Here is a 121,896-nt window from a genome sequence, read left to right on the forward strand (position 1 = left end):
TTAAATGGTCTAGATATGAAAATGTTAAAACAATTAACTAAAATTTTGTTGCTTCGAGTAATTTTGTTTTTATTGGTAAAAAAAAATCACATCCATACATAAATAACGAGGTCGACGAATCGTCTTTGCTGGGTCATCGACGTGCTGTCTTGGAAATATAACACTGAACGTCTATTGGAGTACCCGAGGTGATGTAGTTTTATGTAGTTTTCAACGAAAACTACATAGTACAACCAAAGAAAATACTACACACCTGTAAGGCAAACTATTGTTGCCGTTTCGTCATGTATGTACGCATCGTGGGTATAAATGGTTAATAAATTGACAAACACTTATCGCACATTGTTAGTTGCTATTTTATTTCACACACCGATTCGATAAATCCCAGAGATTCACTCGCGCCTAATTAATACCAACGGCTGATGTGAGGTCATTCAAAAAGAAGACGGATTTTCATAACTATAATATTGTATAGATTATACATCATTACACAAGCACAACACATGATAGTGGAAAAGATTTTAGGTTACAAAATATATAAAAAAAATTCGGCCTAGAAATTACAAAAACTTTTAGAAATATTAAAAGACGGTCAAAAATGATAACTAGTAATCATTTTTTCCAATATCATTTGAGATAATAAAAATGTTATCCTTAAAACTTATAAAGTACCTATAGTAAAAAAGCTGTCTTTTCAATTTTGGCAATTTTGTATTATAATCTATCTTAAACCGTTCTTCGCATATTTTATACTAAAAGTTTTTTCTTCGGTAAAAAATACAATAGCCCATATTGATGATTATTTTAAGTGGGTATTACTTTTATAATAATTTTTTTTTATCAATACATAACATAATATTATGAATATTATTATCATTTAATTTTAACTATTGTACTAGAGTTTTTTTAACTTTTGTAACTTATAGTTGAGTATACTTTAGTATTCATATAATATAGAAAAAATCGTCTGACATTTTTTGGGGACTTGGGTCAATATCAATCAACCTAAAGAAACGAGGACAACGTTGTTTACAGTTATGTTAGGTTACAGCGCATAATGACTTTTTGCGGTAAACCCGTACTGAAGAAATAAAAAGTAATATTTTAAAACTCATTTTCAATCAATGTTGGTGCAATAATAGTATAGTCTTTAGGCTGTATAAGAACCTTCATGAGAATAATTTTATTTTTATCCCGAATATTTTTGAATTGTAACTATTAGGTATGGTTTTGTTCAAATATTTTTATTGCGACACACGTTATTTATTTTAAATAGGTTTTAGTGAATTTATGCACTAATCGTATTTTTTTATAATCAAATATACTCAAGGTGACTTACAATAATGAACTCGTCAATATCACACTACATTCAATCAGTATGATTTTACATTCTTAATACAAATCTACTTTAGTTTTCAATCGCATAAAAATAGCCATAATTGAAAAAAAAAGTAAATAAAAATGAATTTATTTATTTCGATGAGTTTCAAAAAGTAATTAAAAGTATATTATTATTTTAATTAATATTGTATAATTTATATTATTTTAATATGTACGTGTAGACAACATAATAATTGAACTATTGAGGTTGTCGTTTTTGAAAACACAAAAAGAATAATTTAAATATTTGGTTTGGGTTGGGAATAACTATTTTGGAATATTTACACAAAATGATGTATAAAAATCATGACCACTGGATTTTCAACAACGTCTTCGCGTTGACTGCAGTTTTTTGAGTTTTCAAACAAACATGTGTAGAGTAATATTATTTAGGGGTCCACCACGTAAAAAAAACAAGTGCATACATTATGTTCCGTCGACACAATTATGGATGTTTTCGATTTGATTTATTGGATTAGAACAAAAAGTCAACAGCAGCTGAAAACTACCAGTAGAACTTATTTTTTTTCCGAGGCGTGCGCTTATGGTCTGAGCTCATTGTTAGGGACATAAAATTAGTATTGCGAATTACTATCCTCGGTTACCCGCCCTCGAGCCGCAGCATTGTTGTTCACCGTGAAAACTCCAATATACGCCCAAATTAGCTCTAGTCAATGAAGCGGTAGCCCATATGGCACGCGAAGGGTTCCCTGTACCGCCCAAAATACATAAAAAAAACCTGACATCCATACAGCACACTTAAGTTCCAATGTTCGAAAACCGTCTATGCAATAAATATGAACAATTTTACACGAAAACGAATTCTGTATAATGTCTTTGGTATACATTAACCGTACGACCAATGAGTTAGATAGTAATTATATTAAATTTATAACTATTGTACAACTGCTATAACAATACCAATCTGTTGTACGTGAACTTCGTCGTGTATACCGTTGCCCAAAAAAGTTTATTAATACCTGATTAGGTACTCAATACCTAATCGTGCAATAGCATTTATCGTTTAGAACGGTATCTATTTTTTAATTACTTATTTAAAAAGAAAAACCCATAAAAAGTTCACCCTAAAGAACTAAGGAGTTTTTAATTAAAAACATTAAAAGACAAATTGAAGTGATGAGAACTAAAAAGGTATTATTCAATGCATAGTATACCAAATATTAGTTTTTACAAAAGATATTGAAGAAATTTAATGCATATGCACTTTAATGCATATCACTCTCTTAATATATTATTGTAGGAAAAATAATTTTAATTTTGCTTTTCTATAAAGTTTTTATAAAAATTACTTATACCCTGTAATGTATACTGTATAGTGTAAATCCTTTCGGTTTCACCGCTTCTACTGTCAAAATCGTTTTGTTGTATCAACAAAAAAAAAAATGGAAAATTGTAATATTTTAATTGAACTATAACTGGCTAACAGCTTTGTAGAACTTGTTGAATTGATTAATTTAAGTTTTAAATGAGCTCACGCTGGGAATAATTATGTGGTATTATTGTGTCAATATAACTAAACAAGTGTTAAATATGGCCCAACAGTTCTTCCGGTGTTCGATTGCGAACTAGTGTTAACTGTATTGATTCCAGTGTTGGCTACAAAAGTACCATGCTCTACTTTAATACTTATTTACTGCTTTTACTAGTGTACCTCAACAATATAACAGTCGTTATCTCTTTGTATAATAAATACTACTTAACAGTATCAAAGTGATCTGTTATGGCATTTACAATTATTCCAAGGGGCAACCTCGGTCGAAACGGATTTTACGGAAGCTGAAAACCCATCGGGAGACGGTGGCAATCACAAGGCGTTCCCCAAGTGGAACGGTACAAAATTTCGCCGAGGACACTATAATATTACAGTCTTGGGTTTTACGTATACATGCTATTTTTAGGAGTTTTTTACTTATTTATTTTGTGTTTTTTTTTTTCGTAGGCATATTTACTGCGGTTTTCGCAAACATGCGGTTTTTGTGTGTGTGTGTTTTTTTTATTATTTTCAACGGCTGACACATTTGTATATATACCTACGTCATCGTCTTGTATACTTAGGCTGCGATCATGAGGTCGGTGCGGTCTGTAATTTGTACACGATCGCCGACACGATCCTCCCTCTGTTGCCACCACCGCAACAGAAAAAAAACGTTCCCGTGTCACGATATCCATTTGGTTTTTTCTCCCCCCCCCCCCACAAGTATATTTATACTAGTATGTGCTTCAAAACTAAATTGGTTTTATGTCGTACGCTCAACAAAATACACGGAACTGTCGAAACCGCACAACGTATAGTAGTACCAGATGGATTAAACATAAAAGTAATATAAAACAAAAACATACAAGACTTCACCGACAATACTACAAAGTTTGATTCCAACTTAATTATGACATACTTCACTAGGAAATGCATTATATACTGACGTATAAGTGCGTCAATTAATAGCTATTTTTGAGTGTGTACTTTAGAACATAATATGTATGCACGGAATAAAGTACATAGTTGGTCCGACTAAACATTTAGTGAGCCCAACTATTTATTTAGTTATTCCAACCAGAAAATTAATGTGTCCGTATATTGACCATAATTTAAGTTGAATCAACTATGTATTTTTTTTTGTATTTAAGCCGTCCACTGTAACAGATGAGTCAACAAATTTTGGTAACCTTTCAATAAGAATATTATTATACACACAAACACTGTTTTGCCTTCGAATGAGGACGAAAGAAGTCAAACACCGACAAAATCTTTACCCTTGACTCGCTTGCTCATCAAACCGCATAATGTTTTTTTTTTTAACATTGACAACGCCCTGTGCCGTATCGGTTTAAACGTACACATAACAAAATATAACTATTTTGTGTGTGTGTATCTAAATTACTGTTTTTTTTTTCTGAAACGACTTACCATACAATAAATACACACCCTTTCCTATGTGCATCTGTGTGCGTGTGTCGAAACCGGATGGCGATTGTTACCTTTTTTTTATTTCTCCGTGGGCTTTCTCGACAACAACTGTATTATTCACATTACAATCCGTCCGTTGTCCTCAGCCACTAATAACATCTTAATCCTTATAATAATATTTTACATACGGAGGACAGTAATACTATGTTATCGCCTCGCGTCATCGTTTTCTCCACCCAAACCGAGCATTCGGAGCTTCAACTCGTCAGCAAATCGTAGGACAACGGTATGACCTTGTAAGGCCTCAAATATCAATGCCAGGAATGAGCGTTTAAACGAATATATCCACAATATCGGCATATAATATGCAATTAATAAGTATACGGTGCGATGACCTGAACCTAGACAAACTTTTATAAAGAACATGATTTGTGCTAGGTATAGGTACTAGAAAGTGCTCGCAGAATATGATTGTGATCAACACTGTTTATTAAATACGGCAAGGGAACGCAGATGAAATTTGCCCATGAAAGAGTTATCGAGCAAATTAAAAAAAAAATCTCCTTAAATGTAAAAATAAAAAACTGAGAAACCTGGCTTCGGGCGTGGTTTGCTATGATTAAGAAAACAAAATCTCCGTCGTTCGCTTAATAGCCGGAAAACAGTTGGCCGGAAATGCCAAACTTAGTTCTCAGTTGTCATTATATTTTAGTTTTTACACTTTGATTATGGGGTGTAACTGTAAATTTTCAACTACCCGTTTCTGTAATTTAACACATGTGCACCTACTATACAGCTACCGGTATAGGTAATAGCTGATCAGTATACAGGCCTAAGGTACTAGCTATTTGAAGAACGTCCGAACTATAAGTATTTATAATGATGTTTAAACTGCAAAGACAGTCAACTCTTGTTGCTTACTTACTGTATCTGCGACACTGCCATTGAAAAATGTCACTCACAGCGGACACTAAGATGAGTCAGCAATATCAATCAGCGCAAAACTTTATAGGTAAAGATAATACTCAATGCAAGCCAAAAGTATCGTTTTCGAGAAACTTAGAGGGAACTTCTGTCTCATAAGGTCATCTGAGCTGTTGGCTGTTAGGTTTCTTCTTTCTTAAATATAAACCAATGGCGTCATTTCATCAAAAATCGATACGAATAATTTTATATTTTATGTTTAAATAATTATTAGAACAACAAAAATATTCGAAAATATTCCTAACCGTAATAAAACTAAACGTATCGTTTAGGAATATTGATTTATCTTAAACATATGTTTAACTATGTATGACTATTTTGATGTACAATTTCGAAGTAGACGTGTACAAAAATGTACAAAACAAATAATTAGGCATACAAAATCGCTACAATTTATAATAAAAATCGAGCACGGTAAGTATTATATTTTCAAGCTAAAATATATATCGACACGACTGTAATATATTGAAGGCATAAGTTTTATTTTAATTTAAACGTTTTTACGGGACTTTTTAAACAGCAATTTTACATTTTGCGGTCTTATAATAAATTTGCTGTCTACAATGAGTTCAAAATCAAGTGCGTTTTATTGATCTAAGCATTTTCTATTGCTGCCAAATGTGGTATTAGTTTTTTTTTTTTTGTCAAACACTACACGTTTAAAATTGAATAAAAAAAAACATAGGAATACACAAAAATTCTGTTCTTACATTACAATTTAAACTATCCCTAAAGAAAAATCGAGTGCCTCAATTTCTGACTTAAAAACAATCTCACTAGAGCTAACGTATCATAAAAATAAAAATTATCAACTATGTAATGAAAAAAATATTATTCTTTAGAGATTTTTATTACAACTTGTTGAAGTTGTACTGGACTTTCTCAATAATAATAGATAGTAATACTATTTCGTGAAAACTGAAAAAAACTGATTTTTTTACATAATTTATATATTTTTTATAGCTATTATTATTTTAACGACCCGAAACAAAATATTTAGAATTTTACGTGTAATTTGTTTACATAAGTAAAAACAGACATTTGTGCTAAAAAAATCTATATAGATATAGATTTCTTCGTAGGGGATGTTTTTATTAAACTATAATGTTTTATAGACCAAGGACGGGCTAGGAAATATGGACAAATGCCAACTAGACTACCTATTTCAAGGTTTTTTTCTTACACAGCACCTATTCTGTTTTCACTCGTGTACAGCTTGACGGCCTCGACCCCGTCTGCAGCCAAAGGGTCCAACGGGCGGATCGATTTTAGATGCGTGATTCGGACAGCTTTTGTTATTTACTAGTTTTTTTTTATAACTCTCCCTTCAGAACCAATACGCGGTCACTAACCGTCGGTTCACTTACAAACATTTTCGTCCCCTTCCTTCATCAATTTCCACGCATCCGTGAAAAAATGTACGGTTCCCAAAAAAGATTCCTACATCATAGCACCGCCATCATCGCTGCGTCATTAACCATTGATAATGCAATATAATATATACAAGGGCACGCCGGAGCGACATAGCAAAAACGCTTAGGGTTTACTGTTATACGCGGTAGCTGTTCCATCAACCGTACCGTGATTGAATGAATGCCCCGTGCCCGGATGCAAGTTAAGCAAATATAATCGGTAACAGGCCATCGAGCTACTTCAGTATAACTTTAATACAGACACAACACCCGTCGTGGCAATCGTGTGCACGTGTACAGAAAAGTCGACAAAACGTTTTAAATATATGCTGCAATCAATGTGTAAAACACGACCTTGATGAGTGGCGGTAGAAGACTATCGTTGTCGATCCCGAATAGCTAAGAGAAGAGCTAAGCAGAAGTAAACAATATTGCACCAAGTACAAGTCAGCATCAATAGTTTGAACATGATTTATGTTTTTTTTTACTTAACAGGTCTTTAAGGCCTTACGCTGCCATCATGACATGATGAGTTCTTTTAACTTAGAAAAAATAAAACTCAAAAACGATTTTTTTTTACGTTTTGTCGAGACTAATAAAAAAATTCAATACCTTCGCTGCTATGCATCGAAGCTAAAATATTGTACTGGTGTTATAAAAAAAAAACAAATATAAGGTACATTTGTATGTACTATTGTATTTGGCTACACAAATTATGTCTACACAAATCACAACTAAATTCATATGAATTATGTACACAATAAACAGAAAAAAATCCTATTTTTAAATTGTTAATCTTCTTTCTTTGACTTACAGCCTTCGTCGATTAACCTGTCCTTTTTGATAGTCCATTTTTCAAATTCCAATGAAAAACGTATAAACGATTTGATGACACCGAAATCGACCTTCCACAGTGCACTTGTTAAGAATTTTGTGAACTCTTTGGGTTTAACTATATGGTTTGTAGCTTCCATGAACAAAGGCTTACAATCGTAAAAAGACGAATGCAAACGGTTCAGCGTCGTCAACGCGTTGTTGATTTGATCATTCAGTTCGGTTTCGTCAATTTTATATTTTCGATTCTCACCCGAAATGGATCTGTTCAGCATATCGATTATGCCGTTAAAATGCCAACTGCCTCCTATGTAAGCAACGAATCGAGAGAGGTATTTGGACAACTTACGTATGAACGTGTACTCTTCACAATCCTTGAGCAACTTTGGTGTCATTCTGGATGTTAAGCTGCCCGGTTTCGCCGAAGACACCTGCTTGTTTTGCAACTGCGTTAAATGAACCCATGTCAATTGTAACATTATGATTTCCAGTAGGTCCATAAACTTACTCTGGAAAAGTGCGATGGCTTTGATTCGGTCCCTCAGCGTAGCGCTTTCAGACAAACCCTTCGTGTAATCGACCAGCATTTTTTGCCGTATTTCATTCCATTTGTCCAGTCTAGCGTATCGTTCCAATAACTCTCCGATAATATGATCATCCCAGATAACATTGTTTATGAAAATCCGATCAATTACGAAAATGTTTTCGTCTATAATGATGTCTAAACATCTAACAGATACTATATCTTTAACATACTCCTGGTTTTTAACTATTAGATTCTCCCTATCGTCAGTCGACATATTGTTTAACGATTTAAAATCTTCATAATAAATCGACTGTTCGTATTCTTCGTTATACTTGTTTTCTTTCGAACAATTATTCCGCATGATGAAATACTCGAGATAGTCTTGGACGTCGTTCAGATCGAAAGTCAAATTAGCTAGCCTGGCACTTAACACTATATCATTTAATCTAGCCAAATCCTGGTTAAGTACATAGCATAACCATAAGGTATTTATAGATATATTATATTTCCAATAATAAACGATTTCCATCATGGATTTAGATTCCACGGCGAAACATAGAGGATTTACCGATTTATAAAATTGACGATTAAGAGAACGAATACCATGATGTACCTTTATTTGGAGTTTATAAACAAAAAAACCAATACCGCGAGTTTTAAAAATATTTCTCAAAACCTTTATGTGATAAAGGCTGCTATAAACGTAACTGCATTCTAATTCTTTCATTTGGCTTACTACCGTTGCTTTTAGCTCGTGCGCGGGTAGCTCATTTAATTCTTCGTCGGTTAAAATTTTTCTCGTGTTTTCATACCCAGTATTGATATCCTGCAAACTTAGATACATATCTGTTAAATAGTACCTCTCCGTCACATCATCGTCACACGATGCCAATAGACTTGTCCAATCCCACAGTAGTACGATAAACAAAAGTGAAATTTGTAGTTTTCGTCGGCACATGGTGAGCTGTTTTGGCTGCCAGTACGGTTTTTGGAAATTTTATTAATTTTATTTGGAAGTCACAGGCGTCGTAACCGTAATATCGCTTGTTCGCTGCAACCGCGGCGTAACACTAAATTGTTTAGGTACACTATTTAAACAACTTGCGGTTATTCCCACTCGAGTAGTTTGACTGGCCTGTCGACTTTTCGGAATACTTACACATTCCGTCGTCATGCGTACATACAACACCCTACTCAAGTTTTAATAATTTGGTATCCAAATTTTTTTGTTTTCCCATTTTACATGTAACAAAGCAACTATTGACATAATCGATACTTTCATTTTTTTTTTTTTATAAAATATGGAAATACTAAACTATAGTGCAGTAATATCTCCAAGTTCTTGTGAGTTTATTTAGTAATACATTTAACTAATAGATCAAATAGCCTTATAAATGTAAGACGCATTATTTTTTAATCGGTCATATGTTTAGCAATAAAAAAAGTTTAGTGGACTACATATTGTATAGTGTTAGTGTATTCCACAAGTGCTACCAGATTATGATGGTCAATCATGCCATCTGTTGAAAACATAAATGTTAGGCTTTTGGTTAAGTCGACTGTAAACACTGTTGAACTATTAAAACTATTTAATTAGTAATGTATTACACGGGAAAAAATACATAGTTGGTCCGACTAATATATAGTTGCTTTAACTAAAAATTTAACATAAATTTAAAAAAAAAAACGGAAATACATGATGTGTAAGTTATATTGGAAAAAATCAATTTTCAACATTATACATGTGTAACGAACAATATTGTATTTTTACACTAATAACACTGACAATTAATAATTCGACACAGCTGTATTAATAGAAATGATAGTATACGTAAATGACACGATAACCATATTTTGCATTTAGATAAAAATAATGTTATTCGTCATTCGGCGCGGGTAAACTTTTCTTTTGTATAATCCATTTTTCAAACTCGTTAGAAAAATCAATAAACGATTTTATCAAACGGAAATCAATCTTCCACAAAATGCTTTCTTTTAAATATTTCAAGAACCTATGCGGAATGTCGATGGTATCTGTGGATTCCACGAACATAGGCTTACAATCATAAAAAGACAAATGCATAGCATTCAGCGTCGTCAACACGTTGTTGATTTGATTATTCAGTTCTGTTTTGTCAATTTCATAAGTTCCACTTTCGTTCAAAGTGGATTTGTTCAGCATATCGATTACACCGTTGAAATGCCAACTGCCTCCTATGTAAGAAATGAATTCAAAGAGGTATTGAGACAACTTACGTATGCACGTGTACTCTTCACAACCCTTGAGCAACTTTGGTGTCATTGTGGATGTTAAGATGTCCGGTTTCGTCGAAGAAACCAGCTTGTTTTGCAATTGTGTCAAATGAATCCACGTCGATTGTAACATTATGATTTCCAACAGGTCGATAAATTTCCTTTGGAATTTTGCGACGCATTTGATCCGGTTCCTTAGTGAATTGCCACAACCTTTCATGAGGTAATCGGCCCGCATATTTGTCCATACTTCATCCCAATTGTCCAGTTTTGCGTATCCGCCTATCAACTCGCTCATGGTGTCTTCTTCTAGAACAACTGCATTTAAGAAAATCTGTCTTTTATCAAAAAATCCCTGGATCTCGTTGTGAACACCGCTAACGGCCTTTATCAATATTCCGATAGAGTCTTTGTTCTTACTCGCCATTGTCATCTTGTTGGAAACCGAATTTTCAAATAACGACTTTAGATCATTGTAATAACTGGACTGTTCATATTGGCCGTTATACTTGTTTTCTTTCGGACAACACCGCCTGGTGAAATCCTCGAGGTACTCTTGGGCGTCGTTGAGATCGTCAAGCAAATGTGGTCGTCTGGCGTTTAACAAAACGCCGTTTAAGCTGTCTATATCGTGGAAATGTACGTAGCTCAACCATATAGGGTCTATTGCTGTGCTCGATCCATAATAATACACGTTCATCAACATCGATTTAGATTCTTTGGCAAAAGAAAGAGAGAGGTCGCCTGCTGCCAATTGATAAATAAAACACCAAATTTGTTTTTCTCTTACTACGCTTTTGAAAATATCCAAGTGGTAAATGCTACTGTATAGGTAGCTGCATTCGACTTCGGTTAATATGTTAGTTATCGTTTTTTCCAGCTCCTCCGCAGGTAATTCATTTAATTGTTCTTTCGTCGTACGCTTAATTATCTTATTTTCAATTCCAGTTTCGGTGTCCTGTACCCTAAGATACCCATCTATTAAGATGCGTTTTTCCGGATCCTCGACGTCGCACGATAAACTTGCACAACACCACAGCAGTGTGCTAATCAAAAATAAAACTTTTATTTTTTGTCGAATCATTGTTTTTTATGTTTTATAATATTTGTTAGAAGTGAGATCTTATAAACGCGGCTTTCATAAAACTAATAAAAAGGAGGTCCTAACTTATCGGTAAGCTGATTTAGTATGCAAAATTATTGAATTGCGCGTTCATCAGCATCGCCAACATAATATCACATATTTGCTTGAAGACACTATTGAACTAGTAAACTATTAGTTTTTACATCTCTACTGTTAAAAAATCAAAATTTATCTTCTTTTTAATAAAAATTTGGAAAACATATATTATAAAACAATAATAATTGTTAGTAACGTATGCTTTATTTATTCAAGTTATTTGTGTAAGCAACTAACTTAACAAATATCACCGTTGTACGTAATCCGAACAACACGCCTATAGCTTAGAACAGTTGTTATTGTATTACTATAAAATCGATTAGTTATCGTTTTGAATGTAGGTATAAGGATAAGATCTTTTTTTCAAACGTGTTACTTGTAGATCACAAAAATAATTAAAACATTTATTAAAATATTTTATATTTAAAAAACGAATGGATATGTTTTATGCATACTTGCTTATATTTATTATATTCTTCTCTCCATTTTGTTTTTTGATTCCATTTCGTAGGATTTAGTTTGTCAGTACAGTTTGTAATTATTACCCATAATGATATTATAGGTACGGTAAAAAGGATTTTATCGAAAAACTTATCTCCGATTATAGACAATAACTACCTATGACGCGAACCGTTGTTATATCGCCCATACGCAATAGCTAACGAGATTCATTTGATATCTGTGTAAGGTATTAACATTATTACTCTTACATCACCTGGTTATGTACAAAGTGATACCACTAGTATTACTAGTATATAAGCATAACAAAATATGTAATGTAAACAAATGTAAAATGAACAACTTAAAACTGCTCTCCTGTAAAACCATACATACTGTACATTTAAAATTTTGTATTTAAGCCATTAATATTGACATAACAAAAAACTTAATGCATATTTGTTATAGGTACTTATATAAATATTATAGTTTTAAAACACGATCAAAACTTTTCCAAAAAAATCAACTCTTTCGTCGGAAAAGCTTTTCGTGCTTTTGCGTAACAAGTTAAATTTTTTAATTTTTATGGTGTGCATATTACTATGCTTTTACACTTTCTTTTTGCGACAAAAAAATGTGATTTCAGCTACTAAAGGACCTCTAATAATACCCGGTAATAATATTTATTGGCCAACACCTAAATATTTTCTTTCTTAAAAAAACTCGGCTCAAAATATTCGGACTTTCCCTTTTGGCCTAACTCCACGGAACTGAGGAAAAGCAAATAATTAGAAATGCTGTTGAGTTTATGTACTTTGGTTTTTTTTTTAAGAGCCTCGGTTTTACATTAACCGGCCTCTGGAGACGATGTAGGAAGTCATTTGGCTTTGTAGATGGAAGATAAAAAAAAAATTCAAAATTTTACCGCCACGCTTAAACGGCGATAAACCACGCAAAGTTGCGAGCGAACGCAGGCTCTGTTCCAAATGGGTTCTCTCCGAGAAAATGTACTTACAACGGTTAATGAATGCCAAATTACAAAGCCCGAAAGGCGAATTAGGTACACGAGGCCACCGTCTTATTGGCGCAGACCATAGTCGGTTTTTCTCATTCTCTAATAACGGTTTTATATATCTACACAAAAGACACTGCGAATGCGGCAAAGGCAAGTATACAACAATATGCCGAAGCTATCTCGTACACGTTTGTGGGTCCACAAGAGAGTAACAGATTCTTACGAGCGCCCGGTGGTATATAATATGTATATCTATACTTATACTAACAGCAAATGTTTTCCAAACACACAATATGTATAAAACCTGCGAGAGTTAAGGATTTCTTTTAATGTTCTAGTTATTCTGTATTCCTCTTTTCCGTGTCATTTTCATTATCATTATTGTCCTAGTAATAGTATGCACAACTCGAAAACAGCAGAGTCGCCGGTATTGTGAATACTTAATAATAAGTAACTCGTCGACAAGATTTTAGTCAGCGTCTTTGCCTTGTCTATGATCAGTAATGATCGTCAGACGAAATTTTTATCAAACTGCACCGTGTAAAGTGGGTAAACCGATCAAGGACAACATGTCAGAGTGATTTCATTTAAAAAGACGCTACCCAATCATTGATCAAGGAGTATAGTATAGGTAATTTTTCCCAAAATCCTTAGCTACAGCTTGTAATACACTATTGTGCATATTTACTTATTACTAATACGCAATGATGAGGATTCTTTAGTGGTTGTCATTTTTTTTTTTTTGTCAGATTATCACAGTCATTTTTCTATAGAAAAAAAACTACAATTCTTGTCCATCAAAATAGTTTTGCTCGAATCAAGTGTTTTGGAGTTGTTGTATAATCACTAAATTTTCACAGGGAATAAAAGAGAAATAAAACTTTATCTGTGCTTAAGCGTTTTGTAATTTTCGATTACTCAATCCGCTAATTTTTTAATATTTTACTAAAAAACAAACATTAAAAAATCTTAGAAATAAAATTATTAGATCTATGAAAATGTTGTCATGCTATGGTAATTTGGTGAATTTAATACTAGCACAACCACTACAATATTCATACGCGCAAACTCTATTTTCACACCAAAGGTATTAGGCTATTAGGTTTCTAATAGGTTTCTAGGTATACGAGTATTTGTTTAATACACTTGATTGTGCAATATGTAGTGGATTTTTTGACGAATTATATATTAAAACGATGGATTTATAATGACAACACAAACGTATTAAGTAAACAAGTACATACTATACAGTATTGGGTAATGTATTTTTTAGTGATTTTCATCATCGCTTATAATATTTTTTCAAAGGTATTTGTATTTCTCAACAAAATATAATGCAAACAATATGCGCTTTCTTGATAATTTTAATCAAAAAGTGGCATTGGCTTTAATGTGGTACCAAACCACAGAACATGTTTAAAAGGAACTTTCTATAAGGGCATTACTATTTTTAAAATACATAACGATTTCACTAAACAACCGAAAGTAAAATTGTAAAAAAAAATAAAGTATAAAAAATCACTATCCTCTTAATATTTCAGTGGAATGTATTAAAATAATTGTGTATGGGGGTGTGTGCATGATAAGTTGATCCACACTAAAGTCTACGTGCTTTCCAGATAAATAAGTTGTTTTTTTTATGTCATAGTGCGCCTCCTTATTTCTTTTTAATACCAATAATCCTTGGGATTAAAGACTCTATCTAATCTTCTGTGGCCCCTATCCCGTAACGCATGAAAACATGTACTTGGGGTTGATTTCTCTTCAACTAATCCCATATATCACCAAACTACGCAAACACACACTCATACGGAGACCCCTCTCGAGATCCGCTCTCGTGTAAACACAAATCCACTTACTCTATCGTTTTCCTATTAACTTCCAGCTCCAACATTGAGCAAACAAAAATAATCATTTTCATCTTGGTCCGAAGACGGTAATGAAAACAACAGCACAAAATTTGTTTACAACTACAGGGAAAATCGACGGATGATAAATGATAAATTTGTGTGGGTGAACTTTTGAATTACTTGACTTAGTTTTCCCACTATCTCAGTGACATGTAATTTTTTTATATTTTATAACTTGTTTAACTATTCTATTTATTAATAATTTTAAAAACCGAATACTAACAACAATGTGTTAAATTAATGTGATTTTATTAGGTTTTTAATAACAAACAAATTACCCGCAAAAATATAAATAACCCTTTATTAAATCAAAGATATTTTATTTATAGGGTGATTTGCAAACAACACAATAATAACATTATATAACATAATTCATTGATTTTATAGGTCTTCCGCACTAAATTGGAATTGAGTGTTTGATTGATATGCAAGAAGACAATTTTTCTATAACCGTTGACTGTGGAAAACGCTGGATTTCACATTTCCCGCGAGTACTCGTACAGGTTGGTGAAATTAGTTTTGGATAAACGAATAAGAAAACAGAAAAGTTCTGGTTTTAATTATGATATAGGTATCACAATATAACTAATGTGTAATGAAATTGTTTACGAAAATACCATATTGTTGCAAATTTCGAAAGTAACAGCTGTTAACAGACTTTGGCGACCTAATGCACCTTTGGTCTAGCGACCATCTAGAAAATTTCTATTTCTAGTCACTGTGCGCCTGTGTAAATATGGAACAACGTATATAAAACATAAAAAAGATTTTAATACAAATGTATAGCTGAAATAGACTGAAGAAGAAGTATGAGGAGTATTTAATCGGATAAATATAACAATAATACCCGTTTCGGATGATCTAGGTATTGACTAAACGTGTCTGACGCAAAACACACTAACCATATAGACATGATTTGTTTTTTAGTTTAAAAATCGATAATTATAACTGTTATACTGTACGGTATCTACTTATGGTCCAGCAAATCGTCTACGCCGATCGGGCACCCGTTGAGTGACTTTAGTGTGCGGCGCGTATAGGTAAGTACAATATAGCTTTTGTTGTTGTTGTTTTGTGTAGAGTAAAGACTTAAGACATAAGACGACATGATGTGTGATGTGGTAACGTCGGGCGGAGGAGGCCCCACCAAGGGACGCCACTCGGCGTGAGCGGCTGTATATATATACATACTATATGTATATGTATATATTGTATATCTATATGTTTATGTATATATTGTGTATATATGTACTGAGTCGGCGGTGTTAACTTGAATGATGACGCCGCCACAGCATCGTCAACGACACGGAGAAGAAGACGGCGGCGTGCTGAGGCGGTGCAAGTGTGTAAGTATACTTGTATATAATGATGATGATAATGATAATAGTAATAATAATAATATAATGTAGTTTGTATACTATATTCCACGCGTGCATGCGTGGTGTGTACACCTAGTGTTGTTCGGACGACCCCTTTTATAAAAACGATGCCCGGAACACTGACCCCCCCGTCGAGTTCGGCCTCGAGCCGTGGCGGCCAAGAAGAAAAAAAAAGAGGGCCCGCAACAAAGGGTTAACGCCGGCGCGTAAATCAAAAAAAAAAAAAAATTGTTTTCATTTTTACCATCATCCAGCGCGGTACTCTAATGTTGTGCGTGAAGAGCACATCATATACAAATTGGATTTTAAAACAACATGAAACGTCACTTTCAATAAAATTAAATGCGCCAATTCCATTGCCCGTGTTTGGACGACACATGTCACGGAATATTAACAAAACAATTTTTTTTTGTTTTAGCATTTATGCGGATCTCAGAAAGTAGTAGACTTACAATGATGTTCTTTATTTTGATTTTTTTTTTGTGTGTGGGCTAGAGGTAGGCGTTCCGCGTTAATATATATATATATGTATATTAACGTCCATCTCTATAGTGTACAGTGTATGTATATGTATGTTTATATATATATATTTTTTTTTTTGATACAAATACAAGATACTTGATGAACGTATAATAAATAAATTTGTGCATTATGTTTATTGTCACTTTAATAAATGTTGTTAAACAAATTTAGTTTGTAAGCTTTATAAATTATCTCAAATCCGTTGACCTTACCCGATCTGTTCGACTTATGGTTTCTGTTATATGTTGCTGCTGACTTTTATTTGTTCATCGAACTCGCTCGTCTCTCGATAATACTCTTTATAGTACCATTTATTAGGATATATATTGGATGATACATTATAGCTTCTCAGATTGCATATTCATACAACATTTACGTGTAAATTGGCTAATAACTAGCGTAACATACCTGTTTAAATATAAGTAATTGGACGGCGTATCCAAGTATAAGTACCTACTTTGCATCACTCCGGTGTAAAGAACTACTTGCCGAGCAACATATGTTGTCATCAGTATTTTCGCCGTAAGCCGCCCAAGAATGAATATCCACTTTTGTATCACCCGTCGCTGTGTATCATATAAAAACCAATATAAACGAAAAACCCGAACGACGCCTAAGGAAAACGCAATAGAAATAAATTCAAAAATATTGTGGGCGCAATCGTTTTATCTTCTAGGAAAGTCGTAATACGTAGTGTAGTATAATATTTATGAGGTGTACTGACTGCTCTTCTTGCCGCAACAGCCCTACGGTGTTTAAACTTGGTCAGTCATCACTTACTAAGAGTTATGTGCATCATTATTGTATAGGTATACCGACTACTGACCTATCTACGCTAACAAATCCATATTAATGAGCTGGAAGACTCAGTTTGGATTTTTTCGAATCGATTAAATAGTTTAGGTATTAGCATTAATTTTAAAAATCAATGTCGCAGGTGATCCGTGATAAAAGATAATATTAATAATATTACAATACGGAAACGTGGTCAGGACTCGCGAATAGAAGCAATTTAAGTTTTAATAGCTTTAATACTCTATAGTTTTAGCGAAAAAGATTTCATGTGTGGCACAATCGATAAAACGATTTGTCTGTGTGTGTGTGTGTGTGTGTGTGTGTGTGTGTGGTGTGTGAACAGTATAGTAGATGTAGTACGCGCGCAGTTCTTACAGAGGATTAATAAGAAACGCTATTGTTGAAGAACCTATCCGTCGATAACAATAATCGCAGTCGCTGCGGACCCATGCCGTGCTCGTACTCGGTTGTTCCTTCGATAAAAACCTTTTATATTCGCCGGCGACCGCACTTGTTATTATTTATACATAAAGATATTTTTCCCTATAAATTTTCACTTGTAGCGAATCCGTCAGCGAACCTCCTCCCTGGGAACGGGCAGCGATGGCCCAACACGGGCTCTGCTCAAGCTGTTTTCGATTCGACTATTTTCATACGAACCCGCCGCAATCGATAATAATTCTGTTATAAATACTGCGTTATGGCTTGTAATAATCGCCAATGAATATTAATAAACAGTATTTTTACATTAAACGCGCATCGATCACGATTTCCGCCTTTTCGGAGACCGAACACAAACGCGTATTAAAATAGCGAACGGCCAAGGAGAATATAAGATATAAATTCCGAACCCTGTGGATATGAGATACGGACATAAATTAGCCATACTACAATGCCACATCGGTATGACGTATGCACATAGTGTCAAGATATTAAGTATAGGTATCCAATGCTGTTCATAACCCAGTTTTTCTACAAAAGTGTACTTTTCATGACGATTAATGTCATATTATCATACTGCACCGTGCACGTCGTGCGGCATCCACGTGGCAAAATAAGCGGACGAGAGCTGACCGTTAATCGAGAAAAGGAGTAATGGAAAAATTCCATAGTTTGTAGTATAAGTTCGTTTATATGAGAATGAACAGGAAATCCAAACGATATCCAACCGTTCGCGGTTGCAATGACCGCGGTGGATGACTGTGTCGTGGTCTTGGGTTTAAAATTAAAATAAAAAAGTGTTTAAAAAAAAAATCGAATTAACCCGTTGCAACGCATTGTTTTTATTGTTTACCGACCACCTTATAATTAGTGTAAACTGGACGTGATCTTACAAATAAGTTACAAAAATAATTGTGTGTAATCAACGCTAAAGTTTATTATTAAAATTTCATTAAAAACCAGTATTTGCACGTTTTCAATCCGTTAAATATATCAAATCGCCATCTTTGGTTGACTCTTCTACATGTCTATGAATCGTATTATTAATAATATGTAATGCTTTATACGACACATACTGTACGCATTATGTGTAGGTTTACCTAACGGGAACATTACAAGCATTAATACGGGTTTTTATTTTTATTTTTTAAGAAGCCCTTCCCTAAGGTGCGTTACTGTTCCGTGTCATGTATAATAACGACGGTGATGACATGGCAATTAGGTCGTGTTTTGCAGCGTATACACGCGTTATACTATTATGATGTAAAGTCGAAAAACCGTAACCGAATCTCCTAAATGGGTGCGGTGGTATCATCACTACACTACCTATAACTGTTATCATTATGTGGTCAAAAATTCGACAATAAACTAATTTGTAATATAGGATGTATCTATGTGCGCAATAAACTTTGACATTTTATAAAAAAAAAAAATACCAATCATAAAAACTAATAATCTATGTTTTTAAATAACAGATTATTTTTCATAACAAAAATTTGAAATTATAATTTACCAAACAACATACAAACCGTCGGTATTATTATTTATTTGAGTAAAAAGTTGAGTTATATTATATTATATTGAAAGCATAGTAAAATGTCCAAAGTTTTGATGACACCGGTCAACAGAATGTTTTTGGTATAAGTCAGAAAAATGTTTTTTTTTTAATGTACTTTTTTTCTAACCTAACCTAACCTTACCTCACGCCACGGCGTACAAACACCAGATTACTTTATCAGGATTTGGTTTGCGCGCGTTCTCAGTTCTCGGTCGTTTATGCTCTTGAATATCACCATTAAAAAGCGCATAATAACCGTGCATATATATATATATACACGGAAGGTAGATACGATTCTTCTACGTTATAGCTCTCGCTCTTGTATTGTTGGCTCACACACACACACATAGTTGGAGAAACTTTTTGTTTTGATGAACATTGATATGAAATCGTGCTAGCGGAAACGTGAAGAGAGACATCGCCGTCTGTACACAAGTTTTCTCGTTATACCGAACAATATATACATGTGTAATAATTGGCCGCGAGCATTATCGCATTGAACTTGGTAAAATATACTTGAAAACCGGTAAAATTCGGTAACTATTATACCTCGTCGTGGCTCGTACCGCGGATGATAATTATTATAATTATTATTACTTCATACACGTGGAGCGCCGTAAAACGCGATTAATATTGTTCGAAATGGAAGAATAAGAGTTTCGCGTGTCTACAAAATATTCGATAAAAAAAAATCACTATAATTGCTCGCGACACTCACAAGTGCGTGCAGGTAGCGTGTAATTAGAAAATCACACGTGTCCTTACCGTCCAACCCCGCTGGCTGCGTGGAATAGCTGCTGTACAAGTATTAGGTGGAGTGACAATACTCCTATTATAATGCAATTATAATGATCGCATAATAGATAATTATTATAGTACAACTATATTAGTTCAATAATATTGTACGCGATATGATGTTATAAAATACATTTGCGTACTACGCTATTACAAATGAAAAATGTCTTATATAATATTGTTTTTAAAAAAACAGAATATACCCGGTTTAATGTTTAGTGTTACAGGTATAGGTTTGATTTAATGTTCTTCTAAAAAAAAAAAAAAAAAAGTAGCCTTTCCGCCAAACGATATACGTCACACACCTGTAACTCTTAATGGCAGTTTGTACATAGGGCATGCCCCTAAAGACCAATCACTGCAGTTTGTATGGATTGTCTCTCGACAAATAAAATTAATGTTCCCGACGACTTGAAATATTGTTCATTGTTGCTGCTGTAATTGATTTTTCTAAATCAGAAACTTTTTATTTGTGACTAATAGCACACAAATTGCGAGTACAATAAAACGATCAATTTATAATATTTTTTTTTTAGTAGATATTTAGTTACACTTCTAGCGTAAATGTTGACATTACTTAACGAGTGAGAAAAGGAAAATATATAAGTAAATCTATTTTAGAAGCCAGAGAATACTATACAGGTAGTTAGTTTACAAAAAAAAATGGTAGCGGACTAATGTTAAATTCTTAAAAAGTGCTATCTTGGTGTACATATAGTACTATCACAGACTATATGAAAACGGATAGCTCACTCGGTATGTAAACAAAAACCATGATATCACATGACTCAAAAATTAGAGTGACCGCAGATTCAAGCATAAATTTCATAACAATATCAGATTAGTTAAAAAAATGATTATCTAATCCATCGGCTATCGTTTCAATCTTATGATTTTTTAATAAGGAGTTTGTACAATTATATTGTAAAAAAAATAGCACAATAATTTACACTAATTGATGCTACTACGCTGATACCTTCGCGAGTCCCTAATCAGTCATTTAAAAAATTTCTTTTGTTTTCGGCCTAGTAGACTATCTGTTTAAGTATAGTCTGTGCTACTATAGTACCCAAAATAATATTAACCAGATAACATTGCAATTCTTTAATTTTTTAACGTTTTCAAGGGACAGATTGTAGGGCAGATTTTTTCTCTTTTCCCAATATTCCATAATATTATTTCGGGACTACATCATGTACATCATCGTCGTGTAGTTGATGGTGTTCATCATCGTCGTGCCTGTGTGTACGCCTCTATGCGCGTCTCGTCGCGTGCGCTAAACACAGCAGCTGACCGTTATATTATTATGTGTGTGTGTGTGTGTGGTGCGTGCAGACCGCTTAGCCGAAAAAGCACCGTTGTTGCTCGCTTCTGCTGCCGTTGCTGTTGCTGTCACCGGTCTGATGAAACTTTGCTCGGGGGGAAAACAAGTTCGGCGTTGACGTGAGAAACGCGTCAGGTGCAGTCACCGCGCGACCCGGGACGTCTCACGCACATGCAGCGTCGTCAGCGGTCGTCGCCGGTCTCTCTCTCCGGTCGCGCGCACAATAGCGGTGGCCCGCGGCGAGTTTATTGCCGTTACACGTTGGGCACGTCTGTCCATTTGTTTTGCCTCGTAAAAACTTCCCTTTACACTGTCCTATCGTTGTTGTCTTATCCGACACCTATGCCTGTGTACGTATACAGCCGGCCTCCCCGCCGGGGTGAACAACAATAAACGCGCCCCGGGCCGGCCGGCCGGCCGTGGGCGCGAAACCGCTGTGTGCGCGCGCGCGCGCTAATTGCCGGTCTTCCGTCTTGTCACCTACGGTATTATATTATTAATACACAGCATTAGGGTCAACGAATGAAAAATAGCAATATGGAAAATCGGTAAACGGTAAAAAAAAGTCCGAGAACAAAAGCAAGTCGAATGCACGCCGGATGTAATTGTATCGTACATAAAATTGTAAATTATCTAAACAAAATTTAGATATTACCACTAACTCTGGTCAAAAACTGTGGTTATTATTGAACAGGTCATCTTTGTTCGTTTTATCGCAGTGAAGTCTGTACGCCGTGTATTTATAATTGAATTACCTATCCAATAGATTTCAAAAAACTACAAGTAGAAAAAAATATTATTGATTGCACTAACATTTACGAATTGTTTCATTATTATTATTTATATTTTATCTTTAAATAATACGAGTGTACTTATATTTTATCCGATTTTTTTTTTAAACTAAAATATTTGTCCGAAATTCTAAAAATCCGCACGTCCGCATGACTCAGTCGAATAATTATTACACTCTTGTCGTATTACCGCGGCTTTCGTGCTCCAGCATAACTGAACCTTCACATACTTCACTTACTTACTTGCTCGTCCAATATGGCGCGTTCTGTACCTATAGTTATAGGACTTCATTTGAAGATACATTAGTTAGTATTTATCTAATAGAGCACATTGCGTCACATTTACAAAATTATAAAAACTAATTATACTTCAAGCATAACTAGTTCTACTTTACACCAATATAATTAATTTGGTCTACTATTCTATCACCTGTCGTGATAACTCAAAAGTGTTGACTTTAAATTAAGTTTTTTGATAAAAATCGTCCATAACATGTGTCTATAAAAACTAGGGAGTGTTCTTACAAAAGCATGACCCGATCGTGGGTGCTAACTAACTAACTCAACATCGACCGGACGGCTGACCTTCACTATTATATTTTCCCACACGTGTCCAATGTTTCTCCATCGATACAGTAATATAGTATTATGTCATGAACGCGCACAGTGGTACTGCAGCAGTGTTTTTCTGTCACGATCGGTTAATGAAAAATTAATAACCATCGAGTGCACGACGTGTGAGTGGGTGAACTTTGTAACCGCTGTGTATACATGGTGGACTAACATGCAGTGTGTTTATGCTCCTTAAACGACGTGACCGACTCGTTAATATTTTTCGGGTCACACAAGGATATCGTCTTATAAATCTCTATAGCTTGTATATGTGTACAAATTACAAACTATAATGGTATACCATTTTTTTTTTCATTTTTAGGTTGGCACGCTGAGTCTTCTTGGACGTTGAGTCCATATTCAACGGGTTGGACGCGGTCCCGTTTTTATTTGGCAATAATTATACGATTTGACCATGGACGGAATTTGTAGAACGCTTAAGAGCGGGTTTATACGTCTTGAGCCTTCTCGAAACACTGTAGATGCATGTGTAGTTAATATTCGTATTTTATTAAAGGTAGATAAAAGGTATTGTGTAGTAAAGTGGCCGAGGTTTTATCGTATCTCTCCTCATGAATTTTCAATTAATATCCGCCCATGGCTTCGATACCGTGAATAAAATAACGCAGACGATATAGTTTATGCTCCAAAGGAAGCCAGAAGGTAAATCCTTGTTGGAAACCTTCACGGAAATCTGCCATGTAGAAATTTGCTGCCAAAGGTTTTGTCCTCCTAAGAGGAAACACGCACACTTTTATGACCTTATGTACTAACAACTCGCAAATAGCCGCTATCATCTATTGACATTTGGGTCGTTAACTGTAAAAGTGGTGTAACTCTAAATTTTTCAAATATACATATCTTTGCTTAATCGAGTCACGTTTAGTCTTATATTTCATTATAAAAGAAAAGCAACTCCAATAAATGCAAAAAAAAAATATAAAACACTGAATGAATACTTGTATTCACATTATTTCACAAAAAGCTCGTTATTTCAAAATTCATTATCAAGGAGATAATTCACTTTTACAATCAATGACACATTTGTTAAAAAAAAAAAAAAAAGCAAATGCATTTTAGTATTATCCTTAAACAGTTGTGTTGTGTTGAAGAGATTTTCTGTGGCCCGCGGGGGCGTCTTGCTGGTCAATAACGCTACAAAATGGTACATCCGTGGGTTTTGTGAAAACTCTGTGAGGTGTTTTTGTTTTGTATACCTACCTGTACATTAATTTGCGGCTGCTATAAGGAAGCATCGATACGAAATCTCAAGACGATGGCAATTATTACGGCGATGGTTATTATTGTTGTTGTGCCTCCGCTGGGCAAATTCTAGTGTCGTTTTGCGGGATATCGTCAACAATGGACACAATGGAAATAGGCCAATTCTCTATATAATATAATATAATAACGTGCAGCTGAAAACGCGTCGGTCGTAACTAATGTCACCGCAGACGTGTTGCTCGTATCCTCGTATATTGTTTTACACGCCACTATAATATAATATACTAGCGGCGCAGAGAGTTGGATTTACAAAAATAAAACACAAACGCAATATCATACAAAATAGCACTGCGGTAAACGTTTCTACAGAAAAGCAGTATCCCATTAGGTTATTCGCAACAACAAATAATACACATCACAGATCTTCGGTTTACCTTTAGCGAATCCGTTTCCGCGAACGCCGGTACCGGCATACACAAAACCTGGTCAATACAAACTAACCGATCCCTTCGTTTTCTAATAAAAGTTGCATGAAAAATAGTGTGTAAAATTTATACAGTGTTTTGAAAGAGTATCCGCCATTGGTCCTATAAAAATTATGACGTGACAGCCGTGTCTGGGCTAACTTACTAATCTTACTCGGAGTTCTGTTCTCGAGATTATTTTTAAATAAATCCAAAATATAATGTCAGTCAAACGTTGTCGCGCGAACGTCTCGCATAATTACTTGGCTAGTTGCTAGTTCAATTACATTTTTGTACATTTATGTTGTATAATATGCCCAGTTTAACTGTCCGCTGAGATGTGACTAACCGTTAGCGCTTAAATGCGAAACACTATCTTTAAGATGGAAGTACAATTGTTGATCATCCCAGACGTGGTAGCGAAGAGCAGAATACCTAAATTATAACCGGGTAGACAACAAAATAGATAAAAAAAAACATTTAAAAGAATAAACTATAATATTATGGTTAATATAAAGACACAGTAAATATATTATAGTTAAAATAACTAAATGAATAATTAGGTCATCTAAATGTTTAGTTAAAGCGATTATACATTTATCAAAAGGTTAGAAAAGAAATATATACCAAATTTGTAACTCATTTAACGGGTCTACACATTTTTACCTTACTTTTTTTAAACGATTGTTGATTGAATAATTAGCAATTTACTTTTAAGCTGGCTTCATAATTCTTTACTTTTTTTTTAAAAATCACTCGAAGGAATTTTTATTTAGTTTTTGTACTTCGTATAATAGGAATGTTTTATTACTAATCAAACAAACATACATTGAAAGTGAACCAGAAAAAGTTTTTTTTTCATTGAACCTATCCACCGATTTCATACCCTATTAACTACCATTTATTAAATTTCACCAAATTTAATTTATCTAGTTCTTGTCATACGTCTGATGCAAGTAAAAACGTCTACTTCATTAGTACTTACATTTTTAAACATTGCTCTTAGAAAAGAGATCGTTGTTCCTTTGAACGCTGTGTAAACCTGTATTTGTTTTGTATGCATTACATATGCATAGAAATGTTTTGATACGAATACACGGATCGTTTTACATAACAACATGTGTAAAGGATGGAATGGCGTTATCGTTTGAAAAACATTAGATCCGTCTAATTTTCGGCGGTATTGGTACCAGTCCTCGAGTTGAAAACTAGTGTCATTGATGATATAATAATAAAAACCACAATCGATGTGCTAACACGAAGGGTAAGTTACTTAAGCGTACATATTATAGGTATATGATTATATATTTTTTTTTTATACACCGTTTCTTGTATATTACGACATTATGGATGTACAATAATAATGATTTTCGGTAATGTTCGTTGAAAATAAATATTAAAACGCTATATTGTAGCGCACGCGACGATAATTGTCACAATACTATACCGTCACGTGCGCTAAGTGCGCTGGGATATACATACACTGTTGAATAACAATAACGCGCAATGTCGTATGCGGTTGCGAAGGTATATCTCGTCGAGTATAGCGGGCTTGTTATATTAATATGCCATGAATTTTTTATTATAATCATCATCTAACGGCCGGTCGGTTAGCGCGGTGACTGACAAATTGACGGAATCGAAAGGGGCGAATAATAATAAAAAACAGCACACAATATAATACCGTCCGAGGGTGAACAAATTATGTGGCACAGTTAGCCGGAGCTAATCAATTATGGCAATTGCGTTGTAGGCGGGTAATTATTTATTATTTACACGCAAATTGGTCGCCACGATTACCATCATTACCGTTATTGTTGTTGTTATTATTTTTGACGAGTGCCGGTTTGTGTTGTGTACGACTGTTATAATGCAATCGGCGGGGGAGGCGGTGACACTTGACGCCCTCTGACCTCGCGCCCACGACAGTCATATTATATTAATATAATATTAATACAACGAAGAGCGCACACGACATATATTATGCTCTATTATTGGGTTTATATTTTGAAACTAATCGAATACACCTAATTTGTCTGTACTTTTTTTTTTTTGTGTCCAGGCCGTCCATCGGAGTTGATTTTGTTTATTTGTCAATCGCCAAGTAGACAAATTGCGTGCAAAGCAATAATGTCCCACAAACTCATCCGTGCGTCCGAGACAGACGTTTCCGTCAAATGTCAATTAAATTTCTTTTTTTTTTTGTTCATCAGTAAATATAATGTTTTTTTATTCTATATTTCGAAGGGATATCGTGTAGGTAGGACAAATAAATACAAATAATAAACGTTAATTTGATGAGATAATGACAACAGAGTTATATATATTTATTTTTTTTATATATATATACAACAGACAGGTTTTGATGATCATAGGGAACATAGATATACAATAACAACAAAAAAAAAAGAAGGAAAAATTAATTTCAACTTTGGGACAATAGTAAAAACAATAACATTTTTTGCCGTAAATCTAAAAAAAAATGTACATTTTCCGTTTACATACATTTGGCGGACGAATACAAAGAAACACTTTTTATGCAAGTATACACATTTTATACATATAAAATAGAGTAGTAATAACATATTACGGTATGACAAATACATATATAATTTTGGGAATTATCATTTGTTTCATTACAATTTTTACACGTGGGACGAAATATGAATTTTTTTTTTCACGAATATTTTATAAAAAATTCCCGGATGTAGTATTCAAAGTTATATAATATATACATAAACTATGTAAAGTGTAATTTTTACTATAGTTTATAATTCTTTTACGCTGGTATTACAATAAAAAGCTATACTCGTCACTTATCGAGATCTAATACAAACGAAATCGAGTACCGTTTCCAATATTATTATTTTTTCGATTTGTCGATCGATTCAGTGATTCCTGGTGTATATTTTTTTATTTATACAATTTTTATACACAGACCAGAAAGCAAGTGGTTTGTAAAAAAAGTTTTATAGTGTATTATATTATATATATATTTTTTTTTATAGTCTATCCTACACACAATCGTCAAGTAGGTATATTATTATTGATATAAATATATATATATATATAATTTATTTATTAATTATAACAATAAATTATTCATCGCTCAATTCGTACATAATATTATGTATGGTGCTCGTTCGTTTGTCTATGTGTTCTTGTGATGTATTCAATAACAAAATATAATGTTAAAATTAAAATTAAAATTGTCGATAACAATAATAATAATAATATTTAATAAAAAATATTACAGCTTTCGTGATGACGTTATGGCACGGTTTGTTTTTTTATTCTGACAATTAGTACTATTACATTGTTATCGTTGTGCGATTTACCTCTAGGCCGGCAGGCAATGACTTAACATAGTGTGTTTTTTAATAATAATCACATGGTTCTGTGACGAGAATTTTACCGGCAAATTTGAAATCATAACGTTGGCAATAATTATTGTGCGGGCGGACAATAATTGACTATAGATTATTTTGCTATCACCAGACCAAGCCTTCGCTCTGCAAGTTTGGTGCATCCGAAAAACCGCTACTGCTTCCACCTATAAACAAAACAAACGAAGAAGTTATGAAAAAGGCCTCGAATCGGTTCTTCTAGATCACAAAATTGAGGTCGGCCTAATACCACACTCGTCTTATACTATCTACTACATCATGGCAGAAGCAACACTATATTTTTCTCACATTTTCACCGAATTGAACTAGCAGCACTGTTTTAAATTTCGCGAGGAATCTACTGATTAATGAAAATTCGCTAATCAGATGTAATTAATAACATGTCTAATAATAATGTTATTGAATATTAATTAAATCTCTTTTTTATGTTCTCTTGTAAAGTTGGAATAAAATGAGATGGGCGGTTTTGCTTTTTATGCGATTGATTTTATTTTGATCGATTTGCTACTAAACACAAGTACTCGTCTTTCTGTAAAAAAAAACTTTAAAAATGTCGCTACTCAATCGCCCATATAAACTAATTAATATAATCGTTATAGGATCTATAAACATTTTATTTTTGTTGTTAAATACTCGCCTTGAGAGCCCATAAACTCCGACGGACTGCCCGGCCTTTGGGACACGAGTTGTTGGTCGTTGGCTGACTGTTGCTGGTTGATGAAGCCGGGCGGGGCGTCTTGACCCATTCCCGGGTAATCCGGCCCCATACCGGACATAGGGTTAGAATCCATGCCACCTGCGCACACAACAGACGGACACGACGCATAAGAAAACGGTTTTTATGTATGATAACACACTAGCATATTCAACGGAATACCAAATGTTAATTATATGGCTTAATATAAAAAAATCCTAATAGTCTCGGTGTGATAACAACCAATTAATTCAATTTGAAAAATAAATAAGGTAGTAGTTTTGAATTGAAGCTAAAAATAAAATCGCTATTAACAAACTAACGCGACAATATCAAAGACAAAGTCAAAACCCTAACATTTGGTGATATAAATATTATTCTAAATAGGGTAAATTATGGCTGAATAATATACATTACATATACAGTGAAAGCTGTCTAAAACGGAGGCCTGTTTTTTATTGGTATATAATATATTTGAAGACTTACCGGGGTGTCCGAAAGGTCCTCCGGGTCCGCCCGGGTGTGGTCCGTGGTGTCCGAAAAAGTCGGGATGGAACGAACCAGGACCGTAGCCAAACTCAAATTTGACCTCGGCCGAACCGGCAAAGTAAGGAAATCCGGGTTGTTGGTCATCCAGAGACCCGGGACTCATGTTCAGGGGAAATCCGCGCATCTTGCGCGCTCCGCCGTAGAAGGGTCCTCGTCCCATGGACGTCAGCTGCTTTAGCCGACGCTCCTTGCTTCTCTTGTTCTGGAACCACACCTGAAACCAAAATAACACATAGTATGAAAATGTGTGAAAATAAAGTTCCACTATAATTGAAAAACCGTTGACACTTTGTACTATCATTCTGATTGAAGGACGCACGCACGCCTGCGTAATTTAATCTAAATTATTATTTCCTAAGGAGCATCATTTCGGGATAAAAATTAGCCTATGTGCTAATCCAAGACAAGACTATCAATCAAGGTCCGCCCGAATCCGTTCAGCCGTTATGGCGTGATTGAGTAACAAACACACAAACTTTCGCATTTACAATATACGATTTTCGGTTATCTAAAAATGTATACTTTTAATACCATTAATTATTTGAGATTCTTTCCCGGCATTTATTTGACACTGCCACGTCGACCGACTGTTATTACAAATATTAGTTATAACAAGCATTTCTCTTCCTTGACCTTACCCAACGCGCGGTTCGTTTGAATATTTCCGAGTACACGAAGCGTATATTTACAAATTATTTCCTGTGTGACGTTATTATTTGCAACGAATACGTTTATAAGTACGATACGTCATGTAGTTTAACTGCAATTAAATGCATATATATATGAACACGGTCGAAGCAGAGTAGTGCACTTATCGTTTGTATCCGTCGAAACTCGTCCCGAAAACCGGTTGCATCCGCTCACACGTCCAACTCATGTACATAAATCTATTATAATAATGCAATAATATTGTGCATTCGTATGTACAAATAGATAATATTATAGTTTATATTATGCGCATATATATATATTTTTTTATTATTATTTAATCGTTTAAAATTGATAATTCTCGCCGGCCGCACGGCAACGTAAATGAGTTAGGTACATATTAGTTAGAGTAACATTATATTTATATTAACTATATTGTAATATATGTATTGAAAAAATAAAAATAAAAAATCACAACGGATTCGGAGTCGACAGGCACGAGAAACAAAAAACAAAAAAAATCAAAAACCAAAAAATACTCAATTCCGCGCGCGCGGGCCTCTAATGCGTTTTTAATGATTTTTCTTTCGCTCGGCTCCGGTAAGTACGTTCACGGGGGACGGCTAACTAAACGCGTTTGATTGATGATCGATCGTAAACCACTATATATATATCGTCGGCGGGTACTATGGTCGCCGTAAAGGAAAAAAAATAACTCTCTACCGGCCGCTGTTGTGACCTTAAACACCACTGTACCTGCACAGCTTTTTGTTTTATTCCATACCGCTCTCGGCGCACGACCACAACCCCGGTCGCAGTGTGGTCGCCACATAACGTTTTAGTATACAGTATACCGATATATGAACACACACACACACTCACTAACCACAGTATGAGACCTCCTCGATGCAATCCAGACAATAATAATAACAACAATATAATTGATGTACAAACGTAAATGAAAAAAAAAAAAAGGAATATGGCGAGTAGGTAAAGTCTTTGTCATATTACACACACACACACATGAAACGTGACCACAGAGATACTCGAAAAGGTAAAAAAACAACAAAATACATTTAATTTTAATTAAGGCAACAGTATCCGCAAATGGAAAGTTTTACCGAAGTAATGTGATTAACGAGAATCTACGATGTAAACTAAACTTTAAGACGTCTACCGTATTTTGTCGCTGCTGGGAAAAAAAATAGAAACATTTGTCAAACCAGATGAAAAAGTTGTTTCATCTTTATAACATTTGTACCGCTGGGATAACGGATTTCGCAGTGTCTAACCCTAAGCAAGTTTATACAGTTTTAAGCCGACCGATTTGATACAATTTTAGTACTTGGACGTTAACCTTTCAACCTCGGGATTTCGTATGAATTTATAACCATATAACGTATACTATAGCTTCGCTAGTAACAATATATAATATGTATAAGTGAGCACAGAACAAAATGTGACTCCTGCCGATGTCCGTTTCGAGTCGAGTCTTTTTTTTCTTCGATTACTTTTATTGTTGTTACTATTCCGTTGGCGATTCTTCAGCATTATAGTGGGACGGAAAAAAGCGCAGAACGAAATATCCGACGTGCTGATAACCGTAAGAGCGACAAAGTTAAAAAAAAAACTGAGAGAGAGAGAGACGTACACGACACAGCGCGTTGGCCGCTTAAAGAAATGAAGAATATGTAATTAAAAAATCGCACGGTTTTTTGACGAGGGATCCGACGCGGAACGCGCCGCCGCCGACGTGTTAATCTATTAAGTTATTATACGTTCTGTATAATATATATTAAAAATGCGGGAGGTTTCCAAGAGCGTTGTGTGTATATATAAACATTATACATATAACGTGTAAAATCCTTCGGATCCCGGATTAAACGTTCCGTAAATGTGTCGGAACGAAAATCGGCTTTATGTGTTATTATTTTTTTACCCGTTCATTTATCACGAGTCTCTTGGAAATCCATAAAAATAACACTGTCAGCTGCAGAGCTCCCAAATTGCACTACTATAATAACGGATAGAAAACGCGTATCGTCGCAGCCTTTAGGATGCTCGTTTCCAGTAGAAGGTGCGACAAAATTATGTTACATTCTTACCTAACCGAAATTGTTGACAAGGGAGTCGGTAAGCCCTACGACAGGGAGTCTGATCGAAACTGTAAATACAATAGTGATCAATTACCTGTATGACTCGCATGGGTAAGCTGGTCTCTTTGGCTAGCTGTTCGCGGATGTGCCTGGTCGGCTTGGGCGTCTGCGAGAACGCGGTTTTCAGTATCTCCAGCTGTTTCGCTTTGATCGTGGTCCTGGGCCCGCGTCTCTTCGATCCGGAATTGCCGTCGTCCGGCGACTTGTTCTCCGTCTGGCTGTCCCGGGTCTCCGGATCGCCGTCCAACGATCCCTGGTCTTCGGAGTCCTCCTTGAGATCCATGCCCGAGTGCGGCGCTTGCAGGTCCCCGGCCGACAGCGAGTTGTTGTTGGCTTCAGGCGTGGTCGGCGGCATTATCGACCCAGGACCACCGGGCCCGTGTAGACCGCCGATGTGATGGTGTTTGGTCGACGGTATCGAGTTGGTCTCGTCGTCTTCCTCGTCCTCCGAACCCGAATACGGTAGCGAATCGACGCCTGTAAACAAAAAAAAAAAGAAACCGTTATATAGTTAGTACAGGGTTTGGGGTTGGTCGGCCTACAGTCTTTAAAACATAATAATAATCGCCAAAAGAAACGAGGGCGGGCTGACCCTCGTAATAACCGTTTTGTTTAGAAAATAATAATTGATTATACACTGTGCTGCCAAGTCGGTCGTGTATAAATATCTGGAGGCGGAGGCGTCAGAGCTTGCTCTCACTTTATGTATACACAAACACACAAAACATCCGCCCAAGGGTCTACACGCGCCGCTTGTTTCCTCTCCTGTACACATCTATGCGAACCGGCGACTCGCCGAAGGTATACGACGGCAAGGACCAACCCCCTTATGACAATATTTGTTCAGGAATCAAACTCGATTACCCATTCGCGCCCTCGGGATATATATGTGTTCACTGTACACAAATGTATACAGTGAGATATGTACATGTACGTTGTACATATATAGATATATTATATACGTCCCAGAGATGCCGCTTATGGAAAACTCATTGTTAGCTCATCTCGGAGCTCTATATACGGGATGGTTGGTTACATAGGGACTATATATAATACGGTATATACCCTGTGCAAACAATGCGGTTGTGGTGAGGGGGGTTTTGGTGTGGATATTGATGACGAAAATCCCATCAGGAATCCAATCGCTCCCCCTCTTGTATTTATGTACTACCCTTCTGAACATGATATGATCTGTAAACTAATTTTTTCATGCATATATCTAATTCATAAATAGGTTGATAGACGGGAAAAAAACATATTTATATAGTCAAGTCTACACTCTACTATAATTATTATGGTTAGTATAGACAATAAATGTACAGTTAGAATAACTAAGTTAGGTCACGAAATAGGCTATAACAAATAAGTCCGTACTCTTAAACTTGTTACTGGTTTAGTCGGTCGATGATTAAATTATTATTATTTACTTATATGATAGCGATAAGGAAACGATGAGATTATTATTTTTGCTTCAATTTTTTATGACAATAAGGTGTGTGCGTGCCTGTGTACATTTTCTCGTACAAAAGTCTCGCGACATAAATTAGTCGGGTAGATAAAAATAATATTAAAACGAACGACATAGGGTCCAGAGAGAAATATATATTTATATATATAAAGGATTATATCAATCGTAAAAAAAAAACATACATTTAAGTACACGTGTAAACCTATATACAGCCGCATATAATATATAAAGTAAAATACTGGAAGCCGAGCTATTACTGTCTTTTCGGGTTATTTTACAAGCTGCCGTATAATAACCGAGTATAGGTTTTCGGCATAAATATGATTGTTATGATATACGCCCGAGTGGCGCGCAGCTGATACATAAAGGCGATTTGTATAATACACACACACACACATATATATATAGATATAGTATTTTTTAAAAGGATTTTTTTTTCTTCCTTCTTTTATGACCGTCGTCCCAGACCGGCCGGAGTCTTCGGCCCGTCAAAAAGGCGCGCGCGTATTTACATATAACACGAATTTTTTACATAATTTATGCCTACGAGGGACGTATACACGTGTACATATATACAATATACATGCATAAATAATATCATATGCGCGGACGGTGAAACGAATAGGTAAAAAAATGAAATAAAAAACAACCGAGTGACCAAGAAAACCACCGGCGGAATACCTGTCAATTTTTACGACCCGTCTTAAGGTGTTCGGCTTTTTTTTATGATTTTTTATTTTTTATTTAAAGTAAGTATGTATATATATATATATAAATATATGTGTGTGTGTGTGTGTGTCCGAGAATACTCATTTTTTGTTTGCCTCTCTCGTGTGTCGGCGACGGCGGTCCCCTTGAAACGCTCCCGTACTGTACATATTTTATATATATATATATATACAATATATATATGCATATGTATATGAAATATAATGACATTATCACCGTCGAACAGACGTCGGATTTGTTTCGAACCATCGAAACGTCGAGTTTACGATTTTCCTCGCGCACACACACAAACGACGAGATCCTGAGCGGGAGCCGTCTTAAACATTATATTATACATGTATATATATATATATATATGAGCAACGGCGGTCGTGCCAAACTCAGCCCGTGTTGCCAATAGGGCATAAGCGACAAGGCGGAAGAGGGGAAACGTGTGAAAAATACACATAACCCGTATGAATTATAACTATTTTCGAATTCCTCGTTTATTATATTCATTCCGCCACCGCCTCGACCACCGCTGCAGAACAAAAGTAAAAAAAAAGCAGCAATATAGCATGCCCACTAGGTATGTGTACGGTACATATAGTGTAATATATTATAATATAGTGCGTATGCGTGCGCACTTATACACAATCTTCAAGACAGTTTTTGTTTTTTTTTTTTACACGTCTAGTTACATACATAATACAAATATTATTATTATTGTGTCGTTGACGAATTTACGATCAGTGTACGGACTCGATTTTAATATTATACACAATTATTTAACTAGCAGAACACAAGGGAGGAGACAGAGTTTTTTTTGTTTGAAAAACTTTTTCGCTCCGTGTAACATTATACTGGGTCGCTATTAGCGACTACTTACTACTTTAATTACTAACCTAGTTTTTTTTTTGTTTTACTTTTATCGTCTGCAATTTACTACACAACATGCATAATGTCTTCATCTCGTCCGACATTCGGTCCGTGCGAACGAAACCATCGAAAACGCCAATATGGAAGGAATATTTTATCTTTAGAACCCTCTCTCCCCGACTTCGATTTCCAATTCAAACAGACCCGGCAAACGTGCTCGGCGATATTTTCTTTATTTCACAGTCGCCCTTCACTCGATCGACTCTTGTGTTTTGTTTCCTGGTGCGGACCCGGCTTAAGACTTGCCGTCAAAAGCATACAAACACAGCGATAATTGGAGGCGCACACGGACGGCGTGGTTGGCTTAGCACGCGCGCCTCTCACGAAGAACTCCTAAATAAAACTTCTATGGACAGGCACTCGGGTGTCGCTTTCACACCTTAGCCCGGAATATAATATATTACACTATTTACAATATTAACGTGCCCAAGGTATATTATACAATAATAATTAACCCTAACGAAACGCCGCGCCGCAAACAACGGAATTACCATACATATTAAAATATAATAATGTATGTGTATATATGTCTATATATGTAATAAGTAATAACCCGCGGGGCCGGTGTCATTGTTTATAGCGGTTTTTATTTATAATATTGTAGTATTATTATTTTAGCCCTTTCGAGTGTATTTTCTTCTCCCCGCCCAGCCCCGAGCGACTTCTTACCATATTTCAATATGGCCAATGCGTTAAGAATACAATCGAAGATGTGTTTTTTTTCTTCGCTTTGCGTCTATTCCACAAGATGAGACGCGTACACCTATTCTTAATAATTGTACGGATTGTACTATGCCGTACAATGTCGATTGAAATCAAACTAGCGAACGAGTTAGGTTAGGTTAAACTAGATTCAGTTATTAAATAATTGTCAAAGTATAATAACTTTTTAAAATTGGCATTTCATTCGAAACAACCAAACTAAAATTACTTAAACTTTGCGGCGGAGCTGAGAATAAGTAAATTGTTTTTACTATAGATATTTTTTTCTATCTAGATCCCAGAAAAAGGCTTTAACTACCGGACGGATTTATTTATGTAGTCGGTCTACAGATAAACAAAAAAAATTGTCGTCTTTGTAAATTAAAAAAATGATGGCTAATCGTCACCTTATTGTTTTTTAATTTCGGTATTCTTTATATCATACCGATTTACAAACACATTTAAAACGGTACTCGTAGTAGATAATATTTTAGCGGGATCCACCCGTCGTCGTAGCGAAAGGATTCCACAATCACCGCTTAGGCAATTCTTATACACAGGTATATAAGTATATATACATAGTGGGCGTCTCAGGGACGGGAAGACATAACCGCCCGCTGTGTGGACGGGCGGCGGCGGTAAAAAGGCAAACGCATGGGCTCCCCGTGGCGAATATCTGCCTCCGTCACAAGCCAGCACGACTCTTCTATCCGCCAGAGCCGCCTGCCGGGCGTTTCGCGATTTTGACGTTGCCCGTCAGACACAGACCAGAAGAGGTCATCTCGCCAGCCGACGTTTTTTACATACTTAACGATCATTTATAAACATATTTATATATAGCTGTTGTCTGTTATTATATAAAGTAATTGTCTACATACTGTCCGCTGGGAATGATTGTCGCAGTGTTGTTCATAGCTCGAACAAACCACATGCTAGTAAAAGTTATATAAATTAATAAAAAAAAAGCTTGTACTTTGTATTCAGTCTGAAAATATAGCGTCCGGCATTTATGTAACCTGCGATCGCCAGCGGAGAAGATAGATAATTGATTAATTTTTTTATAATATTTTTTAGGTGTCTTCATCCCCGAAAAACGTTGTGGAACATATTGTGCGTACTATCATAAGCCGATGATATAATTAATCGTCTTTCGCGCGGACCGGTAAAACATTTTTCATCTGTTGATCTTTCCATACGGTGTGTGCGTGTGAGTGTTCTCGTGTATAAAAAGTTTGACAACCGGTTATAAATCATTATGTGCTCGCACAGACATCAAAAACCTGCCGCCTCCTCCGCTCCCTATATCGTATCTATAAATGCATGCAATCGGATGCGATCTGAGAGCCGAGTATACTCTTATACAGTAAATTCTAACTATTCTACGTATAGTCTTGTAGTCTGTTCGTGTAGATTAGAAAACGGTAAGCCGGAAGACCGTGAAAATCCAAATGGTACAACAAAAAAACGGCTGCAGAATCACGCTCCCCCATTGGCCACGGTATTAGCATTCGGGTTCCGGCCGAGACTTTTCCGTCGCCTCGGGTCGTGCGCCCGCCGAAAAAAATCGTTAACCGAAAAAATGGCGTCGGCCAAACGGTCCAGTTGATATTCATATAGAAAAAAACAGGTTTCGTTTTGTCGGCGACGGTGTTCTCTATAGTATTATAATTTTCCTTTTTCAAACCGAGCAGCAAGACGTTTGATGAATTAACGTTGCCCTCGCACCGAAAGAAAATCGAGCAATGCGGTGATATCTAGGAATGTTATCAAGTCTATGTACCCAAAAAATTCTAATACACTTTTCCGTCCCCGTGTCGGCCGCAATATCGTCTCTCTTATCGCATCATTTCCAAAAAGGTTCGCACGTTAATAAACCTCCGACCGCGACAAATTTCCCGAAATTTCAAGGTACCTACGCCTTAAATATAACATAATAGGCAAGTGTAAACTATTTTGGCGAGTACAGCCGAGTAGTACTTAGTGCTCCGAGGAGAATTATTCGACGACAGTATTTCGACATTATGCACGCATATTTTTCATTTTTTTTTTTTTCAAATACACTCGCGACCGTACATAAACAACAATGGAACAATATAATAATATAGTAATATAATATACCGTATATGCTGTGTGTGTGTGTACCTATATGTATGTGTGTATACACCGCATGCGGCTACCGCGGTGCGGTCAAATACTTATACAGGTATTATATATATTATTTATAATAGTATAACGACGGACAACAATGAGCAGGCGAGGCGACGAAGAATATTTTGTTGGAAAAATGACCCGAGGCGGTGGTGGCGATGCGTAGAGTATCCCAACGCGTTGTAGTAGACTGTAACGAAATTTCTGGCGCCTACTTAACTCACCGTGGCCTATTGTGTGCAAGTAACTCGCCGAACCTATACATAGGGAGGGAAAACGAAAACAAAAATGTGTATCGAAATTTTCCTAGGACACGCCGCCGAATCGGCACAATGCGATTACCGCACATACGCGTATCCGTGCATCGAGAAACATGCAATCCGAAAGTGGAATCTTAAGAGCGGTTCGCACGAGATCGTGCAAGCGCTATACTTGCAGCTTAAATATTATACTCGTATAGCCGTTTAAGAGCCCCGTGGTTCGGTTAGGTTTCGGACGGGGTCGTTGTTTGGATTGGCAGCTGGTATTTGGCTTTTTATGCGCATTAAACACGGGGTCCTGGCCAAAATCCCCATGTCCAGTTGCCTTTGGGAAAATTGTCGACCCTATCGACCGCGTTTGTCAGACTTAGGCCACGCCCCGCGATAACGTAAGCTCGTACACGAAATTAGGTACACGCGAATGTGCATAAGTATATTATATAACTGATATGAAATATTGAAATGTCGCACGCGAACGCCGCCGGAGTTGCGCTTGTAGTTTTCGGACGGATGTTGTTGTATGTGTATGCGCGCCGGTGGAGGGCAAAGGGTGGGTAGGGGCAAAGGCCGGAACTTCATTTCCATAGTTGGGAAACTCGATTTGAAACTCATCAACGGAAATCTAGTTATGCGTGCAAAACGGCCGAAAGGGGGGAGCTCGTACGCGGCCAAGGGTTTGTCGTCGCCGCCGCCGCCGCCAACGTGCGTGCCGAGGGTTGTGTAATATTATTATAATATATCAGTTTAGAAGGGTGGTAGAGCGCGGAAGCTTTGGTAACCTGCCGTAGGTAAATATAATAAGCGCGTTTTTTGGGACACAAAACAAAAAAACTTTGATAGAACGTACAATAATACACGAAAAGACCCAATTTATCGATTTGCTTGTCTTATCTAAGCAATATTAACTTCTTAATTCTACGACCGCGCCCCATCCTGCCGTGGATTATGTCATTATAACTTATAATATTATTATGTCGTTTTATTACTGACCTTGTCCGTTCTTGCCGGATATGTAATCCTCTTTGCATATGAACTTGTTGTCTTCGAGCACGTACAGTTCTTCGCCGGTGGACAACTGTTTCCGGCATATCATGCACGTGAAACAGTTGAGGTGGAACACTTTATCCCGGGCTTTCCGCACCAAGTCAGTGGGCGAAATTCCCTGGGCGCATCCGTTACATTTTTTACCATACCTCCTGTAAAAAATTGATCATATAGTAAAAATTAGTCGTAGTAGTAGACATACATAATACCGCTGGTATAATATTTAATATTATTATTATTATTACAGAAATGTTTTTATTATACCTGGAAGAGGGTGGTGCCCCGAAACGATTCATCATCTCGGCGGCGACGCGGTCAGGTTCAAAAGGAGGAGACGAGTAGAGCAAAAGAGAGAGAGAGAGACGATGAAAGGTTATGATCGGTTAGCGGGAACGGGGGGGGGGGTACGGAGGGGAAATGAAAAGAAACAATAACGTAAAAAATATTTCTCTTTGAGTTCGTGAAACGGCAGGGCGTCCACTGCACATACACACACACACTCGGGTCGTGCCGAAAAGCCGCGCAAGGACACCGGGGGGGTCACGGGGTCGCGGCGTGCGTTTAATATTTCGGACGAGGACGTGTTTACGACGACTTAAAAAACGAACCGAGAAAAAGGAGAAAAAAAACTTTTATATCCTTCGGTATATGAGATTTTCGTATACAATATGCGGGAGTAGTCGGAAACTTTTTTTATATATATATATATATATTAATCGTCTCAAAGGGTTTTCGCTCTCTTTGTTTTCTAGGAAAACGAACGAGCCGCCGCCAATGCGAATTTTATTGCTAGCAGTATTTTTTTTTTTATTATTATCGAGGTCCTTTGGCGGTGCGGTGTCAGTTGACCGAAAAAAGTCCACTCTTGACCCATTATAATATAATACACACGGTATCCGTTTAAGTGTTATACACGGGCACGGCGTCCATGCGTGTTATGTGGACGTTATAACGTGCTACGAACGCGGGCTACGACGTTATAGGCTTGCACACAGCCGCGACAATGTATATATTAATATAATACCCTACAAGGTCCGGCGCTATAATAAAAAAGAAGTACATTAAATATTTAAAAAATATGCCCGAACGGCTACCGCACAAACTTGGTGCTATGTTTAACGTCTCCCGGTTGAGAACTTTCTTAACTCTATATAGTATTTTGCACTATTATAATATAATAGATAACTATAAATTGGTAAACTTATTATGATAGTCCAAATATAACTGAACAGATTACGTTTGTCTAACCTGGACTACTTATAGAGTGAAACCCGCCGCATTTAAAATGGCCAAGGTCCAAAAAAACCTAACTATTAATCGTTTGCGAATGCCGAATGGGTTTCTTAAAAGCATGCGCCGCGTACAAAGTCTGAACTTTTTCGATTTGTTGGTACATTTAAAACGTCACGGGTTTCTTACAATAATAACACAAGTAACGTTGCACGTTATAACGGCTGAGCGTAATGCAAAGCTTATGCCTTCATCGTCCGTTTGACTAGTAAATTGCGGTGTACCAATGCAATGTGCATAACGAATATGTTATGGCATGTGTTTTTTCAATTCTGGCCAAATTGCGCGTTCAAAAACCGATTAACGGACTCTTGAAAATTCTTAAAAAACTTCAAGTGGACGGCGGCGGGGCTGGCATGTACAAATAATATACACTACCGATGAAACCCCATCGTTTTGTTGTAAACCACTGACTAAACTGACCACTGACCAAACGGTGTTTGAAAACGAATCACGGCTAAGAAAAAGTGAAAAAAAAACAATATAAATAAATAAACTTGAACGCGACGAGGAAGGGAGAAAGTCACATATTATTATTCAATATCGTTCACGTACCGATGTAATAATAATAATACAATTAATCAAATACGTTCATGGGCTCTCGTGTGTGTGTGTGTATAATGACACCATGATGTAAAACTGGTATTTACTCGGTAATTTCGTGTAAATTATCGGGCGTCCCGCGGGTTGTGTATTTTTTATATTTTTTTATGTTTTCTCACACACAGTCGTCGTCGTCGTCGTTTCCACAATCATTTATAACGCACTCAAAGCATATCATAACAGCACTAAGACGTATTCAAGTTGTAACGCCGTTTTATTATTGCTTATTTTTTTATTTTTTTTTTTTTTTATAGAGTCCTCCGATATTTAACATATAGGCGTGCATAATGTGTGTAGCCGCGCGAGGTGCGCCAGGCGCACATACGGCACAGTAACGTAATAACAATTCTTGTCGTTTGCAATAATGTTATAATATTAAAAAAGCAAAAAAAAGTCCTCGTGGTCGGACGACTAACCGTTTTTCATGTGCTTATGTGTCGGCTCTAAAACGCGCTTTGGCCGCCAACAAACCAAAAAACGTGCGCATTTAAGCAAAAAAAATAAAACAAGATTTAGCGCAGGCGACTTAACGCCAACACATTGTACAACAATATGTTAAATATTATATACAATTACGGTGACGGCGCACTTAGTATAGGTACCAAACACGAATATAGTTTCAACAGCGGACAAATTATACACGAAAACGCGTTTTCTTAAGTACAAACATGATATTTTATTTTTATTTGTCGCTTTAGCGAATTATTAATTGTACGTTATTCGATTTGGTCCGAAACGGCTAGTCTTGATTTTCATCGCATTTTTTTTTCAACAACTTTTCGCAAACGAGTTTTGGAATTAGAATAGTCCAGAGTAAACTCAACAGTATACAACAATTTATTATAATTATTGCGTTTATTACAATCTTTCTCGACGTTTACCGGTTTACTGCTCCTACTTTAGTATTTTCATTAATAAAACGCTAATAAATATGTAATATGAAATACCATATAGCTATTTATTTTTCTGTACACACCTACCCTGTTGAATTTTGTACTATTTCTTGATTTTTTTTTCCCCCAAATTCTTATTTCTATCAATGTCAATTTCCCATTACAAGGTTTGTTCTTAAGGCGTACAATAGTATATAAAAAAAAAAGAGTGAGCAACCTTTTTTTAAAAAAAAAAAAATAAGTAACGGATGTAATATTATTTTACTTGTATCTATAGAAAAAAAATGATCACGGCGATAAACAATGGGAGCGATGACGGAAATCCGTCGAAAAAATTGTCTCGCGGATGCGTCCAAAGAGGAAATTGTATAGACTTCGGTGCTTGGGTAGGTATATGGAAAGCATATATGTATAGGCGTGTGTTTGTGACTTGTGTCTGTATATATTTATAGTTAGTACTAGTTTAGAATACGGTGGGGACGAATAAGAGAAGAAGGAGAAGAAAACCGTACTCTGTGTTTTCTTCTATTAGCTTCACGGATCATTGGCGCGCGTATTTCTGTAGAAATCATATTTCTATCCGCCTTGGCAGGTTTAATAAACTTGAAACGCATTGAAATCGTATGGCCAAAACGTGAGCATCGTTATAACGTGTAGAGAATCACAAATGATGCGGTACCCGGTATAATCGGACGTCTCTGCTGGATTTTAATGGTAAAAAAAAAACACTAAACGGCGTTTATGTATAACAACAATAAGATTAACTATAATAGCTTATAATAAAAAAAAAAATCGTTTAAACACATAAAAGGGCAAGTTATACAATTAGTAAATAATTACTTTATATAATATAAATAAATATTTTTGTATAGGTAATTTAATGTATGGTCATAATATTAATTCTATGCATTTTTTGCGAAGCTAAATTAATGTGTAGCATAAAATAATTGGCGCGAGTATTTTGAGTATTCTCTTTGCATAGATTTTTTTTTTTTTTTTAGCGCGGTAAAACTGTCATTGCTATTATTATGTAATATTATACATAGATGTAACCGCACAATCGTATGTCGTACGCGGTATGTAATTAAATAAGCCGATTGGGCGAAAAACGCTTCGGTCAAGAGCGAAATTAGCGAGAAAGTTGCGCCGAAATATAAACTCTGTATCGCCTTAAGTTAATTGCTTTCCTCGCCTTCTCGGCGTTGCTGCTGTAAAGTCATTGTCTTTTCGCGACAGTACACGCGGTACATCCGGTAAGAACGATATAAAAGTTTGTCAAATTAAAAAAAAACAAAAGAAGGGAGTCGAGAGACAGACAAGTCGATGGCCGCCATTAGTATGCGCGCGCGGCGATAAACGATTTAAAGTTCACCGAAAAGCAGATAAAGCACGTGCGCCGTCGCCATTTCGCAAAATTGATTCGAAGGCGCTATATTATTTACTTAGGTACATACAAATATAATAACTATAGGGCGTTTTGCACGTTATATGCGAACGATTTCCGTGTGTATCGAAAACGCAAAATAGTATGTACGACACACAATGTTATCACATTCCCTATATCCGCACCGAAACAATAACCGAAAGGTTTTTTAAGCCGGCCGCCGTTTTACCGCCGTCTCTCCTCTTTCTCTTCGCTTATACGGTGACGTTAAAAATAACAAAACCGTGTATACACGCACACAACAATAATAAAGGGATCACTGTATGCATGTGATACCGTGGTGGTAATAATACGCAGCATTGTGCCGAAGCGACAGCCCGCGAACAGCACAGCCCAAACACGGTGCACGGTGCATATTATAAAATAGATAGGATGTATTTTATTATTATATCTGGTACAGTCGTCGGATAAAAAGGCAGATGCGCCCGACGAATAGCCCTCTTTAAAATAACATTTATCGAAAACTTGTATTGTACACCTCAATACACGATATTATATATATATATGTTGCACGCAAACAGAGGAGGGGACGTGAAATGTATACAATAAAATACATAACACACACTTAACACGATCATGGGCGTATGTGTGTGTGTGTGAATGATTTTTGCGATTCTGATGACAAGCGAAATGGTTCCAGGTTAAAATGTCCATATAACATAAACGTCCAATTAATTACCGCAACCTAAATGTCTAGTTTCTACCATAATCTATGCTGGTTGTTTTTTGACATTACTCGCGGTCTTAAAACTGAAAACAATTGTATTTTTTACCGATAGCGACCGAATTGAGCAGACACGCCACCGGCCACTATACCTACCTATACTATGCAGATACATAAGTCGTTATTACGCGTTGTATACACTGTACTGTTACATGTATAATGGAGGTTTTATTGGACTTTGGTTTTAATGTTCGCACAAAGTCTTTCCTTGTCGATTTTATTATTTTTTCCCCTCCTTTTTGTTTTTCACTTTGACGACGACCGGAGAAAAACAATCATATACAAATCTAAAACGGCGTCGTCACCACTGCCGCCCAGTTTTATGGTGGCCGATCACGTATTCACATAACGGCAGCGCAGACTGAAGTGTTTGTGTGTGTGTTGTATAAAGCGAACAAATGGGGAGAGACTATATTATACACGGCCGCGTACAATAAGAAACCGGCGGCGCCATTTTGTCCCGTACCACTGCATTCATCGGGGGCACCACTACAGACCACAGTCTTGTGGAATTGATTGCCATCACGCGCATCATAAGCCTAAAATCGCAGGGACTTACAAAAAAATGTTTAATACCGCTTTTCCGACCAACGGTTCTGAACATTATGTAGAGAAATTGCCCCACGCTCAAAAACAGTACACACAGACTATTCTGAATCATATATATATGTGTGTATGTAGATATAATCCGATTTGACGTCTCGCATAACAAAAACCTTTACAAGAAAATATGTATAGGTTAAGTATATTTCTATCATATTATGTACGCCGCCCACCAGTTATCGCAGGTCCGTGAGTGCGCTTAACGCTCTCGTAGGTGTTATTATGTACTATTATATTATTGTATCAACTATATTGCGCACGGTTATAAATAATATATTAAATTACACATAAACGTGTTTTTTTTAGATCACTTTTTGTGTACTCGTGGGCTGTACGGACTACGCGTAGAAAAGTATATAGATACCAAAATTGGTCCAGGGGATAGATTTTTGCACACAATCTCTTTTACATATACATATATATATATATATATATATATATATAATTTTTTTAAATGGCTATGGACCAAAGTACATAATTTTACCGATAAATACAATATACTGAGTGAAAACGATAAATAACAATAAATTAGAAGGAGTATTCGACAATTTTGGAATATCCTTTATACAAAACATAATGTCTATGGGAAATTGTATAAGTATTTTCTAAAATTTAGTTTTTTATGAATATCAGGTACAGTGTATTACCTGTAAAAGTCGGGTTTGCATAGGATTTTGCCGTCCCTGCTGTAGCATTTGTCGGACAGCGTGCCGTGACAGTCGACACATTTAACGCACTCCGAGTGCCACGCCCTGTCCAGCACATTCAAAAGGAACTTATCCATGATGGGTTTGTCGCAGCCCGCACAACTCATCATCAGGCTGCTACACCGACCGCCGCCTCCGCCTCTGCCTGCCAAAACAATAGTAAACATTATTATCATTAGTTTTAAGTACCTTTGGTTATATATGGTTGGATTTCTAACCACTATTATATTAACCACAACGTTTATAAAGCCAACATTTTACCTCTTTCAGTGTACACAAAGTTAAGCACACGTAGTCTGTACCTATTAGGTATAAAATGGCATAATACCAACTTCACTTTTTGAGACTTTTGACAAGACAAAATTAATGTCGAAAACTCTTTGTTTTAGAAACGTCCCACTAAAGGTTTTTTGAACGTCAGCGCCGCTCTACAGGATTGGTTGTATATAACATTTCTGTTCTTTGTGTATATCAATGCCCACTGTTAATTCTGATGTTACTAGTCCTTACTATACGTATAGTATGCGTTATTTTAGATGGACAACGGTCCGCAAACCGTCTCGTACCTTTTAGATACAATAATAATAGCAATAATGAAATATATATATATATATTATATACAGTAATTTTGACAGACCGTATAGGTATATACATACACACGCTCACGTTCAATGACACGTTCGCCATGCTCCAGTTTTCCAACGCGACCGTGTACATATTATATATAACAGCGAGAAAAATAAAATACATAAGAAAAAATCGCCATCGTTTGCTGCAGAATCTTAGTCCGGTCGCGCATTATACTTATAAATACTATACATATAGTACCTAAATATGTAGATACATATTTCAATATTATCATTATTATGTTGATTATATACATATAATCTAGTTTTTCATGCTTCATACTTTTTTTCTTTTTGAAGACATTTTTGTTTGTGCTTTTTTTTTAAATTGCCTGATCTCTTTTGATGGTTATCAGAGCGTTATAACGAGCTTTGAAACTTAAATTATAAAACGTTTATATTTTATTAACATTTTAAATCAAGAACAATTTAGTGACAATTATTTTTACTGGTCAATAACTAGTTTTGAAATAAAATTTGGTACTTTTAAAATTATTAAAGTTAAGAAAGTTTAGAGACGAGGAATAGTGTAGTGTACTAAGGTGTTATAATAAAATGCGTGCATTACTCAACCGCACTTCCCGTCCTGACTTTAAAGAAATTATTCATTTGAACGTGTTAAAGCTTTCACGGACTGAAATATTATATGGATACATCTGAAAACGATCCACATGAAATTATTCTTGATTTAAAAAGTTAATCAGTGTGTTACCATTTAAGTTGATAGCGCTCTGGAAAATATCAAAAGAGATAAAAAATGTTAAAAGTTTATAATGTGGTAAAAGAAAAAATATGAAATTCCAATTATTTTTTGAGAAAATGAATGAATCCCTTTAAGTTGACAAGCCTTTATAGGTAAAGTGTAAATTATTTATAAATATAATAACAGCGTGAGACACCCTGTATATATTATAAATGATATTATAACCCAAGCGAAACTATTGCGAGGTAACTGTGATCCTTTTCTTAATTCGCTATACTTTGGCAGTAGCTATATAACTATATAGCTCATATAATCATCTATAATAGTAATAAATAATAGTTATCGTTTTTAGCGTCCAGGTAAATAATACCTAAACCGCCGTTGCTAAATTTTACGATTGACGCTATTGGATACGTGGTGCTAATAGGTGACTATAGTAATAACTAATAATATAATGCGCTATTGTACATGTATAGCATTAGTAGTGGACCCAAGTGTTGTGCCGTCTCCAAAAAGCCTAAGTCATCAAGCCGACGATAATCGATAAGTTTTCTGGCATAATAAACGCTTACACGTTGCAGTATACCCTAAGACGGATATAATAATATGTTTTCTTCATTCATGAGCGATGGCAGCACAAAACGCATTAGCTTTGAGTTTTACTAGTATAATAATATAGGCAAATAAAATTGGTTCGAACAGTGTTTAGACAATATGATTGAATTAACAATAATTTGAAATAAAAATATAAAATATACCTAGTAAATTCGGTCAATTACGTTTAAATCAAAAGGCAATTTGTTTATAAAATTAATTTACAGATTTTCAGTAATACCTTTGAACATGTGTTTAAGTTGGACATGGGCTACCGGAGCTGTGTTTAATCATGATATTTTAAGTGCTATCCTAACCGAATATTTATTTTTAATAGTAACCAGAACAATATCAAGATTCAATCGATTTTTCTAGCAATTTATATTTAACATTTTGTATTTGTCAATGATATATTTTTGAAAAAATGGTCAAAATAATTTTTATGACCCATAAAAAGTTGAGTTTGTACTTTGCCTATCTGTAGAATGATATAATTAAGACACTCGTTTCTTTTTTTGTACCTTTTTCGATAACCGGTTTATTTTTTATAACTTATGTAGTTTTTCAAATTATTATTTATTATGAAACCGTAGCTTAACTTGAACTTTTTTTTCTACAGAATATCTAGAAACCAAACGCCATTAATTTGAAGCATCTTTATTCTTTTCTATATTGGAGCTTGAATGTACGATTCTCCAATATATATATATAAATGTCTTGAAAGTCTCTCAACTGTACTTATCTCTAAACACTGGCGAGTTTAAACATACACATAGGTGGGTATCATGATTTGGGCATGTGAATCTGGATGTGCCATTGGGAATTTCCGATTGATATACCTACTCGCGTAAAGATCCACGTCCCTCAAGCTTGAGACAGGCCTTAGCCCGTCTACTTAAGATTATCGACGCGTTCCTTTTGTAGGATTTCCACGTGCGTCGACCAACCAATGTACTACACACGTCGGCGTGTAGCATATGCGTATGTGTTATTAGGATGAGTAAAAAAAATCGTCTATCGAGTTAAGTCCGATGGACCGGAACGAATACGGCCACGAGCCGAACGTTACGCGTGCTTACTTCGGGTCTCTTCTGCAGCCACAACGGAGGACATCACGAAGCACGAGGAGAACTACTGACTGCTTATATATATATATATAATAATATTATGATTATACCCGATCCTGTTCTTGTTTTCCGATCATACGACAGAGTACATTGTACAAAAAACAAACTGGTCGCGGCGCGCGATGACCACACCTTTTTTTTTTCATTTCTTATTTTTGATTTTTTTGTTTTTTTTTTTTTTTATACTTACATACTCCACGCCGCTCGTACACACGAAGTTACGCACGAGTTACCCGTTGTTAACCCGCGGCAAGCGACAAAAATCATGGAAAAACGAAGAAGAAAAAAAACCCCTCAAAACAAAACCTCAAAAATTATTCTCAGTCATGTTACGGTGACGTGCCTTTTGGAATGCCGTCGTGTTTTTGGAAAATCTATTGTATGTATATATATATATATATATATATATATATATATATATTATAAACACACATTTACCCATTACTATATATATATATATAGAATGGTATATTATATATTATGTAGGTGTACATAAAGCACGCGTCAATCTGCGTCTTCTATAAGGGTACGTTTACTATACTCAGTGCATATATTTGAGAAATTGAATATTGTAAATACAAATAGATGCTATAATGTGTATCCCCATACACATTATGTAGATACAAATATTTGAAAACAGAGATTCGTAATATAGATTTGATATTTATAGAGTTAGAGAACATAAGTTACAGAAAACAAAGACTATTAAAGACATTTACACGAAAATAAAATAATAGTTGATTTAACTGTGTATATATTTTTTTATTTAATTATTTGATACACCCCATAACCCAACAAATACTTAATATTGTAGAATGTGCAAAAGACGGGGTCATGCCTTGTACCTAGTTACATTATTTAACTAAAATAAAATAATAGAAATAAAACTAAATAGTAAAATAGGAAATAATTAGGCATGATTTTGCGCAAAATATGAATATATAATTGTTGAACATAAAATAATCGATTTTGAGTGTTAAAATTTGATAAATTTTAAAAATATTTCAAATTAATAGTTTATACAGAGTAAGATAGGAGGAGTAGATTAAAGTTATTGAAAAAGTTCGTTAAAACAAATAGGAATTATTTTCATTACAAATCCTCTATAAAACTGTATAAATTATAGTACCTACAGTGAATAGCAAAACCAAACTCGAACAACATAACATCTGTTATTGTCAATAGTTAAAAAAGTAGTAGTTAAAAAAGTATAATGCACCAATTAATACAAGTATTACAACTAGGTGTATAATAACTGACCATTTATATCGAAACTATTAAATTTGATTCTAGATCGTTTGAAGAACATTAATTTAACCTATCTAATTGAATCCTAAAACTAGAAGTACCTATGTCCTATACATATAAATATTACCTACGTCTTGTCTAAACAATGTGATAAAATCTAAGTATAGATGTATAATAACAACTTTTAAGCGATACTTTGACACTATGTTTTACTTGGTGCCACTTCTCGCGTATCCACAAAGTACGATATTTTTCATGAAAAATTGAATGTATTTTATCAATTCGGTGTGGTTAATATAAAACGCGGTTTATTTTAATTTGTATATAGGTGTATATTATTATTTCCTATTATGACCGTAATTTTCTTGTAACGAGCAATTGAATTTATTTTGATTTAAAGTTTAATCTAATGTTTTTTTATTGAACAAGCTCTAAGCTGTAGTAACCCATAGAGCTACTAACCGCAAGTATAGACACTATATAATATTTCTTCAGGCTAATTTTTGCCTTCTTTATTTTTATTTTTTTAATAATAGCGCGTGTTTTAACGTAGGACGTGTGTATACTTTTATATTGACGCGTATACTGTAGTCGCCACCTGCGGTACCAACGACTCGAGTCGTCTGTCCTTCAGTATATCATACACATGTACTCACACACACACAATAACAAAATTACTACTAAACACGTATAGGTAAACGTCATATTTTTTTTTTTTTTTGTTAACAGATTCTCCTCGTTTTGACATGCATGACTGACAATTCGACGTCTGCATATACACTATCACTATATTATATGCATGTATATCGTATATGTATACGGTGGTCGTCTTATTATTACTATACAGTTTTTATTTCACTCGGTTAGACGTGTCTTTTTTTATTATTATTATTTCTTTTAAAAGAGGAGACGGACATCGTGGGACACAAAAACTACATTGACCAGAGACGCGGCACGAGAAACACGGTTCGTTAAATATTGTGTGTGTGAATATACATTGAATAGTACAGAACATTATACGGGTATCACTATATTATAAGCAAGTTAGATATTGCGCTTTAAGCGCTTGTGTACTTACTTATGTTATGGGTCTGCGTTACCGGGAACGACATGTGGAACGGATGGGTAGCCAAGTGGTTCTGAGGGTTCAGCGGCGACGTGCTCCTGTTGGTGGCCGACGTGGTGTACATAGGCTGCTGGGACGATTGCACAGTAGCCGCGGCTGCTGCGGCTGCGGCTGCGGCGGCCGCTGCCGCTGCGGCCACGGACGAAGGAGACGACTGTGACGAACCGGTAATGGACGATTGGCCGGGCAGTCCGGCCACCGGTGGTCTGGCGGCTAGCGGGTCGGTCGCGCCTCCTTGCCCGGGAGTCTCGTCCGGGTAAAACTGCAAGCCGAACGTAGTGGCCAACGACGAAGTGGCCATGTGGCCGCCGCCGCCAACCTGCGTCGGACGGATACGGCAGCTTCGGGCATAAGGCGGCTGGTGCACCGCCCCTGCGGCGTCCTGACCCACTGGCGTCGTGATGGCTGTAGTCAACCGGTGCCCAGAACGGTGACGACGATCAACGCGGCCTCCAATCGCTGTCGCTGAGTCCGCCGCTGCTGCAGTTTCGGGTGTCCACTTTTTGTATAATCCTGAATGTCATATACAGCGCACTCGGGTTATTGTTTTTCGCGAAAAATTTTAGATTTTACGGCGATCACACTTTCGCGACGACGGCACTAAACGCGATGGACACAGCGAAAATTATATAAATGAACCGCGAAACGACGTTGTTTTTCCGTTCGCGATACGAGGGTAGTTGTATTTAGGGTTTATTGAGTGTGCTGCGGACACGGGAACGCGCGGGCGAACGCAGTATTCGACCGATAGGAAAAGCCGGAAACCGAACACTGGCGAGCATCACGAACCGGCGACCGGTGCTCTGATCGCGGTGGCGGCTCGACCGCGGTGACGGAGGTGGGACCGAAAGTGCCATTGGACGACGGTGCCCGAACGACGCCCCGTTCGGCACGCCTTCTGGCCGCGAGGAAAGGGTACGGCCGCTGCCCGTCGTCACGACGACGACCGCACCGGACCCTCCTCGCCCACACTGCCGCGTAAACCACGTCGTAGGTCGTTGAATTTTTTTCCCTCCTCTTCCTCCTCCTTTTTCTACACAAACTACTTATATTTTCCCTTATTCTTCCCTGGTATTTTTCCTCCGTTTTCCACTCCTCAGCAGACGTCCGCTGACGACGCTCATCTCTTTTCTCCCGACAGACATTACTGCAAACTCTTTATTTTCCATTTCGCACTTCTCAGCCTGTATATTGTTGATTTGAGTTTGCCTGACGCCAGTGTATAATATATATATATATATATATAACTTCAAAGTCCACTGACAAACAGTAAATCAATTAACGGCTACCAAGAACCATTCATAAATTCATTGGTTCCTCTAGAAACGGCAATGTACATATTGTTTAATTTTTCCTATTATATTTACAAGACTGAATTAATATTAGGTACACTCTGACGTAACGTGCTGCAAATCTTCAAGGCACAATAAAAACAAAATAGCAAATAATGCTCGCAGAGTTTTCTCATCTACCAGTAAAAGACGGCAAGAGTAGGAGAAAAAATTATACGATGATCGTAAAAAAAACGTACTATTTTACAAATTAATTATGCGTACACAATACACGTACAGTGAACAGTGATCACTAAAAAAAACCCTATAAATATTTTGTAGTTTTTAAATGCTTGCGTACCATCTTTTATTGAAATTTTGTAAATATTTGGAAACCATTACTTAAATTGTATACTCCATGCCCAATGTACGGTCGGTCACCACTAATGCTGGCGGCAGAGGTTCGAATAATCAGGCTACCGTCGGTCTGGTTCATTTCAGACAGTACCAGACCGTAATTAGGTTTGGTTACAGGACCCGACTATAGTGATAATGTAGTATAAGGTTTAGTCATCAGTGTTGAGCAGTGAGCTCTGGTTATAAATTAATTATCGTTTATCGTACGTACGTAATTAAATCTCAATAATAATAAAAAAATTCATCTACGAGTAGTTCGACATGTTCGGTATAAACAATTGCTAAAACTATCTAAACTGTTTAAATAATTAACCACAAATTATACCTATAAAAATACTAACAAAAAAAAACTGAATGTTTTCTGCATAAAAAAGTATTCTACCTAATATATTGACCTTATAGGTATAGTGTACCTACCTATATACATATAGGTTTAATTGCATATTTTCTGATAACGCCTGACCCCCCTCCCACATCCTAACGCCTGTTTATAAGATGCTTTACATATAATTAAAGTTGGTCAAATTTCAAATTAACTAAAAGACTAATTATGAATGAAACAATTAGTCAGACGATTATATAAAAAAATGTAGGTATTTTATTTTATCTTTAGACATTATTATTATATATTACGTTCAATCTTAAAGATTTTAGATGTCTTTTCGGGCTTTTTCAAATTTTTTCTTAGTTAATTTACTATTAAATAACATGAGTCATATTTAAACTTAACGACTAACAATAATTATCAATTTTGTTATCACTTTTGTTATAATATTTTTTTTAAATAAAACTCATCTCAAATTAAGAATTTCTAATTTTTTACTATATTGACTATTTCTAATATATCACAAACTGGCAAGGATTGCATTTATTTGCTCATAATATACCTAAATATTACAGCGTATAAGTAAATACGTGTATTTAAAAAAAAGTCTGATAGGGGTAATACCAGTCTGCAGTCAGAACTGATGGCGTAATAACAGTCTAACATAACTTATACGTCGTATGTAATAACCTTACCTAACTAATATTTCCATTAAACATACAATGTCTTTGAACAATATCATTGTACAATAGGTCTGTACTGATAACATAATATTTTGATCATCATTTGTGTGTTTTTTAGGAACTTAAATTTTTCCCTGTCATTTTACATGCGTTTTTTGGTGACTGGTATTACCCCGCTATATGGGTAATGGCGATCACGTGTATCCCACGCTATATTTTTTTTTTATTCAAAACAGCGTTATTATAAAGTTTAAAAAATAATAACTTGTAAATTTCAAGTTTCGCCGTCGCTCAGACGGTAGCCATTATTGCTTTATTGCGAAGTTACCTAAAAATTATTATTCGGTTGGCAACACTGAATACCGACAACCGAGGCCGAGACACGTTTAGCGTCCGACTGTCGTCCAGCGGCACGGGAGACGCGGCGATGGCTCTGTCCACGGACACCTCGTCCTTAAAGAACAGGAACACATAGTTGTCGTTTGTCTTCACGCCGGTTTGCTTGTTGACGCCGTCGTAGACATTGACGAACGTGACCTCGCCGAACCTCTGAAACAGCGTCTTGAGCTGTCCGTACTTGACGAGCACGGGCACGCTGCCGATGAAAATCTGTCGGGGATTGTACTTGAGCGCTTGACCCGACATGAGACGCCGGACTTTGGTGATGTTGTTGATCAGCTTGATCTTGAGCAGCAACTGTTCGTATACCGTGCCCGTGGCCGCGGCCCACTGCTGGACGTCGCGGTAGCCCATGGAAACAGCCGCCGCCGCGGTCATGGGCTCGTCCTGCCGTCGTCGGAATCGGACGACAAGGATTGACAATCGGCGTACCAGAAGACGATTCGGACAGCGTTGCCGACTGCGGTCTGCACGCGTCCCCGCTGTCCGGCCGCAACATCAATATGTCGTTGGTGACGATAATCGTTTTCGAATCGATCACCAGAAAATGAGTGAAGGCGTACCAACGCCGTTGGCCGCGGTGATCGCCCGCTATGCCGTTCAGCGACGCCGTGCCGACCAGCAACACCAACACGTTGTCGCTGTCACCCGGCGAAGTGCCTACGGTGCACTGGCACGTTTCGATGGTGTGCACCCTAAGGGTTTTCCGGTCGAAAGCCAGTTCACGGTAACAGTCCAGTATGGACGGCGGACTGGCGACCGCGCGCCTTTGGCAGTACAACTGAGAGCGTTGGTCGTGGAACGTCGGCAAATTGACAGTTATTGCGAACGTTGCTGAACCGATTTCTTCACATTGAGTGCACGTTATTCATTTGACCGATGAAAATAACATTCTTACCGGTAAAAGGGCAATTTAAACACTACATTTTTTTTTTCATAAACGAATTGAAAGTATAATCTATAAACCATAAAACGTATAATACATGTAAGCCGTTTGACGAAGTCCAGCAAATCCAATTTACACAAATTTAAAAATATATTTATGGACATTTCCACAGTGAAATGTATTATTTATTTGCTAGCTTTTGTGTTTCCCACAACAGTCTCTGGACTTTTAGTTCCAAAGATATTTCAATTCCCGCTTAAGTGGCCGCAATTCCCCCACCTTGCCCTACGCAATAAGAGTATTATTTTATGGTTAAGGGTTGTAAATATACATTTCTTAACTATACAATATTTTCTTTGAATGATAATAACCATTGGTAAATGGTAATGGTTTAAAACATTTTTTATTTACATTAGTTATTTAGTTGACGCTATGCTGAGGAGTTATATATAATAGGCTAGTTATGGAGTTAATTTTAAACGTATTTCCGGTAATATCATGAATGGTCAATACTCAATATTGTTCAATTTTTCTTCAGACGTTGCGTCAGTTCGGCAAATAAGAATTATATTACAGGTACTTGTGGGCGGTGTCGAATATATTTATTATTTAAAGGGAGAAAGGGCTGGATGTGTACTTTTTCAACGTTTTTGGTATCGATAAATTGTCAATTATACTTTCTTTCGTACGTCCTACATAATATTATACACTATAAACAGTTACGTTATAACTTATATTATATTTTGTGCATTAATTGTATATCCGTTGAACGATCGTGCTTTCTCGATAAGAGTCTTCCATTTATAGGTGTACATAACTGACATAAATACATACAACATAATATATAAGTTTTTTTTTTTTTTAATACCGTCAACAAACGTTGTGTGTGTACCTACGAGAAAACTCGAGCGGAACGTGCAACTACAATAATTTGTAATATTACAAATATTTTATACATATATTTATATATATATAATAATAACATGCAAGTAATTGCCGGTGCCGATCGGGGCGCAGACAAACGCGCTGAGAAAAAAAAATGTGTGGCGCTCGCGAATTTTCCCATTCTTATAATAATGTACTTATCATATTGTGTATTATGTATTGCCGTTTTTTATTTTCATTGGCGAAATGCTATACTATCGCACATTGTGCGATCCGCGGCGTCGGCATTATTATTATTACTCATTATACACTTCGCAGGTTTATACACCGTGTATAGACACAGACTACAGACGCACGACACACATAATATGCAACAGTCTAGTTTTTAAATAGTATAATATCATATTAAACCGTACAATATAGTAATAATATTGTCTGTGTATTGCCTATATAGGTACACTGTGTTCGTGTGTAGGAGAGCGGCCTGCGTTGTCGTCTATCACTTCCTTGGCGCCAAATAACGAACCGCGGAAAACCGTGGAAAATCCACACCGACCGAGACGGCGTCTCGACGACTCTAACACGGTCTAGCGTGTGATTCTCTGTCGCTTTCGTTACACGTGCGCCCGTGCACCGTTATAATAGTATAATATATTATAACAATGGTCTTAGGCGACCGCCGTCGATTTTTCACACAATACCGATATTTATCTGGGACAATATCATATATATGGCTATGAGCTATTATCTTTCCTAGATATACTTGCGACATCCGCATACTCTATAATATCCATAATGGTGTGTGTGTGTACACGCGTTCGATTTTCCAGACGTGGTACTGTCGAACTGCTCAGAGTTTGTTCGAGGACAACCCTATGCCAGTTTTCATTATTCAGTACTTTCGACCAACGTATACTGCCGTATTATAAGAAAGTATATTGCGGTTTAACCGTTTACGAAAACATTGTATTTGGAAACCTTTTAGACGTGAAGTTCATTAAAGAGGTCAGCTGGCACACCTTGTACCTATACACATGACGACAATATAACAACAACGTTTGCCATATTTTAGATATTAGGTATATTTAAATAAATATCAACGGGTATTAAACTACAAAAAAAAAACCTTTTATTTAAAACGTTTCAACACGTCAATGTTCTTACGTGTATTTTATCTTAGAACTTAATAAAATTATATACTTACTTAACATATTTATGAGTATGGGACAGGTTTATGTAGTTATAATAAAACAAACTCAATATTGAGGTTGTAACCATTCAAATCGGTATAGTAAAAGGGTGTGGAAAGGCGGCAAGACCTTCTATAGGTTTGGTATAACAAAAAATTAGCCCTTTTACTGATCATTTCATAACTCTAATGGCGACAACATCGGCTTATATCAGCTTCAAAATGGCTCTACTTTGATTTCTATTACTACAAACTTGACAGTGTGATTACAAATTGAATAAAAGTGATTTTATTTTTTATAATGGTATTTTAATGGAAAAAAACATCAGAATTGTGAGACCTCTAAATATATTTTTTTGCCGACATTTTTCGAAGCTCCACTCGCGGTTCATCTCAAAAGAAAAGTAAACATTTTTTTCAACACAGCCTAATGTATACAAGCTTTATTCCTATCAACAAAAGTTCGGTTGACATCGTAGGTATAATCAAAACCATATAGCTGGTGCAATGAGATAACAAATATATTTCATGTTTCAATACTCTCAAAGTGTCTAACGTTAAACACGTTTTCTTAACATTAATTTGCAGTTTTCAGTCATTTTTACGCGCGTCCGCGATGGAATACTCGCGGGTTACTTTAGAATTGCAAATTAGTCGACTCGTGCAATAATTAGGCGAAGAGTTGACACCTTGAAAAATATTCCCAGTGTAAGCCGGGCCGAGTGTTCACAGAAAACAAGCCGCGAAGAGTGCGCGGTATAAACACGGGCGGCGGTGTATACGGGGCGCTGTCAGTGTAAATTGGGGTTGCCCGGTTGATTTACAGCGTCCGCCATACCCCTCCTTCCTCTCTCCCACAGGACTTCTAGCCCGTGTATATAGATATTATTATGGTGCTTATATTATATGGTCCTCGCGGTCCGCTGACGGTTTCCATAATTAAAATGTCATTCGAAACGGCAGCGGCGGGACAAGTACTAATATATCTGGTAGATGATGGAAAAAAAAAACCGCTCGTCATAATACAATATTATGTATAGTATATGTAATACACGTAAAACAACCGTATAACTGGCCTAATTGTTTTTTTTTTTTCAAATAAGCCGCGAAAACCTTTTTAGCCGTCGCCGCCGCCGCCTCCGTTTCAAATTATAAACCAATCGTCGAGTTTTTAATTTTAGCAACGCGCGGAAAGCAATAAAAATTAATAAAACAGCGCTAATAACAATAACAATATTGGCACCTATACGCGAGAGGCGGGAACAGGTTGAACAAACTTTTCGGTTCGCCGATACCGGTAATAGCTAGTTAGTAAAAAAAAAAAACCAAATAACACATGCTCTATATATATATATCTATATAGTCGCCTGGAAAAAAGTAATCACGCTTTGGAAGTATTGTATAATTATTTTAACAATATGATATTTTTTGTTACACTATGGTTAAAATTTGTTCTTGCTACCTTAATTTTATTCTTTTATTTATGGCGAAAAAAACAATACCCTTTAAAACTTTATACTCGTTCGAGCATGATGTTAAACAACTTAAATTAGACCGGTTTGCCGATATGTGTAAGAACGTGTGTGAATTTATGTACATATAGGTAGGTAATGCGTTCGATTTAATTGTGCGGAAAATTAGAACCACCTAATTGCACTACGCCGTCTAATCTGGACCGGTTGTCGTTATGATGTTATTATACACAGTTGTGCCGGACAAATAGCAAATCTTTTTTTTATTTCAGTCGGTAAAGTACTTTAATCTTTTTTTTTTTTGTGTCGACGACGACTATAAAAAAAATGTATATAAGACAATATTATCATAACGTATGTTGCGATTTATAACCCATTGGCCAAAGATTTTTTAACATTGGACATTTTTCTACGGTCTTGTTTTATGTGCAACAAAATCTTGAAAAATTAATCATTGGTCAAAAGGGCGTAAGGCGTAAATAAATTAAATAATTAAATAATAATAAAAGTTAATCATTTCTTTACTAGATGTAATCACAAGTGTTGCTCAAGTTTTTTCCTGGTGACCTTGAACTTCCAAACACAATTAGGGTTTTCACGAAATTTTGAATTTATGATCACCACACCCGCCCACGCAGTATAAAATATCTACTTGCCTCGTACAAATAAGTTATAAATCGTATTATTTATATAATGTCGACGGTTACCATAGTTTGATCGCTGTAATATATTATTATACCTTTTCAGTACGGTATCTTAGTGTTAAATAATAATCGTTTAGGTTTGTATGTGTCAGGCTGTCGTAAAAAAGAGTGAAAAATTTCTAGGCCTTAAGCCTCAGTGTCGACCTCCTTTGCTTTTTAACTGAACACCTTTCAACGTACTCAACCGTTGTACAAGTGAATTTTTTTGAAGACTGCTAAACCAATTCCTACGTTTGATGAAAGCGCAAAATTATCCCAAAACCCACTTAAAATCACTACACTTGAAAAACGAAGGAAGATTGCGGATAGGAGATTTCTTGGTGGTTCATTATGTCTGGAATTATCGATTCCCAGATACTCTTGGCCTGAATTGGTATTCGAGTTCTGAGGTGTAATTCTCGACCATCATGGTTCATCTTATCTAGCTCCAGTTGCAAGTTGATTTTTACGGGATAGCAAAGTTGAAGAAGGGCCATGTATCCAACAAATGCCAATACAGGGGAAACGACACGATTACTGTGAATTATTACTATACTGTATGTGTTAGAAAAAAAAACAAAATATATTTTAGATTATTGTAATACATCCATTGTAATAAAAAAGCCGCAAGGCGTTTACATTTTATGAAATAAAAAATATTGTCGCGGGCTTTTTTGGGGATTTCAACGTCCACGAAACGGAAACACGTGTTGAAATTTGTTGTGCGTTAATTAACACACACACACAATGATTACATTGCATTACTCGAGGCGCCTGTAGATGTGTTTTACATGTGAAAAACGTGTCTTGGTTTTTTCCGTCGATCGTTGCCGCGGTTAAACGACACGTGACCGACGAACAGACCCGTATAGTATAATTTATAAGCTCACCGTACGACGGTGTATGTGCGCGCGTTGTTTGACAAACGGTCCCGTCAACCGCCCGTTGACAGTTCCATCGTGCCGTAGACCCATCCCTTGGCCTCTCTTCGTCTCCATACCGCCATTGTGTACACGGTCCATTTACATAAGTTCGTCAACTTCCTACACACACACACACACCATAGCGCGTTAGATACGTTTACGGACACTAATTATTACGGTTTCCTGTCATGTCGAGATCGTCATTATAAATTATTAACACATAATATATTATAACGTGCGAGCCATTGCACGGTGTATAGGAGTGCGGAGACGGGACACGCGTTATTAAAACATCTCCACCAAGTCGTCTAAACTCCGCCGAGACATGGGAATTCCGAAAAAAAGAAACACTCACAATGCTAAGGACAAATTTTTACTTTTACGCGTCATGTGTGGGTAAAGAAAAAATAAACTTCCCGCTTTGTTAAAATTAAATACCTGCTAGTTGCGACGTTCCACACAACGGCCGTGTAAACGTAGCGTCGTCTATGATATTGGGTAGTCGAGTAAAAAAAAAAAAAGGTATAATATTAGTTGAATTTTCTTAATTGGACATATGCTGCGCCATAACAGTCTACTTAGCAGGACAATAGAAGGTGCCATTGAAGGGAATAACAGCAGAGGGCGACCGCCACTGGACTACATTAGTCAAATAGTTAGAGATATGGACTGCGGATCTTATTGCCAATTAAAAAGGAAAGCTGAGAAGCGTCAGGAGTGGAAAATTGCTGCCAACCAGCCTTTGGGCTGCTAACAAAAAAAAAATTGTTTTTAGAGGATAACCTCGGTTTTACGAGTTTCGGCTGTACGATTAATATAGTTGAAGTTTGAACAAAATCATCACTAAAGTGATACAAATAATTGAAACCCATAGGCGCAATTTCAATTTTTAACTTGGGGGGGGGGGCTAGACAATTTTTTAAAATATATATATAAGTAAATATATTTTTGTATTTCAAAATTGTATAACTAACCTAATTTTTTTGGGGGGGGCTAAGCCCACCCTAGCCCCCCCCCCTATTTGCGCCTATGTTGAAACCATTTTGACATTAATAATAATAACAGTAGCCACCGTCCTAAATTTTAAACTTTAATAACTTTAAAAGTAATGATTCAAACTGGCTTTCGACTAAGTAAACATTTTCAGCAAGTTATTCTTAATTTTAAAAAAACATACAAGTTTCAAAAGATACACTCCCTCCCCTCCTATAATCTGGCTTCTGATAGAAAAAAAACTTGAAATTATTATTGTTTTATAAAAATGAAAAATGTTTCGGTCATTTTTTTTTTAAATTTAGGTAGTATATCATAAGAAAATTAGGTGTAATATGAAATTCTGATTACCATTTATAAAAAATAAATTATTAATATATTACACACACGCACACGCATTAAAACTAAAACAAATTCTAAGTAGTACTAAATCATATACATCTGAGATGTGCATTTTAACTACCGAGTTGCTAATTAAAGACGACGTTATTATTTCCGACAGTTGTCACAACAAAACAATGTAAAGAAGGGTTGACTTGATTGACGGGATTTTTAATTTTGTTCAAAACGTCAGCAACTGTTGAGTGTTCATAATATTATATCATTTTGACGAGATGGACGGAGAGAAATGCGTCGTGCTGTTTTGCCGCCTATATAATGGAAACTCATTTTAAATCTAGCGCTATGTATTTTTAAACGCTCAATATCGTACTAATAATAATTTGCTTCGACTATACATTTAATTCATACTAGTATATACTTTCGCCTGACAGTATATGAATCGTTTATAATTATATTTTAGGATCACCCGGCTTAACGTTCTTCTAAGTGATATTTTGATTAATATTATATAGCTTTTATAATCTTACACGGGATAGGAAGTTGCTTTAAATGGCTATCTATAAATATAAATCCTAATTTTTAGATAACAAGTTTAAGGAAAAAATAACGTTTCACAATAATTGATCAACTACTAATTAAAAACATTTTATCGACATACCCTATAGTTCAAAGTCTCTCTTTCTCAAAAAGCTAATAAAAACTATTGTTTTTCAAAGTTGGTAAAGCTGTGCGTATAAAGCTACAGGTACGGTTTTTTCTATAAAAAAGTTTACAATATTGAGGTTGTATTGCATTAATTAAACAACAAATAACATACTTAATTGAACGCATATATTTATAAATTATAGAATAATAAAAAAAAACGATTATGCGACCATTTACTGAGACGGTCGTACAAGCACAAGTATTGTATTATTATATTGTGTATAATATTATTATGTCTTTGTAAATTAAATAGTAATCAACTCGCGCACTTACAAGATACTTCCAGTAAATCATGACATTAAGGACAGGTTGTCGGTGAACGAACGCAGCCAAACTCCAAAGATAAATCATATTTGGTTTAATATGAAATTGTACACACACACACACTTTACTGACATCGAATAATAGGTAATAATAATATTATTATTATTATTATTATTATTATATGATATGAGTGTGTAGTGTGCGCAATTAGACGAAGTGAAAACGTGTGCGCAACACGCCTACCTATCACCATTCATATAACGCACAATCATCAGTTTAATAATAATATTATGGTTTACGGTCAACGCCATTTGCGGATCATGACGACCTGTCAGTCACTCGTCTGTGAACAAAATATGATATCTTGATATCACTATAATATTACTGAACCGGTATTAAACTTTTGTCGGTAACATTAAAACGACAAACCGAATAGACTGTATTTGTAATTAGTAGAATTGTATTTTTTTATGTTATATAGATTTTGCATAATACATGTTTATATTTATATTAATATTTATGTGTTGTTTTTTTTTTAATTATTATTATTTTTAACTATTTTTTTTATAAATAAATGTCATTTTAAAAATATGATTAGGTTTTTGATTCCTATTTATAATTTAAGACCTTTTTTGCCCAATTGCACATGGTATACCTGTTTAAATTAATCCGACGTATTATTTATTTATTCCTCCATTTTAAATAATATTACATTTAATATAAAACAAGTATAGTGGGGTCAAGCCATAGCGGTGACGAAGAATATTGTGGGGAAGGTCACAGATCTACAGAAAATATTATAACTGAAAATTATAAAATCACTTTCAAATAACCGCTTCGATACCTAAAAATACAGATACCAACAAAGACAATGTAATGAATATATTAAATATATGCTTAAAATAGTATTTTTAGTATTAGGGTTGATCGTTTGTCTATAATAATTTGTTGTCGTTATTTCCCAAATATTTCGTAATTAACAACATAATACAACTATTTTTCAAATACCTGTTGTTTCATTCTTACATATGCATAACCACCTAGAAATTTACAAAAACCAAAGTGTAAGTTTCCCACTTTTTTTAGTTTTTTCTTAAAAAAAGTTTGACAACAGAATATACACTCATTATACTAATTCAGATACTAATTATAATATGTTGTGCTGCTATCTAATGCCATACAGATGCTATAACGGATTTTTAATGTTGAGTCAATATCTATAATTATTACAACAACATAACTACAAACAACTAACACTTTTTTCTATCTTCAATCTTATCTAATATAACTTGGCCTAAAGATGCAAGCTATTTATTAAGTTTGCCAAGCATTCAATATAAAGCATAACATTTAATTTATAAGTTAAAATTATGTTTTTATCTAATATCAATACTTTGATCTTATTATAAATTTTGTATAATTCCTTTACGAAAAACAAAATTACTTAAAATATTGTCCCTCGTCTACATGCAGACAAGGAAATCGATTTATTTATATTAGGAATTGACCTTTGTGTCTCATAGATTGACTAATAGTTGCATTATTAAACGTTAACTAATTAGACACTGTAATTATCGACTGCACATTGCAGCTATGATTTAAATTAATTCGATTAGTAAGTTTAAGTACTATACAATTAAAATAAACTAAAAACAATTAGGTATTGTATATATTATTGCATTGTATGTATATTTGGACAAAAGTTGAAACATCGAATAACAATAATTGTTATTATCGCGTGTACTTGTATATTTGAAGTTTTCAAGGCCTCATAGAAGTCAAGAAGTTTAGCAGCACTTTTGCCTCGTTGATCAACGCCACCGCCTGAATCCTGAGTTCGTGACGTAGTCCGTCCACGGCCAAAAGGGGCTGATAGTAAGTGATAAGGTTTTCGACGAACGCCACTGCCACTGCCACGTGTTCCTTGCGGCCTATCAACGGCACCGGCGCGTCCGGCTGCACAGACTTGTAGTAATACCGCATGGCCGCCCGGTTCTCGAACATCCTGTCCAAGTGGTCGGCACAGCTGCCCCACAGGTAACCGTCCTCGTCCAACACCGTCGGGGGATAGTACCATGTGCCCGACATCTCTGCCGTCCTGCCGGCCAGATGAATGTGATCTCGTAACAGATTCATTGTAGACGACGCGAAAAACAACCGTTTAAACCGACATTAATCGGTCTAATCGACATATAAAAAAGAAAGAAATCGAAATTTGATTTAAGACGATAGTGTGTTTAATTTATCAGTTCTCGTCTTCGTGTTCATCGGCACGATCGTATCAGCTGCTGTGCTCGGTCATCCGCCATCGATGGTTATCGGTGCGTCGGCAAAACAAACGATTGTTTCAACGATTGCCTACGAGCTGGACGTATACCAATATGGCCGTCGGCGTGTGACCGCAAAGTCCAAAGAGCTTTGTTATAATTGTTTGTATACAACCACAGTACGGGTAGTATTAACTATTGTATAAATTATATGACAGCCCCGTGAAGATGGCCACGGGGAAATGATAAGTTTCGATAAAATAAACGTGTTTTTAAAAACTTACATTACAACAGACATCAGTGTAGCATCTCAAAAATGGTCGATTTTGGGTTAAACGTTAATTCTTATGGTAAAAATCATGTTTTTTTACGGTGAACTAGTATATAACGAGTCAAACTGTTATATAAACTGTAATAACTGTAATATAAAATAACAATGGTTTTATCATGTAACTAGGTATATGGAAAATAATAAAATCTTAATATGCAATATCTCGAAACGTGTTTTTTGAGTTTGTACACTAATAATCTGATAGGGCGATAAGTCAACTCTAACAAAACCTATAAACCACCTAACGTTAACTCCGACAATTAAATTAGGAAAAAAAATTACTATGTCAATATCAAACTAAAATACATGAAATCATAAAATATAATTATTTCTTACATTTTTGTTTTTTATCTTTTAAAAATGATTGATTGCATTTATTATAGTCTTTCCTGCGTTTCTATTATCTTATAGTTTATTTATTTAAAGTTAACATAATTCCTTGACATCTAATCCCTATTTCAGAACTCCTAATTTATATTCATATATAATATTTTGAATATCGACACCAAAAAGTGTTGTTAAATTTATATTAAGATAAAAATATCTATTCAACTTTGAATGAAATAGCTTGAGTGCGTTTTTTTTTCAATTTCTTGGAAAGACTAGAAGCAAAAACGTTAAACTAAATGTTCAGTCAGCAATATCATTAATTCGGTAAAGTCAAGTACAAAATGTTGAATTACTAACCGCATCTATCCTACCTATACTTTACAAGAAGATATTATGTTGTACAATAATATCTCATATGAAATGGACTACAGACAATAGTTTTGTTATTTATTATTACTTGAGTTATGAGTACTAAATACAATACTGCTTTCGGGCTAAACTGACATTTATACAGCAAGTACTTGTGTATTGTCAATCGAGTATTTTTAGTTTCTATACGAACTTTTGTATTTTATATATAAAAAATAAAAGAAGTATCCACAGATTAACGTAAACTATTCGGCTACCGCTTCCTAATGAAATGCATAAGACAATCGTCTGACGTTGCCCCTTCTAGACCTCAGAAGCAATTATAACAATTTTAAACATTTAACTCTCTCACGGTGTTCTCCGCGAGTACCTAATGATAGCCTTGTGGGCGTGTTCTCGCCCTTACTTCATAATATACCGTGCATACGTGTACATACGTCATGTGCATGTGTGTGTATATGTAATAATAAACGGAAAAAAGCGGTATGAAAACAATAGACCCGGGAATATTAAATGTAGTTTTCTCTCCGCCTCTCCACGATAGCCACGTCGGGGTCACGGGCGGCCGCCGTGTGCTCTACCCAATACCTATACAGTATACATAATATTATTACAATATGTGGCTGCTGCTACCTACTAAAATTTGATTTATCGGTTTAGGTAATGTTGCGTTCTTTTTTATCTTGATTTCTATCTGGAAAATAACAAAACCTCAACTTCCACGCTGTATATACCGCGACTATGCCCAAAGCCGAAGTTTCGCCGTCACGAGTTCCAGACGTGTCTATACGGTTTCATTATTGTTATTATTATTATCATTTGTCAATTTTTGTTTTAACAATCGGTTTAAAAACATATAATAACATATTCTTATTTACACGCGTTACGTCCTACTGGCTATAAAATGCACACCAACTGTTATTATAATTTAACATGCGAAATTCAACCACGAGGTCAGTTCATAAGCTGCACGGACGAATGAAATTACTCCAGGACAGGTTATCCCGCAATTTTCGCTGCGGTCAGTGGTCAAAATGTATTTTAACTTGGATTTGAAGTCGAGAAGGTATTTATAGTATAACGGTGTTGTGTAATTATTTTTTTATTGTTCGGTTCAGCTTGAAATGCAAGAAAAAATGTACATAACTCATTGAGAGTAGGTACGAATAAAAAGTATGTGAAGACATTCAACTCAAGTCTCGAAAAAGTCGTTCAGGGTGGTCAAGTCGATCCTGGTCAATGTTGGCATTATAACTTTTTTTAGAGTCTGGTAGATTAAAAACTTGGTTAAATCAACTTTAATTTAGTGAACCTAAAGTTAAGTAGAGCCAACTGTATAAAGTGTTGTCACTATAATTTAATAATTAAAAAAAAAAATTAAAAGTTAAAACGCAAGTTTTAATTAAAAAAACAAAACAAAAAAAATTGTATTTGTCGAGTTATAAGTGCTTGGGTAGATTTTTTTTTTTTTATAGTGGTTGAAGGCGGTGACCAAAGGACCGGTTGTTCCGCCACAGCCACTGCAGCAGAAAAAGAAGCAAACACACACACATACACACACTGCAACGTTTAAGGTAGCGTCTTCGTCCTAAGCGGTTCCGCAGCTTAGTCACGCCTACCTCGTGGGTAACTCCTCGTGTATAATAATAATAATGATGATGATGATGATGATGATGATGATGATAATAATAACCTACTACTCTAATCGTAATTAACAGGTCGCTTCTCTCTGTCACGTTTCTCGTTCTCTCTCAGTCTTGCCCTCTGCAGACAGGTGCTATACGGGGTCCGCGCATATAAAGCGTGTCCGGGGAACGGACGGATGGCAACCGCCGCCGCCGCAGAGTAAAACGAATATTATACATGTATTGTATAATATAATGTATATACATATATTATAATATATCTTATACGCGCGTTAACGCCCCCCATACAATACTTCCCATGCATACGGTAGACCGCTATTATAATAGTGAAGACGTGCTTACCGGTGGATTGCTTTTTTTTTTATGCTCTCCGTCTCTTGTTTTTCTTTCTTTCTTTCTTTCTCAGAGTAACGTCTACTCTGCTCGAAGCAGCAGCAAGGCAATGGTCGTCGGGGCACGGTAAAGAAGGAGGAGGCGGTCATGCACTCGTCGCCGGGGTCTTAGCCTCGGCGTCTCACGGGTATATTATTGTAAACGACACGACGCGAACGTGTAATTAAACTTGGCCGACTCCTCTTTCTGGAGATTTGTGTAAATGCACTATAAATATATTATTATTATGCGCGCAGTGCATATGGATAGTCCCATATTTAGATATTAGGCGCCCGGGGGCCTTGTTCGTTTTTCTTCTTCTGCCGGACATTTCGTTTACCACCGACATGCGACTCGAAGGTGTGTATAGAGATTTTCCTGTACCTCCTCCTCCTCCCAAACAAATTAAACGTTGTGTCCAACTATCATATACATAATACATATTATGTACGAGTGTTTGAGAACAACAGAAAACCGGTGGGCCGGGGGAAAAAAATGACAACCGTAACATATAATTATAGTTACAAAATGTCAAAATGGCGGTTCGAAAGAAAAGTAATAATATATTATGTATTTCTTAACCGGGCCTCCTCACAATAGAGGGTGGGGGGGTGCTAGCCGCAGTTAACTAAAATATTGTACTCGGAGATCAGATGTGGGCATTGTACTTTTCTATACATGTATCAACCTTGTTGATGCATTGATACAAAATTGATTTTTCCTTACATTTATAAGTTGTTTAATATTTTTTTTTATTGATATAAATCATTGTTATACGTTACAATATAAATTACAATTATTAACGTTTTGATTAATTTACCCCATTAAGCATGCTTGTGGCGGGGTAAATGAGTTACTGAGTGTTAATACATAATCAGTAATATAATATTAGTAAATATAACATAATTATTTATCAGGTAACTAGTTTAATTTTAGCTTCGATACGGAACTTAGGCCTTAGAAAATATTGTTTTTACAATGATGCGTTTTTATTTTTAATTATTATAATTATTATTTGTTTGTATCGATATGGCCGATTAATATCTAATTACTCATTATCATTAAGATGATATATAAGATGCATTAAAAAAAAAAAAAACATATTTAATTTTTATGGTCGATTTGTACGACACTACAGTGAACAGATACTAGTAAAGACATCAAACGTTTTGTAATTATGTCTAGACTCTAGACATATAATACAATTGTACTTATTTGTCTGACCAAGTATATTTTGGGTTACATTTATTAACTATAAACACCTATGTAATATAAGTTCATATTTATACACGCATATATATATTTGAGAAATCGTTAAGATTATTACAGTTTTCTAAAATCCTACTCTACAAACATAGTAGGTCTTAAGTTACATCCTGTGTGATAATATTTCTATTTCTTTTGACGTTTTCGCTTGGTAATTCAACGGTTATTATAAAGAAGTACAAAAGATAACACATAAGAAGTGTTTTAATGGTTTTATTAACGCATCACCCACACATACCACAATGCTATCTTGTTTAGTGTGCAGAACGACCAATACACGGCCGATGGTGTAATTGTATAAGATGTATAGTGATATCCAGTATACATCTTATTGTGTATAGTAATATAGTCATTTACACAGATAACAGGTGGTCTTTTGTAAATTGTAATAGTGTTAACATTTTAATAGAATATCGTCCCGGGCCGTGTGAATAAATAATAATTCTATTAATGCGCGAGAAAAAAGATTGGCAAAAGATTATAATAAAAGTAAAGTGATCGATAACTGCATTAAAAAAATATATATAGCTGTATACAAATCATAATGGACAATAATGTAACATATTGAAAACGTTTTAATAAATGATGCAACATGCTCAATCGTTAATTTGGATAATATGTTAACGCAAAGTAGCCGGTCAATTGATAATTTTTTTTAAATTGAAAATTAAAATTGTTTTCTAATTTTTACATGGCATATTTGGTTTCAAATATCTATATTTTGGACGCTGCTGAACCTAAATGGATTTGATTGAAATAGCAATTAATTATCAGAATGTACTTAATATTTCTATTTTACATTTCTTCTGATTAAAAGTAAAAAATAAAGCCGATGTAGATATTACCCATCTAAATTTCATATTTTCATAAATAGGTTTATGTATTATTTATTTATATTATAGATTTTCGATAATGTTTTGAAAACTGTAGAGTACTTAAAATGTAATCGAGGGGAAACGGGAACACTAAAGTGTCGATGGAGTATTGAAGGAAAAAATGCGATTACGATCTTGTTTAGAAAGTCACATTTCGAGTATTTTATTATTCAATTTTTTTTATTTATTTTTTACCAAAGCGTTTACTGTCACCACCTATGGTGCGACGTTAATGCAGTCGTCGAGTGCTGTCGTTTAACATGACAACATGGTACAAACAAAATACACATTGTACGCGCAAAACAATACAAAATGCTTTGTATTGTGTACGCATAATGTAGCCGAAAGGGTGCAAAGCAAAAGGGGTAAAATGCACGCAAAATATAATATAATATAGCTGAACATAATGTGGTATTTTTATCTGCGTTCAGTGTTATTGTTGCAGCGTCCCGCGCCGTTATCCCTTATTTTATACAAATGATAAACGCTATTATATTTAGAACGCGCTGGAATAAGAAACAAATAAAATACCAAGTCTAATAAATTATCAGCTAATGGGAAAGGATGAGTGTGGTAGTGTTGTATTGGTCTGTAAACTGCATTATACCGAAATCCTGTAGCAAAGAGAACGCTTTAGAGAGGCCTACAATAGCTAGAAAGATCTTATTTGGGCCATGGTGCGCTTATTTCTAGGTGCTGATTTTAGTCACACTGATAACTTATATTGTTAATTAAATATTATATAATTTATCAGTGGTAGGATAAGAAAATTTGGTATACCTACCTATCTTTTTTCCAAATTAGTGTCAATACTAAAATTTTAAAACTTATTTTGTGGTTTTCTATAAATATTATTAAAAAAATGTATGATACTAGGCACTAGCAACTTAAAACTGAAACAAAAATTGACTTTTGGTTTACAGTATATATTATGAATTATGTTGAGTACAAAGAGGGGGAAAAGGAGATTTAAAAAAAATTACAAAAGGTGACATATTAACTTCTACTATCTTACCACGTATTTATAATTCAAAATTTATACCGGGCCTTACTAAATATATAGTATTTTAGATAAAACTTATAATTAAGTTAATAATATATACTTAATATTCTGTTATGTTATCTCAATTAATACAGTCGAAAATTTTATGTATTCAGTAAAGTTAACAATAAAATAAGGCTGACACATATATAGATATTATTGTCGTTGTAAATTAAATATTGTCTTAGTGGAAAAAATATACTCTATACTGACAAGATTTTAAAAAGACAGAAAAAAAAATTTGGTTGTATCTATAAAAAGAAATTGATTGATTAAGTGAAAAAAGTAATTATACAGTTCACTCTGGCAAATTGTGTAAACTAAAATATTAAACTCGACTATAAAATAAAATAAAAATTGTCTATTTTGTCCCAGTGAAATAAAAAAACTCGTATTAATAAACATTTTTGTTTCGTTTTTTTACTAAACTCTTTTTAAATTAAAAAAACGGCCACTGTAGAGTTATTTTTTTTATAACCAGTTGAACATTTATCGAAGGAAAACCCCGGAAGAGCCTCTTGTGAGATTCGGTTTTAAGTTTTAATAACTTAGGTTCACAGACCAAGACACAGTGCGCACTGTAGAAGGTACATGGAAGTTATTAGGTAGCGATTATTTTGCATTCCACGGTATTTTTGGGTTAACGACCGTACCTGTACTCCGGCGGTGTCCTAGTCGTCGAGCAAAAATCGTGCGGTAAAAAAACAAAATCAATGATTATTAAGTTTATACAAATTCGCCACGTTGTTCGTTTTGCGTGTCACCATCTCTCGTTGTAAGCACAGGCTCTGGACACTGATAAAAATGAACACTGGGAAGACAGTGTTCACACATTAACGAAGCGGCCATGTTCTAAACCTGCTATAATCATAATTAAATTATATCCTTACACGTTATTATTTTTTTGTTGTGTATAGTTGCAATTTATTGTATTATAACCTGCTATAATTGTGATTATAGCCGGTTTAGATGACATTACCACGTCGACACGTTAAGAGGACTGCATGCGGTAGGTTTTTTTAGTCAAAACACATAATTTTTATTCCATTGCACAGACCGAACCAGTGATCCGATAAGCAATCTAAAAACAGATTTGAATTCGCCATGAAGTTTACTTATGATCGGTCAGGGTACTTTTTCAATTTTTTATTTTAACCCTCTCCAAATTTGATTTTTAAATTTTTAATTTAATATAATGTTCAAACCTGTTTTATACGTAGTTGGAATAAGATATCAGAAAAGTACCCTGACCGATCATAAGTAAACTGTATGGTGAACTCAAATCTGTTTTCAGATTACTTATCGGATCACTTGTTCAGCTTGTGCGATGGAACAAAAACTGTATGTCATGTTAACTAAAATGGTTTTTACTCATAACGGAATAATTTAAATTAAAAATAATACCATGAAGCTTATACAAATTAACCGTTGAATTAATTGACATATTCGAAATTTATTAAAACCACTTTTTTCTTAAATATTGCCAATACAAAACTCCTTAAAAACCAACCGCATGCAATCCCCTTAACACAAATCGAAAGTGTTTAGGCTCGCTTGGCTAAATTATGTTTTTCGTTTTAGGCACTGTAAAAACCTTTTCTCTAATCCTTTCTGTCGTTGCACGAAAGCGGGCTTCAGTTTGATACATAAATTATAATAATATAATTATTTATATGTATATTCATAATATTATAATGCAGGGGAAACCGAAGCGGTGAGTTTGATCGACAGTTGGCGAAACATTACCGGCGGAGACGTCAAGCTGTGAACGCATCTGTTGCGGCGCGTTATCACCCGTGTACGCGCGCACACACACACACACACGACAAAGCTGCTGCGACGCCCACGACAAACACACAGCCTTATGTATTTTATAAATACAACAACAATAATGATATATCCGTACAAGCTGCCGGACGGATGGTTAAAGTCGCCGGACCCCCACACGTATGAACGCGTTGCCACCCGCTGCGGGTACGACGTGGCAGTTACCCGGAAACGCGTTTTCGGCCAATTACCCGCCCCACAGCCCCCACTGGGGAGAAGACGCCTGCTGAGAGCACATGTAAATATCCGCAGAGCATAATACATTTTGTCCACTCCAACCCCGTCCATCCACCTTTGCTCACCCCTGTCATCTCGGTAAAACACAATAATAAAATAATAATATACCGCTGAATTTATCTGTCTTTCAGGTGTCGACAAAACTTCGAAAAATTCCTTTGACTTGTGAGTACCTATCTCAAAAACAAGGATCAAAAGTGTTCTAGAACTTTTCAAAAAGTTTAATTTTAGATTTGATGCGAAGATGCGCTATTTTAATAGTTATCATTGAAACAGTCACTCAAATATTATTAAAAATAAAAATTCCGTTAAAACTCTTATAAATAAATGTTGTAGAATAACAGTTTAACAGGAACTTGATAAACAATTTAAAATTATGAGTTATTTGAGAAGCAAGAATTTTTAAAAATACGACAGTATAACATATTTTATTTCAATTATTATTATAGGTATACACTATAAAATAGTATACTATAGTGTATATATTTTTTTATAAGTAATATTATTTTTGAAATGTTTAATTTGTTTTTGCACAATTTATCTGTTATCAGGTATTTTTGGGCATCAAATATAAATAAAAAATTAAGCAAACCGCGAGGCCAGTAAAATGTAAAAATACCATCATATTCAGGTTGAAAAAAAATTAATATGAAAAAAAGACTTTAGCCTTAAATTTAATTTAATATGCTAGTAAGACATCTTTTATTGTAAACAAAAAGTACATTTTTTTGCTAAATAAAAATGTGTATACTTTTTTAACTGAATTTATAAGTTTATAGAAGAATCGTTTAAGTTTTAAACTTCAATCTGCCTTTGTCCCTCCAAATAATTTGACATTTGGGCAGTATTTTAATCACTTTCATATTTTTTAATAAACCCTGAAATGACCACCTCGAACTGCTGATTTTTACTGTACTGTTCGTTTAAAGATGATTAAGGTGATATAGGTAATAGAAGTAGATTTAAAGATTTGCAATACATTGGAAAGTACTGTTTGGCACCCAATCACCATTCATTTAATTTCATATAATAAGATGTAAAAAAAACTTCATTAAAACAATTTAACGCTCCATTTTAACATCTTATCTGTCTATTTATTTGCTGTTGGTTTAAAGATAAATGTATTCTGATCATACATCAATATGTAGGTGCTCTACCTAATCATTATATTTAAGTACTTTACCACTGTAAGTTTATTGCTTTATTGAGAAGTCAATAATGAATTTTAACTTTCACAGTGATAGTTACAATACCTTGATTTTTCATCTGTACCTGATAATGTTTGGAGGTATTTGACCATATTCTCAATCGATTAAAATTCATATCTGATCTAGATGTTACTTTGAACGACATTAAACATTTAAATTTTAAATAGCACTCCTTCCTCTTTTTAACCTAATTTTTGGAATTCTTCTTCTACACCAAAATTTGCTATCGGAACATCTCCAAAAAAAATTTAGCTACTTTCGAATCCTGTGGTCGGACAAGTCAAAATTTCAAAGGAATATCTATTTATTATTAGACCTGTTCCATCTAAGTTACAAATAATTAAAATTAGAGATTGGAGTCTGTAATTCATTATTATAATTATTAATAATTAAATTGTTGTAAAAACTTATAATGCTGTGTAAATAATACCTAATTAGTAATTATTATAGTTATCATATTTTATAGAACTGAATAATACCAAAATAATATATTAATTATAGAATCTGGTGGTGCTATCTAACGTTAAAAATTATCGTATGACCGTAATTTTTGAGCCACTATTGTTGGCAACACTGTTCTTATTTCAACCTCGGGACACAATGGTAGTGGTAACTGCCCAAACAGTAAACTACTGATAGGTAATCGATGCTGAACTGAAAGCGTAAACAAATCAAATAGTTCTAGTAAAGTGGTGAATACAAAATCATTAAATGAGGAACGCTTTACCGACAATTTAAATTCAAAACTGCAATTTGCGTTCAAGTTAATCCGAATAGAAAAAGTTAATTTTTTAACTGTCGATGTAATTTAATTGAAGTTCTCAGTGGGCTTTCTTTTATTTGTGTGAATTGGTTGTTGAATCATGGCCTTAAGAACGTACGGCGATAAACCTATTAGTTTTCAAGTAGAAGAGAATGGCGAATACTATTGTATTGGATCAGAGGTATGTACCTACTGGGTGTTGAACTCCTCGAATGTTGAGTAATTAATATTGACAATGCTGTGCTTTATCGTTAAATTTAACAGGTCGGGAATTACCTTAGACTCTTCCGAGGATCATTGTATAAACGTTATCCAGGCATGTTCCGTCGAACAATTACAAATGAAGAAAGAAAACGGTTGATGGATCTCGGTAAATTATCATTGTTTTTGTCGTTAATTATGGAATTAAAATTTCTATTTACTTTGTTATCACTTAGGCTTGAGTGCTCATTGCTTGGCTTCCAGTGTGTCATTGTTGAAGGCATCAGAAGTTGAAGATATTATTGATGGAAATGATGAACGGTACAAAGCAGTATCGGTTACTTCTACCGAACCATTAATCGCTAGGTAATAAGAATTTATGATACACAAGTTATTTTTCACCCTTATGTGAGCCCATTATAAATAAAGTTGTGAAATTCATTGTTTTGTTGAAAATAGAGATATGGGGGGAGCTATTTTTGAAACCAATAGAGCGGGGTTGGTACACGAAGAGTTCGATTAGTCATATTTCCTGTATGAACGAAAAAGTGTATTCAAATTATGACCACAAGGCAGAAACAATAAAAAACCCTCATTTTTCTCTAATTGAGAAAAACTATTTTCTAAGTCCCAGTCTTAGTGTTTTTGTATTATGGTCCAAAACTTTACAACCCGATTGTGGCGAGGGAACCATCGTTTTGCATGGGTGTCAGTTTCTACTAAAACTACAAGGTCTTGGGGAGGCCAACCTTAACTCATGTTTGACCACCATGTGGGTTTCATCGTTTTTGCTTTGTGGTCTTCAAATGTTAATGTTACTTATATATTATGTTTATTAAAACTTGTTACCTACTTAAACAATTATTATATTTCTCTATATAGAGAAGCTAAAGGCAAAAAATCTGCACCTTGGGTACCATCATTGCCGAATAGTTCTCATTTGGACGCTGTTCCACAGGCAACACCTATTAACCGTAACAGAATAATACAAAAAAAAATCAGAACTTTTCCTTTATGGTTAGTATTTCAAGTAAATAATTCCTACAGAATTATCTTTATTTAGATCAGGTTTATTTTTATAATTTATGTTGTAGTTTTGATGATACCGATCCGGCAAATATTTATGAAAATGCCAACTTTTCAGAACTACTAGTTCCCATTAGACTTGATATGGAAATTGAAGGACAAAAATTAAGAGATACATTCACATGGAATAAAAATGGTGCTCAACTCTTGTTATTTAAATATTGTCATTGAATAATATTAACAATATATTTTTTATTTTAGAAACCTTAATTACTCCAGAACAGTTTGCTGAAGTTCTCTGTGATGATTTGGATTTAAACCCATTACCTTTTGTCCCGGCCATTGCACAATCCATACGGCAACAAATTGAAGCTTTCCACAATGACAATATTTTAGACGAACACGATCAAAGAGTAATAATTAAGGTATTTATATTTTTCTTTTTAAGCTGAAATTTGAATTGATAACAATATATTTATTTTTTTAAATATTCATAGTTAAACATTCATGTGGGTAATACGTCACTAGTCGATCAAGTAGAGTGGGACATGGGCGAAAAGGACAACTCACCGGAACAATTTGCAATGAAGCTGTGTGCTGAACTTGGTCTCGGCGGAGAATTTGTAACGGCCATCGCTTATTCCATTCGAGGACAGTTAAGCTGGCACCAGCGAACCTATGCCTTCAGGTAATCGATTATAGACGTTGTTAGCTTTACAAGTAATAAATTTACATACTATTTATTTTTACAACTAGTGAAGCACCATTATCTGTAGTGGAAACACCGTTCAGACCACCATCGGATGCTGACCAATGGAGCCCATTCTTAGAAACATTAACCGATGCAGAAATGGAAAAGAAGATCAGAGATCAAGACAGAAATACAAGGCAAGCACCCATTATATTATCCTTCCTTTTTTTTTTTTTTTTTTACATAAATGTAAATACTTTTCACTAATACGTAATTGTATGCATTATTCTAGGCGTATGCGACGATTGGCCAACACTACACCAGGATGGTAATAAGAATCATTATTAAGTATTTTAAATAGTAAGTAACGAGGAATAAATTTCCCTGAAATACTGTAGTGGCGTATGTTGATGTGAACTAAGTTTTGATGCATTTTGTTTGTTTAATTTGTATACTGTGTAGTGTATACTATGTTTGTGAACAAATTAATTTCTTTAACTTTTAGATTAATATTTTAATCACATTTTTCACCAGGACTCATTAAGTATTTAACAAGACTAATTATGCAATAATCCTGGAAATTTAATTGTAACCCATTTACAAATTTTGGACAATGAAGAATTAATTGAAGTAATATTAGTTAATACAATAACAGCTTAAAATTACATTCCGTGTAAAGTGACAATGTAAAAGCTATTCAATTAAAAATTAAAAGTATATTTTATACATAAATGTATACTAATACTAGATAGCCGTCTATCCCCTAATTTCAGTAAAACGATTGAAACACATGACCAAAATGGAAAACTAGGTTACCAAACCATAAAAAAAAAAAAATATTTTAAATTATATTATTTTAACAAATATTAGGCCAGTTTGGTTGTTGTTCTTTTAATGGTTTGTTTACTGTGTTTTTCATTTTTGAATATGACTTCATGTTTCAGTGATACCTGGGAGGCATTCTTTTGATATTAATTGGCTTTAGAACAACTGTTAACTGTTAATTGTGACAATTGTTGAGGTTAGATTTATGTCACCAAAGTCTGAGTTGAAGTGAAATTATATACACTATTTTAAAATAATAAATAACTAATAATGTGTAAGTATGTAATGTATAATTTGAATTAAAATATTATTTTACTTCATGTTTTTATTTAATTTTTCATTTGTTTATAAATTGATTATTAACAGTGGTACTCGCTTAAAATCCTTACCATTTATTGTATTATTATATATCATACACCTATATCAAATCTGTAACAACTCAACAAGTTTGTATTTTTAGTTATTTGTATATGTATACTTGTATTCTACAAACGAAGTTGCATGAACCAACAAAACAAATTTAAATTTATCTTGATTACTCTCCAAAATATGGCATTGTTGGGACCTTTTGTAAAAATGACTAATCCCATAATCCTAACTACCAAAAGCATTTAAAACTTTAGTTTCTGTCCGGACATCAAGCGGAATGCACATATGTTGGTTGTACAAAACTGTTTTATTCAAATAAACAGTTAAAGTAATTAAACTTGAAATTACGTTTTTTTGGGATTTCTGAAATAAGGTGTTTTTTGAGTTGCTACAGTTTTGATCTAGGTGTGCGATATATAAAATAGACAATATACAATTCACAGTATTCATTTAAACTAGTAATATAGTGCTAAATTCTCTTTTAATTTCTTGTTAAATTTTAATATTCATTATTGCCTAATAAAAAAAAATAGTTCTTCAATATATTTAATACTATAATTTTGTAACAACCCTTTTCTAAAGATAATTTTTATCTAGATCTTGAAATGGAATACTAAAAGTTTCTAAAAGGGCAACCTTTTAGAAACTTTTAGTATTCCATTTGCAATTTAGTTCCATTATAAAAAAAAATCTGCATATATTTCTTTAAAAACAAAATAAGTTGTATAAAGCAGGGATTGAAAGCATTACAAAATCATTATTTGTTTGTTATTACTACAACTATTGTTGATTAATATGATAACCAACTTTTGTTGTAGTTATAAGAAATAGTGTACATTTTGGTTTGGTGTCAATCCCTTAAGTAAAGAAACCAATTTGCATACGCCGCTATTAACTAAAACATATGACCTTAAGAATTGTTGAATGTGTTTTCAAATAATTAAAAAAAAAATTATTTTTTTAATAAATTTTATGTTTATTAAAATTATTAAACATATCATATCATACACAACTTTTTGTTTGTTTAGGAAATAATCGTACAAAACATAATTAAAATAAGTAAATTAATCATAAATTACTATTATGAACATATTACATTAGTATCACACTTAAAAGAAAACTAAATAAATTGTTTCTTGTTACTCGTATTTAAATAATAGAGCATTTAAAAGTACATATTTTTATTAATTATTTCTTCTCTTATTTATTTGCCTAGCAGCAAGTTAACACGCCTTCCGTGAGAATAAAACAGTCGTCTGAGAAAAAATTATGCCACCAGTCACCACGTCAAAGTTCCATCTCGTCGTCTTCAACTGCAATGCATCTAAATATGTTTTTATTATTATTACTAATGATTCATCAATATTAAATTGTAGTTATAAATGTTAAGACTTTAATATATGTAAAGAGAATATTACAATATTGAAAATTAATTTGTGACTAACTAATAAATAAACAATTATTTGTGAAATAAGCAAACAACCATTTAGTATTAACTATCAAATAGTAAACATACACACAAAACAAAGTTTCTACTTATAAAAATAAATTAATTTAACATGCGAGTGAGAATAATGTATTTTTGATAAACTAAATTGAATAATTTAGGATTTTTTCGTTTTATTTACAATATTTTTTTTTTAATAAAATTTAAACTGCATGCTAAAACTTACGGTTCAGCTTCCATAACATTTTCATCGTTTGGAAGAATTTCATCTTCATCTGTAATTTCTGTAATTACAACAGTAGATTTTGGTTCTTCATAATTATCACCAAGAGTGCGAACAAAGTCCAATATAGGTTGTGGCTTCCATATGGCAACGGCATTATTTGGCCTTCCTCTAAATATATAAAATTATACAGTATAGGGGAAAATTTTTTTTTTTTTTTTCATTTACTTACATAGATAAATATGGTTGGGGTATGATGGAATTAAATTTTTTTAGTTTTCGTAATTCCTCACACATAACTAGAGTAGTCTGAGATTTTCCTTCTGGTTCACCGGTAGGTACAATGCTCATAAGTTCTACATTTTCTGGATTCTGTTAAACATTTAAATTAGTTTCATAATTAAGTATGAAAATGGTTTATAAAAACTCACTCCAGGTGGTTCGCTTATATTACTGCCAAGACTATAATTATGCAACTTAAAATCATTGCTTATATGCATGTCTCGTAAACTAGCCGATACTTTTTCTTCAGTAATTCTCATTTTAGGTGGTTGCAAAGGTCTACAAATAAAATTATTATATTTAATGTTAAATACTATAGAACATTTTAATAATTAAAATATTACAAATATTTTTAACTTTATATTTCTCTATAAACACTTGTTTTACTTGGATGAATTAAAATTTTTTTTACAAATGCTTTTTTTCCTTTCTTGGTTCTTCATTCCAAGATTAGCGTTAACTAAGATTTGTTTTACCTATACTACTAAGTATATTACTTCATATAATATTAAAATGTTGTGCACTCGACCAATTTACTATTTACTTGCCGCTTCAAAATTTGCATAACCTAATAAGCTGTCTCATAAACATGCCAGGAGTTCAAAACTAACTGACTGACTTATAAGTCTTGAGTATAAAAATATGAATAAATCACTTACTCAGCATCCAACTCAATTTTTCGTTTTGGAACTGACCCAAAATTCTTTTGATGAAATACTGTTGTATCTAATGGCTGTGGGTTACTTGAGCCTGTAAATCTACAATTTAACAAAAACAAATTCTTAAGTGAAACATTTTTACATAACAGAAATTGTTATTGGTTCTTTACACTCACTTCATTACTTCTGAACTACTCGTATTAGCCCAACTGTACATGGGTGGAGTTGCAGAAGAGAAGGTGTAAGGAAACTGATAATTTGGTGTAAACGACGAACATCCGTTTTGATTGTACTCCATGTTAAAGGCTGCCTGTGGTTGAAACCCCGCATTGGCCTGATTTTTGGCTATGCCATCTGGTAAGTATCCACGTTTAAACATTGTCTTGTTCACTATAATATTGAGATTGTTTACAATACACATCACATTTCTTTAAACACTATACAATAGATTAGGAACATAAAGATCTGATCCGTGTTACCTGCAGCAATTGGATCGCAAGAGGCAAGTGGAAAGCTAATGAGTTAAATAGTCTATAATTTCGTGAATGTTATATTATAAAGGCTGTCTCTTAAGTAAGGCTATAATTTTTGAATTCCGGATATAGGTAGGAAATAACGATTTACCAATTTATTTTTATACAATTCAAGTATACAATATTTAAATAACAAACTGCAATACTTAATACTTATTGTAGACGGATTACAATGTGCTGTAAATTGCAATTGTAATTTGTAAATAATAATAAACGCATGAGTTTATCAGTATTCAGTGTGTTATCAGTTATCACTAACATGGAATTGGTGAACGTTGAATTCTGATTGGTCGAGTCAACTTGAGAGTTTCAAAGCCAAATTCTAGAATCCTCTTCTCAATTCTAGGTTTCTTATGAGAGAACAGCAGCTGGAAACCTGGACTAATCACAGTGAAATGTGAATATAATGAATATAATCTGCTTCCCGGCTCTCAATATCTAATACAATTGTATTGCATTTATTCTAGTATCCCGAGTTTTCGGATTACGGTTTACCTACCTTTAATCTTTATTCCAGTTAACATGAATTTTTGGATTACGGAATTTTTTGCTTCGACTGGAAGCTGAGGAGATATTGTTATTTTTACAATAATATGTTATATTAAATTTTTTTGTAACTGGATCCACGATATCTCCTTAACTGCCGTACCGGTTTCTTTATGTTTCAAGATTGCAGATCATAAATTGTACCTGTAAGATACTTTAAGGCCAAACATAAAAAAGTACCCCCCTTCTTCAAAATCACTACAAATGTTTTATGGTTAAAGTAGAGAGATGAAAACTTTATTTTTATCACTTTTCGAGCGTATTTTAGGGACTCGGATCTAAAAATTAGACTGAAGTTACATCAACTACCGCAGCAAAGAACGTCGGACCTCGATTTTTATGCATTTTGAGCTGATAACGAATGAAAAAAGTATTTCCGAAAATCGGTCTAGGAGTACAAGAACTTTGTAAATGAGTAAATAAAAAAATTAGATTAGGAAAATAAAATTAAAATTTGTTTTCTCAAGACGTTTTGGCTCTTTTCGAAAATTGCAAAAATTAAGTTACGAATTTCTTTGTTGCGGCAGTCGATAACTCACATAATGGATTTTTTTTGTAAACCTGTAATTATAGATTAATCTATTAATGAATCAATTCGACCCATTGGAATTATATTATGTCGTATGATCCAAGGCTTGTGAGTTGTGAGTCCGAACTCCGAAGTAGCTTGATGTCTGTATGTCAATGGTTTGAGGTAAAAAAAATATGTTTATAGTGGTCACACTGTTGACACTCGCCAAAGAAGTTAGAAGCAAAATATACATATTTTAACCTATAATATTATATCAAGAGTTAAACACTGTGTTGTCTTCGTGTTCGGTGTGTTGCAGTTCTTCTCTTGAAATTGTATTTCGTGTGCTGTTTCTCATTTCAGTTTCTTCGTTTTAAGAAGAAATAATGGTAAGTTACAATGGAATTGTTAATTAATTCGTATTAATTATTATAATACTTCAAACAGTTATGATCATTTATAGTATTAAATACATTATATTACATTAAATCTAAAATCTAATAAATTGTGATTAGTACATTCGGTAAACCATGTGACTGAGTTGTAAAAATCATTTATGGATGCTTTGAGTCTGTTATTTCAAACGTTAAAATGGTTTAACAAATTGTTTAAATTATCCTTTGGCGTTCGAATAAAATAAATATAATTTTTTTGAAACATTTTTTCATTCAATGTTTGTGTTATATTTCCTACAATCATAAGCCAAACTCCATTCGTATTTTATTTAAATTTAATATTAATAATTTATTTTCTGTTCTAGACTACCAGCAAGAAGAAGACTAGGAAGTTGCGAGGACATGTAAGTCATGGTCACGGTCGTGTAGGTGAGTTTCTCTTTAAATCAAATTATAATTGTGTTCTATTAAGTGAACTGCACCATTTGATCAGCAAAACAACTAGAATCTAGTGTTTGGTTATAAAGTTGGTGCTAAAAAAAAATTATATTATTTTCTTTAGAGCTGGTTTTATTATTAAAAAAAATCAATTGAAAATTATATAAACATGTGTATTTAACAATAAAATTCTTGCTATTTGTCATTAGAAAATATGCGCATGCGTGAAATTAAATGTATCCCAGTTAATTGTAAAATGTAGTCCTGAATCGCCAAAATAACTTTTTTTCCAAAATAAATTTATATATATATAACCAATATGATGATAAATAAAATGTTTAGCGACAGGCGGTCTGAAGTACAACATTTTATGTGGCCATAATTGTTCTGATTGGATAATTTAGCTTATTATTATTACTGCTAATTGATTGTCCATTAAATTGGAATTAGTCAAATTTCTTTGTTCTAGGGTATTAAAACGTTAATATTTAATAAAGTTTTATTCCATGGGTATAATGAATTTAGACCAAGCTCAATTTATTGAGATTCTTTTATTGATAACTATTTTTATTGATAAACAGTATTCATATTTATTATAGTAAGTGACATTTTTACATTACAGGTAAACATAGGAAACATCCTGGAGGTAGAGGTAATGCTGGTGGTATGCATCATCACAGAATAAACTTCGACAAGTACCATCCTGGGTATTTTGGAAAGGTAATTTATAAGCATATTTTAAAATAAATCAAATTATATTTTGTTAATTTTAATTTTTAGTTGGGTATGCGTAACTATCATTTGAGAAGAAATTCCAAATGGTGTCCTGCCATTAATCTAGAGCAACTTTACACACTGGTACCAGAAAAGACAAGACGAAAGTATGAAAATGACAAAGAAAAAGCAGTTGTTATCGATGTTGTTCAAAAGGTAAAATACCTTTTTATATTATTTTATTTGTTAGAATAAAATAAAACCATAATGATGAAAAATTAAATGTTTAGCGACAGGCGGTCTGAAGTACAATTTACATGTTGCAAATTTAATTCTGATTGGTGGAAACTAATTAATTTTTACTTGTTCTTATTGTTGTTCTCTTAAAAAAATGTAACTTTATCTTACAATTATTTTTTCTTAGGGTTATTACAAAGTTTTGGGCAAGGGAAGTCTTCCCAAGCAACCACTTATCGTGAAAGCGAAATTCTTTTCAAAGGTTGCTGAACAGAAAATCAAGAAAGTTGGTGGTGCCTGTGTACTTCAAGCTTAACACTTGTATATGTATGAATGACCATAATTATATTGTTTAAATATAATAAAAACAATTGCTTTTTTTTTAAAAACAAACTAAGCTAGACTATACTTTTCTTTGCAATTAAAATATAATTATGTACTCTATCCCATTTGTAAAAGATAGTGCGTAAAAACCAAAACGCATCACTCCTGGCTGCACAGGTGCATATGGAGTAATGCCTTTTGGTTTCTGCACACTAACCTTTCTTATAATGGCATAGAGTATTGATATATGTTAAATTATCCTTGGTATGTTTAGTACTGGACTAGATTAAATAAGTTTATTGTGTAATAATTTGGCTAAAAACTAAGTAAAAAATAAATATTTTGATAAATAGTTGGAACGGCTTAAGTAGCCCTCTCTAAAAAAAATGTTTTCTTGACGGATTTGCAATTCAGGAAGGGTTGTCAGTCTGTCGCCAGAAAAGGCTCTTTATTACCAGACGGTTTCTCATCCACCAAAAAAAAACCCAGTCATACTGGTGTCTATACATTTGAAGAACATTTTTTATTTAATCTGAATTCTTAATTAAATTATATGTCAACTCAAATCGAGTGTTAGCATTAAAAAAAAGTAGTTCTGTTGCACTAACCAGCATACCGAAGTTAAAAGTATAAATAGTCTTATATAATGCACAAAAACACCTTCGGTTAAAACTATCCGCGCTTGTTTGGATGCATTGTACATTTTGTTACCAGGATTAACCGAATATGAATGACCTGTCAAGCTACATAATGAAGTTATATAATAAATAAATCTGACTTTTAAATGAGCGAGGCCGTAGCGCTAGTGACAATGTAAAATTCTAAAAAAGCACCATTTCCAAAATATATTTCTATGATTCAACTTTCTAGGGGCATATTACTGAATATTGTGTGTACCAACTTATAATAAATCAATGTTTACTATTAAATAAAACTTTTTAGAAACCAATCATTTCTATTAAAGAACTTCTACCACATCCCCTATTTTTATTATCAGACAATTTCTAAAAAAATACTGCGAGTTTAGTAAAGAAGTGCATCTGTGCTTTTAGCTCTGTGGACTTTAAACAGGTATACGGCAATATTATCAGAGAAAAATTATGGGCAACGCAGGAAAAATTTGGCATACCAACCAAATTGATCCATCTGGTAAAATAGTGCAATACCGAAACGTACTGTAAATTAAAATTCGAGAATAATCTGTCTAAAAGTTTTGAAGTTGGGACTGGTCTGCCGTCTGAGCCAGAACATAATTTTGGCATATGCAGATGACATCGTCATAATAAGTAGCTCCCGAAATGAAGTTAAAATAATGTTAAAAAGTCAATCAAGAAAAAATAAAATATTTAGTTATATCAAGGGAAATGAGTGATGAAACTGATCAACAAGTTGATGGGCATGTCTTCCAGCAAGTAACAGACTTCAGGTACCTAAGAAGTTATATAAACAATACAAAAACAATATGCACAACGAAATTTAGTTGTGAATTGCGTCAGGAGACAAAGGATATTACACACTAGGAACAATTTATTAAATCGAAACTCCTATCCAAAAGATCAAACGAATACCTATATTCCAGCTATTTACTCCCGGTAATTGACATATGGGTGTGAAACCTGGTCAGTAACTAAATGAGATGAGGAAAAGATAGACATCTCTGAAAGAAGAGAACTACGCCGAATATATGGCCCTATAATTAGCAACGGAGAATATAGAAAACGGACAAACCAAGAAATTTACAAACTACTCCAAAAACCCAATATCAGTGCGTATTTAAAAAGTATAAGATTAGAATGGTCATATTTGGAGGTCTGAACTCTTAAGGTATAGCAAACAACATTGTTACTGGTGACTGAACGGTAAAAGGCCTAGGGATCGCCTTAGACACAAATGGGCAGAAAAGGTAGACAGATCTCGCTAAAATCTCACAAGGAACAAGAAGACAGAACTAGGCGGAGAGGAGTGGTTGAGGCAGCAAAGATCCTACATGGGCTGGGAAAGAAAAAAAGTTCCTTTTGTTTCTACTATTATTTTGGATGCTTGTAATTTTTTTTTTTCAAGTCGATTCTTAATAGTAATACCTATTTATATACATTATACGTCCGTAGTCGACTTTTTTTTTTCATAAATTTGTAGGCTGTAGCTTTCCTAGATACATGCCGCTGCTTCCAACACATTGCAATTGATTACTTCTAGCCAGTTTTCCGTTTTACCATCTTTGTTATGCATACAAAAATGTATGTAAAATCGAAAACCAGGTAATTTTTGTTTAGAAACCTAGTTAAAGTTTACGGTTTACCTATATAGTGTGTAAAAAATATAATCAATAATTGTTTTATTTTTATATCGCTAAAATATGGATTTAAATACATATTTTAAAAGTTTCGTTAAACTTCATTCACACTTGGCAGTTGTCTAGTGTTACGTACCTACCTATAACCTTATATAATTAAAAACTATGACCTGGATGGGATATAGAGTTGAAAACTATATCAAATTTAAGCTAACTATATTAATTGTGAAATTATGAAAAAAATTTTATAAAAGTCGGCCCACTTTTGCCCATAACCTATTATTGTTATCTAAAAATACAAAACCCGTTTTTGCACAACGTCTAATTTACGACGATCTGCACCATCACCTCACTATTATCTCTAAAGTTATTGTACCTTATTTGAGTCAAAACTGTCAGGCTTTTACAATAGCTTTTAAGACCATCCAAATTCTAAGGTGCTAAATACTAAAAATCCATCTGAAGGAAGTACTTGTAACTTTTATCACTACGCAGACAGAACACCATGAATACAACTACTATGTTATCCACTACATTCAGTATGTAATTAAATATTTGACACACTATATATTTAGACTCTCTAGACAATTATTTTTTCGATAAATGAGTATGTTATATTTTAATTTTACGTTATTGTGTGTTCAGGTATTGTGTTTTTCTGTTCTTTGATATCCATCACAACACAACAAGAAGACTCGTCAGTCCATCTCCGCACTATATTGAAAAAATACGGCATTGAGTGCGAAGAAGAGGCGTTAGTCAGTCTCGACACTTTATTGAAGGATGGCCCCATTGTGAATGAAAGAGACTTTATAGCTGTTTATTACTCTACATTCGATAATTACAATTTCGAAGTATCCTACAACCTACGACGTAGAGGAAGAATTGAAGAGTTTCTTAATTATTGTAATACGGGTTGGGTTCATCTGCATTGGTTATGGATTAGCCTACAAGTCTTACAGAAGCTGCAAAAAATGGAGCGAGGACAAAGAAGTATATCCTGTTTAAACTTACTTGAAAAAAAATGTATCTAGAGTTCCTATAAATATTATGTATTTTGCCACTTATTTCCCATCTGTTCTAATAATACTAAAGAATATCTAAATTATACTGTTACCTTGTTTAGTTTACTTGTTATTGTTGTTTTATATAATTATACTTTATATAGAGAAAGAGAGATATTATTTTATTATTTACAATTTATTTAAAAAATAAAATAATCACATAAGCACACTAAAAGAATATTCCGTTTGAATTTCAACACGATCCGACCATTTTCTTTGAAACTATAGCTAGTAAAAGTTGAACATTATAAACTCGTACAGTTTTTCTCAATTTTAAAGGAAGAAGTTAATTTTTCTACTTTTACTCCTCCCCTCCCAACTTTGAGGAGGCAAGGTAAAAACTAGATAAAATTTGTGATTTATACAGTTGCTAATCGAAGAAATTGGTCCAGTATTAAAGAAGTTACAGTAAGTACAGACTAAAAAAAAAAAGCTCTTATCATAGTAAAACCAATGGGCCCCTCAGCTCCGCATCAAAGCTAATTAGCTAATTTATTAATTTAAATAAATATAATTTGTTTACAGAACATACAATAATTCACACATAAAATCATTGCAAAAAAATTTGGGATTCTTTGTTGTGTACCCTTAAGCACTTTGTACTTAGTGCAGTACTTATTTTATAATACAATTTTTTTATTTAACAGGAACACTATTGTATTATTGGTAACTGTCAAATTACCATAGAGAGTTATGATGAAACTTTAAGTCCTTTTTTACAGATTTACCATCTTTATTTATTTCAAAGTCATTTGAGTTTTCGGGATGTGGATTTACTTCTCTAAACTGATTTTCAACACTAAAAAAACAAAAAAAAAATTAAACATTTTGATATATATATATATATAATTTTCTTTAATATTTAAGAGCTTTGCTCTACAAGTTAGTTTTTTTACGCATTTTATGATTTTTCTCAATTTTCATAAGATATATTACATACAATGACTATAAATTTAATTCATTGCGAGACACCCTCCCTGAAATTTTCCTACTTGTATTGCTGTTTTTCGCTAATCATTTTCCTGTTATTGAAATGATTATCCTTAATTTAAAATTTATAGCCACAAAATTAGTTTTGAAATAGTGTTAGAATAAAAAAATGTGGCATATCAGAAAAAGGTTTATATACATTTGTTATATTTAGTTTTTTTTTTTGTTGTAGAACTTTTAACTAAATTCTATGATAAGTAGTTTTGTTCCAGTTTGATGCTGATATTAATATTTTCTTAATGAATCATTTCTGTAATTATTTTAGATTCTAGGTCCATAATGAAATTGTATTGTCAGAAAGTATTTTTGTACTTACATGTTAGTATTACTGCAATATTTGTACTTCATGCTCACAGCATTCCCATCTCCTTGAAGGATCTAAATATAAAATGGATTCAAATATGTATTCAACTTTAATTTTAACACAAATTCTAATATAATTTACTTCGCCCATTGTATCGTGATGCTTATGAGCTCCGTGGCGGCCAAACGCTGGTTGTCTTTTGTATGCTGCAGCTCTAAAAATTATAACTTTTTTAGCCTGAATAAAATACAAATATATAAAAGTCACTATTTAATGTTTTATTGTAAAATTTTTATACTAGTAAATCATATCTGAATGATAACTTCACAATATTTAAAAATAATTATATTAGAATCTGGTTTCTTTACATTAAACATTAATATTATTAATATAAAATTAAATGGCACAGACACATAGTATTAGTGTTTTTTTTTTAAATTTCAAACAACTAATAAATTGAATTACTTTGTCATTTATTTAAAAAAGTATAAAAATATTGTGTGTTCTGTATACAACAATTTAAATATAACATAAGGCAAAACAACCTCTAATGTTCTAAATTATAGTAACTTAAAATATGAAGTTTTTCTGGGTGCGTATTAAAAAATAAGTAAAATATTCTTACCGATCTTTATTAATGTTTCCATCAGCTACAAAAAATCATTTATAGGTTAAAAAAATAGCTTGTACTAAATTAACTTGATTAATGTCTTACTCGTTTCATCAAAAAACTCTTCAAAAATAACAAAGTTGTTTCCTTGATTTACCAATTTAGACAAATTGTAGTGTTTCCACATAAACTGTAATAATTTGTTTGTTGGTTTATCAATAGCCAAATCTTTTGCCTCCAAATTAGTATCCTAAATAGCATTTCATTATTATTACAGTACTGTTATAAAAACAATTATAATTTTATATATTTATTATGTTTTACAATTAGCAATATTATATAGTAGGCAAACTGTGTAATAAATCTAAATTAGAAATTTAAATACAACTATTACAGTTCTTATACCTTTAACATAAATTCAAGAAGACGTTTCCCATAACCCTTGCGCTGCCTTGTTTCATGAATGTAAAAGTCTAATAAACAATAAACCATTGTCTCCGAGCAGGAACCAACTTTGTTATAAACATATAACTTTTTCCAGCCCATTTTCATTATTCCTACCACAGCAAAGTGTCTAAATGAGGGTAAGAAATATCAAAAATAAAAAAATTATAATTACTTCTAAATAGTTGTACTTGCCTATACTGAAACTAAAAACAAAACAAAATAAATTTAAAAAATAGTAATTATATTGCTGATGGCATAATTTGAAAATGTGTATGCACAACAATTAGTTACTCTGCAATACTTAAAATATATTATTAGAGTAAGAACTCTTATAACGTACATAATTTTTTCCAAAATCTGTAAGGGAAAACAAGAAGAAAAAAAGAGAAATTTTTTACTTTGACTGTAGTCAATTTTAAGATGCTCTGAGTGAGTGAATCAATAGTCAACAGGTTTTGAAAATATTTTCATTATATTGTTAATTACAATTTATTATTTTATACAGTTAATCAACCCTACTCGTATCCACACTAACACTAAAAATACATTTTAAAGCACGTTATTGTCATTAAAAACAATGCATTTATTTGAAAGGAATTTTATCACTTTGAGTTGTAATAATTTATATACATCTGTGACCTCCTCTGCTTCAATATGCCCTGCATATTTATAATAATAACATTTTTATAATAAAAGAAAATGTATATAATGTTTTTACCCTTCTTTTAAATGTTCTGTCATCACATAAAGTATGTGATCAGAGTTGACTAGTTTTTCAGCACTGGTTACAGGTGATTTTAGCTCTTGAGCTACAGCTGATGCATTACCCATGCCATCAACAATCAATCCCACCATTTTTTGTAATCTATAAAATTGTTAACCATTCGAACATTAGATATAAATTCTTAGTTAATGTTAGTTAAAATACACAATTAATTTAACTATTTTTTTTATAAAAAAAAACTTCAAATTAAAAACACTTACTCCGCTTTTTTTTTGCATCCAAGAACTGTCAGTGTATGGTCTATTTTCAAGATTTCTTCAGTTGCTATATCACTAATGTCAAATTTAAATTCCATTACAGGCAAGATGTTATTTCAAATTAAGTTAACGAATTATTAAATCACAAGACCAAAAAGTTCTGCGTTATCACTTATCACGTCACGCAGTAAAAATACTAAAAAAAAGTTATAATGAAATTCATTAAATTTATTTGATTAAATATGTAATAGGTATGTAACCGTATGTTTTTATATCCGAACGATTCCTACTAAATTTAGATAATTTAAACTTAACATTTTTCAATTTCTAAACGTATCTTCAGAGGCCGAGCTTAGTGCTATCTAGTATCTATATACTTATCATCCGGAATTTCTCTAGTTAAGAGTTTTAAATTTGATAATAAGTCAGTACCAACACAATATAACAAAAATACCTAATATTCAACTCAGGCAACAGATTAATTTATTCAATTTATATTAAATAATTTATCACAACCATGATTTGCAATCCGTTATTTTCTACATTTTTGTGGGTTTTTTTTGCTGTTTAAATACTTCTTCTAGTATTGGTTAGTACCAATATTGAATAGTACCAACATTGGAAAAATAAATTTAAGTATCTTAACTCAATACTAAATACTAAACAGTAAATATATGAAAATAATTTATCTTTTATTTACAAAATGACAAATACATTGACGTGGAAACCATCATATTGTACAAAATAATAGTGTTAAGCGATTAATAATAATAGATAATAATTTTAGTATCACGAATGACGACTATTATTGGTGTCCGTACTATTGTCTGACAATTCAGAGTGTTGGCTCGAACTATGATGGCGTGATTGTTTTTTTGATTTCTTCGATTTGTGCTTATGTTTTGATCGTCTTCGACTACGGTCCCTTTTATGGTCTTTTGAAGAACTATGACGTTTGGAATGAGATCTTTTAGATCGTCTTCGACTTCTTTCTTTATCCCGAGATGAATAGCGCCTAGTTTTTAGAAGAATTATTTATGATGAAAAATTATCATAGTTCATATTACAAACAAATTTCTCTTTTCGTTATATAATTATTTATCAATAATTATTCATAGAATTAACTTTGAAATTTGAAAATTCTATTAATTAAAAATTGATCTTGTATTATTAATTGTTATGATGGTATTCAAAGCAATAGTTCTATTCGTTAAACATTTTATATTTTCAAGAAAAAAGTTAGTAACATTAGAGCTTTGCATCAAAAATTTATTTTTGGATAATTGAATGGCAATACGCAGAAAGCAACCAACCCACAAAAAAAAATAATTGAGATTTCAGTTTAACTAATATAGTTGATTACTTTCTGCATAATGCCATTCAATTGACCTTTTTTTTTTTTTACTGCATTGATATGAACTTACTCAGGAGATTTTTCTTTGACTTCGTCGTAGCGCTTAATTCGCTTGTAAAAATCTTTTTCTTTCTCATAATCCTCCGCTCGTTTGCGTTTCTCCTCCTTTGGCGTTTCTAACATAATACATAAAAAGGTAAAATATTAAATTGTTTACAATAATACATCAATATATATATATATATATTATAAATATTATAAATATAATGACAAAAAGCAAATGTGTTAAAATATTTTAGTTTTTAAAAAAAAATAATTATTACCTTGTAGCCGGGATTGTAATGATAATTTTAGTTTTTTGTCACCATTTACTTCTTTATAACTGATTACATCTTCATCGCTAAAACGAAGGAATAATTAAAATCCCTTAATACAGTGGTTTAATGAAGAAAAAATAAATTAAGCAATAACACACCTAGAACCAATTGAAATCACATCTAGTCCTTTGGAACTTCCACTATTTGCAATTTGAACATCATTAGGAGTTACACCATTTTTTTCATTAGTCTCTAAAGTTTGTTTCGTAGCAATTATTACAGAATTTGTTACCGATGAATCTAAGTATTACAATAATTTTTTAGTTAGTTATGTTTTTATGATGAATCAAATCCAAACCAATCTTATAATCATTTTTCTACTAAGTAGAATCAAAACAAAAACCGAAAAACAAATTAAACCAGGATAAAATTAAAAGAATATATGTTATTTGATGTACAAATGAGACTAATTAGTACAATCTATCTTGAGGCCAAAAAATGATTGGATCTTTAAGATTTCTTTGAGATGTTTGGATTTCCAAATTAAAAAGAAATATCAAATACTTAGTAGATTGATTTAAAAATTGATAGTATGAAGTTTGGTTTGAATAGTTCTTTAGGTCAATATTTATGTTTTTTATTTTATGACAATTATACAAAAAAAATGCATACTGTCAACAGGGATTGCAGTTGTGGTTGAACATTTCTCGTCGTCTATATTGTTAAAAGAATTTTTACTTAATGAAGAAACAATTTTCATAGACGCTAAAAATTGTGCAGCTTTTCTTTTTCTTTCTGCTTGAATTTTTTCCTTTTCCTTTTTGGTACGTTCTCGTTCTATTGAAGCAAGCTTTTCTTTTGCTGCCATGGTTATTTTGTCTTTTATTCTGTCTTCATCTGAAATGTAGTTTAAATATTAGATAATTATAAAACTATCATAAAGGAAAAAAAATGTGTTAATTGAACATTTTCAAAATTATCAACCAGTTCATGAAAGGTTTAAAAAGATTATTGAAGATAAATAATTTGTATACTTATAATAGGTATAAATATAAATACAATAAGTAATAATATTACCTAATTTAGCAGCATTTTTCTTAAGTGCTTTGACATTTAGATTGCTTGCTTTACTATGATCATCCCGTTCTATTTTATCTGGGTGATCTTTTTTACGCTCATCATCGCTAATCTCATTACCACTGTCTTCTAACGCACTCTTTTTTATTTCAATAGGTTCTGCTTCTTTTTGTTTTTTTAATGAAAAACAAACAGGCACTAAAATCATTTGATAAATTAATGTATATAGAACGATAATTATTAAGATAAAAACCATAAACAATGTTTAATAAAAGATGCTATCTTAAGGGCGTCCCATGGATAACACCATTCAATTTTTAACCAAAAAGCATGTATTTTATATTATTACTTTCGGAAATGACATTTTTAATATGTCCCTTTCCCGTATAGCCTACACTAGTTAATTCTATGGGTGAAGGTGGCGATAACTTTTTGACACACTTCTCCATCAATTTGATTAGTTACACCAGAAATTCTTGTTTAAGTGTTTCATAATATATAGAGATTTGTTGACTTAAACAAGAGATTTTACATGCCCTCGAGAAAGTAATAATACAGTGTCACATCATATGGCCTGGCAGGCCATTCCTGGTTGCCAAGAATTGAAATTATGTTTCTGGAAAAGTTATTGCGAGCATCACCTATAGTATAAATGCTTGAAGTCTGTAGGCTAAACAGGGAGGAACATGTTGAAAATATCATTTTTAAATAGTTTTTTTTTCTGAATATAATAATGTAAAATACACCCTTTTTCATCAAAAATTAAATGTGTTATTACATTTTTTAATAATAATAATAAGTGACTGAAACTAAAATTTAAAAGAATTGTGTGTAAGAGAGATGTGAACACTTTTATATCATACTATTGTTGACAACGTCTTCGAGTCGCATAAGAAGTATTCACATCAAAAATTAAATTAAATATAAGTTTAATAGTTACATTTAGAATTGGTTTTGGAATCTGCAGTAACTTTTGGGGGAGCTGTCTGTTCTAAACGTTTAATAGTTGCATATAGTTTGAGCTTTTGCAGATAATAAGCATTGAAACAATCATCAGGTTCTAAAAACTTTAGCCTTGGATCCTCTGTTTAGACACAAACACAGTCAAAGTCGTGTTAGTATTATAAGTATATATCAATAAATTAAAATTCATCATTTAAACTCACGTCTTTTACGAGCAGTTTCTTCAAATTGTTTCCCATTTTTTGTAACGTAAGAAGCCATTTTATCAATGATTATTTGTAAATCAGAAGGAGGAACATCAACTCCACTCGTGACATTTTGTTGGACTGCATTCACACCATCATGTTCTATTTTGTTCTCCTAAAAAGTTTTCTATGTGATTAACTGTGATAATATATTGTACAAATTTATCATTGTTCCTACTTCTTTTAACGTTGACTCATCAACATTGTTGACGTCGTCTGATTCTGGAGAATTAGATAATGCATTTGATGCAGATTGAGAAACTAATTTTTTTTTCAAACGTCTCCTAGCCGATTTGGTTAGACCATCAAACTCAGAAACAATTGTAACAGTTGTAGTACAAGCAGGTTCTTCTATTTTAGAAATTTCTTCTTCAATCGGCATTGCTGATTGTTTTTCTTTTATTTTATTCACAAGCAATGAATAGGAACAGTCTGCAGAAGGTTTGTATGATATGTTTGGTATAAATGGAGTCTGCAAAGAAATACAAGTATAATATAAAATTAATATAGTTTAATGGTATTGTACAGCAAATTCGGCAATCTGGAAATCAGTTTCAAGTTTCAATAGTCTAAAATGAAGTATGAGTGAGTTGGGATATTGAAAAAAATTGCTATAAACTTAAGGATGTTGAGTTATATAAGAAGTTAAAATTACTATAATATTAATAATATGTATAAAAAGGAACATATAAATAATTTTTAAGGATGTTATCATTAAAGTTACAAGGACAAGTACACAAATTATAGGAAAACATGAGTTCCATGGCCAGGTCACGACAAATACCTAAAAAAAAAACATCAAAATTAATTGTAATCAAAATGTGTTTAAAAAAATGTAATTTAATTTCCTGAGTTGTTATAAAAAAAAATTCAGTTGAGTATTCACATATTGAACTTTTTTTAATAATATTTATAATTCTCTCTCTCTCTCTTAGAGAGAATTAAATTAATTATATTTAATAATATTTATAAGTGCTGATAAAAATAAGTTTTAATATTATAGTTTATACATTATCCTAAACTTACCTTTACTTCATTTAGGATATCTTAAAACAATAAGTGATAGATACTTTTCTTTTTGTTGTTACTACATCTATCATTAGAGTGCAATTTTTACAATACCCAAAACCTTACCTGTCTAACTTAGCAATTAAAACTATTTAAACATTTTTAAGTCCCAAATCGAAAATTGTTTAATGAAGATTAACTGCTCGATCTTGAATTGATTTTCCTAATAAAAATGTATAGAAGAGGACAATCGGCCGAATGGGTAATGTGAACATTCGTAGCACTCACTGACACCGGTTTGAGTTGGTCTCAGTTGGCTCTGTTTTCTGGGCAAAAAGTCTCCTAGTGAAAATGAGCCACCATCCTCCTCTTTGGGGACAGACTAATGTGCTTGTCCCCGATAACAAAAAATTATCAAAAACTTCCTATGAGGAGAAGACAGCGATGACCCTAAATGGGCCACTTAAGCTGTATTACAATAAAAGTATAATATGCTTTACTCATTTTTACTAATGTTTTTTTATTGAATTGTAATTATTCTGAAGTTTTTAATTTATTACTAATTGTAAGAATGTTAACATGGTATAATATAACTTTAAGCAATTTAACTTTGTCAATTTAAAGTTAATTTTCCAAAAATCTGTTTGTGTTAAATTCACTATGCGTGTTTTAGTTTTATACAAAAGCCTTTTGAGCTATAATTTTTCAAAAAATTATGTTCAATTCACAGAACTTTTTACATATACTAATGCATAATGAGCATTATTTGTATTGAACAACTATAAAATACGTCACAAAAAAAATACAATGAAAATATATTAAGAAGGACAAATTATAAAATTGAAACGCAAACTCACCAGCATCCAAACCTCTTGCAGCAAATCATTGATTATTGTGAATGTTTTTGTTGATCTTCGAATCACTGCTACTTTACTAATGTAGTTAACTAATGAAATAATTTATGCAAAATATGGTATACCAATATAATCTTTTTCGTTCACTATTACTTTACTCATAAATAAATGATAACCGCATTTCACTTACAAATTAAATTTACCGTCATATTTTTTTATTTCATCATCACATTGATGATAGACTCTCAGGCTTTGAATTATGAATAAAAAAACATATGTAGGTAATAGATTCAAATACTAAATATTTGAAAATTTGTAAAAAAAAATATTAATTAACTTTATATTACCTATACATAAAAAATTATAATTTACATTTAGATAGTTATTAATTGGTATATTATTAGTAAATGACTTATAGGATATCACCGTCAAGTAAAAGTTATCACACATATTTTTTTAAATTATGGTAGCTGTCTAAAATATTAAAAAAGAATATAGTATAGTAGTAGTAGAAATACTTATTAGCACCTACCGTTTCTGGTTGTTTTGCACTTTTTAGTAAGCTCGGATGTAAATAGTTGTCTTCATTTGATGAATCTAAAGAATCTGGAACACAAAAAATTACATAATAGATAGTAGTCTCTTCATTTTAACATAATAGATAGAAAATTTTACCTTCAGCACTATCATTAGTAAGCGTAGGGTTGTATCGACATGAACGAATAGCATTAAGTACATGTTGGTAATATGGATAAAGTGGCCGATCATAAGATAAAAATTCAAATTGTGAATTATGTGCTTGTTTAGCTTTTAACAATACTTCCATTTGTGCACCGTGTTTAGAAATAAACAATGCAGTTTTTTCAATAATAGCATTGAGTTTTTTTGTAGACGGCTTTAAAAAAAAATTAAAATGTTAAGTTTAAACATTAGACAGCTAGAAAAATTGTTTTTAATTTGAACAGAATCCCACCACATGCATGTTGGATGGTATATCTAATTCTCTAGGAGGAATAAAAGCTTCTTCAAGTTCGGGATCGTAATCAGCCTCATCTCCGGGTTTAACTTCAGATATATTTGATGATTCATCTTCATATTTATAGCCAACTTGGCCATACTCTTTATCTTCATTATTTAAAGCTTGGTGTAGACGTTTTAATTCTTCCTCTAAAATAAAAAACAATACTTATATAACTGTCACGTCTATATTTAGACAAAATATAATATACTATATTAAAAATGTCTGTTTAAAAGTTCAGTTAAACTATGGAAATTAATAGTACGAACTTCACACAAACTCACTACACATGTAAATAAAAATTGTATGATTGAACAGTTAAATATGAAAGTCATTATTTAAATGTCTGACAATTTTATTTTAAAATCAAATTTAAATATTTTTTGCCTATGCTCTTGCAAAGGCAAAAAAATATTTAAATTTGTAGAATGATAAGTGATTTTTGCTGTGCTCATTTGTGATATTCATTGAAATGCTTTATTTTTTTTTAGGTAGATACAAATAAATGACTGAATGTTTTAAATAATTTTGTTTAAAACTAATGGATATCTCAAATCACAAGTTTTATTGTAAAACTTAAAAAAAATATAAATTAATTAAATTAGGTAGATGGTTTTTTTTATATATATATTAGATATATATTTTGAAAAAAATTATTAAAATTTGAAAAATTGAACAGAAAACATGGACACTCAAGGTCATTATGTTGATCATAAATAGAATGATTATTTAATGATTTTTAGCAAAATTTTGGTATAGGACAATCTTATTTTTGTCCACTCTTTACATTTTTATAACTATTTGAAATTTGAGATTATTTGAATTTTTTTTTAGCGCTTGTTATTACTGTGGTAAGCAATGGTTATCGAATAATAATTTTAAAACCCCCCTTCTCTTCGTTGACACTGTCTCACATACTAATAAATACCTATACCCTGTTCGCTGAGAGAGCATGCTGGATTTGCGCTTGTAGACTGAAGACTAAACAGCCGTCGAGGACAGGCTGGCAGACAAGAGCAGTCTCCGGGGGGAACGCTAGTCACATTGGGTGCCGCGCAGGGATGCGCAGAACGGCCAATTTTCATTGAGTCACGGCATGGTCTTTCAGCGGTCAGGATATAATGTCAAAAAATAGATTATGTAACAAATATATTATAAACAAACCATAATATTAACATTATTATAATATTAACTTTATAATAAATTTAAATTGGCAAATGTGAATTAAAATAAATGTGTTTTTAATGAGTTTTGTTTTATTACTCTAAATTTCCTATCAGGTACTAACAATTTATAACAAATCTCAAGATATACACCCCACATTAACTTCTCTTTCTTATAGCCCAGCCGTTGTCCACTGACCTCTCCTCCATAAGCATGCTTATCAATACTGTGCACTAAAATAGTTTTTTAAGAACTTAAGGAATTTTGAGGGCAGTAAGTATTCCTAAATCAGTAGCCTAAGCTACTGGGTACAGTATAATATCTACGTCACCTTGGTATATTTGCTCTTCTTCACTTTTATCATTTAGAGATTTGTACCTTTCTTCATCACACAGCTGCTCAATTTTCTTTTCTTCAGCTGTCCATCCTTCCCATTGACTTTGGCCGAATGGAAGAGCTTCTACAGATTTCAAGTCGCTCAAAGCTCCTCGACAATCATATCTGTAAATAACAGTATTTGTAATTTACTTAAAAAAACCTCACACGCCAAAATAACAGCTAAACTAAATTTATAAGTTGGGAGCACTTACCTATCAATTTTTAGTGAATCATCGCCCATCCATGGTATCAAGTGTTTACCTTGATCAATAAACATTGCTTTCTCGTCATCTTTAAATAACTTACACGAATAACCAAAAACCAACAATGTTTGTTTTTCATCTTCCGACGAACCATTGTGGTTTGACCGATTTTTATATGCATTATTGAATGACATTTCAGTGTACAAAAAGATATAAATATTCTGACAATTTTAATAAATTTAAAATTTGGAAACAATAAAACTGTAAAAATGTAAAACACATTTCTTACTATTAAGTACTAACGATCATTGTTTATTGGCGAGATTCTATTTTCTTGTGAATTGAATTTTATCATCACATAAGCATTAAGCACCAACTGATAACAGTTAAACAACATTAATATTTTTGATTGGTGAAAAAAATGATAACGATTACCTCCTTCCTTTTGGTCACTCTGGTTATGACACGCTTATTTTAAAAAAAAAAACAATGTTTTTAAAACATCAAGTACGCGAATCAACCGGACAAACAATTTCTCGTCCAGCGATTTTATATTTACATCCATAATCTACACGTCCTCGGGTCACGGCTATGTTGCTGGCGGCGTTTGCAATTGATTTGAAAATCACATTTTGCTAAAAATAATATCATTTCTAAATAATATTTGTAGTGGCTCTCTCATTCTATCATCGATGATGTCCGAAATAATATTGTTCAGTCAACGCGAATTATCAAATTTGTTTTTTATATTTAAATAGTATATAAGGACAAATACAGGGTAATGATGAAAACAATAAAAGTCCCTAACGAATATTTCCCTCGTGTATTCATAGGCAAGACATTCCAACATCGAGACGCGATTTACTATAGCAAAATGTCTTCATTACCTACCAATAGCAAATCCATGTGGTAAGGTTGTAGTGATGCACGTAGATGGGGGTGTTGGTAAACATAATCGTGTGACCCCAGTCCCCATATAACCCTTCCAAAAATAATAATCAACCACAATTTTTAAAAGAATTTAATGGCGATGCTATTTATCTGCTTTCAACTACTACTCGTACAATACATATGTCCGAGGCAATAATTTAAGGATAACGTGCTCACCCACACAAACTACATGCGTTTGCTCCCGGGGTAAGGTTGCAGCACGTTTTACACACTATTATTTTTGAAGTTTTACGACAGGCAATGTGACAATTTCATTTAAATAGAAGTTGAGAAACTCTCAGCAACTTTAGTATTTCAATATAAATTATTAAGAATAACAACACTAAAATCCTGAATTCTTCTATTTGTCACCAATGTTTCTTGTCATTTTAGGATTAATATATTTTAATGAATTAAGAAATGCCAATAATTAAATGTTTTTTTTTTTAATAGTCAAAAGTCAAAAAATGAACAAAACTCAGTCAAAAAGACCAAAGCCCATATCATCGTCTTCTTCTTCTTCACTTTCTACCTTTTCTTCCTTTTTAGCTTCTGCTTTTGGTGCAGCACTCTCAACTGGAGCTGCTACAGCAACAGCAAACTTAGATGGATCCTTTAATAAAAAATAAAATATTTGATTCAAGTTAAAGATAAATTGTAGATACTTAAAATAATAATAAAGTATTTACCTTAAGATACTCCTTGAATGTAGTAGCTTCTTTAAAATCAATTTCAGTTTCAGCAGCAATAGCAACAAGGTTCTTGAATCCATTGATCAACATATGAGGTGCAGATACTACAGTTGGATAGCTGACTGCTAGACAAACCGATGTCAATTGTGTTACTCCCTGAATTAATAAAGCAAAGTTTTAACTTAAATATTTAGAAGTTAAAATTATACAGTAGCAAGTATGTCCAATTAGTTTAAGCAGTTATTTAATTGTACAACTTAAAGTTTCATTTAATCTAATAAATACAATTTGTATTTAAAATTAATAAAACAACAATACAAATAATCATGTGTATTCAATAGCATTCAATGATAAAAGCTAACTCAGAAAATGCATTGATCAACATTTCAAATTTCTGTTGGGGAAAGAAGACAAAATATAGCATTTCATCATTACTAGCTTTTAATCCTAAAAATATTCAACTCAGATTTAATTTGTCAACAGCAATTTTCTGACGGGAAAAGAAGACAAAATATGTAAAATTATCATCACTGTTTAAATAGGGCATATTATCCAATATTAGTTTAATAAAGTTTTGTTACGTACGATTTTTTATCTTAAAACTATGTATTAACAATGTAACAATATAACACTTACAACCAAGAAAGTTTTTATTAAATCTTCTGGTTTGATATCCAAGATTTCTGGTTCAAAAATAGTACCAGAATCATATACTTGTTGCACAGCTAAACCATATGAAAACGGTGAAATGTTCAACATGTTCAACAATGTAGCCTCAGAAGCTCCTACCTTTTCTCCTTCTTTCAAAATGTGCACGTCATTCTATTAAAAAAAAAAAAAAAAAAATTGTTTTAAATTAATACACTCATCATATAGATAAACAATAATAATAAAAACCTATTATCTCGTATTAACTAGTTATAATAATCCTGAATCTACTACCTACACAGAATAAGGTAATTGCATAAAATTGAATATATACCAAAATAACTTTTCAGCAAACTGCATCACAAAATAATAATTTTGGAATGACATCAGAATTTTTAAAGATTTTGTTGGTTTAAAATAGTCTCTTAATTTAATTGCCATCTTTTTTATTCATTTTTGTATAACAGCAAGATTTAAGTAAATTGTAGGAACCTTTGGCTGGCATTATTGCAAAACTTTATATTAAAATGGTAATACTGCTGTAGTAAAAAAAATTAGTTTGCTGAAAATACACATCTTTTTTATGCAGTGCATATTTTTTTGTAAAAGTTCATAATAACGTCGATAAAAAAAAAATTGTTTTATGAAACTTCTCTATTAGTTTTGAACTTACAATGATTTCAATAGTTCCCTTGGAAATCTTGGTAGCAATTGACAATGCTTGGAAGAAAGAAGTTTTTTCTGGACCAAGACCGGTGTTTTGGGAAGGGATGATGACATCACATGGAGCAATAGCACCAGGACGAGCTGGAGCACGTACTTTGTTTTCCAATAGCTTGTCTCTGATTTCAACCAAATCACTACGAGTGAAGACAAAACCTACATTACCTCTAATGTGAGGCAAGATTCTAAAATAATAGGAAAGAAATTATATTAATGATTTAATCATTTAACATTTTAAAATCTTTCCAAATAGTTAAATTTAATTTGTATTACTTTATCTATGTAAAACCAGAACTTTTCACAATTTTACTATTCCGAGTTCCAAAAGAGAACATACCGGGCGGCGGTGCACATCTCCCACCTAGCACCACTCACCGCGACGTGCTTCGGTTAGATTTGTAGCTTGGACCTTTGGGTACTATCGGCGCCACATCTCAGCAAGAGTGGGAAAAATTTACCTTTCAGCAGCCGCTAGCCGTCATTTGTGATGCGCAAAACCAGTATGTTCTCTTTTGGAACGGAGAATAAGCATTTGGGGACAAAAATAAGTTGGTGAAATTATTCTGTTAAGATTGCATTTATTTGCACAGAATTATTTTACTTCATTATTCATAGCTAAATTTTAATTGTATTATTTATGTTGTAAAACAATATGTTTTTAAACAATCTTAGACCAATAATAAGTTTTTATATAATCTGCCATTAATTAACCTTTTTTTTTATACTTCATGAATTGTATTAATCTGTTGCTCTCACTTAATAACTCCCAAGATGTTTTGGGTCAAAATATTTAAACAACATATATAGTAAAGACAGTTTTTAATATTGAACTGTAACAATTTGTAGTTTACTTTATTATAATCACAGTATATCAGACTGCCCAAAGGCATTTAACATCAACAAAAACCAATCCACGCCAATGGGTTCAACCATTTCTGGCTTTGACGTGTTAACGATTGATTTTTTAAGTGAATAGTTTATCATCATAGTTACCATGACAAATAGTATTATAAATTATAGTTAAGTTTTAAATAATAAAATATTAAAAATACCCATCACAAAAAAATAATGAACTTTTCAAAGAAGGGTATACACATATTTCGGTAGCATTGCTATTATCATCAACTCTAACAACAGACAGAATAATATTCATGAAGTATATTATACTTTATTTATTCATAAACTACGCTTAGTTTCAGACAGCCTTTCCGGCAATTTACTTCAACAAGATTTGTCCGTACCAATGGGTTCAACCATTTCTGGCTTTGGCGCGTTATGACTAGGCTCATTAAGTAGGTAACTATCATCATAAACGTAGTAACTACTATAACTTTAAAATCTTTTTTAAGAAATAAGTTGTGTAAAAAATTTACTTCTCAAGTGACTGGTTACGATCAATGTGCCCCTTAATGGCTTTCCTCATCATTGTATTTTTGCCCATCAGAACAACAGCGTTTCCACGAAGACTGATGCGGATCTGCTGCATCTGTTTTGATCCAACATTGTCGGCACCAACAATGAAACATTTTGGAAACTCGTCCAACAGAGTCTATGAATTAAAATATAAATTTTAGTTTCTATACCTATAAGATAAATTTTGGTATAAAAAAAACATACCACCAATTTAACAAAATAGTTTGCTTTCCAAGTCGCTTTGTCCTCTCTACCCATCTTGTGGCGTAGAGATGTTAGATACGTTTAAGAACTGTAAACCAGGAGGCCAAATTAATATTTTATTTACAAATAAATATCAAGTAGTATGTTATAAAACGTTAAAAATTGCTTATATTTTAATTTCATAAAGTAAATTTTTTACAATTGAATTTGTCTACCTCAATCTACGAAAGGCGCAGGATGGATTTAATTTTAAGGTTATGTTTGAAACGGAATCGACGAATCAACACTCAAATTATTTTAAAACAAGTATACTTATACCAGTTAAGACTAGAGAATTTAAAAGGATATTTAAAAAGGCAGTTCAAGAACAAAAAATAACGATACAATTTAAATAAGCTACGATTGAAGTCCATGAGCCATGTGAACATGTAGGTCGAAATAACCAACTGACACGAAGCATATTTTCTATGTAACTTCAACGTTATAGATTTTACTGAGTATATTTGTTGAAATAATTACGTACATAAAATTAACAATCAATAATGTTAAATATATATTTTACTTACCGAAGCGACAGCTTAAAAAATATGAATAATAATTCGAACAATCGAATAACGTTACACTAAGACATAGGCCTATGGAAGAGACCGTACAGCGTGTTCGAAAAGAGTACCGAGTTCAGACTTCAGAGTTGCGTGTGGCAATAGTAGGGGGCAAGTGACAACAATCCAATTTCATGGAAGAGTAACTCGTTAAGAAAAGGGTATACACCTCAATAATCCAACCGACAAAACATCACAAATTAATAATTAATTTCACAGGAAAGCAATTCAACAATTTTCCTCGACACATTTTGCACTGTAATGCATTTTTCTAAACTTTCCAGCGACTGTTTTCAAAAAAAAAATAAAGCCTTCCTATTCTTTATTAAGTTATTCAATTAAGTTAATAATCGTCAAAAATTAATTTAATAATAATAGCACTATACTTTTTTAATTGAGCTATCGATTTCTTATTGCCCTTCGACCACTAGCCACTGCTTCAATATTATAAAATAACGATATTTTAATACACAGAACGATCAAAAATTTACCTACGGGCTACTCAAAAATTACAGAGTCGTAATACGTGAAAAGGCAAAAATATATTTATTCTCAACAAAATGTTTGTTTTGCCATAGGGTTTAAATTTTAACGTACACTTCATTCTTTTTAACAATTTACTACTGCGACATGTTTTTTTTACTCGAAAACATGCCTTTCGGGTAAAAGTCTTACGACTTGTAATGATTTATCTAAACTGATTTTTGTCATATTTAATGATTACAACACCCAAAAATTAAAAATCTTCCTAACAGTTAGACGCTTTTGCTCCCTGTAAAATGTATTCTCATTTTTCAAACAGAAAGAAAATTATCAAATTCTGATCACTCTACTAGGCGTGAAACCTTTTTGCCTTTAAGGCCTATTTTTAAGCAAAACAAATACCCGCCCACAGGCCCCAAACAGTAAATTTTTCTTCAAAAGTTTCAAATAAAATCTTTAATATTATGATAAATTATCCAAAAATAGTTTATAATATTCAAACTAATAAATGTAATAGGAATCAAACACACGTGGATTAACTAATAAGTAAATTACAAATCTTTTTAATACTAAAATAGGTAATGTGATATTCTTTTAAATTATTGAATCAAATTATTTATGAATCAGAACCTTTTTTAGTCAATAAAACTAAACATATAAGTGGTTTACGACGCTACCAAAGCGTGAACGCGTGGGTCTAATGTAAAATCTATAGTAAAATATTCTGCATTTTTAATCAATCAGTTGTTTTATTATTTTATCAACATACATGTTATATTCAAAGGTTGTTTTTAAAGAGTTTTCATACTGAAATAATTTGCATTGAGGTAGCATTTGGATTTCAAAAGATCAGTTCAGAAAAAATAAGATGAGACGTTAGATGAAAGAGTAGCAAAAAAAAACACTTATATACTCATTAATTAAAATTTAGGACGGGAAGAAGGGCAACCGTACTTACCCTCCAGTTCTAACTTTAAACTTTAATAACTTTGAAAATAATTATCCAAAACTTATCGACTAGTCAAAATGTTCAGCAAATTATTCTTAATTTAAAAAGTTAATCAAATACATACGTTGCCGTTTAAAAAACTTAAGTTCGTACGGCTTATAACATGTAACATATTATAAGGGATGCGGCTATATTTTTTAAAAATATATTTATCCCAACTAATAACTATAAAAGGATAAAAATAATAATTTAAAAAACTGCAATATCTTCTAAGTTATTGACTGGTTCATAGTTAACTCATTACCCGGTACAAGTAATATAATATATTAATATTATTGTAGTCCAATAATTTTCATCATTCATAAATCACGAGTCGCGACTAGTATATAAATATACATCAATCTACCACACGATGTAACTGAGTAATCAATTCTTTTTTTACTATCGCCATTCGAGTTTTCTTACTAAATTGAGTCCCTACTCCCTGCGGGTGTTCGGTATTTTCATTTCGATAACGTGTTTTAAAAATAGTTCACAGTAGCATGAATTTCCTAGAAATGTCAATAACACGAGACCAAATAATAACGGTTCACGGTTGCGACTTGTGACAAGTGAAATCTGGAAGTCTTCAAAAATATATAGCTCTTAATGTAAGTACATACGTTGTTGGACGGTAGGTTCAAATACCGAGCGATGTTTGTACTTAGCAAGTCTGTTTTGGGCGCCATTTTTAAAATTATCCTTTGGTTCAAAATCAGCAGTCTAGCCTTATCTACTGAAATTTAAAAAAGAAAAACAATAATTCAGCTGCTTGCTGGTTAAGCAAGTTACAGTTTTAAGGTAACATTAATCATGTTTCTATCTTTAAAAGTTTAGTACCTATACCTAATGTCTGTAGCGTTGTCAGAAGTTGTCAAAGGTCAATTTGCTTGTAATTTTAGAGTGCCTATTATTGTTAATCTTTTGAAAAAAATGAACGTACCTAGTATTTTCAATTATAACGGCAGAAATGCAAAGAAAAAGTGTTAATAGTCTTAGTAATAGAATATATTATATAGAGCGTACTATGCGTTTTAAGATAAAATACATTATAACAAAATACAAAATTAAGTAAAAACGGCTATTTACTATGAATCGTCCACAGACGATAATAACTCAAAGTACATATTATATTATATTATTGTATATTAGTGTGTAGCACGTGTTGCTTAAGTAATCATAATTGTAATTATCATGTTATTGTGTGTATTTCACATTTGTTTATTTACTTAACGGTATTTGTATTATTGTTTGTTTAATTTAAATAGGGAGATATGGGACGGTCAAGTGGTCCAGCGACTGCTTTACGATAGGCATTAGAAGTGTTTACATCGTTCTTTAGATTAATTGAACTTAATTAGTTATTAACTTAATGATAGTCTTATAATTATATTACCCTAATGTACCAATTGTACCCTATTACCGAAAGAGTGTCCTGTGTCTCGTTATACACTTATTAACACTTCCGACATTCGCTTACTCGAATTGCTGTTTATTATATATATATATATATATATATATATATATATATATATCTGTGGCTTGGAGCAAAAAGAGTCAATGTCACTTTTTGCGACTTTCGGAAAATGAGCTTTGAAGTTTTTATTTTACATTAGGCTCCATGTTAATTTTTTTTTATCAAACTCTTTATGAGTAATTCATTTTTTGGCCTCAGAGTGTGATTTTTTCACAGTATATAAAAAATGATTCAATTTTTGCAATTAACGGACTAACTCGTTAATGCACAAAATTGACATTGGCCCTTCTTGCTCCAAGCCACAGATATATATTTAAACAAAGTTAATATAGTTTTAAAAATGTAGTTACTAAAACAAACTGTAGAGAGAGGTTTTTATTTTACGTAAATCATTTCTCCATCCACTTGACTTATCGGCTATCGCATAGGATTAGACAGAACGACCATTTCTATCGACAAAATACAAATTAACACTGGGACTTATGGAACCACCTTAATTAACCTATTGTAGACACCAGAAAAATACACGGTAATCAAAGTGCAGACCGGACAATGACCTATATAGAAATAATTAAATAAATTTGATATTTTCTAAAATGCCCGTTCTACTATAAAAATGTATTATAATAATTTTAAAATATTATGTTTTCGTCTAATTCACTTAAGTTAATCGTTGGTATCTGGTGATGTCCTAATTATTATTTTTTATTATTGGAGTCGGCACCCGGCGCCCGCCACCCGGCGTTTAAAACCAAATGACAAATACTGTTTGTTACAACTTCCAAGAGTCAAGACCCAAATTTTTTTTTTGTATTTCACGAAACTCGTTGTAATGGAAAGATAGCAGCAGGTATTACTAAACGGTAATAACAAAATGTATAACTAAACATTTTATTTTATTTTTTAAAATAATGAAAAATGATAAGTGATAAGGTCAAAGGTGCGGTGTCAGTAGTGATCGGTGGGTGATTGAGAAATTCATGTAATCGGAAATAATGATAGTAGGTAGGTATGTTCAAATGTTCTACTTTTCTTGACAAAACCGACGTCGGACATCTAGGTGAAACCTCCATTAGAATTTAGATACATTAATATATTTGCAATACCTATAAACTACTTACACTGCCCGTAATCGGCGTGTTATTTGTTCTCAATATGTGCCGCTTCTGTCAAAGTAATACTGATTTATGTTTTCAGTCTTATAAACAAATTACTCACTTGATTCGTAGTAATCTTAATACATGTTGCATTATTATATGACATCGGTAAAATTACTTATAATAACTTAATGAATAATTGTATTGTGCTTTTAGATAGACGATCATGAGTACTAAGGACAGCGTTGTGTCTGGGAATTCTATCGTTTACTTGGATATTGAAATTGAAAGTGAAAAAAGTAAGTTACATCATATTTATTCAAGATATATTTTGTTAGTTAACTTGATTTTGTTTCTAGTTGGAAGGATAGTCTTAGAATTATTCAACGATAGAGTTCCCAAAACTGCCGAAAATTTTAGAGCATTATGTACTGGAGAAAGAGGAATAGGTAAATCGGGAAGACCTCTTCATTTCAAAGGGACCTTGTTTCATAGAGGTAACACTAGTTCTTTCTTAAATATTTTTTTAGTTTTGTCTTACCTAGCATGTATTTCCTGATCATTAGTTTTTGTGTTCTAATACATTTTTTCATTGTGAATGGTATTTTAAAATGTTGACCGCCCTTTGTTTGGCTACCGGTGGCAATACAAATTGAAGGTCAATATGTTAAAGGGTTTTAAATTAGTAGTTTTTTATCATTATATAATTCACTGCATTTTTTATTTTTTTTTGTTTTAACAAATTTAGAATAATTTATTTTAAATGTTTTTTTTTTCCAAGTAATCCCTAACCTGGGAGGGAACTGTTTGCACACTACTTCCTCCTAGGAAGCATCGTTTATTAGCTGGTCTACAAAAAACTTGAATTATAAAAATCCCGTTTTTCTCTTCGCGAGGCGGGCTCACAATTTTACTTCATTCTAGTTGCGATATGTACATTTTCTTAAACATTTACATGTATATACATATTAAATCCTCCATGTCGGTGGGACAGCACTTGTGGCCTCACACCGATCACCGATCTAATCTTCAGGAGCCAGTGGCACAGTACCCGCTGCTTCCCTTTGTCTCTGTCTCTCGTCCTCCTCTTTCTTTGAGAAAACTGCATTGATATAGTTGGCTATAGCCCTCCATTGGTCCGAGGATATGGTCTTCTACGCTGTCTGGTGCCTAATCTATAATATTGAGTTGCCGCCACCGATCACATTTGTAAAATGTGTGTTCGGCGTCGTCTCAGGAATGCTGGCAGTAGATACACTGCGGGTTATCTGGGCGCTGAAACATCCATGCCCTGTCAGAAACTGCGTGAGATGGTAGTTTATTACGCTGTGTGTCCTCGATGCCTATCTTTTTGCATCGGGCAGTATCCGACGAGTCCGAGACCCCTTGTTTCCAAGGCCCACTTCGCCTGCCATTGCTGCAGCGTCTCGTCTGTAGCTCTCACTTAGGCCTTCCGCCACAAGGTCTATTGCCTTACCTCGCTGTTGGACAAGTAGATGAATGGGAGAGACGGCCAAATGCGGCTGCTGTCCTCTATGCCTTGTCCCTGACAGCTAAAAGATGGTCGCAAAACCCCATGAAATTACCATTAGGGTAGTCGGGTTCTCTCACCTAGTCTATTGTACTGTACCGAGTTCCCACACAGTACAGAACATTAGACTAGGTGAGAGAACCTGAGGACCCTCATGGTACACCAAAGAGTATTATGAAAAATGGCTTGGTAACCAACGTGTTAATATTACTGGTTCTTTGAAAATGTGAATTTCAACATACTGTTAAATTATAATTTTGTAAAATTTATTTCAAAATATATTAAATAAAAACAAATTTAACTTACTAAACTTTTGGGTTGTAAGATACATTTTTTTCTCCTCATTCTGTATCGTATTTATGTAAATTTGATTATGTGGAAAATATAAATATCTATCCTACGTTATTTATGGTATACTAATGCTTATTCTTCTTCTTACTTTTTATTTTTGTTTATACTAGAATACTTATATGAATAAACTTAATGATGTAAGATAGATTTTTATATTTTCCGCTTCCAAATAAATAATTTTAGGTATTATATATTATTTACATACAGTGTTTCTTAGGTGATGGCCACAATAAGGTTAACACACTTGGAAACCTGTTTCCATTTATAATGTATGCTTCAATTACTGGTCTAGTCTATAGATAATCTTTAGTTTTTAGGTCTTATAACCAGTGTGAATAAACTTAATACGTAATTTAGAAACACCTGTGTATTGAATGTATAATATATTTTATAATGAATATCAAAAATAATATTTTGTTAAATTAAAATTTGAATTTGCAGCTATCCCAGAATTTATGATTCAAGGTGGTGATATCACAGCTAATGATGGATCTGGTGGTGAGAGTATATATGACTGGTTCTTTGAAGATGAAAATTTCGACATACTGGTATATTATAATTTTTTGTAATTTCATTATTTATTAGGCATTAAATTGTAAGATACATTTTAAAAAAAAATTGTTTTCCTCAATTTAGCACGATGAACCTGGAATCGTGAGCATGGCAAATACTGGCAAAGCTAATACAAATAATTCACAATTTTTTATTACCATTGCTCCATGTCCACATTTAGATGGAAGAAATGTAGCATTTGGAAGAGTAATAAAAGGATTTTGCGTGGTTCAAACTGTTTCAACTACAGTTACAAAAAACGATGTGCCTATTAATGTAAGCTAGTTTATAAAGTAATAAAATGTATGAGTCCAACAATGGCTTAGCCCTTGAAATACTTTTACAGATTTGCACCTAAGCTAATAACTTTTTTCAAATTTCTGTTGTATACAATACATGTTTATTTTTTTAGCCTTGTGTAATTGTAAATTGTGGTGAGTTATCTAATGATAGCAATACTTGGGATATAAATGAAAACGATACCACGTGTGATATATTTCCTCCTTTTCCAAGTGATTGGTCAATTCATCAAAAAGAACTCGATGTAACTATTTATTTTTAATTTTTTTTTCTCATAGTTTATGTTAATTATGATTTATAATTAAATTAAATTAATTATTTACAGGTTGTTCAATTTTCTGAAGTAGTTACAAAAATTAAAGATTCTGGTAATCAATATTATAATTATAAAAATTACATAAATGCTAAAAGAAAATATGAAAAAGTGTTGCGTTATTTTGAATGGTAAATACTTTTAAATTTTTCTTACTGTGTTTTTATTAATACTACTATACGGTCTATACTACTGACGGTCTTCAACACAATTTTTGATAATCAATATTGTTAAAATTTTTCCAATAAATAATTGTATCAAAAAAAAGTAATGTGTGATAAATATCACTATCTATCAGTAAATATTGTGATTTTTTAAGTTTGATATCAACAATACTAAAGATCCCCTAATTAAATTGTATATTTATATTTAATATTAATTTCTTATAAAGTATGATATAATTATGTTAAACATAAATCTTATTTTTAGGTATGGACGTTATTATAAAAATAGTGGGGATGACTATACATTAATGAAAATTAAAGCAAGCACACTCTTAAATTTATCTACTGTCCATTGGAAGATGCACAATTACAGAAGTTCTATAACATATTCAAAACAGGTAGTATATTTGCTTTGCACAAGTTGAATTAATATTTATCTTAAATAACTGTCATAGGTTCTAAATTTGGAATCTAACAATGTCAAAGCTCTATTTCGAATTGGTCAGGATTATGGAGCACTCAATTATTATTCTTCTGCAATAAAATATTTAAAACAAGCTTTGGAAATTGTTCCAACTGAGAAAAAAATTTTAGCAGAATTAATCAAAGTTGAGAAAGCACAAAAGCAATATTTAGCTGTAGAGAGAAAACGATATGCTAAAATGTTTTCATAAAATGTTTTATTTAAAAATTAGTATTATAAATTGTTACTTCACTCTTAAGTAAATTATAGGTAATAAGTTTTTAACAAATCGGTTATTTTTATAATTATTTATTATATAATGCGGGACAATTTTTTTTAGTCTGTAGATAACTGAATTTGAATTATCTAATTATTATGTAATAATATTGATAAAAACAAGGATTTTTACTTAGAATTTATGCAATATATACATAAAAATTAGTTTCCTTCTTAAATTATTACATCAAAGAAGTTATTTAATTTACTTGCTTATAAAAACAGTTCATGTTATAAAATCTAGTTTCTAGACTATTGTATTAAAGTTAGATAAAACAGTTTATGTTATTAAATCTAGTTTCTAGACAATTGTATTCAAGATAGATATAATGAGGAAGAATATGTTTTGCTTATAGCAAGAAAATGTGCAATATTTGAATCATAGGTATTTAACTATTTAATTTAAGTATCTAAGTTTTATTGTTATTGTTATTTAATTTTAATTTTTTTTTAAACTAAAACTATTTAATGCAAGGTAAATCAATCCAATTCCATATAAAAAATATAATAATAATTTAAATCTTATAAATATAATTTGCCGAGTTACATTTTAAATTAATTGAGCAATTTTGTATTAGATTTTTTGATGTAATTTCTATGTAGGTAAATCTTTTAATGTACAAAAATAATTTTTTAGTAAATGCTTATTATTATTTACTAAAAATATAAAGTACAATTTTTTTCAATGGTCAATAATAACCATGTTATGAACTCCTAGTATATAATTATGAATAATATTTAAAAATAAGTATTAATAGAACTTGTTATTTTTTCTTGTTACTTGTAATTAAAGACTGAGTTTATATTTATAATTTTATGTAATTATTTAATATTATAAGCCAATAACTAAAGTTGCATGCAATAATATAATTTTTTTCATTTTAATTAAATGATGATCTATTATAAACTATTCAAAAACCTTAAACAAAGAAAATTAAATATTTTGCATTAGAATATTATTTTTGAATCTAAGAGTTGATATGTTCCTTTTCGAAACAAGTTCACATCATCAAAACAATCATAATAATGATAAAATTGATAAAATAATAAAAGTAACACACTTAATACTTAAGAGACTGACTCGATGATGTAAGAAATCATGTGATATTAAAATGTGTAATTAATTACTCTTAAATTACTTAGTATTTACTACTCTAAGTATTTGGATGTTATTAAAATTTTAACTTAAAAATTAATTTAATGTTATAATTTTTTAAAGAACAATTTTTGTTATAACAACAATTTAATTAAACAGTTGGTAAAGTTTTAGTGTAATATATGTAAGAATACAGTATTTACCAAGGGTGTACATATTAAATTTTGTTTTGTTCATCATTTTATTATGCCACGTGTTTATCAATTGTACATCATTATGTATAATTATCCTGCTAGAGTTACCTCAATGTTAAATTTATTTATGTAAAGAAAAGTCAAAAACAGGTCTTTTCTCATTTTTCAATGGTCGCCCGTGGTATATTTTTACTGAATAGATGAATGCAGAAACGACACTAGTCAATTTTTTAAAACTTGGATAATTTATAAAAATTAATAGAAACCCATTGTTAGAATGAATTTCTACCAAAAACTCGGTCCATAAAAAAGTGTCTCGTGTCGTTTCTACAATCATTTGCTCAACTATAATTTTTATTTCATGATGATTTAAAGCATAAAGCATTCACTACAAATCAATCATTAATATGTAAATAATAACTATAAAATACAATTTATTTGTAGTAATTGGACTATTTTACTTCAATTATGTATGTACCTAGCAGTGGCGTAATTACCGTGGGTGCAGAGCGGGCTGAGGACTTTCTATTTTAGCACGTTCTCGTACGGCTTACTATACACGTTAACGTGTAATATAAGGCGCAAAAAAAATGTCTGTTTTTACGCCACTGGTACCTAGCATACTATTTAGGTATTCTACTACCTATCTACTCTTGGTATTTAATTTTGTAAATCTACTACACATTTTTCAGGAAAACTAATACCTCAGTGCTCAACATATTGAGGTAATCCAATACAATTATCTGTACTCCCAAAGTTCCATTTTAATAAGAAGTGAGTAATTTATATGAAAATGTATTCGGGGTAGAGTGTGCCTTGATTGATGAGATAAACTATATATCTATACTATAAATCACAAAAAAAATTTAATTATTGTTAAAATAAAAGCACAAAAAAAAGAGCATGCGGTTTGTTTTTTTTGACGTTTAAGACCAAAAAGTCAGACAACATTTCTTGGCTACTTAGGACTACTTAGGATGGTAGGATGATGAGTATGTATTATGTAGACTCGACTCCTTTGTTATATCATGTAGATTATAGGAGGAAGCTAAGCTGAGCCTAGAAGAGCAATGGGTGATTTGACTATTTGAGGCAAACCTAACAGGCAACAGCTACAGTCCACGTCCAGGCCCACAGCTTGGGTGTCCTGAGCGGCTTGCCGATTTCGCCGGGTAAAACGATTAACCGTATAGACCTTGGTATATGGTTACACGAAAGCCATAATACCAACCAATGCTGACAGCATGATTATATATAATCTATCATCATGGCCGACAGCCCGCCATTAACCGGTTAATCTGATAGTGATAACTGATCAGTGATTATTTTCAAATTATTTAAGCTGTGTTTTTTTGAATTTTTTATTTATACTCGTTAGTTTTTCGTAATAATTATTAGGCATTTATAATTTAATATTAAATATTATGATTTATTTTCTTGTAAATAAATTATATACATGGTTTTTAGTCAAATAGTTATTTTTTATGTAGATATTCGGTTAAATATTCAAAGAAAAATCACAAAATATGGATACAACGGAAGTTATGAATTCAGCTAACAAATTATTCAATGCTGGCCGATTTACTGAATGTTGTATTCATCTTCAACAGGCAGTGGACTATTGGTATTTGAATGTAAATTTGAAAAACATCAAACTCGAAGATGAAATTACATTTTTAATATTAAAGAATAATTTGCTCTTATGTAATTGCTTAGTAAGTATTAAAATTATAATTACTTTTACATCAATTTAATACATTTTTTTCTTACTTTAGAGAATTTTACCCACAATTAGTGAGGACTATGTAAGCAAAATGACAGAACTCATTAACTTTTCTAAACTTCATTTATTTGAACAACACATACCTATATACCTACGAATTAATTTTATGTATAACACATTGTACTGGTATTGGCTTAAACCAGCTGAAATTATTGATTATTGTTATAGTGAAGTTATTACATTGGTTAATGATTGTTTACTTCAAGGTATATATGATTTTATTTTAAGTGATAACTATACCAAAAGTGTTTTATGTTATCAAAATAATTATACTATTTTAATACTCATTACTTAATTTACTATACATATATTAATAACATTGACTATATAATGTATAGATGTATTATAATTATATAAGGAATAGAAAAGCAAAGGTGGGTGGATAGTTGTGTATAACGCAAGTATGGGGAAATTATACGCAAATGAAAAGAATTGAAATATATATCTTTTTAGAGGAATAATTTGGCTTGTTTTATTGATTCATCAAGCTAATGAAAGTATACATTATTAAGTTATACATTTTGATTTGACGCATGGCACCTGAGGTTAAGCTGTGTTCGTTATGGCTTTATCCTATATAGGTGATGACTCAGAATTTTAGCGACGACCCATATTATGTTGCTACCTCACATATTTCTAATTTCAGACAAAACACCTTAAGTATAAAATGGCAAATCCTTAACATATAAGCTAACTATTGACTGAAGCAATCAATAATAATAAAAAAAAAGTTTTCAGTGTTTGTATGATGGTACGTAAGTTTTATTATTGTATAAAAAAATTTTGTTTTTAGTGTTACAAGAACTTGATAAAAACATCATCAATTTAAGCTCTCATGTTGGTGAAGAGGAAAATATTTTAAAGAGCCTAGAACATTTATCCAATATGTTCCTTTGTTTGGAACCAATATTGGTCATCCAATGTTTGGAAGTTTCACAAATTTTGATGCAAGTCTTTCTGTGTCGGCAAACATATGTAACACTTTTTATGGATTTTATTTCTGAAATTTTAGATAAAGTAAATACTATTATCACGACATTAAAACATAAAAAATCCAATATAGTTTTTAATTGTTTTAAATTTGGTCTATCGCCAATCAATTCGTTTCTTAGTATTGATCATATTAACACAGTTATTATCACCGCACATGTGTCTCTGTGTATTGGATATACATTGGAACGCCAACATAAACAAGCATTAAGCGTACTAAGTACTGTCGATCAATATACAGACATAAAAGATCAAATATTCTGCTTGCAATGCTATTTACAGGCTTTTGCAAATTTTAATTTGGAAAAATATGAAGATTCATTTTATTATTTAGCACAAATGACTAATTGTTCAATGGATGAATTTATCAGATCTAGGTATTATATATTACTTGGCAGAAATTACTCCAAATCAGAAAAGAGTGATATGGCTATTAGTACTTTTGAAAAGTTGAAAGATTCAAAGTATAATAGAGCAATGGCTTTTTATATGTCGCAGCATTATGAATACAACAGTGTGAAGTTAACTCAAATTCTAGTACTAGATCAAATCATTCAGGTATAATTTATAAAACATGTTTTTTGAAAAAATAATTTTCAAAATAATATTATAGGGAGAATTAGATGCGGAAGATAATAGTAATACTCATGCTATTAGCTACTCAACCAGAGTTCTGTTAACTATCCATCCTCAGCCTGATTTAACTAGAAGACAACTCCTATACTTAGCAGCCAAGAAGAAATATAACCTTAGTGTGAGTATTATTATTGTAAATATTATATCTCATTATTATAATTTGTATAAAGTAATAAAATAACTTCTTTACAGAAATATAAATTAGCAATATTAGATTTTGAAAATCTAATTAAATTAGATGCTGCTAATGATGCATACCAATCTGAACTTGTACCAATGCCTTCAAATTTCATGCTTAGATGTGAGGCAGCTGTAGCTTTTTTAAAAGCTCATGAAATGAGCAAAGCATTCACATTATGTCATAGTTTAATTGAAGAATATGACTGCGGTTTTGGTATGTGGAAGAGCGATTCATTTTGGGCAAATGAACTGAATAGCTATGATTTCAATGTAGTAGGCGCTCTGTTATTAGCCGAGACAGGAATTTTTCAAGAATCTGATACCATTTTGAACGCTTTAAATAAGTAGGTCGAACAATTTTCAAATTAATTCCTCATATTTTAATGTTTTTTTTTATAACTTATACAATTTAGATCGTTCAATTGTTTGTATACCAAAATTGATAGCGGATATTCAAGTATAAGTAATGAAGACGAAGAAAATGTAAAAACATTTCGTCGAGTTCTTATGGGCAAGGTATTGCTACTTAAAGCAACAGTTTTGAGTAGACTTGTAGATCGCGAAGATGAATGTGAAGCTACTTATAATAAAGCACTTAAATACAATCCAGGTGAAGTACAAATTCAACTTATAGAACACAAGCTATCGTTTAAGTTTTGAAAAATCAATTTCCTCCTTTGGTAAAACAATAATAATAATTATGTTACAGGGGATGAAGATATAATTTATTTATTCTCTAAGTGGTTGGAACATAAAGGAAGAACTACACAGTCTATAAGTGTGCGGGACTGTTTCGATAAAAACATTAGTAACACAATAGTTTGCGATAACCTTGTTTTGGATCATGTGCTAAAATGTAGTGCTGGTCATGAGAATACAAACCTTGGAATTTGTGATCGCATCGATGATTTGTTCGCTGACACTGATGAAAAAATTACTGATATAAATACAGAAATGAATCCTGTCGATGATGATATTTTTAATGATTTGTTTGTAGACTAAAATCAATATAATAAAAAAAATCTATATAATATGTATAATATAACAAGTATATATTTTCATTTAAAAATCATAATGATGTATAAAAAAATATAAATGAAATACCATTATTATATAATAATAGTAATTAAATATGTATATTTTTATAATTCAAAAGTCCTTTACTAAATTTTGTAAAATACAGTATTTTAGGTTTAAATTTGAACTATGTTACAATTCCAATTGACTAAATTACATTTTTTTTTGCATGTTTCCCAAATGATTACTAAAAATAAACTGTATAATATAACAATTTTCATATACTATTAATACCAATAAAATCTATGCAATAATACTTTAATAGAAAAATAATTATTATTAACAATTTAGTAAAATTAAATACTTATTATTAAAAATTATTTGGCAACATAATAAATCTCTGTATGGAAATACGTAAACAACAATAAGTATTTAAACAAAATCACATTTATTTAAATTTGTATCCAGTCTTTTGGGTTTTTTAAGATTTCTGTAAGTTTTCCTTCTCTGCTCTGGGGGCTAGGTTTGTGCATATATTTCCAGTTCTAAAATTACAAATTAAATTTGAGTTCTTTACATAAATAACAAATTGAGCAAGTCTTTTAGTACTCAAGATAATACATTTAAGTATTATAATTTATATCATGCATGTTATACATTTAAGGGAATTAATAGAATTGTGTGCGCAAGATAAATGATAAAACTGAAAACATTTTTACATAAATAACTTAATTTTGTTTTTATGAAAACACAATAAACTGTCTGTAATTAGATGCTTGCACAAAAATTCTTTTCTAAATGAACAGCCTTTAAGGAGGGAGTTTCATAATCATTGAAGAGGCAGTTAACTTATTGCTAGAGAGGGACGCTACACACTGCCGCTTAACCCACTATAGGCTTTTTCCACGTATTGATGATAAATATTTTTGACATTTTTATGTCTTTGCTATGGCACACACACGGAAAAACGACACAGACACCGGTTATCATAACGAAAAATAACAGCTGATTTATCTGATAAGATAAGAGAGATAAGAGATATTAATTAGAGTTTTATAACAACTTACTGCAGTCAGAGGGAGTGACATGAGTATACTTTCATAACGAGCTCCTGGAGTGTACAACCCAAATTTTGTGCCCCTATCATAAATCAAATTGAACTCAACATAACGTCCTCTTCTTAAGAGTTGCCATTCTCTCTCGTGTTCTCCATAACGATCATTTTTATGATTTTTCACTGAAATATACATAGGATTTCAGTAAAAAAAAAAAATGTAAATCAGTAAATAAAAATGATATGTTAACTCTTAAATTATATATTACCTAGCGGTATGTATGAAGGTATAACAGCTTGAGCACAACTTTTTACAAAAGAGAGTACATCTTTTTGAGACGGAGAGTCTAAGTCATCAAAAAAAATACCACCGATTCCTCTGCGCTCACCTCGATGGGGTATATTAAAATAATCATCACACCAGCGTTTAAATTTTGGATAATACTCTTTGTTGTGCTGGTCACAAGCATTTTTTAAAGTACTGTGAAAATGTACTGCATCATTCTCATTTAGATAATATGGGGTTAAGTCTGTTCCACCACCAAACCACCACTATAATATATCAACACGTCAATTATATTAGTATTATTGACCTACAGCATCTACTAACACTCAAAACATTAAATATCAATGCCATAAGTTTACCTGTGTTGTATTATCAGATTGAACAACTTCAAAATATCTATAATTAAAATGTATTGTAGGCACATATGGATTACGGGGATGTATAACTGCACTGATGCCTGCTGCAAAGAATGGAAGAATTTGCTCGTCTTTGAAATTTTTACCTCTGAGTCACACAAAATTTAAATATTGTAAGATTATTAAAATACTAGAATTTTACCTAGCTCTCATCTGGGCAATAGCGCCAGGAGGTAAATGTCCGTGAACTACAGATATATTGACTCCAGCTTTTTCAAAAACTTCTCCATCCTGCATTACACACGTTATTCCACCACCGCCTTCAGCTCTTAACCACCGGTCTACTATGAACTTTTGAGACGGCTCTTCCCCTTCTAGAGCTTGACAAAAATCAGCCTAAAATCAAATTACTACTAGGTATTCAAAACTGATGAAATAGTATATATTAGCTTTTTAACATACCTGAATTTTCATTATCATAAGTTCCATTATAGTCCTCATATCTTCAGGTGAACTTTCTAGCGCTAGTTTATCCGTCACGGGATCTGCCATAAAATTATCGAAATCCAATGACTTGGCAGCTACGCCATAATATGAAAAGCCTGCTCCAATTAAAGCGCCGGGGACCAATCTTAAATTGTAAATATATTTATTCATCGATGGGTACTAAATTTATTCAAATTTATCATTCTAACATCAAAACTTACTTAAGCTTATTATCTACGAGTTTGATACAAGCCACTCTGTACACGGATTTAACAGTGGAAGAGATAATTTTGAATATCATTTTAACCACAGAAAATTTTAAGCAGCAACTAACAATACGCAAGAGGTATCCAATAAAATAAATCTTCTAGTCCCATTCGCTTATTATTACTATTATTAGTAAAAATAGCTGTTGTAGATAACTGCAATTATGGTTCTTGTTAATTAATTCTGTATGATAAACTAAATGGGTAAAACAATTAATTAATATCGGTAGAATATGTAGTGTAAAATTATTATGGTACCTAAAGTGGTGCCTGATGAGTGATGATTAGACACGTTGCTTTTAGTCTTCAATGATAATATTATCTTGGATCAGCAGTGATATCAAATTAGAAAGCAGTTTAGCCAACAGATGTTTCCATATGATCTAATACACGGCCTTTAGAATTTCTTTGCCCACCTGATTTTTTGATGATACCTAATGTACTAAAATTATAAGAAAATGACCCATGTAAAAATGTTTTATTTTTATCAAGCAATAATAAATTAAAGAT

General features: G+C 32.9%; 11 protein-coding genes and 1 long non-coding RNA gene across 24 annotated transcripts; 5 read left to right on the forward strand and 7 right to left on the reverse strand.

Moving 5' to 3' along the window:
* Positions 1 to 27,125: 27,125 nt before the first annotated feature.
* LOC126846060 (LIM/homeobox protein Lhx1) lies at positions 27,126 to 51,977 on the reverse strand. Its single transcript, XM_050585164.1, has 7 exons — positions 51,127 to 51,977; positions 45,691 to 45,895; positions 39,433 to 39,638; positions 32,252 to 32,694; positions 29,351 to 29,627; positions 28,808 to 28,966; positions 27,126 to 28,316 (listed from the first exon to the last, which is right to left on the reverse strand). The coding sequence occupies exons 1-7, from the start codon at positions 51,473 to 51,475 to the stop codon at positions 28,255 to 28,257; spliced, it is 1,701 nt and encodes a 566-aa protein (XP_050441121.1). The 5' UTR covers positions 51,476 to 51,977; the 3' UTR covers positions 27,126 to 28,254.
* A 12,395-nt stretch (positions 51,978 to 64,372) lies between these two features.
* On the reverse strand, positions 64,373 to 64,832 carry LOC126846070 (uncharacterized). The gene has a single exon (XM_050585188.1). The coding sequence runs from the start codon at positions 64,745 to 64,747 to the stop codon at positions 64,373 to 64,375; it is 375 nt and encodes a 124-aa protein (XP_050441145.1). The 5' UTR covers positions 64,748 to 64,832.
* Positions 64,833 to 75,027: 10,195 nt separating this feature from the next.
* LOC126846065 (SWI/SNF-related matrix-associated actin-dependent regulator of chromatin subfamily B member 1) lies at positions 75,028 to 79,724 on the forward strand. Of its 4 annotated transcripts, none has more exons than XM_050585180.1 (10): positions 75,028 to 75,325; positions 75,409 to 75,514; positions 75,582 to 75,711; positions 76,228 to 76,362; positions 76,440 to 76,567; positions 76,633 to 76,796; positions 76,869 to 77,059; positions 77,128 to 77,259; positions 77,355 to 77,422; positions 79,473 to 79,724. In XM_050585180.1, exons 1-9 carry the CDS (start codon positions 75,245 to 75,247, stop codon positions 77,392 to 77,394), a joined length of 1,107 nt encoding a protein of 368 aa, XP_050441137.1. In that variant the 5' UTR covers positions 75,028 to 75,244; the 3' UTR covers positions 77,395 to 77,422; positions 79,473 to 79,724. The 4 variants fall into 4 exon arrangements, with proteins under 4 accessions (XP_050441137.1, XP_050441136.1, XP_050441133.1 ...); XM_050585179.1 differs by having other exon boundaries at positions 79,476 to 79,724; XM_050585176.1 differs by having other exon boundaries at positions 77,355 to 77,390.
* Positions 79,258 to 81,939, reverse strand: LOC126846066 (uncharacterized). Of its 2 annotated transcripts, XM_050585181.1 has the most exons (8): positions 81,900 to 81,939; positions 81,660 to 81,776; positions 81,044 to 81,257; positions 80,868 to 80,966; positions 80,358 to 80,487; positions 80,159 to 80,298; positions 79,930 to 80,097; positions 79,258 to 79,580 (listed from the first exon to the last, which is right to left on the reverse strand). In XM_050585181.1, exons 1-8 carry the CDS (start codon positions 81,922 to 81,924, stop codon positions 79,544 to 79,546), a joined length of 930 nt encoding a protein of 309 aa, XP_050441138.1. In that variant the 5' UTR covers positions 81,925 to 81,939; the 3' UTR covers positions 79,258 to 79,543. The 2 variants fall into 2 exon arrangements, with proteins under 2 accessions (XP_050441138.1, XP_050441139.1); XM_050585182.1 differs by lacking the exons at positions 81,660 to 81,776; positions 81,900 to 81,939 and adding an exon at positions 81,347 to 81,611 and having other exon boundaries at positions 79,261 to 79,580.
* A 771-nt stretch (positions 81,940 to 82,710) lies between these two features.
* LOC126846069 (60S ribosomal protein L27a) lies at positions 82,711 to 84,634 on the forward strand. Its single transcript, XM_050585186.1, has 5 exons — positions 82,711 to 82,846; positions 83,218 to 83,281; positions 83,913 to 84,010; positions 84,071 to 84,220; positions 84,429 to 84,634. The coding sequence occupies exons 1-5, from the start codon at positions 82,844 to 82,846 to the stop codon at positions 84,555 to 84,557; spliced, it is 444 nt and encodes a 147-aa protein (XP_050441143.1). The 5' UTR covers positions 82,711 to 82,843; the 3' UTR covers positions 84,558 to 84,634.
* Positions 84,635 to 86,963: 2,329 nt separating this feature from the next.
* LOC126846072 (uncharacterized) lies at positions 86,964 to 88,031 on the forward strand. Its single transcript, XR_007686864.1, has 2 exons — positions 86,964 to 87,397; positions 87,504 to 88,031. It is a non-coding gene; the product is annotated as an uncharacterized LOC126846072 (long non-coding RNA).
* Positions 88,032 to 88,088: 57 nt separating this feature from the next.
* Positions 88,089 to 91,614, reverse strand: LOC126846402 (alpha-tubulin N-acetyltransferase 1-like). Its single transcript, XM_050585763.1, has 8 exons — positions 91,258 to 91,614; positions 90,992 to 91,138; positions 90,232 to 90,400; positions 89,932 to 90,076; positions 89,842 to 89,866; positions 89,358 to 89,430; positions 89,229 to 89,290; positions 88,089 to 88,721 (listed from the first exon to the last, which is right to left on the reverse strand). Exons 1-8 carry the CDS (start codon positions 91,350 to 91,352, stop codon positions 88,601 to 88,603), a joined length of 837 nt encoding a protein of 278 aa, XP_050441720.1. The 5' UTR covers positions 91,353 to 91,614; the 3' UTR covers positions 88,089 to 88,600.
* Positions 91,615 to 91,925: 311 nt separating this feature from the next.
* On the reverse strand, positions 91,926 to 100,179 carry LOC126846597 (splicing factor, suppressor of white-apricot homolog). Of its 2 annotated transcripts, XM_050586217.1 has the most exons (14): positions 99,845 to 100,179; positions 99,586 to 99,755; positions 98,046 to 98,239; positions 97,748 to 97,967; positions 97,605 to 97,678; positions 95,389 to 95,682; positions 95,169 to 95,325; positions 94,943 to 95,086; positions 94,003 to 94,200; positions 93,598 to 93,822; positions 93,084 to 93,225; positions 92,932 to 93,008; positions 92,679 to 92,784; positions 91,926 to 92,269 (listed from the first exon to the last, which is right to left on the reverse strand). In XM_050586217.1, exons 1-14 carry the CDS (start codon positions 100,027 to 100,029, stop codon positions 92,044 to 92,046), a joined length of 2,412 nt encoding a protein of 803 aa, XP_050442174.1. In that variant the 5' UTR covers positions 100,030 to 100,179; the 3' UTR covers positions 91,926 to 92,043. The 2 variants fall into 2 exon arrangements, with proteins under 2 accessions (XP_050442174.1, XP_050442175.1); XM_050586218.1 differs by lacking the exon at positions 99,845 to 100,179 and having other exon boundaries at positions 99,633 to 99,749.
* Positions 100,180 to 101,195: 1,016 nt separating this feature from the next.
* LOC126846704 (60S acidic ribosomal protein P0) lies at positions 101,196 to 105,154 on the reverse strand. Its single transcript, XM_050586477.1, has 7 exons — positions 105,012 to 105,154; positions 104,446 to 104,533; positions 104,202 to 104,377; positions 102,779 to 103,013; positions 102,094 to 102,279; positions 101,455 to 101,613; positions 101,196 to 101,378 (listed from the first exon to the last, which is right to left on the reverse strand). Exons 2-7 carry the CDS (start codon positions 104,497 to 104,499, stop codon positions 101,244 to 101,246), a joined length of 945 nt encoding a protein of 314 aa, XP_050442434.1. The 5' UTR covers positions 104,500 to 104,533; positions 105,012 to 105,154; the 3' UTR covers positions 101,196 to 101,243.
* A 1,905-nt stretch (positions 105,155 to 107,059) lies between these two features.
* Positions 107,060 to 113,088, forward strand: LOC126846253 (peptidyl-prolyl cis-trans isomerase D). Of its 6 annotated transcripts, none has more exons than XM_050585533.1 (9): positions 107,060 to 107,319; positions 109,309 to 109,391; positions 109,452 to 109,589; positions 111,416 to 111,522; positions 111,611 to 111,802; positions 111,939 to 112,070; positions 112,152 to 112,270; positions 112,569 to 112,701; positions 112,759 to 113,088. In XM_050585533.1, exons 2-9 carry the CDS (start codon positions 109,319 to 109,321, stop codon positions 112,975 to 112,977), a joined length of 1,113 nt encoding a protein of 370 aa, XP_050441490.1. In that variant the 5' UTR covers positions 107,060 to 107,319; positions 109,309 to 109,318; the 3' UTR covers positions 112,978 to 113,088. The 6 variants fall into 6 exon arrangements, with proteins under 6 accessions (XP_050441490.1, XP_050441493.1, XP_050441489.1 ...); XM_050585536.1 differs by lacking the exon at positions 107,060 to 107,319 and adding an exon at positions 108,825 to 108,858; XM_050585532.1 differs by lacking the exon at positions 107,060 to 107,319 and adding an exon at positions 108,895 to 109,000.
* Positions 113,089 to 113,303: 215 nt separating this feature from the next.
* On the forward strand, positions 113,304 to 118,961 carry LOC126846251 (uncharacterized). Of its 2 annotated transcripts, XM_050585527.1 has the most exons (9): positions 113,304 to 113,427; positions 115,025 to 115,106; positions 115,823 to 116,047; positions 116,108 to 116,321; positions 116,909 to 117,663; positions 117,719 to 117,859; positions 117,934 to 118,265; positions 118,335 to 118,531; positions 118,631 to 118,961. In XM_050585527.1, the coding sequence occupies exons 3-9, from the start codon at positions 115,859 to 115,861 to the stop codon at positions 118,921 to 118,923; spliced, it is 2,121 nt and encodes a 706-aa protein (XP_050441484.1). In that variant the 5' UTR covers positions 113,304 to 113,427; positions 115,025 to 115,106; positions 115,823 to 115,858; the 3' UTR covers positions 118,924 to 118,961. The 2 variants fall into 2 exon arrangements, with proteins under 2 accessions (XP_050441484.1, XP_050441485.1); XM_050585528.1 differs by lacking the exons at positions 113,304 to 113,427; positions 115,025 to 115,106 and adding an exon at positions 115,683 to 115,705.
* A 169-nt stretch (positions 118,962 to 119,130) lies between these two features.
* LOC126846252 (oxygen-dependent coproporphyrinogen-III oxidase) lies at positions 119,131 to 121,670 on the reverse strand. 2 transcript variants are annotated; one of them, XM_050585530.1, is made up of 8 exons: positions 121,645 to 121,669; positions 121,342 to 121,582; positions 121,097 to 121,265; positions 120,837 to 121,030; positions 120,638 to 120,782; positions 120,262 to 120,544; positions 120,006 to 120,175; positions 119,131 to 119,483 (listed from the first exon to the last, which is right to left on the reverse strand). In XM_050585530.1, exons 2-8 carry the CDS (start codon positions 121,419 to 121,421, stop codon positions 119,391 to 119,393), a joined length of 1,134 nt encoding a protein of 377 aa, XP_050441487.1. In that variant the 5' UTR covers positions 121,422 to 121,582; positions 121,645 to 121,669; the 3' UTR covers positions 119,131 to 119,390. The 2 variants fall into 2 exon arrangements, with proteins under 2 accessions (XP_050441487.1, XP_050441486.1); XM_050585529.1 differs by having other exon boundaries at positions 121,342 to 121,670.
* Positions 121,671 to 121,896: the final 226 nt, after the last annotated feature.

This window comes from Adelges cooleyi, unplaced genomic scaffold (genome assembly GCF_023614345.1).
Source record: "Adelges cooleyi isolate 19-005CV unplaced genomic scaffold, UGA_ACOO_1.1 ACOO_flye_CR_arks_rails_tigmint_CR_PRNA_9, whole genome shotgun sequence".
Taxonomy (NCBI): Eukaryota; Metazoa; Arthropoda; class Insecta; order Hemiptera; family Adelgidae; genus Adelges; species Adelges cooleyi.

What these genes read in the sequence shown, in the direction of transcription:
- LOC126846060 (XM_050585164.1), bottom strand. Translation starts at nt 51,475, where the DNA reads ATGGCCACTTCGTCGTTGGCCACTACGTTCGGCTTGCAGTTTTACCCG. An exon ending in AACGCAGACCCATAACATAA is followed by an intron (nt 45,896 to 51,126) that starts GTAAGTACACAA and finishes TTGTTTTGGCAG; the next exon opens with GCAGAGGCGGAGGCGGCGGT. An exon ending in GGAGTTTATGGGCTCTCAAG is followed by an intron (nt 28,317 to 28,807) that starts GCGAGTATTTAA and finishes TTTTGTTTATAG; the next exon opens with GTGGAAGCAGTAGCGGTTTT.
- LOC126846070 (XM_050585188.1), bottom strand. Translation starts at nt 64,747, where the DNA reads ATGAATCTGTTACGAGATCACATTCATCTGGCCGGCAGGACGGCAGAG.
- LOC126846065 (XM_050585176.1), top strand. Translation starts at nt 75,245, where the DNA reads ATGGCCTTAAGAACGTACGGCGATAAACCTATTAGTTTTCAAGTAGAA. An exon ending in ACTATTGTATTGGATCAGAG is followed by an intron (nt 75,326 to 75,408) that starts GTATGTACCTAC and finishes TAAATTTAACAG; the next exon opens with GTCGGGAATTACCTTAGACT. An exon ending in ATTCACATGGAATAAAAATG is followed by an intron (nt 76,568 to 76,632) that starts GTGCTCAACTCT and finishes TTTTTATTTTAG; the next exon opens with AAACCTTAATTACTCCAGAA.
- LOC126846066 (XM_050585181.1), bottom strand. Translation starts at nt 81,924, where the DNA reads ATGTTAACTGGAATAAAGATTAAAG. An exon ending in AACTGGAATAAAGATTAAAG is followed by an intron (nt 81,777 to 81,899) that starts GTAGGTAAACCG and finishes TGATTAGTCCAG; the next exon opens with GTTTCCAGCTGCTGTTCTCT. An exon ending in AGTAGTTCAGAAGTAATGAA is followed by an intron (nt 80,967 to 81,043) that starts GTGAGTGTAAAG and finishes GTTAAATTGTAG; the next exon opens with ATTTACAGGCTCAAGTAACC.
- LOC126846069 (XM_050585186.1), top strand. An exon ending in TCATGGTCACGGTCGTGTAG is followed by an intron (nt 83,282 to 83,912) that starts GTGAGTTTCTCT and finishes TTTACATTACAG; the next exon opens with GTAAACATAGGAAACATCCT. An exon ending in TTATCGATGTTGTTCAAAAG is followed by an intron (nt 84,221 to 84,428) that starts GTAAAATACCTT and finishes ATTTTTTCTTAG; the next exon opens with GGTTATTACAAAGTTTTGGG.
- LOC126846402 (XM_050585763.1), bottom strand. Translation starts at nt 91,352, where the DNA reads ATGGAATTTAAATTTGACATTAGTGATATAGCAACTGAAGAAATCTTG. An exon ending in TTCTTGAATTTATGTTAAAG is followed by an intron (nt 90,077 to 90,231) that starts GTATAAGAACTG and finishes AATGCTATTTAG; the next exon opens with GATACTAATTTGGAGGCAAA. An exon ending in GGAAACATTAATAAAGATCG is followed by an intron (nt 89,431 to 89,841) that starts GTAAGAATATTT and finishes TATAATTTTTAG; the next exon opens with AGCTGCAGCATACAAAAGAC.
- LOC126846597 (XM_050586217.1), bottom strand. Translation starts at nt 100,029, where the DNA reads ATGTCATTCAATAATGCATATAAAAATCGGTCAAACCACAATGGTTCG. An exon ending in ATGAGTCAACGTTAAAAGAA is followed by an intron (nt 95,326 to 95,388) that starts GTAGGAACAATG and finishes AAAACTTTTTAG; the next exon opens with GAGAACAAAATAGAACATGA. An exon ending in ATTACAATCCCGGCTACAAG is followed by an intron (nt 92,785 to 92,931) that starts GTAATAATTATT and finishes GTATTATGTTAG; the next exon opens with AAACGCCAAAGGAGGAGAAA.
- LOC126846704 (XM_050586477.1), bottom strand. Translation starts at nt 104,499, where the DNA reads ATGGGTAGAGAGGACAAAGCGACTTGGAAAGCAAACTATTTTGTTAAA. An exon ending in ACTATTTTGTTAAATTGGTG is followed by an intron (nt 104,378 to 104,445) that starts GTATGTTTTTTT and finishes TTTAATTCATAG; the next exon opens with ACTCTGTTGGACGAGTTTCC. An exon ending in CGTAACCAGTCACTTGAGAA is followed by an intron (nt 103,014 to 104,201) that starts GTAAATTTTTTA and finishes CTATTATTTTAG; the next exon opens with AATCTTGCCTCACATTAGAG.
- LOC126846253 (XM_050585533.1), top strand. Translation starts at nt 109,319, where the DNA reads ATGAGTACTAAGGACAGCGTTGTGTCTGGGAATTCTATCGTTTACTTG. An exon ending in AAAACGATGTGCCTATTAAT is followed by an intron (nt 111,803 to 111,938) that starts GTAAGCTAGTTT and finishes TTATTTTTTTAG; the next exon opens with CCTTGTGTAATTGTAAATTG. An exon ending in CTATAACATATTCAAAACAG is followed by an intron (nt 112,702 to 112,758) that starts GTAGTATATTTG and finishes TAACTGTCATAG; the next exon opens with GTTCTAAATTTGGAATCTAA.
- LOC126846251 (XM_050585527.1), top strand. Translation starts at nt 115,859, where the DNA reads ATGGATACAACGGAAGTTATGAATTCAGCTAACAAATTATTCAATGCT. An exon ending in TGCTCTTATGTAATTGCTTA is followed by an intron (nt 116,048 to 116,107) that starts GTAAGTATTAAA and finishes TTCTTACTTTAG; the next exon opens with AGAATTTTACCCACAATTAG. An exon ending in AGAAGAAATATAACCTTAGT is followed by an intron (nt 117,860 to 117,933) that starts GTGAGTATTATT and finishes ACTTCTTTACAG; the next exon opens with AAATATAAATTAGCAATATT.
- LOC126846252 (XM_050585529.1), bottom strand. Translation starts at nt 121,421, where the DNA reads ATGATATTCAAAATTATCTCTTCCACTGTTAAATCCGTGTACAGAGTG. An exon ending in CTCGTAGATAATAAGCTTAA is followed by an intron (nt 121,266 to 121,341) that starts GTAAGTTTTGAT and finishes TTACAATTTAAG; the next exon opens with ATTGGTCCCCGGCGCTTTAA. An exon ending in ACCTTCATACATACCGCTAG is followed by an intron (nt 120,176 to 120,261) that starts GTAATATATAAT and finishes TGTATATTTCAG; the next exon opens with TGAAAAATCATAAAAATGAT.